This window comes from Hyaena hyaena, unplaced genomic scaffold (assembly GCF_003009895.1).
Source record: "Hyaena hyaena isolate Hyena2069 unplaced genomic scaffold, ASM300989v1 scaffold_149, whole genome shotgun sequence".
NCBI classification, from domain to species: domain Eukaryota; kingdom Metazoa; phylum Chordata; class Mammalia; order Carnivora; family Hyaenidae; genus Hyaena; species Hyaena hyaena.
This window is the reverse complement of record NW_024080781.1, coordinates 2,095,521-2,239,249: the sequence shown is the minus strand read 5'-3', so window position 1 is coordinate 2,239,249 and position 143,729 is coordinate 2,095,521. Positions and strand designations below refer to the sequence as shown.

At 35.5% G+C, this 143,729-nt stretch overlaps 1 protein-coding gene across 4 annotated transcripts; it reads left to right on the top strand.

Moving 5' to 3' along the window:
• The first annotated feature begins 61,699 nt into the window (after positions 1-61,699).
• Positions 61,700-143,308, top strand: ITGB8 (integrin subunit beta 8). 4 transcript variants are annotated; one of them, XR_005529608.1, is made up of 15 exons: positions 61,700-62,124; positions 87,948-88,033; positions 93,593-93,764; positions 107,180-107,426; positions 108,786-108,951; positions 109,541-109,699; positions 120,022-120,117; positions 123,704-123,793; positions 127,999-128,133; positions 130,641-131,046; positions 133,483-133,708; positions 135,281-135,387; positions 138,323-138,486; positions 138,583-139,010; positions 139,368-139,424. XR_005529608.1 is itself a non-coding variant. In XM_039238862.1 (15 exons), the coding sequence occupies exons 1-15, from the start codon at positions 61,998-62,000 to the stop codon at positions 139,411-139,413; spliced, it is 2,337 nt and encodes a 778-aa protein (XP_039094793.1). In that variant the 5' UTR covers positions 61,700-61,997; the 3' UTR covers positions 139,414-143,308. The 4 variants fall into 4 exon arrangements, 3 of the variants coding, with proteins under 3 accessions (XP_039094793.1, XP_039094795.1, XP_039094794.1); XM_039238862.1 differs by having other exon boundaries at positions 138,583-138,692; positions 139,368-143,308; XM_039238864.1 differs by lacking the exon at positions 127,999-128,133 and having other exon boundaries at positions 138,583-138,692; positions 139,368-143,308.
• Positions 143,309-143,729: the final 421 nt, after the last annotated feature.

Below are 143,729 nucleotides of genomic sequence, written 5' to 3'. Positions count from 1 at the left end.
TGTCAAAGATAGTTGGCTGTATACTTTTGGGTCCACTTCTGAAAGCCCTGGACCTGATGGCTTCCCAGAGGAGTTCTACCAGACGTTTAAACAACACACAACATCACATCAACAAAAGAAAAGATAAAAACCATATGATCCTGTCAATATATACAGAAAAAGCATTTGAAAAAATACAACATCCCTTCTTAATCAAGACCCTCAAGAAAGTCGGGATAGAAGGAACTTACTTAAATACTATAAAAGCCATCTATGAGAAGCCTTCAGCTAACATCATCCTCAACGGGGAAAAACTGAGAGCTTTCCCCCTGAGATCAGGAACACGACAGGGATGTCCACTCTCACCACTATTGTTTAAAATAGTGTTGGAAGTCCTAGCATCAGCCATCAGACAACAAAAGGAAATCAAAGGCATCAAAATCAGCAAAGAAGAAGTCAAACTTTCACTTTTCGCAGACGACATGATACTCTACATAGAAAACCCGACACACTCCACCAGAAGCCTACTAGAACTGATCCATGAATTCAGCAAAGTTGCAGGGTACAAAATCAACGTACAGAAATCGGTTGCATTTTTATACACCAACAATGAAGCAACCGAAAGAGAAATCAAGAAACCAATCCCATTCACAATTGCACAAAAAACCATAAAGTACCTAGGAATAAACCTAACCAAGGATAGAAGAGATCTGTATGATGAAAACTATAGAAAACTTATGAAGGAAATTGAAGAAGACATAAAGAAATGGACAAACATTCCATGCTCATGGATTGGAAGAATAAATATAGTTAAAATGTCATTACTACCCAAAGCAGTCTACACATTCAATGCAATCCCAATCAAAATTGCACCAGCATACTTCTCAAAACTAGAACAAACTATCCTAAAATTTGTATGGAACCACAAAAGACCCCAAATAGCCAAAGTAATACTGAAGAATAAAACCAAAATGGGAGGTATCACCATCCCAGACTTTAGCCTCTACTACAAAGCTGTCGTCATCAAGACAGTATGGTATTGGCACAAAAAGAGACACATAGACCAATGGAAAGAATTGAGAACTCAGAAGTTACAGGTATTTTTGAAGAAAATTTATTCTCCCACAGTTTAGAGGAGGAAGATGAAAGTGGAGAAAAGAGGGAGTGAATTTATTTATTTATTCATTCATTTATTCATTCAGTAAACAATTACAGAATGATATATGCATAAAAAATTTAGGGCCATATTTCTCAAAGTGTAGTAAGAGAACCTGACATACAAATTCACAAGGAGCAGATAAAACTTTATAGAGTAACGGCATTGACCAAAAAAGTATTTTCAAAGTGAAGATAGGAATACCTGAAAACAGAAGAAAACAACCTCTAAAACTTATCTAGGATTTCTTGCTCTTTTTGAATTAATAATTACCACATCTAACAATTCACACTTATTATATATACTGAGGACTTTAATATACACTTTAAATACACATTTAAATTTCACAGCAATTCTATGAAGTAAATACTATTATTCTTCATGCATTCATTCATTCAACAAATGTATAATGTACTTAGCACTGTCTAAGAAATGGGCATGAAACTATAATAATATAGGTAAGTTCCTTGCTTTTGTGAAGACAAACAAACAAAATATGCATATTTAGTAAATATGCAAACTGAAGGCTTTGAGCCATTGGGATTGAAACAGGTTAAACAATGCTCTCAAATTCACAAGCAATAAGATGCAGAGTCAGGATCTAAACAATTAATAGGGTAACTGCACAGCTGCTCTTTTTCATTACTGTTTTATGTTCAAGAACCAAAACCAATATGGGTCCAACACCATGAAATTGCCATTTTTATAAGTTAAAAATATCAAATTTTGGCATTTTCAGATGCATCAACCTATACATCTCTTTTCCAAAATTCAGACTTCATTTTTTCATTTCCAGTAACTCTTCCTCCCAGAATTATTTATGGTTGTTGGTGACCCAAATTGCAAAGCTGAGAATTACATCCCATTTCAGAAGATTCACATTAGAAGGTCTGGTAGGCAAAGGGCATTGTAGTTTGACATGCCCTGTTGGTCTTTTTGAATATGTGAAATGTGGTCTGCTATAGCACATTAAGAGACAGAAGATGGCCTTGAGTAGCTTCAAAGCAGTAAATGATTGTGTACAGAAGATCTGTTCATTTAATACTTGATATTCTGTCTCATTCCCAGCACCACAATATGTATCACATCATACCAGCAGGACTCAAACAAAGATGACTTCATAACTGGTATCTTGTCCATATTTGTGAGGTGATAGACAGACAGACAGATAGATAGATAGATAGATAGATAGATAGATAGATAGATGATATAGTCTATGACACCAAGTTAAGACATTTTGGAAATATAACACAGTTGGGTATTAAGGACAATACTCCTCTGAACTGGAAATAAAACTATTATGTTTTATGAGTCAATATAACCTACTAGTAGAATTCTAAAACATTCTGAGAGCTATTGTCTTCTAACAACCTAAAAGGGGCCCTAAAGGGAAATCATTATGTTAAGTATACACACATGAATATTTACATTTATCTTCAAATATGTCTCTCCAGATCAAGGTTTCTCAGTATTGTAACTATTAATGTATTGGGCCAGATAATTCTTTGTTTTGTGTGTGTAGGGTTGAGGAAATGCCCCGCATATTGTAGGATGTTTGTAGCATCCTTGGCCTCTGCTGTTAATACCCTCTCAGTTATGAAACTTAAAATGTCTTCAGACATTGCCATATATCCCACAGGGGATAAACTGTTCCCAGTTGAGAACAACTGCTCTTCATAGACACAGGATAGATAAGTATAAGGAAGTACTGTGACATGGAGACATGAATCCGTATCTAGGTATGGAAAAGGAAAAGATAGTGTTTATGTGGGTGATTATCAACCATGTGGTACAGTGGTTAAGAACAGCTGGAATCACACTGACCAATTTTGTATTTTGATTCTATCGCATACTAGCTGTAAAGCCTTTAAAATCAAAGTAACAGTAGGATTTCAAAAACTTATGAGCACTTAGCAAGATAAGGCATTAAAAGTACTTAGCATATTGCTTAATACTGAGTAAGTACTCAGTAACTGTCAAGTTTTATTTTAGAAGATCCTTCTAAAACAATGCTCTCTCTCAAAACAGGATATCTCTGTCTCTTGCTGCCTCTGCCTCTTTCTGTGTTACATATACAAACACATATGTATTATAGAAGTATTATCATATATAGCTGTATGTGTACGTATGTATAAATGTAGCATAGTTAAAACATACCAATAGCATTTATGAGTTTCTGAGTCTGTGTGTATTGGGGGCAGGGGCCCAGGAAGAGAGTGAGCCATAATACAAAGCAGATGTTAGTCTGTTTGATAATTTGGGGGCAGATTAAAAAAGAAGGAGTTAAGTGAACTTTATCTGGCATGCTTGAAGAATAAGGCAATCAAATGTTATAATTAATAAAGTGTTAGCACATAAAACCAAACATGGATTATCAATTTTAAAACATTTCAAATACAACAAAATTCCTTTAACACACTTACTAACATGATTATTCATTTTTATTTCAACAATTATTTATAAGTAATTCTTTTCTTAGCTCTCTGCTAAGCATTGATTTATCTCTTGATGAAATTTTAGGAACTTAAAATTCTTCAGAATAATTATTTTAAACATCTTTTCTCTTCAGAGCTGTAAAAGATGTAACAGTTTATGCTAACTCCATTATCTGAAGGTGTTTTGGAAAGTACTGAAAGTACTAACATTTACTTAATTCCATCATCTTTGCCTCTCTCATATAAATTTAGAATACAGAGTGTAGTATAAGATGGCTACCTTTCTCCAGAAATTAAACTTTTATGTCAGAAGTTAAGAAGCTCTTTTGTAAGTTTAAATTGTTTTTCTTTTCTATCACTATAGGAGCTTAGAAAATATTTAATTCTCCTCTACTACATCCTTAATAAAAATTATTTCTGCCTCAGCATTTGCCAACGGAGGTATTTATTTGTCAACAAAGTAACCATCATACTGATGAGCAGCTGATATGCTAGAAAATTCTTCCTTATATTGAACAAAGCCTGGCCCAGTTAATATGTTGATTATCTGATCCCTGAAAACAACAGAAAATAAGTTGAATTTTTGTGTATAACAATCCTATATACACGTGACATCAACTCATACCCTCTTACACACACACACACACACACACACACACACACACAGAACATATATTTTCCCATCTATATATTCATATATATATACACACGCATACACACAAAGAGAGAAGAGAGAGAGTAATAAATAGGGAAAAATATAAACAATTTGTAAATCTTGTGCTATTGTTGCAAAATTTGCAAGCTTGAAAACTATATCCAAATTAAAAATTTGTATAAAATTATGAAGCCATATGGGAAAAAAATACTGCTTCTTGCTCAATCAACTATTGTTACACCAAGCACTCACTATCCTCTACTCATTATTTGGTAGTAAAATAAATGCATAAAACATGAAGTCATAATTCTAGAAACTTTAAACTCACAAATATGCAACAATGAGTTCTTCACAGTGATGGTTATATCAATGCCATTTTTTTCCAGCATAAAGAAAAATCCTCAAAAGGGATACTTTAAAACACGATGTCTGCTTAGGCATAGAACATTCACAGAATAATTATATCTATATGAATACTTAGAAATGTATCTATTTATCTGCCCAATAAATACAAATCAAAGTATTTATCAGTTTTCAAGTATTTAATACCAAAACTGTGAGAAAGTATTTCATTTTGAAACTTGAAACAAGAAATTCATCTAATTTGGGGTCAAAAATACATTTACCGTTTGTCTCTTAAACTTCTCAAAAATTATTAAGTGCATTTCCAATTTTTTTTTTTGGCTTCATCATATTGTATATAGAGGTTTCATTTTTCTTCTGTGGTGAGTTATTCATCCTTGTTTCCAATTCTGGTTTTAGATGAAACCTCACAATCCATCTGAGAACATTTGCTTTCATATTGTTTTTGAAACCAGACTTTCACGACAAAGCCACAAAACAACTCATCTATAATACACATTAAAGAAACATACTGATTTGAATTCATATTTAGGAGATTTGGCAAAGAAACCATAAAATGTGAAAAGTCAGAAGAGGCTCAGCAGACAACAACTAAACTCGGATTTTACTCATCCATCTCCCTACTCACTGATCTCTCAAATTTCTTCCTTTCTTTTTTCTTCCTCCCTCTGTCCCTCCCTCCTTTTCTCCATTTCCCTCTCTTCTCAGTCTCTTTCTTTCTTTTGTAGTCAAGACTCTGAAGAAGTGGAAACAGGATGTAGGCCAGAGGTGGGAAGTTGATTTCTCGGAACAACATGATGGAAGCAGAAAAAAAGTACTACAGTTAACACTACTATCAGGAATTTTGTCATCTGAAGTCACAAGGAGACCTTGGCAACCTGGAGCCATTAGTCATCACCACAATTTCAAGAAAAATTCATGTATATCCACAAACACCCCACTGGTTTAGAATTAGGAGAGTAACACTCCAGGTATTCCCCAGGTGGGAAGGGACACTCCCTTGGAAGTGGGTGAATTCCCACTGGATGTCCCCATTTCTGTTGGGGATCTTAGCTCACCTTCCCTTCATGGGGAGCCCCATGGATTTCTTAAAGTGCTTTCTTCAAGAATGGGAACATATTTGACAACTCTACCAAGCTGAGGAAATCTAGAAAGCTCTTCCCTGCCTAACAAAATATGAAAAAAATTAAAGATCCCTAGGACATTTCCTTTTATGGCTTCCATTCCTTAATTCACATAAATAACACAAGGTTTATCCTTGTTCTATTTAAATGGCTTAGAAAATATCACTATGACACTTTCACTGGATATCCTATAATTAAAACCAGGTAATTATCCATTTGTGTCTGCTCTTCTTTAGATATATATTTTATAATTTGGACTATTGATTGCACACTTTTATAACAAGGAAGCATTTACATAGTAACACACACATAATCCCAACATAAAGCTTAACTATTTTGTCTATCATACTGTTTGTTTTTTTAGTTAAAAAATAGACTCTTTCAGAATACAATGAGGAAAATGTGATCTTTTTAACAACTGGTGCTGGAAAAACTAACTCTATATCCACATGGAAAAGAAATCAGTCTAGACACAAACCTAAGACTCTTCACAAAAATTAACTCAGAATGGATTGCAGACTTAACTGCAAACCATTAAACTATAAAACTCCTCAGAGATAACATAAGAGAAAATCTACATGACGTTAGGTTTGATGACTTTATAGATACAACATCAAAAGCATAATTCACAAAAGAAAGAACTGATAAGCAGAACTTCATTAAAGCTACAATTTTTGTTCTGCAAAAGATATTGTCAAGGAGAATGAAAAGATAACCCACAGACTAGGAAAAGAAATATTTGCAATAACTCACATAAGTTATCTATTGCTACATATAAACCATCCCAAATGTCAGTTGAACAACAATGTTTTACTTTTTTCTATTCTATGGCTTGATTTTCTGCTCCACTTAGTGTTGACTGGAATCACTCATGTGGTCACATTCAGCTGGAAATTTAGATAGTGTCTGAACATCCCAGATGGCTTCATTCACACCTTCAGCAGTTGGTGCTGGTTGTCAGCTAAGATCCTTCCTGTTTCTTCTATGTGATCTTTTATCCTCAAAGGTATCCTCACATACCCTATTTGACAGAGTAGCCTTGCCTTCTTTATGGCAGTTGGCTTCCCAATGAGTGAACCGCAATCTGCAAGGGTCCTTAAGTACTAGACTTAGAAGTTATTTTCTATTGATCAAAATGAATCGGGAAGGCCAAATTCAAAGAAAGAGGAAGTATACTCCATCTGTTGATGGATAAAGGGGCAAAGTCACATTGCATAAAAGTACATGGGATGTCAGGGGTTGCTGCGGCCATTGTGAGAAATGGCATCCTACAAGCATATAATACTTTTCCATAGAACTTAGTATAGTTATATTATTTTAGAGATTTAAAATATTTGCAAATTACAATAAGTGTCTGCAGAACTTTCTTTACAGAATGTTTCACTTTAAATTCTAAACTTTTTATCAAAGTCCAAATTATTAAATTACTTAAATTTCAAAAATATCATCACATACATACTTCATTTATGTTCCCCAAATAAAGATCTTGAGAATTTTTTGAGAGCTTCCAATAGGGTGTGATATGGATTACATGCCCTGATGAACTAGTTAATTTCCTAAAAATAATGAGAATTATAAGTAACCCATTATAGTTCAATCTTTGTCTTGGCTACCAAAAAGCATTTTGTGATTTCCTCAGTAAAGACATTTAAAAATACACTCATTCCTTTACTTTATCATTTGTTTCTTTTATTCTACATTAATGTGGTTTTGGATATTTTTTTTGCCCTACTTCTTTTTCACTTTGAAGCCAGTTAAATTTTTCAGGAAGAAAAGGATTTTAAATACTCAATATTATGTTAATATTTAAGAAGAGAACACTAGAATGATAGACAATGCGGTTATTGTCTTACAGATTAATAAGCCAAAGCTGTGAAAAGTAACACATCTTACCAAAGGGCTTCTCATCACTTCCAACATAAACATCAGGAAGCGGGGGAGGCATTCACCCTCTCTATCTCAAAATCCAAACTAGTTTCATTCTTATCATACAGTAAAACTCTTCAAAAGGACTCAGAATGGTAAATTTAAGGCAAAGATAATGATCTTTGTTTTTCAAGATTAACAACAATTTTTTCTGTCCTGTCCTTATTAAAATGCATGTGCTAAATCTTACCCTTATAAACAAACATATTCTTTTAAAAATAACCAACAACTTTTTACCAAAAGATGTTTAAACACATGGTGGAGGAATCTTAGGGAAAATCCAGAGGCTGAATCCACTGTGTTCCAAGAAAGGGACAGGAAATCAAATCACTAAAAAAAAATCACTGTTTTCGTAAAGTGCTGCTGGTTTTGTGCATGCCTTGTTGATGATATAGGCATGTTTCCTAAATGTTACTGCTGGTTTTGTGCATGCTTTGTTGATGATATAGGCATGTTTCCTAAATGTTACTACTGGTTTTATGTATGGTTTATTGATGATATAGGCATGTTTCCTAAATGTTACTGCTAAAATTCTCTACCTCATCTAGTTACATTTGTTTTGAAAGAGAAAAAACTGCTTTTCTAGGTTCTAGAATATCCTCATTGTACTTTATATGTGTCAATGTGTACAGTTTTCTAAAACATAATTTTTAAAAATATATAATTGAAGCATGAATGATTCTCACAGTCTCATAGTTGACCCAATTCTCCTTTATTGAAAGACAATGAAAGAGTCCTAAAACAATAAAAGAGTACTAAAAAGCATGACATCGGTTGTGGATTGTTTACCTAGGCTTTATTTTATTGTTTCCCCAGTTAAATATTTTTTCCTTTTTAAATAAAACAGTGTCTTTTTTACCCTCCAATATTACACTTACAAAATATTTAACTTTCGTATTTATTATAAAGGTAGGGGCTTATATTACACTGCTCCCTTTTTTTTTTAATTTATTTTATTTTTTCTGAGAGAGAAACAGCGTGAGCAAGGGAGGGTCAGAGAGAGAGGGAGACACAGACTTCAAAACAGCTCAGGCTCTGAGCCGTCAGCACAGAGCCCAACATGGGGCTCGAACCAACGAAACGTGAGATAATGACCTGAGCCGAAGTCGAATGCTTAACCGACTGAGTCACCCAGATACCCCTTTTAAAAGGCGAAAGATTTATACGATCTGAAGAGAAACCAGAGTATACCCAGGTACCCCTTTTAATATGTAATATTAGTTGTCTTTGTCACCTTGACCCTTAACAAGTGAAGATGCAGTGACTGGAACAGAATAATCTAAATCATTGCTTCTCAAATGGCTCTTATTTTCAGGAGGCAGATCCTACCCAAATTAACAAAATAAAAGAGAAGCTTATTAAGGAATACAAAATATACCAGAATACTAAAACAGAAAATGAAGTGTAGTTGAGTTTCTTGTGACCTGGGACTGCAAAATTGGAAACTAATTACTCAGTCTTTCAAGAACCGCCTAGAATGTTTCTCTTAATTTTACTCAATGGATATGTTTAATCTGTAATATTTTTATCATCTTTTACCATTTTTACCATAGCCCAACATGGCTACCTGCTCAATTCTGTATTACCACCCATAAGTTCTAGAGCTGAATTCTGAATGACAGGTTTCTCAGTACCTTGACACCAAAATTCTAAGGAAGATATATATTGTTACTCTTTTTAATGTTTACCCAGAGTCTGTCACTGCAGATTATCACAAACATACAGTCAACCTATGGGTTCATTTAGCTGTGACTGTAGTAAGACAGAGTCATGTGATCAACTGGAGCTATGGGTAGGAAGACAATGATTAATATGTCTATCACAATTTACTAAATGTATACCTTGACATGGCAACATATAAGAATTTCTGTTTTCTCATATGTAAAATCCAAAACTTTTTGCTTAATATTTGCCTTGCCTACTCTTAAATTCTATTTATAAAAACAAATGAGTTAATAAGAAAGAAAGCATACGGGCAAACATTAAGCCCTGGAATGCAGCCAATAACACTTTTCTACTCTCAATCAAATTGTTGATGAGGAGACAGACTGTAGATAAAAGTCATAGTCTCTGGAGATGGTGGGAATTTCATACAGGTAATTTTTAATTGTTACCGATGAAATCAAGAGTCTTACATAACTCCAGTGTTTTTATTTCTTCCCTAGTCATTAGGTTATAATGCTTTTTCTAAAGAAACTGAAGAGATGAATTTCACCTTGATTTACAAGCTTTGAGGAATATACACTGATTTTAACTTTTGTTTTAAGGTTCCCATTATTGCAAATGGGTTTATCTGTCTTGGAATTCAAGCATTTTTTTAAAACTTTTCTTTGCTTCCTTATTTTTACTTAATTTTTCTTTAGCTGTATGCTGGTTCTGGTGGTTTATTTATTTTGTACTTCCTATTTTCTAGAAATTTAACAGTGGTGAGGATGTGAAGATAACACAGATTAGAGAAAAAGAAAAATAGTAAAGAGTCTAAAGCCCTGAGAGCAGACAGGATAATCCAACAGTTTGCAAAAGCAAAAGGAATGCTATTGAAAATAATTTACAGAGGTAGGTTCTTGAAGTCAGCATTTATTTTTTTATTATTCATTTTTAGATGAACATTACATTCTTGTAGATTCAAAATATCCTCCAAATCCAAAGGATGTTATGAAACTAGTAAGGGCATAACTAAGTCTTTATTAGTAGTAGAGAGATATTTTATTTACTAATTATAATATTCCATTGACTTTTAAATATTTTATACTTATAAATTACTATCATTCTTCAAATTTAGTTATAATCATCTGCAGGAGATATTGCTTTAACCAATCAAAGCATAAAATATAGAACTAGCTAAGCTTAAAAAAATAGTTTCCTACAAGGCCAAATTAACAAAACTGGAAATTCAGCCTTTCTTACCTTTTCATGGAAATGTTAAAACACATTGTCCACCAAGGGGATGCTTAGTATCAACAAAACCCTTATGATAAACGACACACAAAAATTATATGATTTTATTTATTTATTTTTTAAAACATTTTTTATTTATTTCTAGGGGAGAGAGAGAGAGACAGCGTGAGCAGGGGAGGGTCAGAGAGAGAGGGAATCACAGACTCTGAAACAGGCTCCAGGCTCTGAGCTGGCAGTCAGCACAGAGCCCGACGCGGGGCTCGAACCCACGAACCAGGAGATCATGACCTGAGCGAAAGTCGGACGCTCAACCGACTAAGCCACCCAGGCGCCCCATAAATTATATGATTTTAAAAGGAAAGTTGGTTTTAAAATATTTCATGAGCACCTTTTGGGATAAGGCATCAGATTTATAACAAGAAAGATTTAAAAATTCTAAAGGAGCATTTGCTTCCAAAAGACAGAAATTCTTTTTAGAGAGATAGGCCTGTAGACCTGAAAAAAAAGTCAGTAAGTTTAAGCAGCAATAAAAGCATGGTAAATTCCAAATAAGTAAGAAGGAATGAGATTATACTAGTTCAGGTGAGAGAATAATAACTGATTGCAGAAGGAGGTGCTGTGGAGTTCATTACTTGAAGGAAGTTAAAAATTTAATATGCACCTTAATGAAGAGGAAATAGTTGAAAAAAATAATGTAACATTTCCACCAGGAGGAATAGCTTAAGCACAGACTCAAAGAGAAAGTTCCACAGATTGAAGTGAGAGATTTGGTTCAAGAGCACTGAGAAACCCTTTCTTCCAAAATCATGTTGAAATTACAGGAAAAATGTATGGGGGCACCTGGGTGGCTCAGTCAGTCAAGCATCCGACTTCGGCTCAGGTCATAATCTCATGGTTCGTGGGTTTGAGCCCCACACTGGGCTCTGTGCTGATGGCTAGCTCAGATCCTGGAGCCTGCTTCAGACTCTGTATCTCTCTCTCTCTCTGATCCTTCCCTGCTCATGCTGTCTCTGTCTCTCAGAAATAAATAAAACATTAAAAAAATTTTTTTAAAAGATTAAAACTGTGAAGGAAATGGTGTCAGCAGTGGACCAAACATTTTGAGGGACTCCTGTAAATAGAAAGCAGATGGGATAAAATTGACAGAGAAACCAAAAGAAATCAAAGAAAGAAACTCAGTCTGTAGGGAAAAAACAAAAAACAAAAAACAAAACAACTACTGAGTTGAGAACGCTCTTTCTGGTAGAGGCCCAGAAAAATAACAAGCTCAAATTGAGCATAAGAATAAGGAGTGAAGTGAGGAATTATTATCCAAAAAAATCAAATTAATTTTTAGCTAATTATACTATATATTTATATACTAGTTAGTTAAAGATAGTTTAATTAAAGGTCTCTTTATAAAGTAGCTGGAACAGGAATACCACTTTCCATCCCCATCATACTGAGGTAGCAGTAATTACTTGTCTCTAGGATAATGCTTATAATCTGCTATAAAAATAAAATGCAGGATCTTTTCTGATAGGGCTCATAGATTGGGTATCAATGCCAAAAAGGGAAATCCTGAAAAAAATGGAAAAATAGAAGTCCACAATGGATGAGAAGGAAATTTTAACCAAATGTGAGATCTTCAAGACACCTGTCTACATTGTGCCTACAAATCCTGAAAGGAAGTCTATGAGGCAGTTTTCTTCCCTCATGGACAGTGTCCACAATAGCCTTCCATCAGGTAAGAGGTCCAATGGGGAAATACATTTACAGAAGTGTGGAGATAATCCATGATAGCTGACTACCAGTCAACCTAGCATTCAGGTGAAAAATATGAAAAGATAATCAAGGATTGCAAAAGAGAAACCAAGAACATGATCAGGATGAAGAGATTAGGTTCCTGGACCTAACTGTACTCTGTGTGTGTGTGTGTGTGTGTGTGTGTGTGTGTGTGTGTGTGTGTGTAGGCTTCCCCACACCAACAAGTAATCTTCAGATATCAGGAGGGTATGAAGGAAGTGAAGGAAGACTACCCTTCACTCCAGATGTCAGGATGTCAATTATGAGTCCAGGTTGTTACCCAGACTCTAACTAACTGGCTATATATCATAAGTTCTCACAATCTCCTCTGTGGGTTCAATTAATTTGCTAGAATGTTCACAGAACTCAAGAAAACCTATTTACTCACAAGATTAAAGGATACCAATCAAAAGTCAGATGAAGAGATGCATATTTCAAGGGCCTAAACAAAGGAGTTTCTGTCTTTGTGGAGCTTGTGGCCCCACACAATGGCACATGGAAGCCTCACAGTTTCCCAGTGTAGAAGTTCCCTGAATCCTCTCCCTTAGGGCTTTTTTGGAGGCTTCATTACATAGGCATGATTGATTAACTCATTGGGCATTGATGACTGATTCAACCTCTAGATCCTTTCACCTCCTAGGGGGTCACAGGTTGAGACTGAAAGTTCCAACCTTCTGAGCATATTGTAAGCTTAATTGGCAAACAGTTCCCACCCTCAGGTGCTTTCCAAAAATCACCTCATTCACAGAACAGGACACCTTTATCACTCACAACACAGGAAATTCCATTGGTTTGGGGAGCTGTGAGCCAGGAACTGTGGAGAAAACTATATATACACACACATATGTATATACATACATATATCTGAATAAATCACAATATTGTCAAGAATAACTAGTAAATTTGCCAGATGTTAGATGAATAAATACATATCTAACATACAAATCTGGAGGCAATGTCTAGAGATATTTTTAATTGTCACAGTTGGGTAGGGGTGGGGGAGCTACTGGCATCCAAGAAGTACAGGCCAAATATGTTGGCAAAAGTACTATGATACACAGGACAGTCCTCCACAACAACAAAAAAATTGTCCATCCAGCCCCAAATTTCAGTGGTGCAGAAGTTGAAAAACTCTGTTCCCATTTCTCCCCTCCTCCCTGAGTCTTTAATAGCATTCTGGAAATACTTTTCTCATTTTCCCCAGCACAGGCATGTAAAGCTCCTCCTTCCTTCCCCACCCCCAGGAGATTCTCACAATTTTTATAAAACTGTTCTCTCCGAATTTTGAGATCCTGAGAGAAATACATCTTGTTCTTGTTGTGCCTGAGCTTAGAATTTCTCTAGGATGAATTGGGGAGGATAAGCAGGTACCTTTACTTTTCTTTATCAGTACTTTCCTGTGTCTACTGAAGAATAGTTTGACTTATGGTTTACTTGAAGCTTGTTCTAGTTTCTCCATGAAACTAAGTGTGAATTCTTTCTAATGTGAAGAAATTTTTCGCTGATGGATCTCCCTTTTTTTTATGTCCTAGAGGAGCTATGGATTTATTCCTTTGTTCATATATTTTCTTTTTCTTTTGTTTTTTTCTTTTTGCAATTTCAGTGGCCTTCAGGGGAAACAAAAGAGATTAGCATATATTATTAGATTGCCATTTTTAACTGAAAGTTGCTGATTATTTTTGAAAACTTACATTCATAAATTCAGGCTACGAGTAATTACCGGTAACTAGAATTTGTGAACATTTTCAGGATTTTTGTTATAAAAATCACTTGGAGCTACTTCCTTTGTTTTTTTGAAAGTTTAAATTTGATACTTATATTTTTACTAGAGGAAAATTTTCTTCCTAGGCTCATTTCTGAAAGTGCAGAGTTATTTTAAAACTAGACATTAATAAACATTATTATAATTCATATTTTATAGGCTTTCACATATGAAGTGATTTCATAAGCACATTATTGTGTTTGAACCTCATAATCCCAGGAGTAGGTATTATTTAACTCTTTTAACTGTGGGAACACTGAAGCTTTGAGAGGCGAAGCGAGTTTTGAGTGAAGTTACACAGTTGGTTGTAAGCAAGGCTTCTAACTCTATATTTAATTCACCCACTGGTTTACCACACTGCTTTCTTAATTATAGAGAAAACAGAATATTTACTTCAACATTATATCAGTTGCTCCATTCCTTAATAGGGAGAAAATTCTATGATAACCCAAGAAGAGGACCTTGCATTAGACCTCGTCTCCTGATATGCCCTTGTAGATGTCACCTGAAGAGCCCTTTTAATATGAATGTACCACTAACTGAATGGAAGAAAAATAAAAATCAGTCAATAGATGACAATGCTCTTGATTTGTAGAGAAAATTCTAAGGAACTTGAATAAGAAGCCCAGTCAAGGCTAATAACATTTGGGGGTTTCAGACCAAAGAAAGAAAACATTTTTAAAGGAATTTTCCAACTATTGCTCATATCATGTTATCTTGTGTGTACTTCTCAGTGTGTAAAAGCTCACCTTTGTGCCTTCTGATACATGGTTTTCTTGCTTCTATGTTCATTCAAAGCTTGGGAAGTTAGAAAAATGACTTCTCTCAATTCTATCTTTGTAGAAAGATGAAGCTTTACTCTCTGATCTACTGATCTCTAGTAGAATAAAACTATGGGTTCACTGTAAGCCTCTTTTCCCACTGAAATCTAGGCAAGTACTGTGATTTATCTTCAAAGATGTGGACTATCAAGTTTTCTTCTTCTTTCTTCCTTATCAGAAGAGGTCCCTGCCTTAGCCCAAAGGGAAATACTGCTTTATGTTGTTGGCCATACTCAGTGTTATTGGGAGAAGAGGAGCTTTTCCATAATTTGAAAAACACCTTGCTTAGGAGTATAGCAGGAGCAATAGAAATATTATTTGTACAACCCTTCCACTAGAGGACAAAGATTCCTGTCCTCACTTTTCCTTAGAACTGGTATTAGGAATAATGAAAAAATATCTAAATGTATTCAATGCTTAATATGCAAGCATTGTTTTAAAAGTTAAGTAGTTTGCATTATTCCATAGTCTTCACAAAACTCCAATGAAGGTGGTACTATTTTTTTACTCTAATCTTATAGATAAAAGGGAGGAAAAAACAGAAATAGCTTGCCTAGTAAGTAGTGAAGCCTTGATATAAATCCAGTCTGTCCAATTACAGAGCTTGCTCCTAAATTATTTAACTTATTTCAGTTAACTATTTCTTGGAAAGTTAGGAGTTTTAATACGATATCCATTCTCATTTTTCCCATTTCTGACACTTTTTTTTTTCATGGCAAGCACATGTGCCATGACTTTTCACATATGCAGGTCAGGATTGTGGCTAGAAATATGAACATTAATTAAATATAACTTTTCTTGTATTTGTTACTAAAAAGAATTTTTCACATTCAAGATTCAGTGAGTTTTGGTAGTGTAGCTGAAGGGCTAGCATTTTCAAATTAGTTTTTGATAGAAGGTTGTAACTCAAATATGTAATTATTTTTGTCGTCAATCCTTTCATTTTCATTTGCCTTGTTTCTGGTAAACTCCACTTCACATTCTCTAAGGACTGTCCCAAATCTCTAGCATTGTCTCAGGATCATGACTCTCATCTTTCAGAATTACCTCTGCTTCCTGTTTCCCAGATAATAATAGGCCTTCAAATATGAACTCCTTCAAGTTTCCCCTCTTTATACAACTAACCTTCCAGTAATGACACCCATTCCCTTGGTCTTGCAACCTATCTTGCAGGAGAGATGCTCTTTATTCCCCACAGGGTAATCTGTGCTTTAAATCTGGTTCTACTTCCTTTGAGATGTTTGAGTAGCAACTTATTCTCATCATCCCTATAATCTAAAAACATGCTATAAGTCCTCATATTCAGAAAAAAATAAAAAAGAAATTCTTCCTATACACTATACAAACTATTGCCTATTTCCCTCCTATCTTTACTACTTCTTGAAAGTGTTACATAATTTATACTCATGACTTCATTAGGTTCATTCATTCTTGAATCCAATGAATGTGCTTCTGTCACCATCCCTCTAAAAGTCATCTTTAACCCACCAATGATCTTGTGACAATATCTACAATCAATTTCCATCTTATTTAACTTATACAACCATGATAATGTTCATAATACCCACTTCCTGAAGCTCTCATTCTTTGTTTTATTGGGGAGACTTTTACACTTTTTTATTTATTCTTTTCATTTTATTATTTATATGGAAGTCTCCAGTCCTTTTGAAAAACCATATTGCCTAGAATTTTAAAAAGATTGTTATATGTAAATATGTAATATATATTTTAAATATAGATATAAATGCAGATATCAATATAAATGTAGATATTTAAACTACAGAGATACACGCATATCTTACAGAATTTCTGTAATAGGAAATTTATTGAAATTCAGTTTGTAGACTCAAACTAAGCCTATATTACAACAGGATAATGTATTCAAGATTCATCCATATTGGAGCATATGTCAGAATTCAACCTTCATTTTAAAGGTTGGATAATATTTCATTGGAGATATATATATATATATATATATATATATATATATCTCACATTTTGCCTATTCATTCATCCACCAGTGGGCTCTTGCATGAGTAATGCTGCTATGAATATAGGTGTACAAATATCTTTTCAAGACTCTGCTTTAAGTTCTTTCGTATATCCACAAGTGGAATTGCTGAATCATGCAGTAATTCTATGTTTTATTTTTTGAGAAACTGCCATACTGTTTTCCTCAGTGGCTGCACCATTTTACATTCCCATCAATAATGCATAAGAGTTCCAATTTCTCCATATATTGGCCAACACTTGTTATTTTTCTTCTTCACTTATTATTTATTTTATAATAGACATCCTAATGGGTATGAGCTGCTATCTCACAGTAGTTTTGACTTGTACTTCCATAGTGATTAGTGATCATTTTACATGCTCATTGGCCATTTATACATCTTCTTTGGACAAATGCCTACTCAGGTCCTTTGCCCATTTTGAATCGGTGTGTATGTTTTTGTTTTTTTTTTTTACATTGTTGAGTTTTAGAAATTATATATTTTAGATAATAATATCTTGTCAGATATATGACTTAAAAATATTTAATCCCATTCTGGGGGTTGCTTTTTTACTCTATTGATAAGTGTTTTTTGATCCAAATATATTTTTAATTTTCATAAAATCTTATTTGTCTACATTTTCTTTTGTTGACTGTACTTTTGGTATCATATACAAAATTCATTGCCAAATTCAATGTCATGAATCTTTTATCCTATATTTTCTTCTGAGTTTTATAGTTTTAGGTCTTACATTTAGGTATTTGATACATTTTGAGCTAAATTTTTTATATGGTTTTAGGTAAAGGTTCTACTTTTCTAATCTTTATTTTTTCCTTCCTTCATTTAGTCTTAGATTTAGGTTTTTTTTTTTTTTATAATTCCCTAAGTTGTAAAAATAGATTGTTTATTTGAAATCTTTCTTCCTTTTTAATATAATTATTTATAGCTATAATTTTCCACTTAGTACTGCTTTCACTGTGTTCCATAAGTTTTGGTATATTGTGCTTTCATTGTCATTTTACTCTAAGTATTTTCTAATTTCCCTTGTGATTTTTTTCTTTGATCCATTGGTTGTTGAAGAATATGTTGTTTAATTTCCATAAATATGTGAATTTTTCAGTTTTCTTTCTCCTATTAATTTCTAATTTCATTCCATTGTGGTTGGAAAAGATACTTTGTATGATATATATCTTTTCAAATGTATTGAGCCTTAATTTGTGACCTAATATATGACTTATCCTAGAAAATGTTCCATATATAATTGAGAGGAATGTGTATTCTATTGTTGTTGAATAGCACTGTTAAAAATATGGAGGTACTGGAAGGTGTTGTATCCAGCTAGGGCATGGAAGCTCTGAGCTCCTTCCCTCATACCTTGCCATATGTATTTCTTCCATCTGAATGGTCAACTGTTTTCTTTATCATATCTTTTCCTAAAAATACAGTAAACATAAGTAAGTGTTTCCCTGTGTTCTGTGTGCCAGTCTAACAAATTATTGAACACAAATGTGGAAATCCCAATTTATACTCAATCAGTCAGAAGTACCAGGCCTTATGATTGACATCTGTAGTGCAGAGAAGGGCATTTTTGTGAAGTTGAATGCTTAATCTGTGGGATCTGATGATCTCTCCAGGTAGGTAGTATCAGAATTGAGTTAAATCATGGGACACCCAGATGGTATTGCAGAGAATTGCTTGATGCATGGAAAACCCACATATCTGATGTCAGAAAGGTTATGAGTGAGTGTGGCATAGTGTGAGAATCAAGGAGACAGAGAAGGAGTGTGCTTTCTCTTATAATTACAATAATACTAGCTTTTATAAGTGCATAGGCATTTACTTTAGTATGATCTTTATTTCTTTATATGGCATTGAGTTACTGTCTAGCGTACTTTTATTTCAAATTGTATGACTCCCGTTACCATTTCTTGTAGGGCAAGTCGAATAGTAACAAATTCCCTTAACTTTGGTTTATTTTTAATGTCTTCATTTTTCTCTCACTTTTGAAGGACAGTTTTATGATACTGATAAACAATTTTTCTTTTAGCACTTTAAATATATCAATGCACTGACTCTTGGACTCCCAAGATTTTTAACAGGAAATCTGTGAATTTTCTTATTGATTCCTTGCATGTGATGAGTCACTTCTCTATCATTGTTTTCAAGATTTTCTTTATCTTTCACCAGTTTGATTATAAAATGTCTCAGTGTATCCTTGAATTCATCTTACTTTAAGTTTGTTAAGTTTCCTTGATATTTATATTTGTATCTTTCATCAAGTTCTGGAAATTTTTGTTTAGTATTTCATCAAATAATCTCTCTACCAATTTCTCTCTGTGTCTCTCCTTATGGACTCCTATTATGCATATGCTGAACCACTTGTTCACTTTTCCTCAATCTTTTTTTCCCTGTTCTTCAGAGTTCATAATTTCAATAGTTCACTGATTCTTCTGTCTCCTCAAACTTATCCTTGAGTCTCCAGCAAATTTTTTTTATTTCAGTTGTTATAGTTTCAGCTCCAGAATATCTTTTTTGGTTTCTCATTAGGTTTTCTTTCCTTTTATTTATAGTTCCATTTTGTTCAGATATAATTTTCTGGATTTCTCCAGATCATCCATTAGTTCTCTGAGCACCTTTTTAAATTTATTTATTTATTTATTTATTTAGAGACAGAGGGAGAGAGAATGAGCATGAGTGATGGGGGGCAGGGGAGGAGGCAGAGAAAAAGGGAGAGTGAGAATCCCAAGCAGGCTCCATGTTGTCAGCACAGAGCCCAACATGGGGTTCAATCTCATAAACTGTGAGATGACCTGAGCTTAAATCAAGAATCAGACGCTTAACTGTCTGAGCCACCCAGGCACTCCAGTTCTTCGAGCATCTTTAAGAAAGGTGTTTTAAAGTATTTTTCTAGTAGATCTACCATCAGGTCTTCTCAAAGGAAGTTCCTGGTGGTTTGTTGTGTTTCTTCAAATAGGACATATTTTCTTACTTATTTGTATGCTTTGTGATTTTAATTGGAAAACTAGGCATTTGAATCTAATACTGTGATAATCCTAAAAATTACATTCTCCCCTTTCCTCATAGTTTGTTGGGGTGTTGTGTTTTGTTTTGATTTTTATAGGCTGTCTCTATGCCAAAGATCAGTATAATGTGTAAACTTATGATCTTATGAGATCTTTTCTTTTTTTAACTACTTTTTTTCAATGTTTATTTATTTATTTTGAGAGAGAAAGAGTACATGTGTGTGAGCAGGTTACGGGGGAGAGAGAGAGATGGATAGAGAGGCTCGATGCTGTCAGTACAGAGCCCAATGTGGGGCTCAATCACATGAACCATGAGAGCATGACCTGACTTGACTGAACCACCCAGGTGCCCCTTACCAGTTCTTTTCTGAGACCTGTGTGGTGACTTTCTAATTTCTCCCATATAAATGGTTGATTTTGAATATCATAATCATTAATGTCTGGTATCCAAAATAGAAAAAAGATGAAAATTAAGTATGGGGGGGAAGGTGTCAGTCATTTAAATCTGGAAGTCACTGCAGCTGAAAGGAGAGGTCCAATAATAACCAGAGGTGCAGTAGTAACAGCAACCTATCTCTGTGTCTGCACCTCCATGATCAGAAGCAGCAATCAGGAGCCAGAACACAGGTCCCTGATAGTTGAAGGACAGGGTCCTTATTGCCATTCTGACTCCTGAAAACTATGTGCAAGCTACTTCAGGGACACGTGCACAATTGCCTGCCAATGGGCTGAACAGTGAAGATGGAAAACTGATAAGTGCTGAAATTGACTAAAATTAGGCATAAATTAATGTCCAAGCCCTCTCCTGAACGTAGCAAGCCCTCAACAGATTCCAGAAATCCAAAATAGTTATATCAGACACATTCTGCTAGTGTAACTGTTTCATGGATAGGAGGTTGAATTCTCATTGCACCATCTTACAGAATCTTTCATGCCAAAATAATTTTTATAAGGGTCATCATTACATTCTGTACTTGAAATAAATACAATGACTCATTGGAATAAGAATATAACTTTCATAAAAAATTTTCAAATTGAAGATGAAAAATGATGCTAGCACCACTGTCTTATTGTTTTCTCAATACATGTGTATAATTTTGAGTCTTTTTTTTTCCCAGTGTTTCCAAATATATTCTAATAGATATGTTGAAAATTGATCTTGGAAATTTTAAATGATTTTCATTTTTAGCTTTTCCTTTCTGTGTATTACTCTAGTTAGTGAAACTCCATCTCAAATACAATAGGAGTGAGCTACCCCTGTGGGTTCTATGAAATGCCTATTGCCAAGAGTACTTTTCTTGCCTAGAAATATTGCCTGTAGAAACCAAAGTATTTGTTCTTACAGTCCCAACCTAGATATCAGAGAAGAGTAAGAAGTAAAAAAGCAAGAAGAAGTAAATACCATCTGAGTCATGTCTGAAAAAAATAAGTCCAAACACAATTTTTTTAAAGAACACAATCTGTTAGGTAAGAATGAAATCAATGCACAAACTGCAGTAAAATACAAATCTCTACATGTAGTTTATGAGGTGACAGGGTTTTAAGTATGAACACATATGTCCTGTGAAGTTCAAGTGTAAGGTATTAAAATACACACTCTGATCTGAAGAATTGTGTCCTTTTGTTTATGATCATGAACAATGGTGGGACTACAACAGGGGATTCTCCTTTCCCTGTGGAAAATCCCTACTTCTTCCCTTTTAGAACTGAAAGGGACTAACTCCATGTTATGAGGCTATTGGGGAATTTCAGCGAACTCCTGTGGGGAAGAGATGGAAATAAGCATTCCTCAACAATCCCATTGATCAACCACAGGTTTCTCATAAGCATTTCTCAGATTCCTATAGGTTCCATTGAGGGAAGAAGTGGGCAAAATGGAATCACCACATTTAGTCCCATTTACTAAATTTAATACACTGACTGACACTAACTGTAACAACTTTTCATTCCTCCTGAATCCTGCTCCGTTCTGGCACATGCTAGAGGTTAAGAAGCAACAGGAGGCTTTAATGATCACCATGGTTTCTTGGCAGGATACCTTAACTTAGTCCCAGTAGGGAACAGGATATCTCTGAAATAAGTGGGTCTGTGCCACTACCAAAATTATTAAAGGTCAAATTTCTATTAATTACATAGCATCCTACTTTACATCACTTCTGGTTAATCCATAGTTTCTTATCTCCATATTCACCTTAGTCACTACAGGCCAAGTTCATTAGTCCTGGTGTCTCATTTCCCTCTGGTCCTTTCCCTCCAAATGCTTCCACATCTGCTATCATTCCATACCTTTTCACAGAGTCTTTGGGATTCTCCATTCTCAAAAACAACAAATCAAATCCAAATCCTCTACATCCTTAAATCCTTAACCTCTCTCAGGGCCTGTCCCACATGCTCTTTTTTTTTTTAGCAGAAACCTAACTTTAATGGAAATCCTATTCTTACGTTGACTCTCTAGTAGAGACTATACATTCTCCAATAAGTCAACAGGAACATCTCAGCCCTGGAGGCAAGGATGACATCCCTATTTCCACTTGCTGTTTATTGCAAATTTATTTTCATTGAAAAAAGCTTCTTCTTCCTTTAAGGTCACACTATCTGGCTTTACATCCATTTGCCTGAACCTGATGTTCTCATCTTCTAATCTTTAGACAATACCCCAACATTTAATCAGAACATTGTCATCTGAACCACAGTTTTCATCCTTAACTATCCAATACCTTACTGTACATCTGAAGTACTTAAATGAGCTTCTCTATTCTGGAGATCTTTGCCTTCATTCAACTTCCACAGTGTAGTTCCAAAGTCATATCACAGTCTAGTCAACCTTTAGAATTAAGTAACCTCCAGAATATTAAACTTTAACTACAAACTACTATCCTAACACTTTTGTCTCATTAAAAAAACAAAAATGAAGAGAAGGGAAAATGGAGGGAGGGAGGGTGAAAGAATGGAAGAAGGAGGGATAGGGAAAAAAAGAAAATTCCATTCATCATCTCTAGCTGCTGCTGCATTTCCTTCTCCTTTCTTTCCCAGCTGTTTCTCAAAAGAATTATCAGCTTTCACTATCTTCAGTCCCTCATTTCACATTCTTTCTTCAGTCTGCTGCTTCTGCCGCAATTATTGAAACTGTTCCCACTAAAGTTAATGTTTTCCTAATCACTTGACACTACCTCATCTTTGAAATCCTTTCTTTGTTTGGGTTTCTTGACTCTTCCAGTTTTTCTCTCACTTCTCTGCGTATTCCTTGTTTAGTTCTCTGTGTATCTCTTAAATATTAGTGGCACGTAAAGCTCCATCAATACTTTCTCTCCTTTGTACACACGTCTTTTCTAAAACAGCCTCTCCACTGGCATTATCTTTCCCACAGTTGGTGTACAATGACTGCTCAGCCCATACATATCAACCCCACAACACTCTTCCAAGTTTCAAAAAAGATTTTCCTTTGCCTCACAAATACTTCCACTTCAGTGTGTTACAGATATATCAATATCAGCATGCAGTCTCTCTATTTATTTATGTAATAGCTTATACCACACAAGTAAAAAACGTGAGGCTGCTAGACTAAACATCACATGACTTAAAGCTCTCTTTTCCATTTCTGCGGCTGCTTACTCAGCACTTATCATGTCTCATCTGAATTATTATAATAACTATCTAGATCACATAGCAAATGCTCTTTCCATCTTTGTATTTTATACCCATACCTCTTTTCCTTCTGATTATTCAAAATACATAATATACAATATAATTTTTTTTAAATCTGAAAACATACAAATCTGAAAACAAATAACTGATACCATTTAACATAAAATTTAAAAGAACAGGGGTGTCTGGGTAGATCATTCAGTTAAGTGTCCGGCTCTTGATTTTGGCTCAGGTCATGATCTCATGGTTCATGAGATTGAGTCCCATGTCCATGCCTGGCTCTGTGTTGACAGTGTGGAGCTTGCTCGGGATTCTCTGTCTCTCTCAGTCTCTCTCTCTCTCTCTCAGTCTCTCTCTCTTTCTCAGTCTCTCTCTCTCTCTTTCTCTGCTCCTCCCCCTTGCTGTGCATTGTACTCTCTCTAAAAAAATATATAAACTTTAAAAAATATGTAAAAAATTTAAGATGAGAGTATCTCCTTTTAAACTGAGAATGAGGGGTACCTGGGTGGCTCAACTGGTTGAGAACCAGACTCTTGAATTCAGCTCAGGTCATGAACCCAGGGTCATGGGATTGATTCCTGCCTTGAGCTCCATGTCCAGCTCCACACTGAATGTGGAGCCTGCTTGAGATTCTCTCTCTCTCCCTATTCCTCTCTCCTGTACTACTGCACTTTCTCTCTCTAAAATAAAAATTAAAAATAAAAATAAAATTATGAAAAGATTGTAGTTTGAGAAAATAAAAATAAAAAAATAAACTGAGAATGAATTTCAGTACTGCTCATACTGGTTAACAAAAACCACATTTATGCTTGTGACACAAATCCTTATGTTATTTTCATCTAAAAAGAAACCATCTCAGAAAATTTCATCAGAATATCATTTTAGAAATGCCTAGAACATTAGTATCACTTAAAAAAAAATAAACTCAAGAATGTTATAGTATTGCTCCAGCTGACCAAACTGGAATTCTAACAATAAAAAAAGGCATTTCCAAAATAATGGTCGTCTGTAAGTGAGTAGGTGGTTTATGCAGAATGTCTCCCATTTTCGCCTTCCCATCCATTATCCATTCTTCTCTCTGTTCTTTGAGAAGCTCTTTGGCCGCAAGGAGGGAAAGAGGAAAGTAAAAGAAGTTGAACTACTTCTTCAATCCTTCTCTGTGTGATGGTTAATTTCATGTGTCAGCTTGGCTGGGCCACAGTGCCCAGATATGTGATTAAACATTATCATGGCTATTTCTGTGAGATGATTTTTATTTTTATTTATTTTTTATTTTATTATTATTTTAAAAATATAATTTATTGTCAAATTGGCTAACATACAGTGTATACAGTGTGCTCTTGGTTTTGGGGATAGATTCCATGATTCATCACTTACATACAACACCCAGTGCTCTGTGAGATGATTTTTAGATGAGATTAACATTTAAATTGGTGGATTTTGAGTAAAGCAGATGGCCCTCCAAAATGTCAATCAATTGAAGGCCTTAAATGAACAAAAACACTGCCCCCCCCCAAATAAAAGGTAGTTCTGCCAGTGGACAGCCTTTAGACTTGAAGTATAACATAGTTTTTTTCTGGGTCTCCAGCTTGCAGACCCATCCTGCAGAATTTGTACTTACTGGCCTTCACAATCCCATGAGTCAATCCCTTAAAATAAATCTCTTTCTGTATATTTTTACAGAGAGTAAGAAAGATAAATATTCTGAGTATGTATACACCTTGGCAAATACAACCTGCTCTAGCACTGGGTGTTTGGAAATAGCTGCTGACCCCTTCTCCACTTGCCCAGCTCTCACTGGGTCAACCTGTTGTCTCTTTTGTTGCTTGGCCATATGTGTAGTGATAGTTTCCTCTGTTACTAGTCACCAATGTCTTAGCATCTTTTATTTCTTAACACTGCCCACACTTTTGAAAGCAGTACTTTCATTAGAGCAGTGGTTCCCAGCTCAGGCCGCATCTTAAAATCAGCTTTGGGAAGCTTTGAAAAATCCCAATGGCCAGGCCACAAACCAGACCAACCAAAACAGAACTTCTGAGAGCAGGATACTGGCATAGCATTTTTTAAAGCTCCTCAAGTGTTTCCAAGGTACAACCAAGGTTAAGAACTATTGCATCAATGTCCCTTTATCTGAATCATTTGAGATGAATTTAACTTTCACCCACAACACCAACCAGTAGGCTGTCATCATCTAATATCCCCTTCAATAAATTCCTCTAAAAGCTTAAAGAAAAAAATATGTTTCTTGAAATCCTATGAGCATTTATTACTTGTATTTTTCATATAATTATTTCCTATGCTGTCAAGAATTATTATATTTTTAAGACTATTTTATTTCTCTCCAAATGTGCCAGTTCATTCATTTCTGCCTACTCAAAAACTTGTCTCCCAGCTACCATTCTCAGCCTTTTTTAACCCCCTTCCCTCAACTTCTGGCAGAATAATCTTTATAAAGTGTGTCTGATCATGTTGTCTCATCATGGAAATTTAAAATTGCAATCAAAGTCTATGGCCTATATAATTTGAAGCTTATTGGTTAGGCATTAAAACCTCTTCACACTCATCAGAATCTGACATTAATTCTCAACAATCTCCCCCCAGTTCTTCGCCCCACCACTCTACATTCTACCGAACCATCACTAGCTCCTTTGGCTCCCCTTGTCCCTTTGTGCCTCCTCTTGATATTAATGGAGATCATTTCTCCTGCCTGTAACTTCCTCCTGTTCTTCAGCAGTCCTACCTTTCAGTCCCTCAATACTCAACTCAGATGTTACCTCCTCAATGAAGGTAACTCCAGTCCCTCTAGAATGCTTATAACAAGTAGCTATTATTAACTAACTCTCTTGAGGGCTTAGAGAGAATTCCCAAAAGAGGGAAATTGTACATTCGGACTGGAAAAAAAAAAAAGGGCAAAGGAGCAAGGGACAGGGAGGCAGGAAAGAAAGGTTCAGATGGCTTACACAAAACCCAAAGATGAGACAGCATCCATAGCACACATGTAATGAATTGCAAATATGTCTGTATGGATAAACAAAGGAGACTGACGAGCAATAAACCTTGAAAGGAGGTGCTCTTCTTTCTTTTTTCTTTTTTTAATGTGTTTTATTTATTTTGAGAGAAAGAGAGACAGTAGGGGAGGAGCAGAGAGAGAGGAAGATAGAGAATCCCAAGCAGGCTCCGGGCTGTCAGTGCAGAACCAGGCACAGGGTTTAATCCCACGAATCATGAGATTATGACCTGAGGTGAAATCAAGAGTCAGATGATTAATGGACTGAGCCACTCAGGTGCTCCAAGGAGTTTTTGTTTTAATTTTAATAGCAATGGAATGTATAACTTTACAGACATCATGCACAGAGTTACAGAGAATAAGTTAGAGAACAGAAATATTTGAGACAGTCCACTAGGAGACTGTAACAGAAACCCAGAAGTTCCTCACCGGAGCTAGGTCAGTGGCAGTGAAAAAGAAAGCACATGCTATTTTCTATATTATCTTTATGTATAAAAATTGTGTAGCCTTTGCCACACAGATTTGTTAAAATTCAACACTTCATACATTCTTTTGATTGATTTAAATATTATGTGAAAATGTACATTCCTTTGGGGCACCTAGGTGGCTCAGTTGGTTAAGCGTCCAACTTCAGCTCAGGTCATGATTTCAGTTTGTGAGTTTGAGTCCTGCATTGGGCTCTGTGCTGATAACTCAGAGCCTGGAGCCTGCTCCAGATTCTGTGTCTCCCTCTCTCTCTGACCCTCCCCTGCTTACATTCTGTCTCTCTCTTTCTCAAAAATAAATAAACATTAAAAATTTTTAAAAAATATACATTCCTTTAAAAATTAGTCCAGTATCTTTAATGGCATGTATATAAACAAATCAACTACGGGGCGCCTGGGTGGCTTAGTCGGTTAAGTGTCCGACTTTCACTTAGGTTTCGTGGGTTCAAGCCCCGCGTCGGGCTCTGTGCTGACTGCCAGCTCAGAGCCTGGAGCCTGTTTCAGAGTCTGTCACTCTCTCTCTCTCTGACCCTCCCCTGCTCACGCTGTCTCTCTCTCTTTCTCCTAGAAATAAAAAAAATAAAAATAAAAAAAACATTAAACAAATCAACTACAATTGGCTATGATATTGAAAGTTAATGATTTCTTTATTTCATCCAAAAGTCACCCTTTGCAACAACTTTTTCTCATTCCACTACTATTTTTTTCTTTCCATTTGATAGCCTTTTTGGTCATTTGAGTATGTCTGTATTTATAGGTGTATATGTAAGTCTTAAGAAATGCTATTTCAGTGTATAGAGGACTTGTCATGAATACAGCAAAAACATAAACAATATGAAAATATTGGTAACAAGGAATAAGGGTGGGAAGTCCATTACTATCTCTGTTTGTTGTCATGTAGGAGACTATAATTTCACTGACAGTGTAACTTAGAGTTAGAACTCTATCAGAGAGTTTTCCTTTTACCTGGAAAATACATTTTTACAAAAAACTAAGAACTACATATTTTTATTTCAAAATAATTTGAGTGAGGATATTATATCATAGAGTGTCATCCATGCACTAACATAAACCATAATACCCTATGTATTGATTGCTGAAATGTCAGTGTTCACATATAAAGCAAATGTCAGCAGAGACTCTCACACACACACTCTAATGACTCTCATTCACACCATTAGTTTGAATTCAATGCTTCAAATTCTGCATTTGTAACAGTTATTATTATCCTATAAATTTCTTAGGGTCTACTTTTTTTTTACTTTTCTGGTATCTTCAAAAACCCACTCACAGCAATCATTTTGTACTAACTTCAGTGTTCATTAGGTAAGTAATGTTATTCATAGAACAGCTTTATTCCATCTCCTGTTGCCTTTGATTTGTTCCTATTCTTACCCCTCCTATCTCTTAATTCTGTCCTCTGCTCCATTGTATAGAATCTTATCTTTACATCACACACATGATTCATGAAACCTTAGTAAGGCCAACACCATACCTGCAAAAACTTTCCTCATCCAAGAACTTACCCAGAACTTTGCAAATAAATTGTGTTCTCCACCTACTAAGCAGTTAAAAATGGCTCTATCTTATTATTTGTAATATGCATTGTGAATGCAGAAGACAATCTTGCCTAGTGGGCTCTGATATTTTACTCAGATCATAATATGCTTAGTATTTGCCATTATCCAGCATTTTCTATTACTACATACTATTCATCTCAGATTTTATCAATAAATCTTCCATCAAGAAATGGATGACATGGAGGAGAAAATATTTTCTCTTTCTTCCAAGAAAGGAAAGGGGGATAGAATAGGGAGCTTGGAGTAAAAACAAAACAAAATAAAAACAAAAACATAACAAAAAAAAACTATATACTAGGTGACATCTGAGGCATTTTACAAATATTACCACATTCAATAAACTTCTTAATTGAAACTTCACAATAAAGAAGGTATTATAATTCTTTGTTCAGATGGGAATCTTGAGGCTGAATAACTTTCATGGTCTCAAAAGCTAGTAAGTAGAATGGGAGAAGTCCACATTTATTCTGCTAAAATGCTGAGTTAAAGATTAGAACAGATGTATAAGTTTTCTTTAACATCCTTTCTGTTATAGCTATGAAATCACTCTTCAACTGAAATTCTTATCCTATTGACCAAAACTGACCAAAAATTAAGCAAAGAAGATGGGCCTTGGGAAAAATTTAGGCTCATTACAGTCCCACAGAAGAGAATTTCAGAAACCCTAGGCATGGGATATCTACTGTTTCTATTAGAGACAGTAACAGGAAAAAGAGTTAAATTTTTACCTACAAATCAGTTATCTGAATAACATCCTCACCTGATTTCAAAGTCAAGTTGAAATTTGAAACTAAACTTGGATCCTGTACTCTAAAAAAATGTCTGAGACCTTAACATATTTTCCCAGATATTTGCCATTCACAGTCATGCCCTAGACAGAGGAAATGACTCATCTTTTTAAAACACTAGAAGTGTAAAAGTTAACATAAAATATGCCAAGACAAATTTTTTAAATATGTTATAGGAAGTGAGTATTTGTGTTTTTATAAGTCTAATCCATTTGCAGGCCTTTGGTTCTTGGGTACTTATGTAAAATTCAGTGAAAGGAAACCCATAATTGAAAAGTAGAATATCAGATGAAAGGAGCCCCTATTCTTGAGTTTAATTATACCTATAAATTTCATGTGAAATTTTAAAACTGTACTTATTTAAAAATGTACATGCATTACTGTACCTCCAAATGTAACAAAATTTCTAAAAATGTTGAAAAATCATGACCAACCAGGAAGTGCTTTGACTACAAATAATGTATGATGAATTGAAAATATGATGGTGCTAAATTTTCACTTAAAGACGTAAATCTATTTAAGACTCGGTTTGAAAAGTCTGTTGAAGACATATGAAACGATGCTCAGCATCCCTCCTCATCAGGGAAATACAAATCAAAACCACACTGAGATACCACCTCACGCCAGTCAGAGTGGCTAAAATGAGCAAATCAGAGAACTCTAGATGCTGGCGAGGATGTGGAGAAACGGGCACCCTCCTACACTGTTGGTGGGAATGTAAACTGGTACAGCCCCTCTGGAAAACAGTGTGGAGGTTCCTCAGGAAACTAACAATAGAACTCCCCTATGACCCAGCAATAGCACTGCTAGGAATTTACCCAAGGGATACAGAAATGCTGATGCATAGGAGCACATGTACCCCAATGTTCATAGCAGCACTCTCAACAATAGCTAAAACATGGAAAGAGCCTAAGTGTCCATCAACAGACGAATGGATCAAGAAGATGTGGTTTATCTATACCATGGAATACTACATGGCAATGAGAAACAATGAAATCTGGCCATGTGTAGCAACATGGATGGACCTTGAGGGTGTTATGCTGAGCGAAATAAGTCAGGCAGAGAAGGACAAATATCATATGTTTGCACGTATAGCAGGATTAGGAGGAACTTGACGGAGGAACAAGGGGGAGAAGAAGGGGGGAAATGGTGGGGGAAAGGGAGAGAGGCAAACCATGAGAGACTCTTGAATGCTGACAAAAACTGAGGACTGATGGATGTGGGGGGGAGGGGGCGTGGGCATGGAGGAGGGCACTTTGGGGATGAGCACTGAGTGTTATGTGGAAACTAATTTGACAATAAACTATTTAAAAAAAAAAAAAAAGAAAAGTCTGTTGAGTAAAAGGCAGACTGTCCTCATAGTGGGCATTCAGTAGGAACAAGCCATCAAGAATGTGTTCCTAGTACGTGATATATATTTTTGATGGTGATAAAGCACAGCATCTCAGGAGATAAAGAGAATAGCTTCAGATGCATGTCTCAAAGGGAAACTCAAGGAAAACAAATCTGTTTCAAAAGGAAGAAACAGAAGCTTTGGGTCTTGCTTCAAAAGAGAGATTTTGCTTTAAATTACTCCAAAAAAGGAAAATGGCTGCCTGATATCTGAAGATGAAGAAAACTTTGTCATTCTTGACCTTGGATACCTTAAGGCATGACACACATAGATCTCAAAAGTCCTTATTCTAAGCTCCCATGCAAGAGGGAGGGATCATCCTGTGAAGGAGATGGTATGTGTCTAAGACAACCTTTTATTGAAGGGATGCTGGTGCCAGCTTCTGAGACATAAGGCTCCAAAGTCTCGTTAAATATAATGTTTGAGAAGTGCTCAGAGGTAAAAGCAGTTATATAAAGACCAAAGAAAATCCTGATATTAAGGCCAATACCAAAGTATAGTAGGAACCAAAGGCATAACCTAGAATTAATGCCTAGCAGTACAAAAAGTTACCTGAGCAAACTGTAGATGAAGCAAAGCAATGAGAAGGCAAGTTTTGCAAATAAGGTTGTTTATATGGCTTGCTTTTATTGGCTGTATAGTAGAGAATGTGAAGGTGTGTTGGCTATGACCTCAAAGTAAAGGGATATTAGAAGACAATAGGTCTAAAAAACTTTGTTGGGCATTCAGTAATAACAGAAAAGGCACTTATTCTCAGTTTTTATTTTGCTTTGCTTTGCTCTGGCTATCTTCCTCCAACTCCTATTTCAGTTAATAACACCACCTCTCCCCTTTTTGAGCAACCCAAAAGCAAAAGAATCATCTTGATTCTTCCTACTGCTACCATATTTAAGATTTGTCTTTGGGGCACCTGGGTGGCTCAGTTGGTTGAGCGTCTGACTTCAGCTCAGGTCATGAACTCACAGTTCGTGGGTTCGAGCCCCACATCGGGCTCTGTGCTCACAGCTCAGAGCCTGGAGCCTGCTTCAGATTCTGTGTCTCTGTCTCTCTCTGTCCCTCCTCTGCTCATGATCTGTCTCTCTCTGTCTCTCAAACATAAATACAATTTAAAAATTTTTTTTAAAAAGATTTGTCTTTAAATAGACTCACCATTCTTTTAACTTAAATGTGTTTAAAAGGAAATCACATCCTTAATTAAAAACCACTAGTTACTAAACATTACTAAAACCATTGGTTACTAAAAAAGAAATATATTTTTGAAAATTCAATGAAAATTTTAAATGTCATTGAATTTTATCAGAATTCTACTCCCTCTTTGTTAAAAGGACTGATGAGCAAATACCATTTAACACACAGATTGGTATGAATGCACAACTTCTTCTTAAATTAATTAGAGAGATTGAAAGATAATTGAAAATAAAAGTATTTTTTATTAAAAGATAATTGAAAATAAAAGTATTTTTATTGTGTTATTTCATTAAGATTTAATGCTGCATCCTTGTACCAACAAAATGTCATCTATAGGGAAATCCCACACTCTGCGAAGCAATGAACTATGGGATAAAATCAAAATTCAATAGCCTGGTATGATCTCACCCCTGAATACCTTTCAACCTCATTTCCTGCCACCGTGCAAGCTACATACCCTGACTATATTTGGCTCCATTAGTTTCCCCATTGTATCTGCTGGAAATACTCTTATGCCTCCTTTAAGAGTTTCCGATGTGAAGTCTTGAGAGACTTCTCAGGTCCATTTCTCCTTAGCACTGACAAGGATTCTTCCTTGACCAAACTCAAGTAGAGTCTTCTAAGTCTCTTCTTAACTATGCTTCCACCTATGAAGACTTAAATAAGCACTAACATAGCTTCTAACAGCTCAAGGCTGCATCTCTAAGATAACCCTAGTCCCCCTAAAGTATCTGCCTAAGAAAACTCATGGCAGCCAAAAGGGTTCACTGTTTGTTCCAGCCAACTTGTGAAGATAGGGCCCCTGTCTCCCAGTCTCTTTGGGAGAGAATGAGTCTAATTTTGATAAGTATCAGTTAACAAACTCAGACGGATTTTACATGCACTAAATCGTTCCTTCCCACATTTTGTAATTTTTATTTCCCTGAAACACTGTATTGAGCCCTTGTTTGCTCTTTTCTCTACTGCCTCATTCTCTCTTTAGACATCCCATCACTCATGTAGAAATCAAAGTTGAATTCAACTCATGTTGGACACTTTTCCCTATGGCAATAGTTATTACTGATTAAAATCTATCTTCACTCCTTTAACAAGTGTCTGTCTTTATCTTTAATAGCATGTCACATCTGCCTCTAATTCTCTACATTGTAAGTACTAAACTATCCCTCTTACTATGCTGCACTCATTTGTGTACTCCAAGTGTCCAAATCAATACTGTAGAAATCAGTACTGTACAGTGTATCTCAATTAGACATGGCAATTTTTTTTTTACACAATGTTAGTAAAGTAAAATGATTAAATGATGTTTTGTCAGATTTTTGTATTGTATGTGTATTACATATGAAATAACTAAACAATATCTTGTCACATAGACACCCAACCACCACTCTGGTGGTAATTTTATGATAGCAATCTAAATTTAAATAATTGTGTACACAGAAAAGGGGAACCAAGTTATCCAACTAGTGTGAACAGAGCCATGTGGAGATCTTCAGTTTTTGTTTCAACTTATAAACCATAAGAGGGACATCAACACTGCATTCAGTTTTATAGTTTAAAAATAGTTTAGGGGCCCCTTGGTGGCTTAGTTGGTTAAGTGCCAAATTCTTGATTTTGGCTCATGGTCATGGGATCGAGCCCCGTGTTGGGCTCCATGCTTAGCATGGAGCCTGCTTGAGATTCTCTTTCTAGCCCTCCCTCTCAGCCCCTCCCCCACTCATGCTCTTTGTCTCTCTGTCTTTCTCTCTCAAAATAAATAAGTACTTAAAAATAATTTGAAAATCTTTATCAGCTTATTTTCCTTCTTTCTTAGCTTTGTTAGTATCATTTTATTCCATTATTTCCTTTAACCTCATTTCTTCCTCTTATGGATGTCCACTTCTTTTTAAAATAACAATTGCTTATTATCATTCTTATCTTTTGTTTTATATTAGAAATAGCACTTCTATTACTATTGCACTGGGAATTTATAGGCAAGCTATGGGAGATACTGGGCTTTTACTTCAAAATTAGTTTTGTTTTATTTGCTTCTAACTTAAAGGTGAAAATGCTACTTTACATAGAAGCCTATTTTATTTCATAAAATTAAGTGAACCAAACCCCCAAAGTGCAATGAAACACACACATCATGACCACATTATTCCAGAAAGCTGAAGGGTTGCCAGGCCATTGATCTCAGACATCACGAACCACAGTCTAGCTCAGATTGGTTCTCTGCAGTAGCTTTGAGCTTCTGCCAAACAGCCAGTGCAGAACTCTGAAAAACCACAAGGTAAGGAGATGGCATCTAGGCACATTTTTAATACTGTTAACTCTTTCACTGAAGTTTATTTTGTTGCTCTACTAAAGAAGTTGATGTCACATCAGACATTTTTCTTGCTTAAAGGTAATATGCAGTAATTGTTGGGCTAACCATGAAATTAAATGTGTGACCTGTATGAGCTTCCTTCTTTTGCTACTTCCTATATACAAGTGTACTAACATTAAACAATATATGTAGAATTCCTATTGTGGGTTGATTTGCGGATTATCAAGTCTCTTTTTTTGTTTCCAATTCCTTCCTCTATCAGCATCACCCAGTGGCCTAGAACCATTCAGTCAATGCTCCACCCAGCCTCAGAGTCCATCCTAATTCAACCAGGCAATATATTAAGAGCTCCATCCAATCATTAAATGGAACCTGAAATCAACCATGCATTCCTGTGCCCAGAACCCAGAATGGAGTGTCCTATGCATTCATACACACAGCAAACAGCAGCCACTCTCCCATCCAATAATTCTGTTGCCCAAACTTCACTGCTGGATGCCTGTCTTTAAAGACATCCTCCACTCCTGGGGTTGTAACTGATATCCTAAGCTAAACTACCACTGGTTTAACAAGGGCCCTGACCCCTCACTAGAATCTGGGCTGACATCTCTCATCCTGTCCCTAGAATTGGCTGGTGCTTTGCTTCTCACTGAATGAGCTCTCTCCTTCCCTTATCTCTAGTGAAAACACTGTACATTTCTAGCACTGCCAGAAATTCCTTTTGCCATATCCTCCCCTAACGTGATTCCAGCTCCTTGTAAATCATTCCTGGCCCAGAAGCCCACACCCCTTACTCTCAGATATTGTGATTGGAAATGCTGGTCACTCACTTACTTTAGAACCTTGGTCCCAGCTCTCTTTTTCTTAACCTGAGGCCCAGAACATCTCATAGTAGGTGTATTACATGGAATTACACAATGCCAGTGTGTAAAGAGTACTTATCATATAAAGGAAATCTTGAAGGCATCTTTTTTATTTAATGCAAATAACCACCACAATCAATCTTTTTGGTGGTTTCTATTTTTTTTTAATGAAAACTAACCTTTACATTTTCCTAATAAGAAAACAGTACAGTTTCCTTATGTTTTCCTTATGTTGCAAAATCTGAGAAAACACAGGATCAAGTTTTTCTTTTTGAGATGCCATAATATATTAGGTGCCAACTAATACCTGCATTAAGTAGTTAACCTTGTGTTTGAGCTTGATTCTTTCTATAAAGCTTTCTGTACTATCTACATTCTGTGCTACCCAGTTTCCATGGCTACATGTTTGTTCCCATGGAGAAACAAAAGTGAACACCTTAACAGAGTTGAACTTAAAGATATAAAACCTCACTCAATGGATAGTTTACTCAGAGGCTATTCCAGAACAAAACAAAAAGATAGAAAAGCAGAAAATATATCCAGGTTTCAATCAGTTCAAAACTAAGAAAATACTTTTGATTTCTTTTGACCTGTCAAGTAACAAATCATTTTGGGGGTCCTGAATAGCAACTTTATCTTTTTAATATAATTTATTGTCAAGTGAGCTAATATGCATTGTATAGACTGTGCTCTTGCTTTGGGGAGTAGTTTACTGTGATTCATCGCTTACATTCAACATCCAGTGCACATCCCAACAAGTGCCCTCTTCATTGCCCATTACTCATTTTCTCCTCTCCCCCACTCCCTCCATCAACCCTCAGTTTGTTCTCTGTATTTAAAAGTCTCTTATGGGTTTGCCTCCCTCTCTGTTTGAAACTATTTTGCCGCCTTCCCTTCCCCCATGGACTTTTGTTAAGTTTCTCAAGTTCCACATATGAGTGAAAACATAAGATATCTGTCTTTCTCTGATTGACTTATTTCACTTAGCATAATACCCTCCAGTTCCATCCACTTTGTTGCAAATGGCAGGATTTCATTCTTTCTTATTGCCAGGTAGTATTCCATTGTATGTATGGCTTACTAGCAACTTTAAAATGATTGTTTTTTCCCCAAAGGCAATTTTTAAAACTGGCTACTTAAACAAAGAGCCTTTTTAATGGTGATTTGATGGTTTGTTTTATTTTAGCAATTTGGTTCTCATAGTGGCAATTTTCATTTACATACTTCAAGAATTCTTGAATTTTCATGAAACTGCCCAAATTTAAGCCAACCTGATTGAAACAAAACAAAACAAAAGAAAATAACTATATACTAAGGCAATGACATTGTGAGCAAATGATTACAAGGTTATTTTTTAATAAAAAAATTGTTTTTTATTTAATGTCCAGAACCTTCCTAGCCTACCTATTTTTCTGTATACATCATTTCAATAGAGCCTGCAAACTGCAAATGGTGAGAGTTTGGCTGCTTTGGTTGAACATGAAGGGAAGTTGGTAGTCTTAGGCTCCTACTACTATGCCAAATTCCTAACACCATTACAGCAGGACTTTGAATGGTACTAGTAAAATAATTCACACCCATTTGCAAGCTCCATTCAAGTTGCATAAACCTTACTTGTAAAAGACAAAGCAAAATCATTTGGCTCCAGTGGCTCTTTGCTGTGCCACCTCCCTCCCTTCTGCCTGCCTTCTTTGCCTCCCACTTACAATCCAGACACTGCTCCCTTTGCATTTGTATCCCACTTCTTTGTGTGCTGTTCTCCCTTTTGAATTTTTTTAAATCTTTAAGCCTAGACCTCCTTTTTCCCTCTGTTCTGCTATTTCTACCCCACAATGTCATCACTTTTTCTGGCATCATTCTTGTTTCTTACCCCTGCTCTCTTCAATCTTTAGTTTTTTTGGGTATTGCCCTTATTTTCAGTCTTCTTTCCTGCCTTTAGTTTACTTTTCATTCTTAACACCTTTTCTTACTCTTGGTATCCCCTCTTCTAGAAGTGTGTGCATTTTGCTTTTTAAATTTTTAGGTATTGTTCCTCAGCAATTTTTTTTCTCTCTTTTCATGTATTATTTTTTTCTTGATTGCTCTAATCCCAGCCCCATGGACTCTGTGTCAAATATTACAATTGAAACAATTTAAAGTATTTCTTTAATATAATAAAAGTTAGAAGACAACCCTTAGAAATTAGCATCTTAAACAGTAGACTCCTTTTGTTCTTTCTCTGTGTCCCCTCTGTAAATTCACAGTGAATAGAATCTATGAGATTTGTCATCTTCTAGATTTGTCTAGATCAAGCATCATTCACTCAAACTGAGTAGCAAAGACCAGGACTCTGTATTCAGCTAGTTCAGCATGTTGAGTTGTTGCCACTCAAGACAAAATAACTTTTGCACATCATGTGGTCGACTGACAAGGAGCAGACTAAAGACTTGGCTCAGGATTAATTGTAGTTTTTATCACAATAGTTATAAAAAACAAGAACCAAAGATTTTTCTCCTACTTAGTTTCATATGGTATTGAGGGTAAAGACACTCGGGCACTTCCATCATTTTATGCTGTTTATTCCTTATGGATTAACAAAATAATAAAAATTTCTTGAATACAGAGATTTCTTCTGCTCCCCTATCATCATGAGCATACAATTTGAGTTGATTTTTTTGTTTTAGGAATTGGATGTTCATCTTTCTTTTACAGACTTTCACCTAATTTCCAAAAGTATGCAATAGTGTATTGCATGTGAAGATAAATGGTCCATTCAGGTTTAAATGCATTGCTTTGAGCTAAGGAGATATGTATCTTAATATCTGAATTATTCATGACCATATAATTATATAAATTGTATGAGATATACATATATAACTAAATCCATTAGCATAGTGGCAGGTTATTTATGCTTTCGCATACTTGTAATTAAAAATTACATAAAACTTTTATTACAGAGTAATTTTCCACATCTTCTTTTCTTCACTATTGATATAATTATAACACTAACACAGAGTCATGCATGTTGAGCACTGCCGATGCTAGGGGGCCATTCCTGACCTTTGTGTGGGGCCCTAAATACAGGGGATTCATTTTGCACTTCTCACTGAAACTATGCCATGGTTTTACTTGTTAGATGAACAAAGTTTTCTACGTTGATAGCTGAATTTTGTTTGGTCTTACTTTCTAAAAATCCTGAAGAAAAAAATGTAACAGTTTATAGCTAAGAGGAAATGTACAGACCATCCACGTTTTCTCTTTCATGTTACAAAAAAGAAAGATGCTTCCAGAGAAGTGATGTATCCTGACTATAATTTTATCACCATATACACCATCGGAGTCAGGTTAGAGCCAGCTCTCCTAATCCCTATCCACAGGAATATCATTTTGAATACACATGGTGACAAGGAGAATATATGTTTACCACATTAACCCCATAGATACAACTTTCTAGATTTTTAGCCTAACTTTACTCCTAGACAATTTTACATTGTAAACTGCTAGAGGATGAGGTAATTTCTGGGTAATTCTCCTGTGCAGCTTGCTATGTAATCCAACAACATATGAAATGGATTTTTGAGAGGGGATGTCACATTGCCATTGACTAACATAGTGGAGAATATTTAGAAAAGGAACAATTCAATGCTATTATTACATCTATATTACTACACTACAGTCTTGGAATATTATCATTCAGTAATTGAAATAAAGTTTCTTCAGAATGAAAATGATTCCCTTCTCAATAATGCACTGGGAAACCACCGGTTTACTTTTCTTCTCTATAGAGTTTTTTTAATATCAATCCACACTTTTGCTTCTCTTCTTTTTCATTGTTCAACAATAATGTGTGGTTTTGGTATAGTATTTTAATTTGTTTCTGTTCTTTTATTGCATCTTGAAACTTGTCAACTCCATGTATTTTAAGTTTGTCTTTTACTTGTTTCCCCTCCTCCACGATCTTGAGTGTGCATATAGACGATGTTAAATGTGCTATTTAAGGGGACAAGAGGGGACAAGAACTGAACTAGAGATACTTCATCACAGAAGTCTTGATAAATTGGAAACAAATATCCAAATTTAGTCTATCTTGCCAAAAACATTGTCAAAGTGTACACCATGAATCTAAATGCTAACAGATAAATCATTAATAACAACTTTTAAATAAAAATTACTACCAAACCATTTCTAATAATGATGCTTAAATTTGTTTCCTCTGATAGATTAAGGCATATTGATGAAAAGAACAAGCAGGGAGGAAAAACTAGTGCATACCATCATAAAATGATAATGTTTTTAAAAACTATGTTTATTTTCCCCATTTTTTCTTAGAATTTAAAGAGGTATAGGATGGATTTGATCATAAACTTTCATTTGAGAGAGTAATGCAAAAGAAAAAGAACATAGTACTCTAAGAAGTTGTAGCTTCTGGCAGATGTTGCAAGAATGAGTTAGATCATTGACCTTTATTCTGGGGCATTGTGTCAATTTTGAGTGGAGTTTCCAATTGCACAATGAGCATCTGGACAGTTTTGACATCTTTATTATACTCTCTGACTTCTTAAAATGCTACCATTTTATTTTAAAGATGATTTATTTCAAAATTAAAACAATTATTTAACTGCCAAGAGTAATTAATCCCATGACTGAATTCCAGTAAAATTATCTTCCCAGATCTGGCTTCCTAACTAATATTCATAATCAGAATACCCATTGTTTAATCAAAATCAGGATTTGATTAATGATATTAACATTCAAATCCATTTCTTTGCAGGCTTAATTTTTTTTCTTCTATTTGTTTTGCACAGAATTACTGTGGTGTAAATAGCCTGTTTAACCACTTTTAAACAAGAGCATAAATTCTCATAAAAGCAGGCTAAGGAATTCATAATCATAGCTCTTGGCCGCCACCTAAAGGTTTCTTTCTTGTTTTATTTTACATAAGACCTACTGTGCATTCTTTTTATAGTAAAATTGTTGCCTGTATCATCACATGTTTCTACATAAGCGTAAAGTGATGTTTTTTTCTCTTTTGTGTATTTGCATTAGAAGCCTATATCATTATATCTGCTTCTCAATCTATTTGATACACAAAAGTAAACTAGGTCCCCTAGGTGATCTGAAGAACTTCCATTCCTTAAAAAAATATAATTTATTTCTGTTTTTATTATGTATCACCTCCATTCCTAGGCCCAACTTGAAAATAGAAAATACTTAAGCCATGGCTTAAGGTCTCTGGCTTCAAGGAGCATGCACCACTTATCAATGTAAGAAACTAGCTTTTTTGTTATAATCTATGTTAAAATTATCATTAATTGGATGCTATGGAGTAAATCTAGAGGCCTGAACAAAGAGAAATGTATCTCATTTCCAACTTTATAAGGTAAATTCAAGTAAACTCATTTGACTGAACCATTACTGAACGTAATATATATGCTAAACTCTGCAAATTCCATACAGAACATTAATAACAGGTGTAATCTCTTGATTGTGCTTGAGGGTAAATGGGATACAGAATTAGAAATTCCCAGCTGTGTATCTCCATATTCATGTTCTCACTCCTTTTATTCTCCTCTGAGGAAACACTTGATTGAATCAGGCCAAATATTTCCAACACCCTACCTGTATTATGAAAAACTCATGTTTGGAGAAGGGAATCAATACAATCTATAATATCATAGCGAGAAGTTAGTTATGAACTCTACAAACTTCTCATCTCAAAACCCATACTAATAGAGTATCTATGAATCACCTCAACTTTTCTTAAAGACAAAGAAAAGTTTATTAGCATGCTCACTTGCCATTATAGATTCCAGGTATTTAGTTCTTGATTTATTTATAGACCACCATTCATTTATTTATTAATTAAAAACATATTTATTAGACACCTTCTATGTGCCAGGCACTCACCATTATCAATGTTTAATAAACCAGACTGGTATTTGCCTTCCTGGGGCTTGTGAGGGAAACAAAATAAATAAATAAACAAAACACATTATGATACAAACTACAAAAGAACTTAAACACACTGTATTGTAATAAAGAATAATGGTGAGGAAAGATAGCCCTGCATTATGTAGGATAATCAAAATAGACCTCATGGAGGAGGCAATATTCAAACTGACACCTAAGGAACAAGGAGCCAGCTCTGCCAAGAATATAGAGAAAAGGCATAAGGATTGTCTATTCAAAGGCCAAAACACTTAGTGAGGGCCAAGGATCTAGAACAGAGTGAGCAAAGGGGAGGTTAGTGAGATGTGAAGAAATAAGAAGAAAATCAATCCTTCAGGGTCTTGAAGGAGAAGCTAAAGACTTTCATTTTATTTGAAATAGAATGGAAAGTCACAGTAACAGACTGGAAAAAGAACTGCTTTGATCTGATGGCTGCATGGAGAAGGGATTGGAGGCAGCCAAGAGAAATGAGAGAAAGAAGCCTATTGGGGAAATGTAGGTGGGAGAAATGATAATGATGTGGACAGGCTGGTGTCAGTGAAGGCAGAGAAGTGAATACATCTAAGAGGAATTTTGGAGCTAAATTCAACAGGGCTTGGTAGTAGATTAGATGGCCTCTTTGGTTCTACTGTTGCTTCTTAGCTTTTTAGTATTTGTTGATATGAATATAACTCTGAATTGCTGATACAGTTTTCCATATTAGATTTAGACTGCTATATTAGGTTCATGTCACATCTAATCTTTTGTTTTAGTAAATAAAAATTTAAGAAAATATCTTAATAGAATGAATTATTTACATGTCAATAAGAAAACACTTATTATCTAGAACCTTCTATAGATGAGGTAATCTATAAAAAATAATTTTATACATGATGGAAATTCGTCTACTAAATCACCAAAGTTTATTTAGTTTTAACCACTTAAAAGAAATATTTTTTTCAAAATGTTAAATATTTTCCTGATCTATTAGTTAAGCTTTTCAAAAAATCGGGCTTACTATGATAAAAAAAAAATAGTTGCTGGACCTCTGTACTATAGTGGTGCCCTTAAAAATAGTGATATATAAAAGTGGGTTTCCTGTACTCTGAAAAACTACTGTGCTTTGAAATAATTAAATTTTTGTTGTTGCCTCAGTTGCTCCTAGTTCTCATTGGGCCAAATTGTAGTCATTCACCTGTGACACATTCTAACATGATGTTTTTCCTTTGCTGTAAGATGGGAACCTTGCTATCAAACTTTCATGCAAGTTAATAGTATGTAGACTAAGTAAAGTATGAACTTTTGTATTCTATTTTGATTGCAGAGAGGCTTTTTTTTACATGCTGTTTTCTCAAGTATATTTTAGGTCATTGAAGTTGTTTGATCAGCAAAGTTCAGGAAATGTCCTCTACTAGAATTTATTTCCCACATATTTCATGAGGTTCCTTGAAAATGGAATTCCCATTACCATATACATTATCATGTCAAGTTTCTACAAAGAATCCTTCCTCATGACACAAGTTCAACTCCGTCATTGTAAATGTTGCTTTTTTATTTGATGCCTAACATAAAAGCATATAAAATTTGACCATAAAACTAGACTTTAAAAAAATACAAATTTCTTGATTGTAACTATAATGCAATCTCTTTCCTCTTCTTTTTTTCATTTTGACATGTGTGGAAACTAAAACAAATCAAATGTCCACAAAACCCCAATCAACAACACTACTTTCAAAGTGTCTCTTGACAAGTAACATGTGCATTACAAACCCAAAGGCATGTCTGAAGTGGTTCTTCCAGAGACTTACATTCCTCAAAGATCTCTCTGTATCACCACTTTGTTTCAGGGAAGAAAATGTGTAAATGTGTAATGAAAACGTGTAAATGATTAAAGCATCTGTATAAACAAAGAACATTCTTAACACACATAAGAATTATTTTGAGGACTTCTTGAAACGCCAGACACCAGATGCCTAAAGCTGATCTGCCGCATGAGAATCCTTGAGAGAGAGGTCCAGATATTTGCGTGTGAAACAATTATTCCCCAGCTTATTGGTATATGTGGTCCTTAGAACGATCCTTAGATAAGAATGTCATAGATTACAGACAACCAATTCTAAACAATTTGCCATTTCAAATTTGTAGCAGTTTGTATTTTCCAAAGATGACTATAGCAATACATATCATCTTACGTGCTCTTCCTATAAAGTGACATGGACATCTCTTTGCCAAAAAATGGGATTTATGTTCCCTTTTCTGGAATCTGGGCAGACTTTTGACCACAATGGAAGTGATGTGATGTGACTTCCAAGACCAACTTATAAATTGAAAAACAGCTTCTGCCTGGTTCTCTTGAGACACTAGCCCTTGGAATCCAGCCACCATGCTGTGAGAAAGCCAAGCAGCCACACGAAAAGGCCACGTGTAGGTCTTTCAGCCATAACTCCTGCTGAAGGCCTTGTCGACAGCCAGCCATCAACCAGCAGAGATGTGAGTGAGCTTTCAGATGATTCTAGCATTTGGGCTATGCCAGTAGAGCAAAAACAATCTCTCTCCTTTAGCCCAGGCCAAATTGCAGATTTATGAAAAATTAATATTGTCATTATTCTAAGCCACTATTCTTCACAATTTTTTTTAGTGTAGCAATAGATAACCAGAACAAATTCCAAATAGTTCTGTGGCTTCTTTGGATAAAATGTAAAGTCCCAGATAAACCTTTATGCATTCCAGTTTGCATTTAAGGATTTCTAATTCTATTCAGCCAGATCCACCCCTGAATCACTTTTAGGTCCTGCTTTAGTTTATTACCTAGATATGTAGTTCTCAATCAAAATCTCAATTTTGACCCTGGCAGACACTTGGCAATGCCTGGAGACATTTAATGGTTGCCACAATTGGTGGTGGGGAGGAGGAAATACAATTGGCATCTAGTGGGTAGAAGCTACGATGTACAGAATGTACAGCACTGCCCCACTCCCCAACAATAAAGAGTTATCAAGCCTAAATAGTGCAAAGGTTGAGAAACTCAGACCTAGATCTGGTTTAGCAGTGGGGTATTCCATTCTTAGCCATGATGTTCTTAATCATCATATAGATTTGATATTCTCAGCCATGAGAAAATGGTGTGTGTGTTGGGGGAAGAGGATTGCAATGAGTTAGAATATTAGGATTTTCAACCTCTATAAGAGAACCTGTGATGTTCAACTCTGGAAACAAATTAGAATAATTTGCCAAATTTCTATTTCTTTTCTTGAAATACTAACTCTATTTAAATACGAGCTCAATCCCCAACTCTAAAGATTCTAGTTCAAAAAATACTCAATGCCAGTAGTTTTTAAAAGTACCTTAGGTAATTCTAACATGTAGCTAAGCATGAGAACCAGAGACATTGGCCCTTTTACCTGGAGACTGTAACTCTTAACTTGGAAAGATATGTTGGTAGAGTCTAGCGAGTAAAATTAGAAAATCCCAATAGGTGATCTGTTGATACCCCTTTACCCCTTCCTACACTGAAAACCTTTGGCCACCATGCTTACCTGAACTTTTTCTTGCCAGGTTCTGCAAGAAAAAGGACCTATGCCAGACTTTCATTTTATTCTTCTGCACTTAACTGGAAGGGAAGCAAACCCTAAGGCTTAATTAATTCTTGTTAAGCCAGTAAGCAGTACCATTTTGTAAATGCTGAACAGCCAATTCAGATTGAATGGGCTCAGTCCCTATGCACCTCTCCACCAATAAAATCAGTTCTATTTACTGGATTTTATTTATTTATTTATTTTTAATGTTTTATTTATTTCTAGGAAAGAGAGAGAGAGACAGCGTGAGCAGGGGAGGGTCAGAGAGAGAGGGAGTCACAGACTGAAACAGGCTCCAGACTCTGAGCTGGCAGTCAGCACAAAGCCCGACGCGGGGCTCGAACCCACGAACTGCGGGATCATGACCTAAGCGAAAGTCGGACGCTTAACCGACTAAGCCACCCAGGCGCCCCTATTTACTGGATTTTAGATTAACTGCCTAACGTGTATATAAAAAACATCACTATTACTGGAATGTCAAGATAAATTAAATAATTTATATCAAATCAAAAATAATTTATATGATTTACGTAATTCAAGAAGATAACTAAAGTTCTTGATAGGATTTGAACCTGCCTTGCCATCCCGCCCCCCCCCCACCCCACAAAAAAACAACCAGTTAGGCAAATACATTGCCATCTGCCTCAGATGCTAAGCAGATGAAAGTCTGCTTATTAAAAAAATGACTTGGGTGGAGAAGGGGAAAATGTGAAATAGCCTATTATTATAATAATTACCTTGGCAAAAATGTGTTATTTCATCATGACAATAAGCTTTTCTTAACATGTTATTATTACATTTGTGGTAAAAAGAAAAAATCAAAATTATGTTTTTCTTTTCAAAATCTATTTGTTGAAGGAAAACACCAATTTAATAAATTAAATTTCTCAATTATCCCATTGTAACTTTTCTGTTTTTGACTCTTTCTTCATTAAAGCCAAAACCAGAAAGACTCTTTAATGTCACTCTTATGAGCCTTATCTATAAAAGAGAAAGCTGAACGTCTCTAACAGTTTCAAGTAAAAATTATACAGTGTGCCTATATCTGGTAGAAGATGGTCATGATTAAAAGCATTTAAGTTTTGAGTCAGACCACCTAGATTTAAATTCTAACTCCACCATTTACAAAGTGATATTGGACATTATTTTAGCTCTTATGACTCAGTTTCCTCTTCTCCACAATGTAATAATAAAAGTACTGATGTATAACTGCATTTGAGGATTAAAAGATAAAATGAATAAAAAGTGTTTAACATAGTCCTTGGCACATAAGATGCATTAAATGAATGAGAATCAAATTTAACTATGAAATATAACTGATGGTGGTTTCTGTTACTTATTCATTCAACAACTTTGATTAAATCACATTGCCCTTCGTAAAATTCAATTCAACAATTATCCATCATGTCAGGTTCCTTCTAGGTCTTTATTTCTAAGAATCTGGCCTCTAAAGCAGATCTTTACCTATCTTTCCTATATCAGAGTGTCCAGCTTACACAAATATATGTTTTATTTTGTCTGTTATTTTAACGATTGTGCTGCAAATCCTGTGTCCATAGCTTTCGTTTCTTAGATCAAGTATGATTTGAAATACAGGGGTGTTTGAATTTCCCTATCAAGTGTTATATATATTACTTATTTCCTCTTAGACTGAAATCTGAAATGGCAGTTCCTACCCCCAGGAAAGCTGACAACAGACAAACTGTCCTACAGACATGGGTTATGTTGTGATACCAAACAAATTTTTCCATATTGATTTTATAAAAAGATGAACATGGCAGCGTATGTAAAGAGTCTCTGAGAAATGCAGAAACTCCTGTCGGATTATTCTGATCTCTCTCATCCTCTTTTCATCTCAGCATCCCAGAAGGTGTGTCCAACTTGTTCATGTAGTGCATGAGCTGGCTTCTAACTCAGCCTCCACAGAGGATGCTCTCCCTAACGTCAGTGATCTCCTGGGTTCCAATCCAGCAGGGCATTTGAAGCCCTTATGAGAAGTGACTTTTCTATAGCATTTGACCTTCTAATCACTCCTTCTTTTTAGAAATGTTGCAGCTCGGGGCACCTGGGTGGCTCAGTCAGTTAAGTGTCTGACTTCGGCTCAGGTCATGATCTCAGGTTCATGGGTTCGAGCCCTGCGTTGGGCTCTGTGCTGACTAGCTAGCTGAGAGCCTGGAGCCTGGAGCCTATTTTCACATTCTGTGTCTCCCTCTCTCTCTGACCCTCCCCTATTCATGCTCTCTTTCTCTCTCTTTCTCTCTCTCTCAGAAATAAATAATACATTAAAAATTTTAAAAAAAGAAATGTTGCATCTCTTCTTGGTTTCTATCAATGAATCTCTACTATCCTTGTTTTCCTGCCTCACTGACATCCTGTCTCAGCCTTCATTTGCTGTTTCCCAGCCTCCTTTTATTGGCCATAATCTGGTAATCCTTTTAAATATTTCCCCAAAGAATGTCCATGACTTTATATACCACCTAGCATATTTTTACTCTCCAATCTATAATAACAGTACATACTTTTCTTTTAAGCTTCAAACCTATATTCCCAACTTCCTTCTGGATATCTCCATCTGAAATTTCTACAGGCCATTCCTAAATTATCTTCCCCAGTATATCTTAGTTTTCCTCTAATATTCCTTAACTAATCACAAAATGTATCCTAAACATCTTTTTTTTAAACTCCTAAATATCTCTCAAATCTGTTACCTCCTTTCCATCACCAAATGTCACTTTTCTGGCCCAGGCCCTTTGCACATGTCACCTAATCCTGCTCCATTCTCATCCTATCACATTCACTCCCCACACTAACCAGAGTGACAAATTCAAAATGCCAGTCTAACCAAACCATCTGCTTGATTAGAAATTTTCAATGACTCCCCATCATCTTAGAAAAAAGCCTAAGCTCCTTGGCCAATTAGGTGATCCATGGTCTATTTCTACATACTTCTCTAGTCTCATTATTGGCTACTTCTTTCCATCATTAAATTGGAAGCCACTACAAAGCTTAAAAGCTCTGGGACCTTGCACATTCTGTTTCATCCACTTCATTACTCCAGTATTCATTTCTCATTCTTCAAAACCCTGCCTGGACTCCTCTCATGTAAAGTCATTCCTGAGTTCTAGATTAAAATTTTCACTTCCCTATACTACTGTATATGTTCCAAACATATTGCTCTTATAATCAACAGAGGATTATGTTGTAGTTACATTTTATTTTATTAGTTTATTATTTTGAGAGAGATCGTGCACAGGAGGGGCAGAGAGAGAGAGAGAGAGAGAATCCCAAGCTGACAGTGCAGAGCTCAATGTGGGGCTCAAAGTCACAACTCTGAGATCGTGACCTGAGCTGAAATCCAGAGTCAGAGCCTCATTTGACTGAGTCACCCAGGTGATGCTGTAGTTCTATTTTAAATGACTATTATCCTTAATGTACCATGAAGACCTAGGACATAAAGACTATGTCTTAGTCATTATTGTACCCTAGAACTTAGAAGAAAGATAGATATACACCGGAGCTCTATGTTTCTTGATTTAGTAATAGAATAAAGATATAAGTTGGTTCACTAATGATTTACTCAGTATAAAATGTATAATGATAAAAACCTAAGACAAAAATTATACTAAGGTTAAAATTTTACTTGCTAAAAAATTTCAGCTTCATTGAGGTCATTGGCATATAAAATTATATTTAAAGTGTGCATTATGGTGATTTGATGTAGGTATATAGTGTGAAAGAATTCTCCCCATCTAGGTAATTAACACATCAATCACCTCACATATTTATTATTTTTTTATGAGAACAGTCTTCTACTCCCTTAGCAAATTTCACTTATTCTATACAGTGTTATCAATTATAGTTACCATGTTTTACATTAGATTCTTAGACGTTATCCATCTTCCAGAGCTCTTACTTTTAATATTATTCCTTAAAATTTTCATGCACACCTGGATTTTATCTTTTTATCTACCTTACCTGCACTCAGGTATGACCTCTAATCTTCCTGACCTTGTTCTCTCAGCTCCTCTAGTTTCTTTTAGATCTCAGGATGACTGAACCTTGAGAGAACTTCTTATGTTATACTTAAAGGGCTTTAGTCACTTACTTAATCTATTATGTCCTACCAAGAAGCTTATCTCTTTGAATCCTACTTAGTCTTAAGAATCTGATTCTCTGTCACAAAAATTATTTTCAACCTTCCTCAAAATATAAAGATATGTGTTTTCCAACATGCCTTTGAATATTCTGTCCTGGGGTCTAAAATAGATAAGAGAAAATGAAGACAGAGTAACGTTTTTGGACTGAGTTTTCAAGCTCTGTTGATCTTCTGAAGTAAGGCTATGTCGTCATTATGCCTCCAGTTATTATTTCTCTTCCTTCTCTAGAGACAGATTAGATTGTTTGCTATCAAGGTAAAATATTTAAAACAAATCTTTAAGTTCTTCAAACTCTTGTTATCTTTTAACCTTTCTAATATTCTAAGGAGTGTTCACAAATAGATCTAGGCCTAATGTCCTACTGAACATTTTATGCAAATAACAAAACTTGAGATCACTCAGTTGTATGTATACCTTTGCTTGAGCATCTCTCTAAAACCATCTTCAGTGTCCATAATGAAGACCCATACTATTACTTAATTTCAGGACCTAAAACCATCTGAGAAGTGTCTAATTTCATAAAAATAAGTCTGTTTTAATGAAAGAAAAGTTATTATAATTCCAAGCCACTTCCTGCAGGTCAGGTAAAACTGAGAGAGAAGAAGCATAATGGAAAGTGGTGAGGGCCAGGACACAGAACAGGTAACAGGCAATCACTATTTGGTAAAAGGAATTGTGGAAGGATTGCCAGTCATTTTACGAATGCCACATCCCATTGGTCATAATGTAGTTCCTGCTGCATTGATGTTAAATGGTCATTTGTTCCTAGAAAAATAAAGAATCGGAGGCTGGGCACTGCCTCCTTTTTCTCTGAGCCACTAGTGGAGGGACCACAAACTTCAAAGACTATAGGACTTGGGCATGTAACATATATGAACAAATCCAGCCCAGGTATACGAGAAGCAGTAACGTGATCACCTTGAAAAATGGTAACTGACTATCAAAAATAGAGCAGGAGTGGTGAGGACTGTGGCAAACTGAAGCGCCTGGCAGCTCTCTTAGGTAGCAGCAGATATGCCGCCCCAGCTCAGTGCCTTGCAGAAACGTAGGTCCGGTTGTGTTCAACAGTCCAACTGGTTAAGAGAAGCTAAAAGTAAGATTTATTGAAATCTCCTGACTTCAAAGCATTTGGCAAAAAAGTTTAAAAAAATTAAATCACTCTATTGGCAGATAGTATGAGGGCCAAACAAAACATGTGTTCATATTTAATTCTGAAATTTGTGTTTCATGGCCAGTCAAGAAGATCCAGTAAATTCAAACAAACAATTAGGCGTATATTTGAGAGGAAATTGACTTTTGCTAGCAGTGATAAAAATACTTAATAATTAGGCAGAGATGTGAAATTTAGAGTAAAAGGCAATTTTCATGTTTCTTTTGCTAATCTTGCCAAGATAGTTTATGGCAATCTTAATAAAGTCAATCTCCTTTCCTTTGGCCATGTGATCACCTTTGAAGTTAAACACGTTGGATGATTTTCATTTATCTGTCCACTTCCCTTTTCTACCCTTTTTGTGTCCCATGAAACTGGGCAGTGTAGACTGCATTAAAGAGTTACTTTAATTCTGGTTTTCATTGGGTTTGGCCTATCTGAGGCACTGTCAGGACTTTGGAGAGTAGGAAGAAATTGATATCAAGGTCTTTATTTGCCCTTCTTTTGCCCTGCTCTAGATCACCAACTGGTTCCTTTCTTCCTGTCTGAAGGCTTTCTTTATACAGTTCCTTCTTGCCCTTTGTGTGTCTTCCTTGAAATAACACCTCTTCTTCACTCTACAAGCCAAGGGTGTTAAAAGTTCCTCACTGCTATCAGCCTCAGAAGACTGCCATGAGAGGCCAGACTACCTGGACCCTGGCTATGACTCCACTACCTTGTTTAGGGATAGGCCTCACCCGTGGTATGTCTTTTATTAAATTTTTTTAATGTTTTATTTATTTCTAGGAGAGAGAGAGAGAAACAGCGCGAGCAGGGGAGGGTCAGAGAGAGAGGGAGACACAGACTCTGAAATAGGCTCCAGGCTCCGAGCTGGCAGTCAGCACAGAGCCCGACGCGGGGCCCGAACCCACGAACCGCGAGATCATGACCTAAGCGAAAGTCGGACGCTTAACCAACTAAGCCACCCAGGCGCCCCCACCCGTGGTATGTCTTAATAGGACATCAGAAAAGGGGAAAAGGATGAAATAGGGGCAGTTATTCTTCCTCTCCATTCCATGCAGATGACCAGCCTGACTGTGACTCTTGAATGAAGGTAACAGAACTTGTCATGTGATATCCACACACTCAGTATGTCTGGGGTTTAGTAATGCACCCTTCTTTTACTCTTTGAATCCTACAGATAGTGATGCATCTCCTCACTATTTCTAACTTAAGAATATAGCACTATCACTGACACTCTATCCCCATGTTTATAAATAGTCCTCTTATTAACAAATTCTCCTCAAGTTACTCAGTTTGAGTAAGCTATCTGTTTCCCTGACAAGAATCTGGTAGAATCAAGGAGTATATTTAAGTATAATGAATAACAAACTCACTAGGGAATAACATATAATACAGAAAGATATTCAAGAAGAATGCATATTAAAAACAAAAATGGTGGATCCAGTATGAATAAAGCCACATAAAAATAAAGCAAATAAAACTCACCATTAAAATGCAGTATATCCTCAAATTTTCTATAATGAAAACATACTACTTTTTTAATGAAAAAGTTTTAAAGATTACTAAAAGTGAAAGATATTGTAGATCATGCCAAGAGAAACTCTGATTTTGTAGAAATGGCATTTTAGAAATGATTCTTTTTTTTTTTTTATTTTTAGAAATGATTCTTAACAATTAAGTTAAAGTCTCTTTTATGTTTTAGAGAAGGGTTGGGGAATAGTACAAGATGAACCACAGAAAGGTTTAAGAAAAGAATAACAAGTTTAGATTTGTATTTCAGAAGGAAAACTCCCATGGGATTGTGGGGATGGCGATAGCTGCATGTTCAAGAGAATGATTAGAAAAGCGTGAGCTGAGGCAAAAGTAAAAGCATTAAATAGGAAGGAAAAGATTATGGACATTTCACTAACGTGAGATTAATATAATTTGTTAGCTAATGAAAGACAGGTGTTATGCAGCATACATCTCCAAGAAAGAATAATAATACCTAGGGGGCACTTAAAAACTTGATAATCTTCTCTGTAACTTTAGCTTGAAAAGGGTTCACATGGCCAAAAATATCATTTGCATTTTTTGTTGTTAATGTATATTATACTGAAATGTGCATCCTTATAAACAACTTTCTTATATTTCTGCATCTTCAGAGGACTAACTTCCCAGACATGAAATTAATGTTGCAAATTTATCTATTGTAAACTAAATGTTTTTTTATTGATTTGCATGAACACATTCTATGGTATGTGTTTTTAGCCTTTTCTAAAGTATGTATAAACACCTAAGTCTTAAAGAAACCATCATCATATTTGTTGACTTGTTCTTTTAAAATTGGATAAATAATCTTTACATTTTAGAAATAAATTTTATTGACAATATCAGAAAATAAAACAATACATATAAGCTTGTAGTTTTATAATAAGCCCTTTAATCCATCCTTTAATATATTTTGGCATAAACTAAGTTTCTAAATTAATAGTATGTTTTTCCCAAATAGCAAACAATGATCCCGATACCATTTATTAAATTATTTATTGCTTCTCCATCAATTTTCAAAGGTTATTTTGTGTCATATTAAGTTATTATTGATGTTGGGATCTATTTCTGACCTATCCTGTTTACCATCTCAGTCATCTTTTTTATTATTACATTTTATTTCCAAATCAGATTATATAATATCTTTGAGAAAAGGATAGGATCTATCACTTTACACATAGCAAATGTGCAATAAATATTTACATATTTATTAAATGAATGTTTAAACTGAGTATCCTTTGCTTAATTTACAAAGAATTTCCTCACTATGTGAAAAGGTCACATTCTTCAAGGTGAAGCATGAAGTAATTCTGAAATTGGAGAAGGGGGCCAAGAATGGAAGCATTCCAAGTATAAAAATGCCATGTGAATCTGATTAGAATAATTTAAATTTTGTAGTGACTTCATTCTCCAGAGGCTATGTGATCATGAGAAAATGCTGAGAGGGAAAATGTTAGTAGTGGGTTTACTCTGAGTTATTGAAGTTCAGAAAGGCCTTTCGCTGTGTAATGACGTGCAAATCAGTCCACATAGCATCAAGGCTCAACAGATGAACTATGTCAATGGTGAGATGTCTTTTTAATATCTGCTGATACCTTTATTTGGGAAAGCCAGCTGTGGACCCTTAACATTGCTATGCATTTAGAGTACTGAGCAATAAACAATAATATTTAAAATATACTACATATTCATATTACCCCCCTGACCACATATAAGTTAAACATGCTGGATTTCAAATAAAAGGTCGTATTAAGTATATTGCCTCTGTCATGTAAAAATGAATGAAACTTTCATATAGTCTTATGTCAAACTGCACAAGGATGACTTCACGCTGAAAAGATTGCAGAACAATTTTGTTTAATTAAGAAGACATAAAACTAGAACATCATAAAGAATGCTAGGAATACAGGTGTCTGTATAAAGACATGCTCACTACATCTATTGATGTAGATAAAGAATTGTATAGTTACCAGAAAAGGACAGATATGTATTGAGCAAAGCCAAAGATATTTGATGATATTTTTTTTTTACAAATAGTTTATTGTCAAATTAGTTTCCACATAACACGCAGTGCTCATTCCCACAAGTGTCCTCCTCCATGCCCATCCCTCCCCCCCCCCACATCCATCAGTCCTCAGTTTTTGTCAGCATTCAAGAGTCTCTCATGGTTTGTCTCTCTCCCTTTCCCCCACCATTTCTCCCCTTCTCCCCCTTGTTCCTCCGTCAAGTTCCTCCTAATCCTCCTATATGTGCAAACATATGATATTTGTCCTTCTCTGCCTGACTTATTTTGCTCAGCATAACACCCTCAAGGTCCATCCATGTTGCTACACATGGCCAGATTTCATTGTTTCTCATTGCCATGTAGTATTCCATGGTATAGATAAACCACATCTTCTTGATCCATTCATCTGTTGATGGACACTTAGGCTCTTTCCATGTTTTAGCTATTGTTGAGAGTGCTGCTATGAACATTGGGGTACATGTGCTCCTATGCATCAGCATTTCTGTATCCCTTGGGTAAATTCCTAGCAGTGCTATTGCTGAGTCAGCAATAGTATTTGATGATATTTTTATGACAAGATCCAAGTCTTGAAATAAGTATTTATGTATTTTCAGTGTTGTTTATATCATGAAGTTTAAATAATCTAAATTGCCATTGCAAAAACCCTTGAGATAATATACGGTGAATTCTAACATGTTTCATTTGTGATCTCTCCTTTGATTCTCATAATAATCTTATATGGCAGTTGTGTGTGTGTGTGTGTTTGTGTGTTATATAAACTTGAGTAGTTTTAGTTTCATTGAAAAAACAAATGGAAATGAACGAATGGGTTCCCATATGCCTCCTAGCTCCCTGACACACACAGCCTTCCCCATTGTCAACATCCCATATCCCAGCATTGAAACAATGGCTGAACCCATACTGACACATCATTATCACCCAAAGTCCATAGTTAACATTAGGATTCATTCTTGATATTGCATGTTCTACAGGATTTGACAAATGTACAATGACATATACCCACCATTGTAGTATTATATGGAGTAGGTTCACTGCCGTAAAAATCCCCTGTGCGTCATTGATTTATCCTTCCCTCCCCATCCCCTTACCCTAGCAACCATCTTTCTACTATTTGCACACTTTTACCTTTCCCAAATGTCATATAGTTAAAATCATACATTATGTAGACTTTTCACATTGGCTTACTTTATTTAGCAATATGCATTTACGGTTCCTTCATATCTTTTCATGGCTTCATAGTTCATTTCTCTTTAGCGCTGAATAATATTCCATTGTTTGGATATAACCACAGTTTATTTACCATTCACCTATGGAAGAGCATCTTGATTGCTTGCAAGTTTGGGCTATTATGAATAAAACTGCAATATACATCCATGTGCAGGTTTTTGTGTAGATATAAATTTTCAACTTCTTTGGGTAAATACCAAGGAATGCAATTGACAAGTTATACAGTAAGAGGGAACTTAGTTTTGTAAGAAATCGTGCAACTCTCCCAAAGTGGCTGTACCATTTTGCATTTGATTTGATGCCAATTAATGAATGAGTTCCTATTGCTCCATATCTCATCAGTTGTCAGGGTTTGGGATTTTAGATATTCCAATAGAGGTACAGTGGGGTCTCATTGGTTTAATTTGCAATTTTTGCAGTTATCTTAATTTTGTTGTGCATAAATGAATAAACCTAGGCTCAGAGAAGGTAAATAACTTGCTCATGTTTCCACAACTACTAAGTAACAGATTTAAATTTAGGTTTTCAGACCTCAATGCTTTTGTGCTTTTTATTCTGAGGGTTCCCTCATAGCTAGACAAGAAAATTCAAATTCACACCTGGAGGATTCCTTAGAGTGGTTTTCAGGTTCATTCATTATTTGTCTTAGTTTAGTTTCCTCCAGAAAAGCACATTAAGACAAGGAAATACTAGGGAACAGTGGGGAAATGAGGGAGGAAAAAGTGGCCAATGAAGAATAGGTCTGAATACAATTATCTCTGTGGACAACTGTGGCTTACTTCTATAGGGTAACCTGGGAAAACAGGGCTCAATATTGCTCAGAATGTGATGTGTGACAGTTCCAGTCTTTGCACCTTTTCAGACTGCTCCAGGACAAAGCATGTATAAAAAAATAAGAGTTTGTATTGATGACCTTTTATAAAAACTTGACATTTGTGTGGCACCCATTCTTCTAATAATTCATTATATTTCATTGCTTAAATCGATAATGGATTGAAAATGTCAAAATTGGTCCAAAAATAGTGTGAGAAGTACTAGTATAGAACACAAAGCCCAAAGAGATTCCATACAAGGAGCAAGGGAGCTGGAGTATTTATATCTCCATTCTCATTAGGTCAGTCCTTGGTTGAGACAGGGTCCATGAGTGTTCAGTCCCCAGCACTTCTGGCCATGTGGAATGAAGCAGTGTGCCTGGAGGGATACAGAAAGGGCAATAACAGTATCTGCTACAGACTTGGCCAGTAAAGAATTTCACACAGCCCAGAAAGCAGTTCAAACATCATCATATCTCTATAATGATTCTGATGAATTAAAGGCTAAATAAGCATTAGTTTGCTATATATGCTATAGAAAGATAACAGAAATCCAGGATTAGACTGTGCACATATAAAATGTTTCATTCAAAATTACCCATGAAGATAACTAACACTACTAACCAAAGCATCAGTTAGTAGGCAAGATAGTTAAATTAAAGCTGCATTGTTACCCAAAATCCAACGGTAATGCAAATCAATTGCCTGTGGAAGTCAGGATATGTGAGTGGCAAGTGTTTGTCACTTTACAGGGCTCCCTTTAACAACCTAAGGTGACTTCATATTATCTTGTTGGGAAACAGTATTATATTTTCCACTGAGGAAGCAAAAGGCCAAAGATCCTCCCCACTGCCTTCTAGCCCCAAAAGGCCAGGGGACTGGCATATGACTTAAGTTCTGAAAATCAGACATTCCCAACCAGGATTCTGAATGGGCAAGCTGTACAAAGATGACGGGATGCTTAGAAAAGCATTCTACTTTAAGGGTTTTCTGGGCCCTTACTGCCATTGCTTATGCCTCCCTTGGTTTTTGACCTTGTTCAGTTCTAGTCCCTCAGCCTCCTACTGATTCTGTCAGCTCCCAAATTCCTTCCGATAACTTCCCGTTTCACTTATGGCAGTCACAGTCTGAGTCTGTTACTTGAAACCAAAAGTCATCACTGATATGAGGTGGTGGACAAGACTAAGGTCTCTGATTATGTCGCTCAATAATTCTCTTCAAGAAGTAAAGTTTATCTCCTCATTAATCTTATTCTTAGTTTCCACATTTGTAAGATAGGATTCATTCAGCAGTATGCTTTATGGAAAATTAGTCTGTGAAATGTTCTCTGAATAAAGAGTTCTTCTTTTGAATAATCTAGTTGCATTTTAGCCTGTATAAATTTCTGGAAAATCCTCCTGTAAAAGATTTAACTTAACTTGAATTCAGCATTTCCCAAACTTAGTCATGCAAGTCTGTTTCTGAAAACACTAACATCTCATAGAGTTAATCATCCATAGAATCCTTTGAGAAGAGACATTGGCCCCAGCAATTCTTTTATCTTTGGCTTTGCATCTGACACTGGAGTTTGTCAATAAGCCCTTGAGGCCCTTGAGGAGTTTCTGTATTAATGCATTATCATAGAGGTTCTTAAACCTTACTGCATAAAGAACCACTTGAGGATCTTTTAATAATAAATATTGCTGTATACCACACCAGATCTATGAACTCAGAATCTCCTGGAATAGAGCTAAGGAGTCACTTCACAGGTGATTATACTGTAGGCAGTCTTCAGTTCGCAGTATGAGGAACTGTACTTTATGGAATATTTCAGTGAAAACTGTCTTCCAGTAGCTTATGTTCTTTATCACTGGTAGACTCTAGAAGCCATTGTCACAATAATACATCCCATTTACTGGATCATTCATCATCTCCTTAGAGCTGTAGATGAAGCAAGCTCATAGATAACTTGTCAACTTCTGCTTAAAATGTACTGAATATCTGATCTTAACTTCAGAAAGATATAATATTAAATATGTATATGGTTTAACTATAACCATGAGGTCAATAACTTGGACAAAATCTAGTTAAAGGTTGAACACATGACAAAAGTAGTCTCTCATATATCTCTCACTGTTACTATCAATCCATAGCCTATTCATTGCTAGTCATAAACTGAGTTAGCAAGAAATCAAGAGCAGGGAAGAAACTGAATTCATCTAATTTTATGACTTATTAGCAACTAAAAGAATCTGATGATAGGAAGACTTCAATGAATAGCTAAAATGTTATTTTTAGACTATCTGTGAATTTCATTTGCTCTCATTACCACAAATGATGAAAAATTAGCTGCCAGAAATTTCAAAGCAAGACAGCAGAACAGGATGGAAACAGGAATTAATCAACTTGCCATGATCTGGAAATTTTTTCCTCCTGTTAAGATCCTTCAGGTAATATGATAAAGACAACAATACTCTATTTCTTCATAGTATCTTGTATATTTTCTTATGGGTAAAAAGGATTAAGTTGTAGTGATCAGTGGTACTTACTGGAAATAAGCAAACTTGGTGCCTGGGCCCTAATTTTATTTACTGAAAGAAAACCTTATAGATGATTTGCAGGGCACAGGAGAATTCACTTATATGTTTATAGCCCAAAATGTACAGTTGACTTGTTTGTAAATAGCTTGCTAGGATCACAGTCTCATCTGGGATACTGTCTTATTTTATTTTGATAGCCAGAATTATAACCTTTTTACAAATGGGAAGTGTTGACAAATGGCACTGTAATTATTGTTCAACGACTCCATAAAACCGGCATTCTGATATATATTTGTATGGGGCTCATATAACAAAACATGGAAGTCTTTCTTTTTAAATGGCTTCAAAATTTCCTGCAACAGATTTACAAACTTTATTTTATTCCTCTTGCTACACTGTTTTTTTGGTATAGAGTATTTAGACATCTAATAATACTGGCAGTCCTTTACTTAACAATGGTTGACTTAAGATTTTTTGACTTTACAATAATGCAAAAGTGATATGAGTTCAGTAGAAACCATATTCAAATCTTCTCTGAGTGATATGTGTGGTAGGGTACCTATCTCTCATGCTGGCAGCACCAGCTAGCTGCTGTTCAGTCAGGCGAGCAATCACTAGGGTAAACAGCCAATATATCTACAACCATTCTGTACCCAAACAACCATCTGTTTTTCACTTTCAATACAGTATTCAATAGATTGCATGAGATATTCCATACTTTATTATAAAACAGGCTTTGCATTAGATGATATCGCCCAACTGCAGGCTAATGTACATGTTCCTAGTGTGTTTAAGCTAGGCTAGGCCAAGCTACAAAGTTCAGTAGGTTAGGTTTATTAATGCATTTCCAACTTAGAGTACTTTCAACTTATTATGGATTTGTGAACATGTAACCCCACCATAAATCAAAGAGGATATATATAGTTAAAAATTAGTGCATACCTCTTCAATGTCACAAAACTATACCCATTATTATTTACATAAGCTTATATTTTATTTAATACCATAACTGTCATTTACATTTCCAACATGAAGAGTTAGATTTTTAAATATGTCATGTAACTCTGATGTGATAGTCACTTTGCAGTGTAGAGTGCACTTATACACACTTCCTTACAGCGATTATGAATTAACTTTTTTCTTCACTGTAGCACGACACTGTCTCAGTGGTGACTACCTACCTTATGACTGTGAAATAATCTCTGGAAAATACACATGTTGCCCCACTGAAGAATGGCTAATAGGAGTTAAAATATGCTCCTTTTATGTTCAAATTTAAAGTCCTCACCTCATCCCAGGTAATTTTCAGGCCTTTCCTTTAACATCATCTAAAGCAAAACTAGAGCTGTTCAAACCTGTAACTAAAGAAATAAGTTATAAGGCTGAGCTTGATTTAATTCTATTTAGAGTACATTGCCAATGGTGAATTGTGTTTACAAGGATGTTTTTCAGGTTTGGATCATTCATTCATTTGGTCTCTCAAAAGAACCTTCTTTGTAGATCTAGGGCAATTGTAATTTTCCAGCTGGGTTCTTGGTTTGCTTAGCTAATTCTGTGGGTCCCAATGTGCAGTCCACACCTGAAAAGGGGGAGTTTTCAATGTTGTGGCTTATTAACCAGGTACTTTCCATTCACTCAGTTAACAATTAGAAAACAGAAAAAAAAAAAAAAGAGAGAGAGAGAGAAAGCCTCCTACTTGTTTTTTTACTCCAAATATGGAGATGGAAACTATTAAACAAATAAGAAGGAGGGGAAACTCCCACATATTTCACCTTGACCTGGCTGGACTGGTCTGATGCCTGTAAGGGGCGGGTGCTCTATGAAAGACGTTAAGCAGGCTGCTAGTGGAAAAATGAGAGGTCAGACTTTACCACAGGGAACCACTCCTGCCCCTAGAGGAAAAAGAAAACCATCACTCTGTTTCTCAGATTGAAAACAGTGCCTTGTTTTCAATCCGGGGGACTGGGTTTCCTCCCTCGGTCTAGAGTGGTAGTAACAGGATCTGAGGAGGCGCGCGGCTTCCCTGACAGTTGCCCAGCTTCATACCCGCTCTCTTTTTGCACTTAAATTTCTGAACTACAAGCAGGCAAAAATGCCCTCTCTCATCCTCTCCTTAGCTTCTCCCTCCTGCTTCGTTCGCCACACTTCGTAACTTCTTTGTTCCGTTTATTTGAAAGGTGACGCTTAAGGTCAAAAGACCCACTGTAACTAGCAAAAACCCAGAGCCACCACCAGATCTTGTGAAGAGCCCAGCCGAGGGCTGAGGCTCCGAGAGGAGAAGGAGGCGCGAGAAACTTCAGCTAGCAGCTCCGGGTACAGCTTCTGCGGACTGGCCCAACTCTCCAAGTGCTGGGAAGATGCCGGATGGTCTTGGGGTGGGGTGAATGGTGAGCTCCTAAATCTGCAAAGTTGGCAGTGCGCACCCGCGGAACAGAGGGTGTTGGGGGCGGGGAGAGGCCCCTGGGTTCCACTTTGTATGCTGCAGCTGCCCGGCAGTGAGTATCTCGGAACAAAGCAGCGCAGAGTGCCCGGGTGAGAGGCTAGGATTTGAGCGCAGCTGCCATTAGTACTAAGCAAGTCTCCACACCGGCTAGGGGAGGGTTGGGGTGTCGGGATTCCACGAGGAGGGGGAAAGGAAACAGGGAGAGCGATTCTTGTTGCGCAGCTACGCTTCGGGAGCTCTTGTGAACGATGGGAATGGCAACTATCAGAGCCAAGGGGGAGAAAAAGAGCTGGAGTGAGCAAAACAAAGAGCGAGTGTGGGCCGCGGTGACTTCATGCCTCACCAATGTCCCGCCCACGCTGCTCGGAGCTGTTGCTGCTGCTGCCGCCGGAGCCGGCGCTGCGCCTGCAGGCGGCCGGGGCGAGGCGCTGGGTAGCGTGGGGCGGTTTCCTAGCAACTCGCGGCCCCGAGCGCGCCCAGCTATCAGCACTTCGGGAGCCCCCCCCACCCCCCGCAACCCGGGGGCCGGAGCGGGACCCCTGCTCCCCACCCTCGCCTGCTAGCAGGGTGTACCCCAGAGTGCGCCAGCTGCCCGGGTTCTGGACGGCGGGTCGCCTGAGCCACACACCGGGGCCAGAAGGACTAGGGTACGAAGCTCCCGCCCCGCAAGGCCGGGCTACTGCACCGTCGCGGAACCTCCTCTCCTGCGCTAGAGGCCGTGCCTCCACTCCCGGCGGAGCGGGGAGCTACTATGCCACGCTCTGCGTCCGCGGGCGCCGACAGGGGCTTCTAGGGTGCCGCCGGAGCCGTCATCCCCTGCTACTGGCACCCTGAGCTTCCTCCCTCGCTAGCCCGGACGCTGCCGCACTGACTTTGCCCGCTGCTCAGCTGACGAGGCTGCAAAGCTGTAGCTAAGTGGAGTTGGCCTCCCTGCCCACCTGTGGAAGAAGCTCGCGCTGATTGATGCGTCATCGACTTTTTTCCCCCTCGGCCTCGCCGGCGTCCCCTCCCACAGATGCAGCATCACCCAGTGATAGTACTTTAGGCTGGTTTTTCCCCCAGGCTTCGGGCTTTGTTTGGGTTTGATTCTGTTTGGCTGTTCAGTAAGCTGATTTATGCAGCAGAAGCCCCATCGGCTGGAGAGAAACAAAAGCTCTTTTCTTTGTCCCTGAGCCGGCTGCGGAGCCTTCGCTCGCGTCGCCGCCCCGGGCCATTGACCGTCTGAGGAGGTACTTCTCGCGGAGATCGCGGGACCGCGGAGCAGAGCTGGCAGGGCCGCGGGGGCCCTGAGATGCCAAGCGGTGCCCGGTCCGGCGTACCTGCACCACTTGCTACGAGCCGAGGGGTCCGCCTGCTGGGCCTTCGGGAAACGTCTTAGCGACACTTGGCCCGCGGGCCCCGAGGTGCGCCCGGGAGTCGCCAGCGCGCATCCGGATCGCAGCCAGGCGGCGGGCGCTGTGCAGGCTGCTTTGCATTATGTGCCGCTCCGCCCTGGCTTTTTTTACTGCCGCATTTGTCTGCCTGCAAAACTGCCGGCCAGGTCCTGCCCCATTCCTTCGGGCGGCCTGGGTGTTTTTAGTTGTTCTTGGACTGGGCCACAGTGGTAAGTTATTTTGTTTTCTTTTGTTTTCTTCTCTTCCCCAAAGGTCTTGGTCTGTGATGAAGCACATCCTGGCCAGGTAAGTGACCCAATGTCAGCCTCCTTGTCCTGAGAACTTCAGAAGGGCGAGTGTGTGGCAGCGTCCTCCCTTCAGGCGGCCTGAGTTAGGCCAGGTGTGAAGTGTTTCCGTCCAGGAGTGACAGCAATGACTAATTACACGAAGACTCTGTGTGTTGGTCCCGGGATTGGGGCAAGCAGTAATAGAATGGAAGTTTGGAGGAATGGAAGGTCATATTTACATAAGCCAATTTAGGGGTTCTGCTCCATCCTTGAAGGCATTCTCCTTTATGTCATCTTTAAAGATGCCCCCCCATATTTCTGCATGTGGATCTACTAACCACTAACTTGGAATTGATTCAAGGCTGAGGATACAAATTGGTATAATGGGAGTGAGTCTTCTGGTTTTGAGTCCATGAGAAGATGGCTGCATACAAGTTGCTTCTACCATAGTGCTCAACCTGAATGAATTAAACACACTAGGAATATTCTTTAAGTCATGATTTTTGTTTTCATCTTTAACAAAAAGTCCTAGCCGATTGATCCTCAGTAAGATCAGCCCCTGAGACTGAGACCCAAAGACATAAATTTAGAGTAGGATTGACACCATTTAATCCAGGCAAGCCACTTCTATCAGAATTGCCTGGATTTGGAAATGATACTTCTTTATAAAGTATATTGTCCTTATTTTACAAGTGAGGATGCACCTCCCTCTGTAAATCACAAGGATGCTCAAGTCAAATAGTGTAAGAAAAGGTGTGGCACTTTTGAATTACATGCAAATTTAAGCTAGCTGTACTGGATTGTTCACAAACAGTAAAACATGCAGTAAATAATAGTACTAATCATCAATTTGTGATGAGATCTTCTTAGTTTTAAATCTAGGCCAAACATTTATTTTTGCCAATGCAAATGTTATTGCCATTTTTTAAAAAATTACTGTATTTTGTGTTTGGTCATCAAGCCTTTAAATTCTGTTAGAGCTTTTCTCTGACCTCTGCTGTTGAAGTATAGGGTTGTAATTGTTTTCCAGACTAAAATTTTCTTTTATACATTGAATTGATGTGCCATGTTTCTACCTGAAGCTAATAAAAACGATCAAGTCATAACCTTATAAGTAAGAGTTTATAATGGAAACATCCAGCTAGTTTCACTCATTTGTTGCACATATCATTGTCTAATATTTGTTTCAAAAGGAGATTTACCCAATTATGTTAAATGAGAGCAATTTAGAGTAAATTTTTATCTTGTAGTTATATTTTGGCTTATATGTTTATTTCACATAAGTGAAATTTAAAGCAAAGGAAATAGTAACACTATCAGTTATCTCTTTAGTGGAACATGCATTAATTGCAATATATTTTCCACCAGGTATAATTCCATCTTCCATTAATAAGTGACAAAGTATTTTTCTAGATTTAGTAAAAACATACATGTATGTGTGTGCATGCACGCACGCACACACACACACACACACACACACACACACACAATAGTAAAATGACCAAGACTGTGTCAACAGAGTATATTTTGTCCCAAATACACTTAACAAAGAAAAAAGTGCTACTTCCTTCTAGAATTTACTACTAATAACAATACTTTAAAAATATTCGTGGGCACCTAGGTGGCCCAGTCAGCTAAGTATCCAACTTTGGCTCAGATCATGATCTCACAGTTCAGCTGTGCTGACAGCTCAGAGCCTGGAGCCTTCTTCAGATTCTGTGTCCCCCTCTCTCTGCTCCTCCCCTACTTGCGTTCTCTCTCTCTCTCAAAAATGGATAAACATTAAAAACTTTTTTTCATGTCCTTGTAAAAACCAGTCAAGTTCTCATGTAATAGCATTGTATTTTCATCCAGTGACTAGAACTGGTTTGAAGCAAATGCTATGAATGGGCTCCCTTGCACCTGCAGTTGTGAAAAGGGAATGCTTATCTGAAATCAGAACAAGACATCCTTTTCCCAGTCTCTGTCAATATACAAAGGTTTCTGATGTATAGTGGTTTGCGTTGCAGTTAAAATCATGCAAAAAATTTAAATTATAGCCAGTACAACTCAGAAAATTAGAGATCAGCATAAACTGTTGTACTTCCATGATAGAGCTACAAGTCTCAAATTATATGTCTTCACAGTGCAAATTAGATGCTTAAAGCAGAATAGAAATTTAGGTATCAGTTACAAAAGAAATCTTGTTCCCTTGTTCAGTAGTTTACACCAAGGAAAGTTTAGGAAAATAAAGGCATACACAAGTAACCATAAACTGCACAACAACATAACTTTGGGTTTAATTTTTGAAGTAGGATTTTTAGGTCCCAAATACATACTATAGTAGACTTTTAATAATGAATATATGGTGATCAAGGAGATGTTGTTAATAAAATCTATTTTTCTAATCTACAAAAATGTCTTTCAACTTTCTTTGGTGGAAATCACCAACAATTGGAGAAACAATAACAGTATAAAATAGTTAATGAGTAACTGGAAAACACTAAAGAATACTTAGTGGTTAATATTTGAAGAGTTAATGTAGCAACACTGTTGTTTCTACATTTGTTCACTTTGCAAGGTTAAAAATCTTTTTTTAACCTAAATTTTTATAGGGCAATATAAGAGTGACAAATTTAGAAATTACCTTCTTTATTAATAAAAGGTGTTAACTATTATTGCAATGTAATTTTACGTTCAGTGCATAATCAATTATTCTTTTAAATAGTAATCAGCTGGATTAGCATTATTTTGTAACTGTAATATTATTTTACCTTAGAACATATTTTGTATCATAGGTGTTCTTAGATTTCTTTACGCTTACCTAAAGTAAGAGGATATTTAAGAGAACCAGGCTTCAGTTTTAAAGGTCCAGGCTTCCAAATTATTTGCACAATAAACATCCAAATTAATTCTATCTTAATGCAACTAAGATACTTCCTGATTGAAAAAACAAAAGTTTGTGCTGTACATGAAAAGTTTTTGTGCTGTATAAGAAACCAAAAGAACTAGTAATGATTTGTGAAAATTCCTGTGCCCCAAAATATTTCCTTCACCTGTTAACAAATTATCTGAAATTTCACCATTGTAATAGATTTCTTTGGATTAAGTGCAGTACTGACAGTAAGTTTTTTTCATTTTTCACTTTATATTTGGAAATTTTCAAACACATACAGAAGTACAGAGAATGGTATAAGGAATGACCATATACCTATCACCAGGCTTCATCAACTATCAACTCAGGGCCAGCTTCACCTACTCAGTTCATCTCCTTCTCTAATAAGATTATTTTGAAACAAATTATATATTATTTTATCCCAAATTATTTCAGCAAATCAAAGTACTACTGGAGGAGAAACACTATCATTTGTTTCACAGCATGAATTTTTTAGCTGAAATTTCGGGCTACAGAGAAGAAATGCAGAAGTGAGGGAGGAAACAAAAGAGTTTCAACCATATACTTTTCAATGATTCTGTTATGGCTGCATTAAAAATAGTTCTCTTAAAACTATGCCTATGTAAAAGCTTTTTGGTATGCATGTATATGAAAAAGAAAAAAAATGCATGAATAAGTCTACTTCCCCAGCCAAATATCAATTATTTTATCCCAATGGAATCATAGGTGAGGAGAATTGCAGACAGCAAGAATGGACAACTCTTTCAAGGATTTTTGCTATTAAGGAGAGAGAGAAATAGAAGATGACAGGTATTACAACATGTATTGATATGCACTTGCAATGGTCCAGTAGAGAGGAGAAAAACTTTCAACTTTTCTTGATTCAAGACGATTCAAGAGACAGGAGGAACAATCCTTAAAACTGAAACTCAAAACAAGTTATACCTGAACTTTCTTTTCTAGATATATACTGAATCTTCAGGTGGACTAATGCAGTCTTGGGTTTTAACTACCAGTTGTATGCTAACAACTCCAGTCCTGACCTCTTCTCTGATTTCCAGAGAACATAGCAAACTGCCTCTTTGGCATATCCACTGTAAGTTTAAAGGCAAAACCCTAATGTGTTCAAAACCAAAGGTCCAATTTTCTCCCTCAAACTTGCTTCTTTAATACTCTTCTTCATCTCACTTTGTGATCAGCCATACTTCCAGTAGTTCAGGGTAACATTTTGGTGGCATCCTTGATTTCTGTTTCTCTCACATTCCACAAGTCAGTTTACTACCTCCACTGCCATGGAGTGGTTCATGCCATTTTTTGCTTGAACTCTTGAATGCCTATTAAACTGGCTTCTCTACTTCAAAGTGCAGCCAGGCTCACCTTTTTAAAATGTGCCTTGGGTTCTATCATTCCTCCCCTCAGAACTCTACATGGTTTTTCATCTCTCAATTGAAGGGCAAGTCTTTACATGACTTCCAAGATTCTGATGACTTCCTGACTTTACCTCCTAAGTCTCTTTTCCTCTCTCACTTTGTTACAATCACACTTGCTTGCTTCTTGCTATAGCTTGGATGGACCACGCATGACCCTACCTCCAATCCTGAACGCACAGTCCTCTGCCTGGAATGTGCTGCCTTGAAATATATTTCTGATTCCCTCTCTCCTAGTTCTTCCAGATGTCTATTCAAATATCATCTGATCAAAAAGACCTTCACTGTCCTCCTTATCAATACTATTTAGTTCCTTACCCTGCATCTTTTTTCTTTTATATATTTTAGCACCCCTAATATATTATTATTTGTTTGTTAGTTACTGTCTTTCTCCCTTGCTCCCAACCCAGCAACTACATTAAAGGTTATGAGAAAGGTACTTTGCTCTCATTTGAGTTGTGGAAATGCCAGCTATGTACAAGGAGCTAAGTAGATATTTGTTGAGTGAATGAAGGAATGAAAAAGTAAATTCTTCTTCATTTTTTCATCAGATTGATTATTTTGTTCAGTCCAAGACAAGGCTTCATTTTTTTCCTATCAATCTCTTTAATCTTTGTAAAAAACAGATGAACTGAAGAATTAAGTTCTACTATATTTATTAGACAATAACAGAATCTTCTTTCAGAAGAAAAATAAAGGTATTTCTCTATTTCGTATAAGCATGAAAAAATTGCCCAATGAACCAATTTGGCTGTGATTTTTTTTTCCACTCACATATGATAAAAGTTGACTTAATCTTGTAACATCTTTTTTTTGTTTTGAGCATACCATATCTTCAAGTAGTAAAACCATTTATATAGGACTCTAAAAATAGGACTGACCAGGTATAAAAAAGTTATATGAGAATAATTTTACCAGCTGATAATTTTTTTCCAATGTATAATTTTTAAACATAAATTGTTTATTCATGAACATATACAATTGGTAAGCTAATTAAGCCGTGATTAGACTGAAAAAAATAGTTAATAATTTTAATGAATTATTAAGGGGAATCAGGATATTTTATTTAGGAGAGTAAGGGATATCTTTGAATAGGTTTTAATATAGGCAATAACAAGATAAATGTGATAATCAGTTTTCCTTCCAGTTCGATTTTTTTATGAGACATGAGAAATATGATATAGCAAAATTATATTGCCTTTTCAATTTTCCTGTTCACCACTTTGAATGAACCTTCCTCAAAACAAATAAAGTATTTGAGATAACCTGGTCTTTGTTGTTCAACAGTTTAGAACCTTTTCTGCCCATCTGTGAAATTTGACTTCTCTAGGTATAAAATAGTTGGGTGTTAAATTCTTCATTTTGTTTACCAACATCCACACCCCACAGTCACTTTACTGTTCACTAGCTGGATATCAGAGGGTATTGTTTTGATCTCAGTTTCTTTAGGCTTTAACAAATAGGAGCCAATCCTATGCAGGGGCCATCAGTTTTCCAGAAGAGTAATAAACTATTTACCTTCGTATGTAGCCTTTCTCTTGTTTGTACTTAATAAGTTCAGATGCTCAAAGCATCCCCCTTGATAATGCCTGTTGTATAGGATTCTGTCATTTAAATGATGTCTTTGTGCTGGTTTTGTAAGTCTCATTGAGTAACTGGTATAAAAACAGTATTACTTCTAATATTATTGAATCTTACCTTAAGAAAATAGTCTGTTTCATCAAATAACCTAATAACATCCATAACCAACCCTGTACTGTATATGGTTTGTCCTTCTTGGTCCTTAAAATTAGTCCCTGCTGTGGCCCAAGTCTATAAATTTAGAGTTTTGCCAGCATGAGAATGCTGAGCCCTATGTATCTTCTCTAATTATAGATGAAATATATTCTGTAAGCTGTATATTGATTATAAAATTAAAGAATCCATAAAAATTTTTATGAGGATTCATTTTGCATTTTATTAAATTGAACAATTAAATACTGAGCTTAAGTAGGTGACCTAATCGTTAATCTCTAAAGATGTCACTTTGCCACTCACACACTAAGGAATTCTTGTAAGTGTGGCTTCTATATGAAGTAGAAAGAACTCACATAATCTAATAAACTGTTGGGTAGCTCTTACACTATATCATTCACCAATATAAACGATTCACCATATTAATCTTCATATTAATACTATGAGAGAGGTAGAATTATTATCATATTTTAGAAATGAGGAAACTTAAGCACAATGGAGATAAATAATTTGCTCCAAATCACCTAGCTGATAAGTAGAAGAGATGAGATTTCAACTCTGTTATGTTGCCTCATACCTTCTTCAAAAGTTTCTGGATGTTACTCTAAGTTATACATTCACTGTGACTATCACATGAAACAGGACTTTCACATACACCTTCTATGGGGATTCTGGGTCTTGCCCTATAACAATATTACTAGCATAGAGTAACTACAGATAAGAGGATACTGATTTGTGAATTGGAGAAAGGGTCAAAACATACCTCTGTGGAAGCCCCCAAACACTTTCAGGTCATCTTAAATACAACTTACAATGGTTAGTTTCATATCCCAGTGAGAATGAAGAGAAGAGTGTGGCTTTATGGGAGTAACCTAGAGTGTAACTCTGCCTCCTACAGGATCTTCCAGTGTGTTACAGATGTGTATGATTTGTGATTATGAGAGAGAAAGAATAAGACATTAATCCAGTAAGGAGCTGGTTACCTGTTCAGCCAAAAGTGTTAGAAGGGACAAAATCATGGTACATGAATCCGACTTGATCATCATAGGGCTTGTGACATTCCTAGCTGCTTGGAGCTACTCTATTATAGTTTGGTGTTCTACATTGTTTAATATATTCATATTATTTTTTCTCCATGAATTTTTACTGAAGTAGTCCTTCAGCTGTTTAATATTTGCAATGATTAGCCATGTCTAGCAATATTGGTTATTTAAAGCATGTCCTGTATATACTAGGCGTATATACTGATATGCTTTCTTCAGGCAGATGTTTTGCTGTTTTCTGTTTTGTTTTGTTTATTGCAGTTTTATAACTTTATTTGACAATCAACATTTGGTTTTCATCCATATGGACTTTCTATAGATTTTTGAAAGCTGTGACAGGTACATAGGTAACGTACATAGAGCACTTGTTTAGTGAATCTTCATCCTCACGTGCTCTGGACAACCAAATACAAGTACAGTGTAGGACATTCCTTATTCCTTTCCCTGAGAAAGCTCTGTTGAGCCTGGTGTCATTGAACACATCTGGAGTTCCCTTCTCCTTTATGGCAAATTTCCAGGCACCCTTTTGAATGCCCGAGGGGCATGGTTCTTAAAGCTGAAGCCATGGATGCACTTGTGAATGCCCTTGGTGTATTCTCTGGTCACCATCTCATTAAGGGCAGAACAGCCCTTCTTCTTTTTACTCTTCTTTGAGGGAGCCAACCAAGGAGCACAAGAGACTGTGTCTCTTCATGCAGAAGTTTGATAATGAGATATAAAAGGCTCTGCCTAAGCCCACTAGGAATACAGCAGAGAGCAAAACAAAATCCCTGCTCTCATGATACTTACATTCCAATTGAAGAAAACAAAAACAAAAACAACAAAAAAATATATATATATATATACACGCATGTGCTTATATGTATATATAGATGTATATATATGAGAATATGGTATGTTACATATATATTTCATTACATGAAACATTTTATTATACATAAATGTTATGATAATATGTTATTATATATATAGAGGCATGATAAAAAGAAGAAAAGGGAAAGTAGAGTGTGAAACTGTCCTGAGGGAGATTAGATGCTATCATATATGAGAGTGAAACCAGGCCATTTTAAAAAGATGATATTAAACTTATTAATATTTTTCTTTCTATATCCACTTAAGGCATTTCACAATCTTCCCTATGGTTTAGCTCCTCTAAAAAGGGGGGAAGATACATTAGGATTTCCAAGCTGATAACAGTAAAAGGAATTATTTTCTCCTTTGCTATTAAAGGTTATCAAACTCTGACTTATGGAAGAAAAGAGTTGTAAGGTAGTGAAAGGGTGACAAGATGATAAATAAGTGGGTGAGACTAGTGAGATGCTTAAAGGAAAATGGAGACTTTTTTTAAACACCAACTCTTGGTCCATAATGTTATCTCAAATCTATCTCCTCCTTTTAATACAATGCCACTAGAGTGGAGAAAGCCTGAAATATCTTCATTCTGCGTGCTTCCTAACCAGTCTCCATCATTTCAAATCTCTGTCCACATTTTACCTTTCTACTCTGAATCTTCTATGGCTCTCACTGCCTTCAGGCTCTTCCATTTGGCAGACAAACCCTTTCCAGAGCATCCCATGCCTAACCCTCTGGATCCTTGTTCATGTCCCATTTCTGCACCCACCTCAGACCTCCTTAGGAGAGAAACTGCCTGTTGGTTCTGTGTCTCCAGTGCTTGGCACTCAGCAGGTCTTAATAAACTATTTGAAGTAAAGGACTCAATGAATGAGGTGACGACAATAGTGATTAGTTTAAAATTGGGTATCTAAGCAAGTAAGATTAGTTTAAAATTGGTCATCTGTAGCTCTGATCCTCATTAGAATTTGAACTTTAGGAATATAGTTTTCATTTAAAAGGGAGTTCTATTATAAAAGTTTTAATGCCATAAAATACACTTGTTTCTGCTTTCTCAGTCCACTCCAGAAAGCAGTCTCTTGGCTTTATAGGCAAATCTTTAGCAAAGATCAAAATAGAGACTTGGTATTTTTTAATCTACTTTTTACAAAGTTGTTTTCCTTTTGAATTTCTGTGATAATTACTTTCATTGTTGATAATTAGGTCTAAAAAGTAATCCTGATCCTTTATCCTCCATGTGTATTTTAAAACTGATTTCTATTTAGATTATAGAAACTTGAGTTATAGTTATTTGACCAAATACCAAAAAGGATTTGAAGAGGGACTATTCTAATACATTTAATCATTATTCATTTAGGTTTTCTTAAAGCATCTACAGCTTGGTGTCAGGTACAAGTCTGGGTTCTAGAGTTAAAAAAATAATAATAGTTAACATTTGTGAAGTATTTTCTGTATGCCAGGTACCCTTCTGTACATACAGTATAAAAATATATCCTGTGGCACCTGGATGGCTTAGTCAATTAAGAGTCCAACTCTTGAATTCAGCTCAAGTCATGATCCCACCGTTTGTGGGATTAAGCCCTGCTCTGGGTTCTGTACTCTCAATGCAGAGCCTGCTTGGATTCTCTTCTGTCTCCCTCATTCTCTCCCTCTCTCTGTCTCCCCCCCTAAAAAAAATAAACATTAAAAAATATCCTTTAATGCCCATTACCCTCTGAGATATGTACTCTGATCATTTCCATTTTATAGTTAAGCAAACAAAGAGATACTGGATTCCTTCTTCAAGATCTCTTAGCTAATAAATAAGTAATGGAACCGGAATTCAAACCTGAGTGGACTGACTCTCCACTCTCCAACATTGTTACAAACTACCTTCCAGGGGTAAGAAGATTCCCTTCTTTGGCTCTCCCCAAAGGCAAGTTATCCAAGCTGTATGACTATTCAGTCTTCAATCCCCTTCTAGATCATCTCCAGAATTGTCTGCCCAAGCAGCCCCAAATTACTTTCAGGGCCATCCTGTGGGTAGACTGTATTCCACACTCCAGGAGAGGGGAAGTAAAGAGAGCTTGGAAATGTATGCTGGAGTGTCCATGTTGGTAAGTGATAGGCTACTTGCAAATGTAGAATAAAGCTAGAGGATGAAGGGGCAACACTTCACACACTGCCAGTTCCCAAACAGAAATCTAAAAAGTCTGAAACTCTACATTCAAACCTAGTTTTCTAGAGCATTATCAATGCATATTTATCAAGATAGGAAAATAGAACTTAGTTTACTTAATGATTTCTTAGTCTTGGTTGTAACCGTTTTTTGGTCATGTTATTCCCACCACCATTTTTACTCTTGCTTTTCACTCTAATGAAGTTAAAGACAGACTTGTCTAGTAATATATATATTGCTGTAGGAATAGTAGCAAATAATGAAAATACCAGTGATTATTGCATAAGGAAAACTAACTCATGATAAGGTGCCTTTATTTGTTAGTAACTAAATGCCTTTTGGTAAACTTTAAGATGTGAAGAGATTACACTGAACTCTATTTTCTTACAAAGACTGTTATAGCAAGAGTGGAGTGTATGCATATTTTTAGGTTAGCTTTTACTTTTTATCTCCCCTTATTAATTTAAAATATGTCACAGAAGAACATTTTACTGCCATGAATTAGCCAAACTTGGTTGAATTAGTCAGCTGACATATATTTAATATTTATAAGTGACTGAACAGGTAAAATAAACATTTGTATACTGCTTTCATGGACTAAAAGGACTATTTTTTGTTTTAAAAATCAATCCTAATGTGACCTGTCTGTTTTTAGAGTAAGTAAGTTAGTTTAATTTACATATCAAAGAAAAATGTAATGAAAGTCAAATAGTTTCCACTGGGATTTTATAATTTAATTAACACAAGTACTGGGACCAATTCTTGCTCCAAAACTACTAATATTAAACAGATTTATTAAAATTACCTTCCCTAAATTATTTTTTTAAAGTTCCCCATTAAAAATAAGTTTAGGAAATAAGAATAAGATCATTAAATTAGAATTGCAGTGTTAAGTTATAAGTGGCATTACTGGATATATACTCAAGATGATTTTTAAAAATGCTTTTGAGTGCTGTTATTCAGAGTACTAAATGTTCATATTTTAAAACAGTTTATAAGGTCTTAAAAAGTGACCTTTCATGATACCCTAACCAATGAGCCAACCATAATTACTGTAGTGGTTTTGGAGATGTGGTCTCTGCTCATTCCCAGGTATTTTGTTATTTTGTTTTACTTTGTTTTAATCAGCAAACACTGTTACATTTGTCAAAGACAAAGTCTGTTGCCATTCCAGATCAGTACCGGTGCAGTTTCATTTAGAGAACTGCCCCCCAAAATCACAGTCCCCACTTTGTATGGAATAAGGAAACAAAGTAGCTACTCAGAACTAGTTCAAACCAAAGTCAATGGGAGAGACCAAGGTTAGAAATGGAGGGAAAGTCTGGTAATGAGGACAGGAGGATAAAAGACAAGAAATGTCAGCTCTGAAGAAATGTACCAAAGATGTCTTATTATGTATGTAACCTGGGCAGTGGCTTTTTGGCTTAAGATACTTTGATGTTTTACATGGTTTGGAATCCACTTCTCTTTTCAATGGAAAAAGTTGGTATTTCAAGATATGCCAATGGTAAAATGCAGCTACAGTTGAGGTACTGTTTATTCCACATAACATATGGTACCAGGGTCCTATCCTAGGAATTGAATACAAACATTTTCCCAGGTACAAGCCCTTTTCCTGATTTCAGTAGGGAGCATATATTTAGTACAATTCCCTAGTAACTGTTATAGATACTGGGTAGAGGAAGGAACTGAGTGGAAAGCTTCATTCTTATGGAATAAGGGACTATTGCTATACTCCAAAGCAGATTTAGAATATTTTGAGGTTGAACAAAGAAAACAATTAAAAGAAAAATTCAAAATTCTACAAGATTAGGCTAACAGAAGATGCCTTAAGGAATGCCAAACTAGGAAATGTCTCTCCTTAATGCCAGCTTGCTAGGGAGGCTGGACTGGCTATGTGGAGTGGTGAAAGGTATTATTTGATTGCAGTAGAACAAAGAATGCAAGAAAGTTTTGAGATGTGTAGGGACTGCTGTAGAACTGGCTGTTCTAGTAGGAAACAAAGAACTCATTGTAGCAGAACTGTATCATTGGGAATAGAAAAAGAAAAAAGTGACCTAGCTGGTTTCTTTTTTAGTACAAGGCATACCTCCCAAGGTGCTGCTCTATTGTCTTTATGGCATTTTGCTTTGAACTTTTATTGAATTTACTGAATTGAAGATGAGTGAATCATAATTGGCAAAAGAAAACTCGCTAGAAATGATAGATGGGGTTCAAGTTCCAAAGGAATTCATTTGGAAGATAGTAACACTGATAAAAACACTCAAGAAAAGAGAAAGTTTCAGGCATTCTGAATTTTGGTTAAAAAGATCCGTTTTGATGAGTGTTTCAACCACAGTCATCTAGAACCAGAGCCTTAAGGTGAGGGCCAGTAAAATATAACCACACTTCTTAATAACCTCTGAAGTTGGTAATGAAAACACAAGGACTAAATGTTATTAGTACCAGTCTCTAGTTGAGAGGATATAGTTTGTCTGATGCCTCCTGAGAAATCCAAAGGCAGAATACATTATGACATCTCATGGGACAATTATAGGATGGGTTCCTAAGCATGTCCTGTGCCCTGCTGAAGGCAGCACAGCATAGCTGGAGAATGAGGTCTGGTGTTCCCTGTGAGGGTGCACATGGTATTGATACACCTGTACAGGACCAACAGCTAGCTACTCTTGGAGGTCAGCATAGCATTAACGCCAGAGTTCAATGCTTTCTGAGAACAGGGCCACTGAGTAGATTACCTGGTGATAGACTTGTGGCGGCAGAAACTTACAGGTGGTATGAAAACTCAGATATCACTCTCATGGATTCATGATCCAATGGTCCTTCATGAGAATATACCTAATGAGAATTCCTTGCCAAGGTCCCTGGCCCCAGGAATCACTAATAGCTCTGCCCATAGTAGAAGTAGTGAGATATGTGGGTGTTTTGGGTGATTACATTGAATCAGATGAGGCCAAAAACCATGAGCAAAGGCATGAATATATTGTAAAATTTAAGAAAGCATCTGGTAATAACAAAGATGTGGAGGGCATATTATATAAGAGCATTGGACTTTGAAAAAATAGAGGTTAATACTTTGGGGAAATGGAGAGGGAGGGAGTTAGGGGAGAGCCCTATAAGCAGGCAGTGAAAATGAGGAGAACTTTAAAGCATTGGCTGAAGATTTCCGCAAAGAAAGATGAACTCAGATAAAGCTGAGTTTTGATGAAGACAAAGTAATCGCTGGGCCATTTGGGGTCATATGGAGAATATGGAACAAGAATTTCATAGGACAATACATACAGTAAATTAGTTAATTATATAGCATCACTAGCAAATGTCCTGAATTCATCATCCTATGGTGGTTTTTGTAAGAAAATACCCTTGTTCTTAGAAGTATATACATGGGGCACCTGGGTGGCTCAGTCAATTAAGCATCGACTCTTGGTTTTGGCTCAAGTCATGATCTCACAGTTTGTAGCTTTGAGCCTGGCATCGGGCTCTGCAGTGACTGTTCAGAGCCTGTGTGGGATTCTCTCTCTCTTCCTCTCTCTGCCCCTCCCCTGCTCATACTGTCTATCTCTCAAAACAAATAAATGAATTTTTTAAAAAAGAAGCATACACAAAGACTGTTAGGTAAAAAATTGTCAATTGATACATACATATAAAGATGTACCTAGTCAAATTCCAGGAAATGAAGTTAAAATGCATTTATTAATTGAAATAGTTTAAGATAATTGAAGTATTAAAAAAAGATAATTGAAGTATTACAGAAGCTTAAATTTCTATTCTATAAGACAGGTGAAAATCTTGTCATTATAATTCAGAATTTTCTTTGTGTGAGCCCAAAAGTAAGATGAATTTTATAAAAGACACTGAAATATTTAGGATGATCTTTGGCACTGAGCACAGAAGAAACTTTATTGTAGAGAACAGAGTATAAAATATATTATTAGGGGCTCGTGGGTAGCCCTAGGTGAAACCAACTCTTGACTTCAGCTCAGGTCATGATCTCACAGTTGGTGAGGTTCAGCCCCATATTGGGCTCTGTGCTGACAAGTGCAGAGCTTGCTTGGGATCCTCTCTCTCTCCCTCTTTCTCTGCCCCTATGCTCTTTCTGTCTAGCTCTCAAAAAGAAATAAATTACTTTAAAAAATAAATAAAATATATTAGTGTGTACTTCATACTGTATTAGTATCATTAGTTACAATAGTATGAATTACTAAGATACTTAATTTTACATTTGGTATTACTACATACTCCTTTCAATTTTTCATACTGCTGAGGGCTTGCAAGAAGTTCCCAGTAGAATATAAGAACTCATTTTTGAATTGGAAAAATAATTTTATCATCCAACAATTGGGATGAATCCATTTGAAAGAATATTAAAATAATTTACCCTTTGATCTGAATAGAAGTCATGTAAATCAGGTTAAGTACAGTGTAGTGATAAATGACTTTAGTTACCCACAACTGATTTGTAAGTCTTAGTAGGTCAAAGGAGTAATTTAATATATTTTTTTAAATTTTTTAATGTTCATTTATTTCTGGGGAGAGAGAGACCATGAGCAGGGGAGGAGCAGAGAGAGAGGGAGACACAGAATCCAAAGCAGGATCCAGGCTCCAAGCAGTCGGCACAGAGCCGAACGTGGGACTTGAATGTATAAACCATGAGATCATGACCTGAGCTGGAGTCGGACGCCTAGCCGACTGAGCCACCCAGGTGCTCCAGTAATTTAATATTTTTGTATATACTATCAGGAAAGGAATATATTTCCTCACTGTGCACTGATTGTCCTTTAGCTAACAAAAAATTCTCCGTCAGAGTTAATTTATAATGCTAATTTTAAATAAAATGTATTGGCATAATATACATCAATAAACTCCCTTTCTTCAAAGTGTCAGTCATTGGGTTTTGACAGATGTATAGGCCTGTAGAACCACTGCTACAATCTGTATAAGGAACATTTCTATCCTTCAAGAAGTTTGTGTGTGCCTCTAAGCTGGCAGTGTTGAAACAAAGTGGTGAATGATTCTGCATTACTGGGTAACCGATGAGCAAGTGGATATACCTAGCATACAGGGTTTGGGGTAACTTTTTAAAATAAATTTTCCAGGGGTGCCTGGGTGGCTCAGCTGGTTGAGCATCTGACTTCAGCTCAGGTCATGATCTCGCGGTCTGGGAGTTTGAGCCTGGTGTCCAGCTCTGTGCTGACGGCTCAGAGCCTGGAGCCTGCTTCAGATTCTATGCCTCCCTCTCTCTTTGCCCCTCCCTCACTATCTGTCTCTCAAAAATGAATTAATGTTAAAAAAAGAAAGTAAATCTTCCATATTATAAATTGTATTTTAAAATATTCCCATAAATTAACAGGACTGTGCATGTTATAAAGCAAATGTCCTCTAGCAATCATGTCGTTTTAACCCAGACTCTACATTTTAAAGTGCTTTTAGAGCACATAAAAAAGGAGGAGCATTTTTTCTACTTCATCAGCAAGGAAGCAAAACCCCAGCAAAGTTAAACTGTCAAGCCAAGGTCAGAGAATAGGCAGCTAGGACAAGAACAAGTTGTCCTCTTCCCTATTCCAGATTTGGCTTCCAGGGCAGAACTGGAAATTCACAAATGGAAATAGCAACTGCAAACACCATCTCAAGTACTTCTACCTAATTAGCATGCAGCCCAGAGCTGTCCCCTGGCAAGAGGTTGGGGAAACACGGTTGTAAAAGGAGAAGTTCTCCCTTATGCTGAAAAAGTGCCAACCATTCTAACAGCACTCAGCACTCAGTGAGATGTTCAGGCTGGAGCTGTGGTATTAAAACTCAAAGTTTCCTTGTGCGTGGAAATAAAATGAATTTTGAAAAGGGCACTGTAGTATTTAGGGAGGACTTTGGCACTGAGGACAGAAAATAATCCTGATCGGGAAATCTAACATCTCATCCCAAGAGTGGGAAAAATAATGACATACTACTTGTATGAAAGAATTATCTTGAGGTACATAGGAGTTATTACTGAGTCATCACTTAAGGACTAATAACAGTTCAATTAGTGAGAATTTTAAATCATACTTTGGTAGAACTGTCTTTATGCTATTCTCTATTCAGTATAGGACATTATTTAAGAGAAAATCCTCTGTAATCAGAACTGGGTTCAAACTTGATCTCTGTACTCCCTTAGCTGTGTGACTTTAGGATGAGACTTTCCCTAAGTTATAGTTCTCCATCTATAAAATGGGCATATTAATGCTTTCTTCATAAGATTTTTTCTAAAGTTTCAATGAAATCATACACCTATTGTTGGTATTGTTACATAGAAGAACACCATTTGGTAGAGGACCAAAAACAGTAATAACTTAATAAATATTTATTCTTTCTTTATTTTCCCTAATTTATCAAATTGTATATACAGGTTTGCTTTTTTAAGTGATAGAGTAAAATATAAATACCTTTTTGGTCTCTGGAATGTAATTGCAGGAAAACCAAATGCTAAATGAACTAAAATTCACTTTGGGGTTTAATTTATGTTTTTTTTTTTCCCTTAAAACAAAATTCTTTATGATATAAAATGTTTCTTTGCTGTTCTAATCAAGTACACACCTGCAATGTGACTTCAGGTTTAGCAAAAATAAGGTAGAAAATGCATTCCTACTATTCTGGGGCATTTCTTTTATACACTTAACTATAGCATTTGAGGTTCTGACGTGAATAGCGGTGTGATTTTTTTTTTAAGTGGAAGAAAGGAAATTCAGACCTTAGAGAGGAAAATAGGAAGAGCCCCTGGCTCTCTAGTATGTTAGATTAAAACCATTATTTAGAGGAACAGAGTGGGAAACCGGTGAATATTTTGGCTTTTATAAAAAGGGAGTGTGCCTCATAAACAGGACAGTTGGAATGTATGGAAAAGTTCCAGTTAAAACAAGGCACAAAGCACATGACTAATATTGCTTTTCCAAGTTAGACATATGCAGCTTTAACCAGAATATGCCTCAGAGGGGCCTCTGGAGCCCTCCCTGAATCTTGAGATTTTTGATCCTTGCTGAAGTTCCAAGTCTGAAGAAGGAAAGCTATCCTGAGAGATGCTGTGCTCTGACCCCTATCTTACTTCCTGACTCAGTGCCTCTCAATTTCTCACACATTTCCCCCATATTAGTAAGTGTCAGAAGACAAACTGATGTGCTCAGGTAAGAGAGCAATTGCAAAAGTGGATTTGATCCTCTTTAGGAACAATTCTTGTTACACATTGTCAAGAGAAACTTCACTGTCAAGAAAATAATATGAACTGCAAGTCATTTTCAAATGCAAACAAGTATTCTTTATACACTTTCATCTCCTTCCCACATCTAAGAAGAATATGTCAAAATATATGAAATATAAAATATGCATAAACATATGTTTATATAAACTTAAGCATATAAGCATGTTTATGTAGACATAAGCATACAAACATGTATGTGTATGTGTGTACATATATATATATAAGAAAAACAAGTACAAATTTCAACTAGATTTCTGCATTGCACCTGTTTGGCCCTCCTTAATATGAAGAGATTACTTCATCACTAATTCATGGCATTCTCCCTGACATTTCCTGTCACCTTAGCATGAATTGCCTTGTATATTGTTTTTATTTCTTGTTCTGCACCACCAAACTCAAGTGCATTTAGGATGATCTTAGACTTCAGCTTATCTGAGAAGTTCCAATTTATACCCATTGCACCAGTGTACTTAACAGTGGCCTCTTTCAGGTTAAAACATGTTCTGATGTAGAGCATAATTTATACAATCACCCAGTCACTGTATGCTGCAATCAGAATTTTTTCAAAGTTAAGTTGACTGAAGTGTGTGTAAATGAATCAACGATATGTCACTGATATGACCTCACCAGACCAGCCTATTTTGATGGCCCGTTTCAACACAAAAGAGTGTCATCAGTGGCTTCATGATGGTTCTTCTTGTAAATTCCATCATGAACTAGCATTTAGATTTATGCCATCCCAGCCCACTTTAAATTCTGACTCATGATGGGATTGCCCCAAACAGGGCAGGGCAGACAAATGGAATGTGTAGCATTGCCCTAACATTTCTTAACCTGCCCGGCATTGAACATGGCTTTCCCTCTACTTTTGTTCTCCAAAAGTTTTTATGCTAGTGTAAAACCCTATTGAGCTCACATGAATTTCTTCTGTGCAACAAGGGAGGTTGAAACTTGTCCTTGAAACATAAAGATTATATACAATAAAAATCTAATAAACCTGGTTAACAAGAAGAAAAGATTACTGCTATTTCATAACATTGGCATTATAAGGAAATTCTACTCAGTAAAAAATTACTCAACTTTACAGAGAAAAAGAACATTTGCCAAATTGAAACTTGATTTAGATCAGAGCTGTAAGAAAACAATAAGTGAATCTGGTGATTTTGCATATGATAATGGTAGCATTAAAAAGTGTGACTTCAATTCAGTATCATTCTCTTGATATATTCAGAGTTTTCTAGAAAGAAACTACCCTTGCTTTAAAATAAATTAGCAGAACTGTACAATATCAGAAGGCCAGATGTAAAGAAGTTTGTCACTATATGCAGGTTCATTTTTTTCACATTTGAAAACATCAAGATGAGTTCATCCAGATATGTATCATTAAGTAAGAATAATTAGATTGCCTTATACAATAAATAGGTTTTGGAAATGAAGATTTCTTCAATGTAAATAATCAAGAGCTATAAAGCCTCAGAAATTAAACTACCAGATCAACCTCAACTTAGACTACCATTTATTCATCACACATTTATTGAGTGTATATCAGATGCTACACTTGGATTCTGGGGATAGAAAGAAATATATGTAAGCACCTGCCCTCCAGGAACTACAGTCTAGTAGTCTTACTTTTCCAAGTACTTCAGAAACAGCTCTGAGAGACAACCCAGAATGGGGGCAGCAACTCCTTGGGACTGTGAGGGGCCAGGCCCCCTTTACCTTTGTAATTCTTCCCAATGGGTTCCAGGAGAAGGGTTCCCTCAGGGCTCAAGGTGGCTGCCGCTAGTCTAGACATCCTTTTATACGGCTGGTGCACCATCCCAAGCTGCTCTGAGTTCTGGCTTGTTAATGGTTCACATCTGCCATGCTCATGGAAAAACTGGCTTCCCTCCATCAAAGGGAGCCACATCTCAGCGATTTGTAAAGGTTAACACGCCCTAAGCTTCAGCCCTCTCCGAACTGACCTCAGTCAATGACTGACTTATGGAAGGATATAAAAGCCAGACCCACTCCTTACCTCAAAGTGGGACAAACTTTGGGGTATCATTTGTGCTCCAAGTTCCGGGTAGTATCAGGCTAAGACCAGAATTTGACTGCAACAGTATCTCTGTGCCTTGTCCTTCCGGACCGTACCTCACTTCCCTTCCCAATAAATCACTTTCTAAGAATCTCTACCTCAGGTTCCTCCTTTGGGGAGCTAAGACAATTATTTTTTCTCTTATAATGTCCTCACTTCCTCACCTTTTCTCCTGAGCCACAATATATGTATTGAACATTATCATACCACCGCCTTTTCCTCCAAATATACTTTGAGACTATCAAACCTAATCACTGGAACAGATAACAGAGACGTCAACAAAGACAGGAATCCAAGCTGATTTTTGCCAAACAAAAATATGGGTGTGTTTTTTCAAGTGCATTTAGAGGCAAAATCATTTAGACAAAATGGTTTTTCCCATAAAGATGCTCATTTTCATTCCCATGGCCTGAATGCTTATTTGCTAAAAGTTTGAAACCATATAGTAAAGGCAGAGGGGAGCAAAAAATGCTTGAGGTTCTATGTTGCTGCTAGACAGTAGTAGTATTTTCTAAATGTATAATTCTGTAGCCAACTATAAAGAGTAAAGTGGATTTTTCTGGGGCACCTGGGTGGCTTAGTCGGTTAAGTGTCTGACTTTCGCTTAGGTCATGATCTCGCGGTTCGTGGGTTCGAGCCCCGCGTCGGGCTCTGTGCTGACTGCCAGCTCAGAGCCTGGAGCCTGTTTCGGTCTGTGATTCCCTCTCTCTCTGACCCTCCCCTGCTCACGCTGTCTCTCTCTCTCCTAGAAATAAATAAAACATTAAAAAAAATTAAAAAAAAAATTAAAAAAAAATAAAGTGGATTTTTCTAATAATTCTATATGAGCACCGTTGATCTATGCATTTGTTGCATAAAAAATTACTATAGTAAGCTGAAGTTCTGGCACAGATATATTATTTTAATTTTTAATTATATCTGCTTCTTTGTCTATTTCAACAGTAAAGTTATGTTTCATACAGTCTAAATGCTAAGTAAAAGAACAAATGCAAAATGTTAACTAAAAATGTGGTTTTGTGTTATGTTTATATGAAATCCAAGGGGAAAAAAAACAAGAAAAATAAAAATACAAGTACTTGTATTTTTTGCGATACTCCCTTAGTCACTAGCTTCTTCACAATACATCTTTAGCTCTTCAGAGCTTCCTACTCAGATCTGCCTTTCTCAGAGAGCTTCCCATGCTTCTGCCTTTTCTCCCATGCCGCTTTGCCTAATCTTTCTTAAAATTAAACTGACTTTGGTTTTGGTTCCTGTGCCTGGTTTTCAAAGAAGTAGTCCTAACCACCTCTTTCCTCCCTATATCTTTGTAGGGTCATTTAAGAAACAGCTCCTCAGTCAAAACTTGGAATAACTGGGTAACAGAAAGTGATTCGAACATGAATCTATTGCTTCATTTTTATTTTTACATCAAATGATAGCATGCTAAATTTCTGTGCAAAAGAGAGCTTTCAATACTCAGGTAATGTACTGGAAGTATTGAAGATACTAGAGTATTGAAGATATCTAACAATTACATGGCCATGATATACATGTAGAATAAGGAAACTCCAAAGGTCTATTTCAAACTTTAGTCTATGTGTGCTCAATTTGCCTGGTTTTAACTGCTATCAAAGTAGGGTATGTATTCATTATAACAGTGTTTACTTTATTTTTTAAGGAAGTAGCTTTATATAATTATCCAAGTTTAATTTAATTTGTATAGTAAATGCAATTAAGAAAAGGATACTGCCTGAAAAAAAAATGCATTTCTGCATTCTTCACAAATCATTCTGTCTAGTCCTAATAGGAGAATCTAGAGTAAGTGATACTGAATTTGAAGTACTAAAATCTTCATCAGTTTTAATTGTTGATTCTTCCAGATTACTTTGGGCATCCTTGCAATTTTGTGGTGTAGACTGTAGAGCGGAAAAACATTTCAAATGTTTCCTAAAACTTTCACTTTCTCTATCACTTGACTTATGGAAAGATCGCACACAGTGTAAACATTGAACCTTTTTTTTTTTTTTTAGTTATTTTTTTGGTCCCTTTCCCTACACTTACTTCTATAGATTAAATATTCTCAAAATAATACGAATAAATATCATCCAAAACAAAGAATACCTAAGTGACAGTCACAAATATGTGGTTTCCTGATTTTTGTGTACTTTATCCTGTTGATGATGGATATTTATTATACTTTATGACAGACTATTATAAAGGTCATTTCACATGCGTCAGAAACATTTAATTCTGGGAAATAATTAGAAAGCTATTCAGATTAAGTCAAGGTACCCTTTGAAGAATGTGAACAAATGAAGGTGTTGAAAGAGATTTTCAGTAATCCAATAGTCATGCCAAAATTGTATTTGTAACAGTTTGAACTGATGTGTGGATATTTGACTAAATTGGCTTTTCACAATCAGTTTAAATAACTAAAATAAAAGTGGTAGATTTTTATTTAAGTTATTTTTATATATTAGCTATATTTTTAAAACTATTTAAAGGGGCATCTGGGTGGCTCAGTCAGTTAAGCATCTGCTTTTGGCTCAGGTCATGATCTCATGGTTCGTGGGTTTGAGCCCCATGTTGGGGCCTGTTTCACAGCCTGTGTTTCCTCTCTTTCTTCCCCTCCCCCACTCGTGTTCTCTCTCTCTCTCTCTCTAACTCTTTCTGTCTCTCTCAAATAAGTGAACATTAAGAACAATTAAAAAATAAAATAAAATTGTGTTTATGACCCAAGGGGCTTTCATTTGAAAGATGATTAATTATGTTTATGACAAATATAAAGACACATAATGCCTCCCTCTTTTTTTGAACCTAGATCTAAATATGCATACAATGTATGTATAAACATATACTTGTATGTATACAGATGTAAGTTATTATAATACTAATGATAATAACGTTGCAATAGTCCCTTTGCTGAGTGTCTACTATACCCTATACACTATGTGTGGCATGCTTATGCTTGCTTATTTTATCTCGTATCAGTATTTTGATATAGGTAAAATTAACCCTATGTTACAGTGTAGAAAATGGAGCCTCAGAGAATTTAGTTAACTATCCTAAGAACACATTGCTATTGAGTGACACTGCTATGGAAATTTGGAACTTTATTTCTAGTAACTACTTAGCAATGCTACTTCATCACATCTGTTACCTCTGGTTGTAACATGAGTAAAAGTAAGACTCTCAGCTCATACTCAGAGATCAAGGAATAGAATTCTTCAGAATGTACACATGTATATGACATTAAATTCTTTACTCATTTCTGTCTTGGTAGCACACTTCTTAATGACATGGGATTTGTGAGACAGTTAGGAATAAAGCAAATGAGCACAAAAGAGCGTTCTGAAAATACATGTTTAAAATATGACTCTGCTTCCATTGTCTTTCCTAATTTCCATTAGGATCCACAAAACAGTGTCGATAATAAAAACACAATGCTAGAACATAAAGAATACAGTGCTATGTCACATCACTGGACAGGCAGCTACCACTCTCATAGAATAGGAAGAACAACCACTCAAGCACACCCTCGAAGAAGGTGTCAGCGCTGAGAGCCACTAGGAAACCTCTACTGGAAAGCAGCCTCCTGTGATGTTGCACCAGTGATAGGGCAGCAAATTAACTGAGTAGAGGCTGATTACAAACTCCTGGTGTCTGTAAACAACACTCATGCATTGATGTGTTCAATGTAAAGATTTCTATTTACATAAAAGGATCTGGCAGATACACACACACACACACACACACACACATCCCTTTAGCATATATAGACTAATTGCTCCATAGTAGCATGACCATTCAGTATAACGAACTACTTTAATTGGTGTGATATTTGCATGTTAAGTATTTCCTTAATATGTATTTAAAATTAAAAAGAAAAATCCGTAAGATTCTGCTTACTAAAATGTATCTGGTTTGTCTTCTCTTAGGTCTCACCGTGACACTTTCCAGCAGTTAACATTTGACACTATTCCCATGGAGTTCAATTTATGGCTTTCCTCCAGTTCTGCAGAATCATAAGGCCCATCTCATTCATATCCATTTATGGGATCATTTTTCCTATAATTATGTAGACTGAGAAATGTCAACCCTAGACCCTGAGAAGTATTGACAAGACCAAAGTTTGTAGCCCTCTTGGTGATCATTCTTAGGTATCTGAAGTTTGAGAACAGAAGTTCACACTAGAACTTTTTAAAAAAATGCTCAGAAGGCAGACTATAAAGAAAACAGATTTTTGCTTGTAAACTCATTATTTACCACTTGTGTCTTGGAAGTAGACTGACCTGACCTTGAATCTGGGTTAACTTAGGACACAGTCAGACAACTATTAGAAACAAAGACCATAGTCATAGAAGCTGCAGCTTCCCTTCCAAATGAGTGCAATCTTAACTGCCAATGTCCTACCTATTGAGTGAAAGAGCTAGTCAAGTCTGACCTGAAACAGACTTAATTCCACATTCCAGTCAGGTCAAGTTTAAGAGTTAGTGAAGGCTAAGTTAGGTCTGCAAGTGTGCTTGATTTCTTTCTGAGAACAAAACTAAGAAGGTCACTCTCTCCTCTGAATACTTTAGAAATAAGTACCTTTTATAGTTTGGCAGGCTAAGCCAGATGGAAGGATTTTAGGCTATGGAGTCTTCATAGTTAGGTGGCCACACTAGTAGTAGTAAAGGCAGCCCAAAACATCAGTTATTTTTAGTCCTTGGAAATGTAGGCCAGATTGGGACAGATTAGTAAAGAAGTTCTATTTAATGTTTATTAAAAGCTAGTATAAAGCCAAGGACAAAGGCTGCAAGGGGACACAGGAGATAATCGAACTGCAGTTAAGTGTTCAGGAAGGATAGTTTTGGCTTAACCTGTTGGTTGTCTGGGGAAATACAGGGGAAGGGTGCTCACTACTACCCCAATTAGTACCTCTCTGCTATATTTACTCTCCTGGAGTTTCTCTTTCTTCCCACTGCCAAAGCCCACCCCATGCTACCTCTAGCTCACAGCAGCTTTAACCCTGTATTCTAGAATGCTGGGGCAAGTTGAGAGAGAAGAGCAAGAAAAACTGATTGGATGTGGACAAACAGAGATTTTTTTGGGCTCCATCCCTTTTCAAACTACCACATCCCTGTATGACTGTATACACACACAAACACCCACAGTCCTCTTCGTTACATTAAAAAAAAAAAAAAAGATAAACACAGATTAGGAGAAACAAAATGAAATGTCAAAGAGACATACTAGATATCATTGCCTCTAGAGAGTCATCCTTAAGTATACCCTTTCCCCCAACCTCTATCCTTCCCTCTAGAGCAGAGAAGCCTCTCACTGTGTGTCCAGAGTGCTTTGGTGATATCTCTCATTGTGCTTATCACATTGTATTTTATTGTTTGCCTATATAGTAGCTCTCTCCTCACCTAGACTGTGAACTTCTTACAGCTAGAATGTCTGTGTTATTTACTGTATGCCTGTGGGTGAGATGAATGAATTGCTATGATTTCCAGTGTTCAGTGATTTCATAGTAAAAATGGACGGTAGGAAGTATGTGATTATTCCACTAAAAATTCATGATAAAATAATTTATGACTCTTGCTTTCTTGTATTTTATGCATTTAATTCATAATGATGAGCCTCCTTATAATGATATAAGTAGTTAGTGGCTATGGATAAAGGTAAATAGTTTTCAAGCACAGCCGCGTTACTAAAATGTCACAGCCAAGTGTGGGAATCTATGGAAAAGTGAATAGTTAATAATCTGAAAGTGATCTAGTAAGAAAAATTAAATTGGGTAAACCAAACTCATTCAATTAGTTTATATCTAAGGTGCTAAACCATGCTGCTACATTTGGTTCTGATATCCATCAAACCAAAATAATCGATATTAACACAATCAGAATTCCCAGTTACTCTATATGTCATCATTTCTCAAGAAATCAAGATCGTTTTTTCAGAAAGTTAATTCACTATAACCCAACATGGATTAACATGTTCGGATTGAGGTCAGTGTGTATCTATTTTTACAGGGAAAATTCTAGATCCAAAAATGCCTCATTAGTACAGATAATATGAAATATACTGAAATTTCAGCACACTAAAAAAAGGTGGATGGTCTTTTACCATTGTAGTAGAATTCAAGCCAAACCTGAAAACTAACTAAAATATATTTTCATCACCCCCCTTTTTTCCAACCTTATAAAACCAAATAATAACTATCCAGGAAATGTTGTATCTATTAATTACTATATAATTAACCTTACCACTTCCCAAAGAAATTATGTATTTTTAGTGTCATGTACTTAAAACTATTGATCAGCATATTTTAGTTTTTAAAATATATTTTGGTTTAGAATTGCATATACTTCCCAATATGAGAGTAACACCTCATTTTATCCTCCATTACAGAAGACAATAGATGTACATCTTCGAATGCAGCATCCTGCACCAAGTGCCTTGCTCTGGGTCCGGAATGTGGATGGTGTGCTCAAGAGGTGTGCCTTTTTCTTTCTTATTTTCTTTCTTCTTTCTTTCCTTTCTCTTCTCTTCTCTTCTCTTCTCTTCTCTTTCTCTTTCTCTTTCTCTTCTCTTCCCTTGCTTTTCATGGTGACCACTCTAGGCATGATCTGATTGATCTAATATTTTGTGCTTTGAAGGTGTGTCAGGAAAAAGAAGTATACTGCTGAGCATCAGGAAAATTTTATTTGGTTGTATGCTTGGAAACAGTATATCTGCCTGACTATAAAATAAAGTATAACCTCTTCATTAGGAAAATTATGGTAATTTTGAAATGAAGTACAAGCCATTTTATGTTTTCCATCTGTCCTATAGAGAGAATTGGCAAACACAGATAGTGACTTTTGATAGGTCAGTAGGCTTTGTGTGAGATTCTTGCTGCAGCTTGGGGCATTAGGTTATTATCTAAGTTGGACTGTAGTCTTGTACTTGCTTAGTAAAGAAAAGCAAGTTAACTTATTGGGCTGTTTCATTTGTTTTTATTTGAAATACTTAGAGATAAGTTATTTATTCCATTTCATAACACTGTGTATCAATTCATCAGTTACTTATGAAAAACAGTATGCTTTTCCTTTGACATGTGACCCTATTCATTATACATTTAAATTCTGTGGAATGGAAAATAGATCAGAAATCTTTTATTCAAAATTAGTGTCTTTATATTCTAACAAGAGAAATATATTTCAATAACAAAATTCTTAGTAAAACACATATAATGCATTCCTTCTTTCCTGGCTGTGAAGTTGTTTTGTGAATTTTTTCTTTTGTTGATAATCTTCCATCAGAACTACTTTACAAAATAAATCACAATGAAGAAGCAAACTATAATCTGGGGTTCTTTTGTGAAATTGAAGAGATAATTTTACATTTGTTTATGTAGTTCATGTGAATTAGAACAAAGAGATCTTTAATGACCTTTTGCTTGACATAAAGAAAAATCTAGCTTTTGTTTCCTCTGATTTTACTTAAAAACTGTACCTACCATCATCTTTCCAACCTCTCCTGTTACCACTTGCCCTTATCTTAGCATCTCTCAGAAGGAAAAATAAAACTGAAAAGTAGCAAAGGATGGTGGACACTACTTTCTTCTAAAGCAAGTCAGTAAAGAGGGGAGGGGTTAACAAAGTAGTCTTAGCCATGTCTGAAAGTAAGTGTTCCTCCTACTGACAACCCAAAGGCTTCTTGGATATACTCTAGGCCTTACCAGTGAGAAAATCAGATGTCACTCAAAACTAGGAAGTGCTTCACCAGAACCCATGGAATGAAGCAATGCCAGAGGGAGAACAATTTCAGAATTTCTGTGACAAATCCCATCACCTCCTATGAGACAAATGACCAGACAGAATTCACTCTATTCTCTGAGCCTCTCTTTCTTCATCTATAACCCTCAGTTTGGAGTTTACTTCTAGGTTTTTCTGTCAAGAGTGTTTCATGGCTTTATATTTCCTGAACCTAGGCCAATACTCCATTTTAGATTTTCACTAAGGAAGCCATGAAGTTTGTGTCAACTTGATGTCAGCTGCTGAGAACTTTAGTAAGTACAGTTTAGAGGGACTTTCAACAGATGATTAAGACACCCAGTTGTTCAGCCAAATGTAACGTGCCGTCCATATAAAATTCAAGGTTCTAGAGGGACCCCCTTATCTGATATCATTGCTGGCACAGAAAATCTGGAGAGACTCAGTTATGGGAATAGCAAATGTCAGTCCTGCCACAAGAGGAAGGATTTTGAGTATTCAGAGAAATTGGTAGCCAAATGGCAAGGGGTAATCCAAGGGGAAATGTGAGGTGGCTGCCAAAGCACAGGAGGCAAACCCATGTCTGCTGTTGATCAAATGCTTCAGAAGAGTATCTCAGAAAACATTTGGAAATCACTTGGCTATTTATGTCCCAAAATATCCATCTGTGTAGTACAGGGTCATCTAATTCATATATTGGAAAAACAGGCTCTGAAATGAGGTCAACTTGGATTCAAATCCTAGGGCCATCAGTTTCTAACCATATAAACTTCGATACATTTCTCTAACTACTCTGAACCTCAGTTTTCCTTAGCTATAAAATGGAAATAAATATTGTACCTATGGCATACTATTGTGAGGATTAAATGAAACTGTATGTGACAAGAATTTGACACAGGCATTGCTTAAGAAATGATGTTGTTACTGTAAGAACTTGAGTGAGACTCCAGAGCAACTTACTCAGGTTTAGGAAACTAAGAAGACTGTGTTAAGAATACAACTTAGGGGGAGGCAACCAGTATTAGGACTCAGCCACTAGCCACATCATTAACAGAAGGAGCTGTCCACTCGCTGAAGGCTGGCCTGACATCCTCAAGAGGAAGAATACAATGGTTAATTTTGAAAGATTACCTACCATTAGGCATATATGCAACTGATGTCTTTTATTTCTTAACCAGCAAGAGTTGAGGAACAGGGAAAGAATAGGCATTTTTTTTCTCTATTAATGATTAGAATAGATAAACAGTAACAGTAACAAATTAAGCCTGGTGTATATAATTTTCACAGCTGGTCAAAAGTAAAAGATCCCTAGAAAATCTGGAAAAGGTATATTCAATTTGCCTACATTCTTGTATAGCATGTTAATCTGATGTTCTAGATGTTTTGCCTTCTTTTTCTCTCCATGCTACATAAAAATAATTGGAAAATAATTAGGATGGAGAAGACCTTATCAATATTACTGAGTTTAATGCATCAACCTCCCTTTTAACATATGTAAACGAATTAATGAGTTTTGACGAATTCTCTTCTTCTCCTGAATGCTATGTCACACACAGATTGTGATTACATAGTCAGAAGTTTAGAGGGCAGCCTTCGAACATAATTATACTAAAATACAACGCAAAGGGTATTCACTGTCAAAAGGAAGATGATAGAGTTCTTTCATTTCCTTGCAGATTGCCATGTTTGGAAATCAGAAAGGCTCAGAAATAAGAAGAAAAAACTTCTTATTTTTCCCCCAGATAATTATGTTGAATGAATGAAAATAACAAATGATGAAAAGCTACCTGGGGTAACTTCAAACCTGGGCTTTTCATTTACAAATGGGATTTAGATGCAAACGGAGTATGGTTTTGCTTGTGTATTTCTTGCAGAAAAAATAAAACATAAGAATTAGAAGAAATTAAAATGACACAAAACACCACAAATTAAAAGGGTGTGGTTTCAAATTCTTTTCTTTTATACAAAGTGGAAAGTAGGCCGCAGTGGGCAGGGGCAGCATTCCATTCTTTATTTTGTTGTCACGGTCTTTTCTTCCCTTCTCAAACCTAATTGTCAAATTGGCAGTGCTTTTCTAACTCAGTTTTTACAGAGGAGTAAAAACAGCCATGCTGATTCAGACATTGCAAAATAATTGAGACTATTTTGCCTCTTTCAGCAAAATGATTTGACATTTAAAGGTCAAATGGCATAGTGTGATGTATAGTTGCAGTGAATTAACTGTACTCTCTTCTTTTCCATTTCTGTATACATAACAGAATCCCTAGCTGAAAAGAAAAATCAGAATTACTTGTACTTTATTTCCTTTCTTGATTTGAAGTCTTGGCGTTTTTACATCTATTAAATGCCAGTGGCCCTTTGTCTGTGGCCTGTCATAAACATAGAGGTACCAAGCCTTATAATACCCTTAGTATTGCTCAAACTCTAGGACAGGAGGGATCCCCTCATCTAGCTTGGAGCTTTCTAAAGAAAGTGATACATATGATAACAATATATGGCACTGTTCTTTGAGCTAAATCTTATATTGAGTACCTTTAATTTTATCAATGGACAGAATAAATTTGGATACTAGAAATTAAGGCTTTGGAGATTTTAAACATTATGCTAAAAATCTAGCAAAGCAAACTGAAATTTTTCTATTCCCATGAAGACAGTTACCAGATGACAGCTGGAAGTCTTGATTGAAAAGAATATATCCTCTTTTGTCTCTTAATATATTTATATTACAAGGGTGCTTCACACTCTAATTCAGGATCAGTACTGTAAAAGGCCCCCACAGAAAATATTTTTTTTTAAATTTTATGGGCCACATAATGTTTCTCTTGCATGTCCTTGTTTATTGTTTTATAGCATTTTTAAAATGTAGAAAGCATTTTTTTTTTAGCATTCGAGCAATACAAAAACAGGCCATGGATTATTGTATTTGTCCCACCATCCCTAGTTTTTGAACTCCTGTTCTAAATTAAGAGTGGAATTAAATTAAAATCCTTGTATGAATGTTTTTATATTGCCTACCACCATATTATCTAATACCAGTGCCACAGATGTTCCTATTCATAATTAGTGATCTAATTATCTAATCAATAACTAATATTGAATATGGTAATTTCCTTCCTCCATAACCCTTTGAAATTCTATGCTTCCCCTAAATTAATGCTACCATAATAATTACATTTACCTGTTTAATGGCTGGATTCACCAATGGCCTATTGACTCTTAGGTGACAAGGTATCTGTCTTGTTCCATTCTGTACCCTCAGCACCTAAAAAGTACTGTTCCTGTGTAAGTATTCAATCTGTATTCTTTGATTGAATGATTACTTGGAAACTCAGTTCCCTGAATCAACTGAACTAAAGGAGGAATGACTGACTATCAGAACAAAATAGCCACTGCCAGGAAAATCACTGAGCAAATCATCTAGCTACTGTGTAAGCAGATATTCCAAATAATTTAGGGCAACATTATATATAATAAAATATACTTTCAATATGTTTCCTGTTCTCACGGAAAAACCTGGATGGTTACATGAAAAATAAAAATATCAATTTTTTTTCTCAGGATAAATTGAATTTTAAGCTTGTTCCACTAATTCCAAGTTTCTGGGATGGCTATTAAGTAACAAACAAATAGCCAATGCCAAATGGTAATAAAAGTTCTAGATTCAGTTGCAAATCCATGATCATTTTAGCTGCAATCTTGTATCTCCCAGCCTCATTATGAATATCTGTCTTGGCTTATTAAATTATTTATAGGCTATTATGTGTCAAAGAAGTTGGGGGGTTTTATGGTCTAAGGAATATAGATCTCCAATTCATCCTTTTGTGAATTTTCAGTACCTTATTGGGCATGTGATTCCTAAGGACTTGCTCTCATATTCCAAATATAATAATTTATAATACATATACCAATTGAGTTGAGAACTGAGACTTACATTTGGAACAACTGAATGGTCTATTTTGGAAAATTTTCTTTTGAAGCCATCTTTCCAATGTAAAATATTTAGAAAGAATTAAGTTGGCATAATTTCACAGTGATCAGTTAACAATATTTAAAGTACTTGGTTTAAATCTCCTCTTTAATATTCATTTTCTTCTTTTTAAATATGATTTAGGAATTAAAACTTTTTTAAGACAAATTTGTTAGTATTCTTATTTGAAACAAGCAGATATTTTGAAGAGTTGCATAACTTGTATGACATTGGAAGATGGCTTCTTTGCAGTATTTGCTGTGTGGTTTTCTTTGGTTATAATTGAGATGATATGCACTAAAAACAACAGTGATTTTCCTTCTTTTAAACAGGATTTCATTTCAGGTGGATCAAGAAGTGAACGTTGTGATACTATTTCCAATTTAATAAGCAAAGGCTGCTCGAGTGAGTCGATAGAATACCCATCTGTGCATGTAATACCAAATGAAAATGAAATTAATACCCAGGTGACACCAGGAGAAGTGTTGATCCAGCTGCGTCCAGGTTTGGTGATTTTCAAATAAATCTATGATGATTCTGACTTGAAATTACATTTAGCTTTATTTGCTTATATTTAATATTTTGTGAAAGGCAATATTAATGTAAGAGACGTAACAGTGGGCTCAGAATAAAGAAATCAGCATTCTGGTTTTTTTTTGTGCTTACAGCTAGCTAGCTGTGTGGCCTCGGACACTGCAAACCTGACCACACTATATTATAATTATGTGTTTCCAGACTTGATCACATTGTAGTATAATTGTGTTCCAATTCCATTGCCAGCTCTTGAAGAAAGAGAACATGTTTTATTCCACTCTTTCTCCAAAGCCTCACAGAGTGCTGGCTTTTAGTAAGCACTCTAGAAGTATTTGTTGACATCATTAGTTGATTGATTAATTACTAAGAAATGTAAATTAAGCTAATTCCTTAGATCCTTTGTGATAAACTTTTAAACACCAAAATACAATTCATAATATCATAATTAACTTGAGCTGCTTTGTGATGGTTCCTGAGATTAACACATACTTCTCCTATACTTCTGTTATACTTGCCATTTCATCACATTGTATTACACAGTTTGGTACATGTGGTAGGCCACTGGAAATTATTCATTTTCTTCCAGTGTTAGAGAATCCCAGTATACAAGCTACATATGGCAAGATAATTTCAGGTACACAGGTATGCATCAGTCAGTTAGATGCATTTAGATTTAAGCAATATGCATTTGACTTCGAGTCTTCATTATTTCATTCTGGGTGGTCTTATCCTGGCATTAAATTTTTAAATAACCATTGCTGACGCATGACCTCCTTATTCCAAAGTGGAGCTATTTTACCAGATTCTTCAATTACCAGAAAAATAAAGTGTATTTCTTTCTTGGCCCCAGGCATTCCCAGCTTCCAATTAAAACTATGCTCTTCACCATATAAGACAATTATACATCCCAGTATGGACATAAACAAGCAACAGTTGGAAAGGGATACACAAAAATGAAAGTAATTAGGTTGGTAAGATTATGCCATTCTCCATCTTCTATTGGTACCATAACAAAATTCTGTACACTAGGGACTTAAATGACAGAAATTTATTTTCTTACATCCTAGAAGTTAGAAATTAAAGATCAAGGTACTGGCTGATTTGGTTCCTAGGGAGGGAGAAAAGACATACAGGGAGAGGAAGATGGAGACAGAGGTCTCTGATGTCTCTTCCCATAAGGGTACTATTCTCATCACGAGGGTCCCACACTCCTTACCTCATCTAAACCTAATTATCTCCCAAAGGCTCCATCTCCAAACACCATCACATTATGGGTTAGGGATTCCACATACATTTGGAGGGAACACAATTTAGTCCATAGCTCTTGATATATAAAATAATATTTTCAAAGGCCATGGTGTAATTTTGGATATTAGTCATACTTTAGACAAGAAAATCTAATTCCAAAAAGTTAAAAGTATTTTTATAGGTTAATATCTGTACACTGTGTTATAAAATTTGAAATCAGTATAAGACAATAAACAAATATTAAATAACAAAGAAAAGTTTCTCATAAATAAAGTCTACCTCCAAGAATAAGTAAAAACTCTAGTCATAGACCATTTAATAATAACAATAACAACACACATCAAAATACATGAAATGTGAATGAAATTGCTCCCAGAAAAATTAAGATCTTTAAATGCTTTTATTATTAAGGAAGAATGAACAAAAATTAACTAAGCATCCAAATTAAGATATAGGAGTAAAGAAAATGGCCATAAGAAAAACAAGAGGAAGGAATGCATAATGAAATGAAAAATAGAAATTAAAATGTAAAATGGATGTATAAATCCAAGAGCTAGTTCTTTGTAAAGTCCAATAAATAGATATATTGTTAGCAACACTAATTAAAAAAAAGAAGAAAAAAGTAAATAACCCAGTTATATAGATTATAACCAGAGAAATGAATATTAAGGAAAAAAAGACATTAAGAAAATATTACTCACAAAAAATCTATGGTAAAATGTATAAATCTTAGTAATATACATATTTTTAAGAAGAATATGGATGACTAATATTGACTCAAGCAGAGAGTGAACCCTAAGAAACCTAATAAAGATCAAAGAAATTAAGAACATTATAAATTTATGAAATACCAACATTAGGTCTAAATGTTTTCTTCAGAATAAATGATTTAATGTTCACCCAAACTTTAGGAAATACATTATCCCTGTACTATATAAACACTTCCATTAGTTTTAGGAAAGGCCTAGAAGCTACTCAATTTGTACAAGGTTAGCATAATCCTAGTATTAAATCTTTAACATTTTAGGAAATCACATTAAACCATGTGTGATAAGAAAACTAATGCCGAAAGGAAAACTATTTATATTTTGTTATCTCAACAGATGCTCAAAATTCATACAATAAAATTAGGTGTCTATTCTTCCAAAACCAAAATTGAAGAATAGTTCCTTAATATATATTAAAATCCTTATGGAAGTTTTATGTAAAAGCAGTTAAACAAGAAAACCAAATGTGACTTATAAATATTTTTAAAAGATAAAGCAAAATTATCATCATATGTCTATCTCATAAATCCAAGCAAATCAACTAAACAAGCTTTTAAAATAGAAAACAAAAAATAGGGGCACCTGGCTGGCTCAGTCCATAGAGCATTCAACACTTGATCAGGGTCATAAGTTTGAGCCCCATCTTGGGCCTAGAGTTTACTTTAAAAAAATAATGTAAAAATAAAAAAATAAATTTCTCAGCCTTTGTTACATAAATAAGGTATGCATATTTTAAAAAATAAATAAATACATAAATATATACATATATATGTTAATAAATAAAATGGCAGGCTGTTTCTTAAAATATTCAAATCAATGGATTACCTATGTAATATTAAATATAATAAATATAAACTGTCTAGGGATAAACTTTAAATGTGTAAGATTCATTGTGCTACCTAGAAGAAGATATGAATAAATGCAGAAGAATTCTATGTTGCTGATTAGGAAGATAATATTATGACAGAAAGAGTTAAGATCAGAGTATTAAGGGGAACCTGGGCTTGTCTGTCTCTCAAACACAGGCAGAGCAACATCAAACCATTTTGGACACCTAGGAAATCGATCTGAGGATTAATAGAACAATCTGCGTAATTTGAGAGAGAGAACATGACAGCTTCTCCTAACAAGCAAACCAAAAAACACCTAGGATCTAGGATCTAAAAAATTATTTTTAATCTTTAAATTTTTATTTCATTCTATTATTGTTGTTGTTTTTTCTTCCTCCAAAATGACAGGATGGAGGAATTCACCTCAAAATAAAGAATAGGAAGAAATGATGGCCAGGGATATAATTAATGCAAATGTAAATAAGATGTTGGAACTAGAATTTAAAACAAAGATTATAGGATATTAACTGGGGTTGAAAAAAGCATAGAAGACACCAGAGAATCCCTTTCTGCAGCGATAAAAGAACTAAAATCTAGTCAGGCCAAAATTAAAAATACTATAACCAAGATGCAAAACCAAATGGAGGCCATAAAAACAAGGATGGATAAGGCAGAGGAGTGAAAGAGCAATACAGAAGATAAAATTATGCAAGATAATGAAGCTGAAAAGAAGGAAGCAAAGGTCAGGGATCATAAAGGCAGACTTAGGGAGCTCAGTGATTCACTAAAACGTAATAACATTCATATCTTAGGGGTCCCAGAAGATGAAAAGAGAGAAAAGGGGGCAGAAGGTTTATGTGAGTAAATTACTGCTGAAAACTTCCCTAATTTGGGAAGGGACACAGACATCAAAATTCATGAAGCACAGAGAACTCTCATTAAATTCAACAAAAGGAAAGAATCCTGAAAGCAGCAAAGAAAAAAAAAAAAAAAAGCCCTTAACCCACAAAGGGAAGACAACAGATCTGTCCACTAAAACATGGCAGGCCAGAAAAGGAGTTGCAAAAGATACTCATATGCAGAATGGGAAGAATATGCAGCCAAGAACACTCTATCCAGCAAAGCCATCATTCAGATTAGAAGGAGAAATGAAGTCCCAGACAAACAAAAACTTAAAGAGTTTGTGACCACTAAACCAGCACTACAATAAATTTTAAGGGGAATTCTGAGTGGAGGGAAAAAAAGTAGCAAAGACTAGAAAGGACTAGAGAGCATTACAAGAAATACCAACTCTATAGGTAACACAATGGCACTAAATTCATATCTTTCAATAATCACTCTGAATGGAAATGGATTAAATGCTCCAAACAAAATACATAGGGTATCAGAATAGCTAAAAAACAAACAAAGAAACAAAAACAAAACAAAACAACCAAGACCCCTCTATATGGTGCCTATAGGAGTCTCATTTTAGACCTAAAGACCTGCAGATCGAAAGTGAGGGGATGGAGAATCATCTACAGTGCTAATGGACATTGACGGAAAGCTGAAGTAGCAATACTTATATCAGACAAACTAGATTTTAAAACAGACTGTAACAAGAGATAAAGGCTTTATATCATAATTCAGGGGTCTATCCATCAAGAAGATTTAACAGTTATAAATATTTATGCCCCCATTGGGAAACCAAATATATAAATTAATTAATAACAAACATAAAGAAATATGCTGATAATAATCCAAAATAGTGCAGGACATTAACACCCCACTCACAGCAATGGATATATTATCTAAGTAGAAATGAACAAGGAAGTAATGGCTTTGAATAATACACTGGACTGGATGCACTTAACAAATATATTCAGAACATTTCATCTTAAAGCAGAATACACATTCTTCTCAAGTGCACATGGAACATTCTCCAGAATAGATCACATACTACATCATAAATCAGCCCTCAAGAAATACAAAAAGATCAAGATCATACCATACATATTTTCAGATCACAATGCTATGAAATTTGAAGTCGACCACAAGAAAAATTTGGAAAGCCCTCAAACATATGAGTTTAAAGAACATCCTACTAAGGAATAAATGGGTTAACCAGGAAATTAGAGTAAATTAAAGAAATACATGGAAGCGAATGAATATGGCAGGATATGAAATCAATATGCAGAAAGCTGTTGCATATCTATATCCAGTAAAGAAGCAGTATAAAAAGAAATCAAGGAATACATCCCAGTTGCAAATGCACCAAAAACAATAAGATACCCAGGAATAAACCTAACTAAAGAGGTAAAAGATCTATACTCTGAAAACTATAGAACACTTATGAAAGAAATTGAGGAAGACATAAAGAAATGGAAAAGCATTTCATGTTCATGGATTGGAAGAACAAATATTGTTAAAATGTTTGTACTACTCAAATCAATCTACACATTAAATGCAATCCCCATCAAAACATGAGCAGCATTTTTCAGAGTTAGAACAAGCAATCCTAAAATCTATATGGAACTACAAAAGACCTGGGATAGCGAAAGCAATCCTGAAAAAGAAAAACAAAACTGGAGGCATATTTCAAGTTACAATGGAAGCAATAGTCATCAAGACAATATGGTATGGGCAAAACAAACAAACAAAAAAAAACAAAACACATAGATCAATGGAACAGAGCAGAAAACCCAGAAGTGGAACCACAACTATATGATCAATTCATCTTTAACAAAGCAGGAAAGAATATCCAGTGGGAAAAAGACAGTCTCTTCAACAAATGATGCTGGGAAAACCAGAAGGTGACATGTAGAAGAAAGAAACGGGATCACTTTCTGACATCATACTCAAACATAAACTCAAAAGGATGAAAGACCTAAATGTGCGACAGGAAACCATCAAAATCCTATAGGAGAAGATGGGCAGCAACCTCTTTGACATTAGACAGAGCTACTTCTTAATAGACACGTTGCTGAAGGCAAAGGAAACAAAAGCATACATGAATTTTGGGACTTAATCAAAACAAAAAGCTTCTGCACAGCAAAAGAAACAATGAACAAAACTAAAAGGAAGCCTAAAGAATGGGAGAAGATATTTGCAAATGACATATCTGATAAAGGGTTATCATCCAAAACCTATAAAGAACTTAACCAACTCAACACCCAAAAAAACAAATAATCAATTAAGAACTGTGCAGAAGACATGAATAGACACTTTTCAAAAAAAAATGGCTAGAAGACACATGAAAAGATGCTCAACATTACGAATCATCAGTGAAATACAAGTCAGAATCTCAATGAGATACCACCTCACACCTGTCAGCGTGGCAAATATTAACAACACAAGAAACAACACAAGATTCCCTGTGGATAAAGAGAAACCCTGTTACACTGTTGGTAGGAATGAAAACTGGTACAGCCATTCTGGGGAACAGGATGGAGGTTCCTCACAAAACTGCAAATAGAACTACCTTACAATCTAGCAATTGCACTATTAGGTATTTACCCAAACGATACAAAAATATAGACTTGAAGTGGTACTCACACCCCAATGTTTATAGCAACATCTATAGAAATTATCAGCAATTGCCAGACTATGGAGAGAGCTCAAATGTCCATCAACTGATGAATGGATAAGGAAGATGTGGTGTGTGTGTGTGTGTGTGTGTGTGTGTGTGTGTGTGTGTGTGAAGGAATATTACTCAGCCATCAAAAAGAATAAAATCTTGCCATTTGCAAGGATGTGGATGGAGCTAGAATGTATTATGCTAAAGTAAGTCAATGAGAGAAGAATAAATACCATATGATTTCACTCATATGTGGACTTTAAGAAACAAAACAGATGAACATATGGAGGGGGCAGAGAGTATAGAGGGAAACAAACCACAAGAGACTTTTAATGATAGAGAAGAAACTGTGGTTTCATGGAGGGAGATGGGAGGGAGATGGGCTAGACGGGTGATGGCTACTAAGAAGGGCACTTGTGATGAGCATTGAATACACTGAATTCTATTTCTGAAACTAATATTGTCCTGTATGTTAACTAAAATTTAAATTTAAAAAAAGGAAGACAGTATTTTAGCAATGTCAGTTTTCTATAAACATACTCTCTAAATCTAACAAAATCTGAATGAATCAATAATACAATCCCAATCCAATTTGAATGAAGTTTTTTTAAAGCAAATCTTCAATGATACTCATTATGCATATATCTTTGTATAAAATAGGATATCATTTAGGATAAATTCTTACAAATAGATTTACTAGGTCAAATATATATAAATTTATTTAGGTTCCCAATGTATATTATCAGGTTGTTTATAAGAAAACTGGATGTCCAGTTAAGGCTTTCAGAGTCAACCCTGCCTTTTCATTCTTTTTAATCTCTTAAGTTTTTTATGTATAACTAGTCTGTTGTTTTCTTTTTGCTTTTTCTTAGAACTAAAAAGCTGGAACATTTTTCCAAAGCTTATTTTAACCATCTTTAGTTCCTTTTGTGTGTGCATGATTTGCCTTTCACATAAATTTTCCTGTTTTTCTAACAGAACATTAATTTTCAGTGGCTTATATATGAAGCTTATCATCTTTATTTGCTTCTAATAAATATGACTATATCCTTTCAAAATGTCTTGCTCTGTTTTAAATACTCGGAATTTGAAAATTACAAGGTTCATTTCTTTCTATTATTGTATTACACTTAAATGTATACATTTAAATGAATTTAGTTTGTTCCTTTTTGTAGATACAATGGTGGTTGAGTCTTCCTGAAACTAAAAATTAACAGTTCAGAAGTTGGGTTACAGTCTCGGTGCTACAGATAAGCAATGATAGTAATGGTAATGAGGCAGAAGAAAAATGGACAGGCATGAGAGATAATGTCTCTCATTAGCATCCCCAGGGGTTGGTGACTGATGAGCAAGGAGACACTGGGGCTGTGGCTCAAGCAACAAGGTGAGAGGGATGGCTGTCCTCTGTGGAAGCTGTGATACTGAGCTCAAACTGAGTCCAAACTGAGTCATCTTAAGTTGAAATAGTGACTTATTATATTTGAGGCTGAAGTTCAGCAGGAGACACAGGTTTGGATAAAGATGTGAGAGACCTCAACTTGAGTTCATAAGTGATGGTCAGTGAAGGCAGTACAGGGAGTAGAAGATTGAAAAGAGAAATATTTAATGTCTGTCAATCACTGTGGGGCTTGATTTTATTGTTTCCCGCTACTATTTGAATTTCTGTATGCAAATTAGTATAGTTGTCTAATGGGTGTAAGTCATCCTTCCAACATAGCTATGACAGTATTATATTATACATATATAACAAATAGTTATTAAATTACATTTAATAAGTTCATCTAAAAAATGTATATGGGGGAGTGCCTGGGTGGCTCAGTCAGTTAAGCATCAGACTCTTGATTTCAACTCAGGTCATGATTTCACAGTTTGTGGGATGGATCCCCACATTAGGCTCTGCGCTGAAATATAAATAACCTTTAAAAAAATGCACGTGGCATCAAAAATATGCCAGCTTTTTTTTTTTAAGTTCATTTATTTATTTTGGGTGAGAGAGAGAGAGAGCTCAGTCATGGGAGGAGCCAGAGAGAGTAGGAAAGAGAGATTCCCAAGCAGGTTCTGTGCTGTCAGCTCAATCCCATGATTCTTGGATCATGACCTGAGCCAAAATCAAGAGCTGGATGCTTAACTGACTAAGCAACCCAGGTGCCCTCACATGCCAGCTTTGAAGCATAATATATAAAGCTACATTTTACCAACTGAAGATATATAGAAACATCACTCCTCATGATATGAAAGTCTCTTCTACCATAACACATATAAAGTATACCTAAGTGTAAAATGAATTATCCCCTAATATTGATATTGATTTGATTTATTTATAATCATGTTATTCTTATAAAAATTCATTACGTTCAATGTAGCATCTATTAAGAATCTAAAATTGTTTTCATGAATACTTCTATTATATCATATACTGAAACTTTTTAAAGAATGTTAGTAGGATTCTATTGCATATGTAATATCTGTAACATATGTAATATGCTTAATATGTGATATATTATTGAATATTTAAAATTAGATTTAAAAGTGACCTTTTCTTTTACTTTTTACTTCTTAAACTATACTTTTTTTTTCTTATTTTTACCCATAAATCTTGTGGAGAAATAATAACAAAAAGAAGCTATTGATCCTACTTGATGTTCCCTAAGAACTCTGAAATGAAATCTTTAGGGAGGTAGGAGAGAGAAAGGAATTCCCTAATTCTGCTTTAGAAGTAATTTAATGTATATGATAAGTATAATCTATACTTCATTAACTTAATAAAATGTTTCAACTTTAATTCATTGTTGTAGTGTAAAAAAAAGTCCTTGGATTTAGTGTAGCTTTATTTAAAATATAAGATTTTTCAGGTATTTTTCTTAAATTAAAAAAAAATTTAACCATAAAAATATATAAATCATGCATTCTTTTCCCCTTGACACAGTCCCTTGTTTCATCTCCCAAGGAAATTCAGAAATGTGCTGGAGTCTATGCCTTGATATTTCAAACCCATCTTATTCTGGGGACTTCTCCTTCCCCCACCCAAGTATAGGAACAGAAATTGGTTGTTCCTTCTTCCTGCTAGTTTTCCACATTTTCTTACAGTTTCTCAATTTCATCTTATGTAGAACGTTTTATCTTTTCTTAATTTCCCATCATGGTTATTGCAACCAAGTCTTCAGAGATGTTCACATCATTATTTGAGTGATTTAAAACTCATTCTCACTACTTTTCATTCTTTGGGCTATTCACGCCAGTACTGGCAATAGCTCTAAGTAGGTCTCAGCTTTCCTCCAAGTCCCTATTTCTTATTCTATGTCACAGACTCACTTCTTCCCTTTGAAGTTAATTGATGGAAGAAAGGGTCTGAGCCTTTAGAATCTCAGAAGGTATAACAATGAAGCTTTCTTGGAGATAATATAAGTAGTAGTATAAACATTTTGGGGCCAGGTGATATTCTTTCCTTTCAAACCGAGAAAACTATTTAAGTTCTTCCTACACTGTAGGAAAGAAGTTGTAGATACTAGCATCTCACTAAGGTAAATATATGGATCTTTTGAAATGCTGAATCAAAATGTGCTTCATGTAGCTTAGTTTAACAGATCTGTGAGTGGCTCTGCATGTACCAAATCCAAAGGCTTTAGAGATAAATGAATAGTTTTTACCATAATGAAGCTTATAATTTAGTAATAGTAATAATGATAATTACTAACATATGTATATTTACTCTGTAACAAATACTGTGGTAAATATTTTACATAGATTATGTTATTTAGTAGTTCTTAGACACTAAAAGGATCCACCTCTCTCAGAGTAGCATTTATGATATTGCCACCTACATTGATAACCTCAAAACAATGACAGTCACAGATATCAAATCTTATGTTTACATGTGTTTCTTTCTCATCCATTATATTCAAAATCTTTTTAATGTCATCGGCCTTTTGAGCTCTGTGTTGGTGGTATCCCAGTATGAACCTGAGTGGAGATTTTATCTGGGGACACAGTATCCACGTCCCCATGTAAAGGTATTTTTACTACCTCCAAGAGAATGTTTCTTCCTCCTATATAAATGAAGCCATCAACACCCAGCTAGAAAGCATATATGAAATATCTCAAGCTCATGAGTAAGACACAGTAATCCAAGCATGGCCCTTTCAGGCTCCTCCTTACCAAGCAAAATGGGGTTTGGGATCACCTTATCTAGGGCTGCCTACCTGAGCTGACAACTAAAAGCTAGAACTTTATAGGGACTTCAAATGCATTGTAGTTTAAAAGTGCTAATGACTGGGGTGCCTGGGTAGCTCAGTTGGTTAAGCATCCGACTTCAGCTCAGGTCATGGTCTCATGGTCCGTGAGTTCGAACCCCACGTCAGGCTCTGTGCTGCCAGCTCAGAGCCTAGAGCCTGTTTCAGATTCTCTGTCTCCCTCTCTCTCTCTCGTCCTCCCTTGCTCATGCTCTGTCTCTCTCTGTCTCTCAAAAATAAATAACCGCAAAAAAAAAATTATAAAAGTGGTAAAGATTGTTTTCTCCAGGAATGACTAAAAAGCCTGTGTATGGGAGGAGTCTCTTTTCCCCTTTATTATAAACTTGTCTTACTGAGGCCTCAGCCCATGCTGAGGTCTTGAGTGACCAGGGTACATGTCTAAGGCTAGCATCTATACACTTCAAAGTCAAGCTATAGCAGCCTGAACCCTTCCAGCCCTGACCATTTGGCAAGTCTTCTGTATAGCCACCTCCTTCCCTGAGAGACCACAATTTGCTTGCCAGGTTAAGAGCGGCTAGTGTATGCTGAGAGACCTTGTATGGCTAACAATTGGTTGGACCTCCCCTAGTATCTTAGTCCTCTAAGGACTATGCCTTTGCAGATTCTGTTGGCTAAGATAACCAACCAACTTTATAACAACCTACATAATACACTAAATATCTAGTGCATTTTTCAATAACTCCATGAAAACACACAGCCTGTCATCTTTAGACAGAGCCACAATAAACTGTAATGATCACCAAGATGAAAATACCATGTGGTCAGTGCCTAAGTCTTCAGCCTTATACCCAAGTCAACAGTTAAAAAACAATTACACAATTGGTTAAAAAAAATAAAAACAAAAGAAGAAGAAGAAGAAGGAGAAGAAGAAGAAGAAGAAGAAGAAGAAGAAGAAGAAGAAGAAGCAGCAGCAGCAGCAGCAGCAGCAGCAGCAGCAGCAGCTGATCCACACATTCAACCACATGAACCATACTCCCCAATTATGTTCCATTTCTATTTCTTGCTGACCTGACCCTGTATAGATTTCTGACAGTCTCCTAAATTGAACTTCTCCAACCAAGCTGCAAGGCACTTCCACAGGGACAGGCATTCTAGCTAGATATTGGGAAAGCAGAACTGAATATATGCTCTTTGGAGGCAGCCCAGCTCCTAATGGGAAGGAGTGAGAGAGTGGGCTGGGCGGCCTTCACATGTCAAGTTCTCCTCCCAAAAGCTTGGGCCCAAATAAGTTTGTTACAGTAAAGCGGTTTCCAGCACATACAGGCAAATTAGTAATGAGTAATTTCCCCCATCATTATTATTGCATGCCAGGAAAACCTTATTATTTTGAATACATTCTGTAACTGGTTTAAAAATATCTGACTTGTAAAATAACTTGCAAGAAATTATTGCTACATCTAAAAATATGATTTGATAAATTAGAGGATTCTTTTGATAGGTAGATCAGCTACCAATTGTATTTACAAATTGGTGTTTATTTAAAAAAAATTCTGCTCAAATTATTTTCCACTGACAAATAATTAATGACTTACAAAGCACTTACTTTATTGTTCAAAAAAGTAAAATTCACAAATTGCATGTATTTAAATTGATGACTTTTTACCATATACCTACAGGCTTCCAATTATGGGATGACTATGTCATGGGAATAAAAGGCACAACATAAGGAATATAGTCAATGATACTGTAATAACAATGTAACAGGACAAATGGTAGCTACACGTTTGGTGAACACAGCATAACATATAAACTTGACAAATCACTTAAGTTTTACACCTAAAACTAATGTAATATTGTGTGTCAACTATACTCAAATAAAATAAGTTAATAATAAATAAAAATAAATTAAAAAGAATTAAATAAAGAACTACCAACTCCATAGTGTGCTATATACTTGTAAACAATGATAAATATTGTATGTAGCAAATGATAATGGACAGAGAATTAAATAAAATTGTACTGCAGACAGTTGTTGGGAAGCTCCCACATTTCTCCTCATGGTGACCCTCTCTTCTCGTCTAATTTCTTGGCCTTCATGATCCCTCTTCAACATATGTTTATCAAGTACCCACTATACATTAGACAAATGCTGTTCCCCACATTGCCCAGGTTCCCAGTTGTGCACTGCTGGGCACTATTCTTTAGATCACTGTCTCATTCCTTCTCACAAATAACTGCTGGGAAAAAATCTCATTATCTAATTCATAATGAGGTACTACTTATTTTGAATAGGTTAACATACTACTCAGTACTAGAGTTTTCATATCTCCTATGTAAATATGCCTTAACCCAAAGGAATGAATGTGTATCTGCATCCAGTAAGAGGTAACTTTTCTTAAGATGCCTTTCTAGTTTCCCTCAAAGCCACTTTCAAACCATACAGCTACCTACTCTTCAGATAGAATGCTACTTGCTGTATTGGGCTCTGTTTTCCTAGATACTAAGGGAAACACGGGTTCATGTGGCATATATTTCCTATTACATTTATATTGGCCCATATGTTACTAACTCTGCATTATTTGAATTGTGAGAAATCCATTGTAGAAGTTGGAAACAAATAAAATGATGCAGTTTTCAAACTGCCTTAAAATTATTCCAGGATATTCCTAACTTCATTCATTATGTACAAATTTGTGGTAGTTGTTCTGTATATAAAATATGAGTGATTCATTGAGAGCTTATCCTGAGATGTTTAAAATGAATACTATATGATGTTTGTCTTTGTTTGAACTAGAAGCTGAAGCTAATTTTATGCTGAAAATTCATCCTCTGAAGAAATACCCTGTGGACCTTTACTACCTGGTTGATGTCTCCGCATCAATGCACAATAATATTGAAAAATTAAATTCCGTTGGAAATGATTTATCTAGAAAAATGTCATATTTCTCCCGTGACTTCCGCCTTGGATTTGGCTCATATGTTGATAAAACAGTCTCACCATACATTAGCATCCACCCAGAAAGGATTCATAATCAATGCAGGTATCTAGTGGTTGATGTGAATTTCCTAATGCCATATTCAATTTTTTTTATAAAATCTTTCTTTGTTTTTATATAAAGGGCTTACTAAATTTTATATTTTTGTTTTATTAAGAAATGAAAACATTTCGTGAGGAAGTATGTTCCTATCTGAAAACTTACAAGATTACCTATAGCTTGGACTTTTTGTTTTTTCAAATATGAATCATTTTTATCATAAAAAACCCTACAAATAATATTAGTAATTTTAGAAAAAAACCCAGTATTCAGGCTACCATGTATAGCAATACCTGTTTGAGAATTCTGTATTTGTTCTTTTTGATTGCACCAAATTTGTTAAACGAAAGTTAGTCAAATTTAACCTTATAATGCCAGTACCTCAACTATCTTTCCATTACTGTGTTGTGACTAGGTTTGTAATTATGTTGTCTAAGATGTGACTTCAAAGAAAGCTCTGCTGGTACATGGAAGGTAGTCAAAAAGATGAGACTTTGTCTGTTTTCTAGATAGAGCCTCTTTTCTTATCATTTTGAAACTCTGATTTTAAATACCATATGTCCCACTATGAAACAAGAACTAACCTTAAAAGTAAGTTTCTCACACAGTATCCTAATTTCCTGTTGAGTTCTCAGAAAGAAATGTGTTCCGTTCTTCGTTAATATAACATTTCATTTTAACATCTTTTCTAGTTCTATAAATTGTCCAGATCACTTTACAGTGTACACTCTAACTACCCAAACAACTCTGCTAACTGTTGTAAGGGATACATCTCCTCATGGGGCTGTGTGCACCTTTCCTTGAACATGCATGTGACTGAGAAATGGTTCTTACTTTTTGGGACATCATGGTATTCTCAAAGCAATGTTAATAAACTCATGATTCATCAATACTTACATACCAAGCATCACTTTAAAAACTAGCATAATATTTTAAATATTAAACAATAGTATAATGTTTTCACTAAATTCCCAAAAACATTTCCCAAAAAGTGTTTTTCAGCTGTTGCATGGTCATATATAATAGGAAAGCACTGCAAATTCTTATCTCCTCTTAAAAATTAACCATGCAGATTAGCATAATAAAAGCTCTTTAGGTGTCCTACATTAAACATGTTTAATCTACTTTAGTTTTTGGACACCAAACCATTATATTCCTATTTCCTGCTTGCAAAGAAATATCCAACAATATTGAACTTTTCTGTGATTTTATAAAGTACCGATTTTGTCTAATAAAATTTCCTTGGCAAAAAAATTAACATATTTCCTTTTTTACACCAAACCACACAATTTTACTGAGTAGTATTTTGGATCTTTGAATGAAGCATAGCAAAATAGAATTTGCATTTCTGTTTTTCTCACATAGTGACTACAATTTAGACTGTATGCCTCCCCATGGATACATCCATGTGCTATCTTTGACAGAGAACATTACTGAGTTTGAAAAAGCAGTTCACAGACAAAAGATCTCTGGAAATATAGATACACCTGAAGGAGGTTTTGATGCCATGCTTCAGGCAGCTGTCTGTGAGGTAAGAAGTTTCATATTATTTTGTTCAGATACAAAATTCCCCAAGGATTTAAGATTATTTTCCTCTATGATTTATGGAGTCAAAACACAATATAGAAGAATACATTCTTCTGACTCTCATTTGTCACCAATGTTATTCATTTTGCTATGTGTTCAGGACAGAGGGGCTAAATTGGGAGAAGGCGATAAATAGGAAAATATCTTAAAAGGGAAACAATAACTTATGCGCTTGGAAAATCCTTTCCAAAAGGGCTACTCTTTTTCACTCACCACTTTCCAAAGAGCCTGAAATAGATTGTTTTCCTACTCACAATTCGTTGGGTGCTCTGCACTTCATAGCCCTGGCTTAGTCTTCCTCTGGGAGAGCGCCAGAAATCTCTAGCTGGGAGATAGTGCAGTCAAATGGCTCTGTTAAAATAGAGGGTGTACAAATAAAAGTTAGTGCTATTTAGGAAACAGCATTGTATGTACACATATCATTCTAGCCTGACTTAATGTTTGTTAAATTCCCAATTTAACATTTCTTAAGATAGAAACCACAGTAAAGATCTATGGTATTGTACAAGATCTAATGGCATGTTTATTTTAAGAGTCATATTGGATGGCGAAAAGAAGCAAAAAGACTGCTGCTGGTGATGACAGATCAGACATCTCATCTTGCTCTTGATAGCAAATTGGCAGGCATAGTGGTGCCAAACGACGGAAACTGCCATCTAAAAAACAACATCTACGTCAGATCAACAAGCATGGTAATGTGGCAATAGATTCTTAGTACTTATGATTCTTTTGGCCAAAATATAGGTTTAAACTGGCAATTCAGCTGTTCTTGTACCAAGAAATTACCTGAATGGGCATGATCCGGAGTCAGGATACACCGTGAGAGAAAAGTTATGGAATGATGCAATCTGTAAATGCTGATTGATATATTATAAGGCTAAAATGCTTTAACAACGTCTAGTGCTGACTTTCTGATATGCTAAAAAGCACTGTATAATTTGTCAAAATGAAAGTGATACAGAAGCTTACTGTGTATGGAATTAAAGTACCTTAAAGATATATATAGATATATGTTTTTTGCTTTATATTAAAAACAACTGGATCTGCATAGTTGGTATCTAAAAACAATATTAAGGATTGGTAAGCAAAGGATATTTGGCCTGAAGAATCTTCACAGTATAATAAATAGACTAAATAGAGACTAAGAAAAAAGAGGAAAACAAGGTTGGCTTTCAATATTCTGGACCTCAATCCTTCCCTCTGAAGTTTATCTGTATTTAGAGGCTCTTTTTTTTAAATCAATAGATAACTGAATGGCTTCCTGAGGGTTAGCTTCAGCTTTGAATCATATACTTAATACAATCTTTTCCATTAGCTACTCTACATGTGGAAAATCAACTGTATGAAGGATCATTTATTTCTGATGCAAACTTATTTATACAGAATGTTAGAACAAATGTCAAACTTTCTCAGATCTTGGTATCCCAGTGTCTACATATTTTTCCCCTGGTTTTTATAGTAAAAAAAAAGTCTGACAGTTCAGTTCATTAAGTATTTAGGTCCAAATAACTTAACTATTTATGTCCTAAGAACATAGTAGCCAATTAAAAATAAAAATAATATACATGAATCACCAAAAAATACATATATGTGTATATTTATGTCATTCTTAGTAATGAACTTACTAATAGAAACTTGCCAAGCCTTAGAATCAGACTAGACATCACCACCCTCATTTCCTGTTTCACATTGATTTCCATGCTGGCCAATTTTGCAAAGATATGATATCATCTAAAGGAACAAAGCCAAATGTAATCTTAAAAACACAAACTACCTCCAGCTAGTAGTTCATGACTACCTGACATATGCCAAAATATCACACTGAAATTTAAAGCTATTCCAAGGCGCTCTGGTAAGTGTACTGCAGTGCTCCCCGGCACCTCATCCTCATGCACACTTTGGGAATTGCAGTATTAGAAGCATATAAGTTATGTGGAAATTTATGTGATTCCATTGAGTCAAAGTTAAATAGCTTACATTTAGTTAATCTGGAGCATCTTAGCAGACTTATTAAAAATCTAGATGAGGAAGTGTATTACTGCATAGAATAAGTTCAACCCTTGTTTTGTTTAGCCTCTTGTTAGAAGCCTCAAATTTTAAAGACTTTAAAAGGAATTTGAATTTTAAAATTGGGGATTTGGAATTATTCCAATAATGTCTTTCCTTTTTCTAATTCTCTTCTATTTAGTCACATTTCACTTTGGTAGACCCACCCATTTTAATTGAGTCATTTCTTATCTTTCCTTACTCCTATTTAACCTTTTTAAAATCTGAGATAGAGTAATTATTTACCAGGGAGTAGAGGAGGAGACAAGAGTAACTATTCTATTGTGAGCCAAAGAGAAGCATTTTTTTTAAGAAAAAATAATAATCACATTATTCTCAAATTGCATTGCATTATCCTTTTGAATTTTTGCCAAGTCACTTAAGTCATGTCTTTTTAATTTTATTTAGAGGGTGCTGCTGTACATCTAGGAAAGATTCCTTAAGGCAAAGAAATGCTCTCATAATTTTAGACATATGCCATGCCATATAACCTTATGGAAATAAATTATAATTCTGGTGGAATTTTACACTGTGTTTGGGCTCTTATGAAATCAAGAATTTGGACAATCTATCATAAACTCCATTTGCCTTCTTGAACTTTGTTCCACCTACTTAACACAATGAACCTTCCAGATGTCACTGATGTGTATCAAGTAAACCAAGAAGCAGTGTGTTTGTTAATACCTTAGAAGAATATTTTTATCTCATTTATCCCACGTCTTTGTTTTAAGGGATACTCTTCCTAAGAATTCTCATTCCCTTCATTTCCAGGGACACTGCCCTAAAACAAAAGAAGTTGAAGCATTTTGGTTGATCCCTCGACTATGCATTTATATCTGCAAGATGTGCTACTGCTCTGAACCTTCCTATATCCAAAGCTACCCTGAACCTGACTCTAAGCATATTTACCTGCTTATTTTAAAATGATCTCCATCCTCTCCTTTCTGGCCATTATAGGGGAATTTAAAAAGGTATAAGTTAGACAAGCAATTAAACACTTCACTTCCTAGCTCTACCTCCAGTGGCCAACCCCAGTAATGTTGAATGGTATCTCAGCTTCGTGGTCTAAGACTCTGGTTGTTTTATTTATAAAAGGAAATAACTGATAAAAGACCTTTTATATGACTAAATAATATGGGCCAGAGTTCTGCTACTTTTACACATGGCTATTTCATGAGGGTCAATGTGAATTCCAAAATAATAACTACCATGTTTTGGCTATTTATTAACTGAAACCATTATAGCAATACTGTATACAGTATTGAATTTATCTTCACAGCAACTCTGTAGAATAGTCATAATTAACTTTTTTTTTTTTTAACAAACAGAAAAACTTAAGAGAAGTAGTTAAATAAGTTGACTAAGGACAGACAGCTAAGAAGTTTTAATAAGTAGCACAGGTGGGGCTCAATTGAGTTCAATCTTAAATTAAAATCTGTATTCTTTGCCACAGTGTCTCAAAGGAAAAGTATAAGATATAGAGCAATAAAGTCCTTGGTGTAATTTCTGATCTAATTTCCTGGCTGCAGTCTTACTTATGGAAGACATAAAGCACATAATTTTATTTACATGAATAAAGAAGATAGAATTAAAAAGTTACTATTTATACATTATTATATATTAGTATATGGCTATTAGCAAGTAATATTACACTATTGAATAAATTACATTTTCCACTGCTTTTTCTCCGAGTTCCAGAATGAAAACTTGAGTAATAATGTAGTTTTATAATCTATCCAGTAATAATGGCAGTTTAAAATATGACATTCTTTCTAAAATAGTAGATATTAGTATAAAAATCATTAATAGTGTAGAAGAAAGTTATTAATACGGGGTCTAAAATTTCAGCCTGTTTCCTCACCCAGCTCTTCCAGGATGATGCTCAGTCTCACCCAGAGACTTATTATAGCATTCCACCCCATCCTTGGTTGAGGCCAAGAATAACACCAACGTCTACAGTAACAGTGAAAAGAAGCTGAGGAGCAGATATTTGGAAGAGGCACACCAGTCATACAATGAATCCTTAATGGTGTATTTTCAAAGGTTGTTATGACTGTCCGTTCTGGAGGCAGACATGTAAATTGGCACAATCCTACCATAGTCCTAAATGTATTTAATAGCTTAGGTTTGGTGTTTCTTTTTCTCTCCAGTTTTTTGTTTTTTGGTCTCATCATATCAATTATGGTCAGAGATTCTTCACACTTCCTATCATATAACTCCTCAGAATCACCTTACTGCTGGATTCATAGTTCACTCCCTCCCCTGTAGCCTCATTTGGATATACCAACTGCTGAACTGGTCACCATCTTAGAGGATAGAAGTTGAATTGCAGAAGGCTTGTTTATGGGTAAAAACAGTCAATATTCTGCTTGTGACTTCTCATGTAACTTTATTTAACATGTTATTCGCTTACATTAAGTCAATTAGGAAGACTTTTTCAGTTTTTCCAGAACTGCTGCTGAAGATAGGGAGCCTGAGAAAATACTTCACTAATTTAATCTATAACTTTGCTGAGTTAAAAAAAAAAAGTTAGTTATTATATTTATTTGTGTTCCTATTTTTCTGAAAGGGCTATTTCTAACATTTTCAAATGTCTGAGAGACTCATTTATAATTAATGCTATTATCAGATAGCATTCCATGTAAGGAGACAATTTTAATCTTTTGGTAAAGAGACTTTCTACTTATTTTTGCTGCTCTGCGACTAAGTAACTTAGAAATAACTTCAGAAAGTGTTAAGTGTTTCTCTTTTTCTGCTTCTCATCTTGTTTGTCTCAGACACATACTAATAAAAATGCTAATTCATTGAGCACTTATCTTGTGCTGGCACATTGCTGAGCATATCATTTATGCTATCCCATTCATATCTCTTCAACCCATTTTACAAACAAGGAAGCTGAAACTTAGAGACCACAAGTTAATTTATGTAGGGTCACTGAGATGCTCTAGATTATCAGTCAAGATCCACACCTACGCTGTCTAATACCACAATCCATTGCTGTGCTTGTGCTGGATGCCTCCATTTATATTACACCCAACCGTGAGCTGGATTATCTATCTGCTGGGTCCTCCACCTACCTTAGCTCATTAAATCTCTGAACCAACTCAACAGGGCAATAAGCATCATCATACCCATCCACAATGAAGTGGAGAGGGAGGGTAAATATGTTGCTCTGGGAACTGGATTCTCAGATCTTTAACTTGCCCTTTACACCACTGTCTTCAAACTGAGTACTGGCTGCTTTTCAGAACACCAGTGAATGTGAGTGATTTTGGTGACACTGAAAGAAAGCTAAGTTAGGACTCATTTAAAAAATAGTTTTAAGCATACTCAACCCTGAAGTCTTCCAAAAATAATTATTCTAAATGTTTTGAACACCTAAAAATATACTTTCCAAGCCCAAGTTTATACAATAGTCCTAATTTTGCACAATACCGAATGCTGTATCTAATGAAAAACAAATCTAGAATAACCTCAAGTCTTCTACCTTTTGTCACAGACTGAGGCTTAAAAGTACAATAAGTATTTAAAGTAAAATGGAGAGATGTCCAAAACCATCCTTTTAAGATAATTAGTATGTATTTAGTCTCATGGAAATTACCGATTTGTAATAATGGGAATAATAATAACAGTAATTCTAATAAGGCTAAAGCATGTAATAATACTTTCCACCTTATTTTACTTTTTTCTCTGCTTAAAACTACTTAAAACCATAACTTCTAAAATTAATTAAAAAGATAAGACCAGTTTAAAGTTTTTTTTAGCACCTTTGGGTTTTATGAATATGCACAATCAAGAAAGTAAAGGAAATGTCACCCAGGAAGAATGCACCTAGAAAGTTTTATATCATGTTTTAAGTCCATGTGCATTTAAATTTTTAAAATAGTGTTAAAACATTTAAAAGTAACAAAATGCCTCCTTTTGGCTTACTGCTCTCTTAACTATTTTAAATTATAAATGCCACAAGAACAATAATGACTTCAATAACTTTAGAATGCACCTAATCTGAATGTTTCTCATGCTCAAAGAAAAATAACCAGAGAATGGTATCTGCAAACAATATTTAGTTTATTTCTTTTTCTTTTAAATTGAAATCAAAGGCTGCACACAGAAACACCTGTGTAGAGGTGTTTAGAGTAGTTTGGCACTGCTTTTATAATGGCTCTGAAAATGAAGCCTGAAAAAAATAATGGTTTGCAAAAGTGGCACAATAAAAATAAAATGTGATGAAAGTATTTATGAAATAGAATGTTCCAATTAAATGATATGTTTCAGCATGTTTAAGCAGAAAATTTTTATTACCACTCTTCATTGAAAAGCTTACAAAAGTTATTAGTCCATCCCCCTCCTTCAGTAACTGGGATATCAAGATTACAATGATACTGTGTTTGCCAGGAGCCACAAATTCAAAAACTTTTTTTTTTAATTTAAAAAAAAATATGTTTTTTATTTATTTCTGAGAGAGAGAGCATGAGCAGGGAAGGGGCAGAGAGAGAGGGAGACACAGAATCTGAAACAGGCTCCAGGCTCTGAGCTGTCAGCACAGAGCCTGATGCGGGGCTCGAGCCCATGACCATGGGATCATGACCTGAACCGAAGTCCAACACTTAACTGACTGAGCCACCCAGGCGCCCCCACAAATTCAAAAACTTGAGGGGCCAAGTACAAAGGCAAAACCAATGAAGCAAATGAAGCAAAGCATATCCAAGCATAGCCTAATATCTAACCTTTATTAATGGCCTCCAAATGGCTTTAGTAGCAGTATTTTCTTGAAAGCTATTTTTTATTAAGTCTTGTAGTATTTGCCCCATTACATTGTATAGTATCACCCAACATCACAGTGAGATAGATATTGCTAGTACCTCCATTTTATAAATAAGAAAATGGGGGCACTAAAGGGATTAGGAGTTAGTCTGTGGTCTCACAGCCATACATAGTAGTGTCTACAGTAAATGCCATGAAGTGTGATATCAGGACATGAGCCCCTACTCACCACTAATCTGGATTTAATAATTACAGAATGGTGAGTGGAAGTCTTTATACATATTAACTCATTTAATCCTCACCATAACTATGAAAGGTAGGTACTAATATTTATACTTGTTTCATAGATATGGAAACTGGATCACAGAAAGGTTACAACAGTTATCCAGTACTACATAGCTAGTAATTACAGAACCAGGAATTAAAGCCCAGGTGGTCTGTTTCCAGAGCCCCTGCTCTTGGTACAGTTCTTAACTGGAGTGATTTTATCCCCTAGAGGACATGTTAATCTTGAGACATTTTGATTATTAACAAACAACCGTGGAAAGCAGGAGATACTGACGTATAGTAGGTAGAGGCCAGGGGTGTTGTTAAATATCCTACAGTGCACAGGACAACAACAGTGTACACACAACACAGAATACATGGCCCAAAATGTCAATAGTGCCACTGATAAGAAATTCTGGTCTATGTGATTACCACTGTGCAACTATGCAAATGGAAAATAATCTATTGCCATAGATGGGGATGGACAACACATAATTTAAAGTCTTCATCTCTAAATAAATCTCTACTTTCATTTTATTTATCTCTTTCTTCTAGAACATGAACTGTAAAAATATAATCCAAATAACTGAGTACTAACAAGACATTGGTCTTTTTGCATCTTATGATGATATTCACTACTACAACTTCTCTATTAGCATATAAAAATTTTTACTATGAAGTTCAGTTTTATGAAGAGAACCTTAAACAGTTCTTTTTTTTTGGTCACTACTTATACACATTATTAAAATTCTCTCATACACTTCTTTACAACTATCTCTTTAACTGGAATTGCTCCCAATGAATCTTTCTTACCTCCTCTTTCCTTCTGACATTTAAAGTTATTTCCCACAAGTCATAGTGAAGGTGTTGGTGAAGAAGAAAAATGTGAAAGGAATCCTTTTGCCCTTAATTACTTAGCAGCTGTCTTGGCACATTGTGTTCCCTTTTCCCTTTTGCCCCTGAAGTGCCTGTTATCTCTATTAATTATTTTCAGAGTTTAGAGAAACAATATGTAATGGGTTGGACAGAGGGGGAGTTAGAGATGAGGAGCACTGACGTCACCAGAATTGGACAGCTGGCTGAGAGGGAGTGTTCTGCTAGTGAAATACAAGACAGAAAAAGATAAAGTATTTAAAAGATAATATGCTTCATGGAGGAGAGGGGAAGGGGCTTCAAAAATGGCCATTAATCCACAGCTCTCCTGTCAACAGTGGTTTATTTAAACATCTGCTAAACATTTGTAATTTTAACAAATCGGCCTCGAAGTAGCTGGAATTTTCTTTTAAAACAGATTTCTTTCTAGGGTTCAAAAAAATGTGTCTTTTAAACTTAAAAATCCAACTGACCTTCTTAATGAGCTTCTGCCCAAACTAGAACCTTCTAGATTTAAATTTTGTGTACTTTTGGTCAATGTGACTTCCTGTTTTTGAAAAGGGAAAAGAGATTAAGAAGGGTCCAAAAGCTGCTTACATTTGGGACTATTCTTTAAATATTGATTTTATGTGGGTTAAGTATAAACTAGTTAAAAACATATGGATTAAATTATCCTTAAAATATGAGTGGTTTTAAAAATTAAGGGGGAATTCTTGGCAAACTGTAATTATTTTTTGTCAAAGTGAAACTATTTCAAAAGTAGTTGTTTCCATTAAAAAAATATTCCCAATACAAATAGATTTGTTGTATCCTTCCTGGAGTTGTTCTCTTTAATTCACCAGCATTATGGAAATTGTCATAAATCTATTTTAAGAGTATACATAGTCTCAGGAACAAGGAATAAGAATTTATCTGGCAGAATTTATATTTTGGGAATTATTTTTCTATTATTTTAAAATTATATTCTTAATAATTGCTCTGGGCAGAATTTTTCTCATGCAAATCCATGTGGTAATACTTCTTTAAACCTCTTCATAAATTAGTTTCATATCACATTTAAATGAAGGTCATGTAAATTTGATTTGTTTTTTACTACAATAGATTATATAGAAATGAGATATATTTGTTATGGTTATTATCTTAGTCTACTGTGTCTGCTGTAACAAAACACCATTAACTGGATGACTTATAAACAATAAAAATTTATTCCATACAGTTCTAGAGGTTGGGATCCAAGATCAAGGCACTGGCAGATTCTGGGATCTGGTGAGAGCCTCTTTCTTAGTTCCTACATGACACCTTCTATCTGTAATGTTTTTGCCACTTCACATGGTGGAAGGACAAGATGGCGTTCTCCACTGGCCCTCTTTTTCTTTTTTTTTAAGTTTATTTATTTTGAGAGAGAGGGTGCATGTGTGAGCTGGGGAGTGGCAGAGGGGGGAAAAAGAAAATCCTAAGAGAGTGCCCCGCTCTATCTCACAACCATGAGATCATGATCTGAGCCAAAATCAAGAGTCAGATGCTCAAAAGACTAAGACACCCAGACACCCTATGGTGTCTTTTATACTGGCACTAATCTCATTCATGAGGATTCTACCTTAATGATCTAATTGTCTCCCAAAGAACCACATCTTAATACCGTCACCTTGGGGGTTAGAATTTCAACACATGAATTTGGAGATGTGGACACAAATATTCAGATCATAGCCATTACTCATGTTAGTGACAGTATTTTTAAGAACAAGGCTGTTATATCTATGTATGTAAGTTTAATAGGTGGGTCTCAGCTTAGGCTATAAAGAAAACTAGTCAAATTAATTATTTTACTAAATTCACATAGTTTGTCAAAATATAGAAATGTTAACCAAGATGGTTTAGCAAAATTTCTCCTTAAAGAAAACACATTAGTATTCGAAGGTGAAAGGAGGAGTAAAAACTACAGAGTAATTTGAACTTGAATCAAATGATATGCATTAGGCTCAGCCACATGATTCTTAGTTGCAACTTAGCTAATGCAACGAAGCACCAATGAACAGGTGAGAACGACTGCAGGTGAAGTTTGACATCATCCCTCTGAGAAGTGTCTATGCATGAAATTCTTACTTGAGATCATCACTTTAATTTCTAGAAGACTATTTATATAAGGAAAAAATAAAGCACTATGTCTAACTATATGACTTTATACACCATTCTATAGTTGGCAGATTTCTCATATTTACTAAATTGTATATCCTTCCTCCTGATCTTCCCCACCTTTCTCACTAACACAAAGAATGTCACAGGTAGGTCAGCATAAGTTTTCTTTATCAAAGTAAAACAGATTTATCACATATCACATGATGGAAAGGTTAAGTGTACTGATAAGTTGAGAGATCTGTATACATCTTGGACAAGCTGTTGGAAAGAAAAATCATAACTGCTATTAGTTTTGAGTACTTATCATATGTAAAAAGCTACATGAAATAGATCACATACAATTGGTATCTTTTTAATCTTGCTTGCAATCATGGAAGGCAGAAACCACTGACATGTTAAAGAGGATGGACCGGAGATAGAATTTTCATCATAAAGTGATAACCTGGGATTTGAGTACAAGGTTTTCTGCTTTTAAACAAAGTTTGTACTATATCATATTGTATATCAATTATACATGTATTTATGTTTATACATGCATATATTTGTATTTCAACATTTGTTACTGCATATCAAAATGTGATTGTCACTAATGTGTCTCTATTCTGAATAGTACATTATCTTTCAGTTATATCACTGTGAGGCCAAAGTTAATCTAAAGAGTGCTGAACACACTTTGCATAATGTTGATTTAGCCTTCTCCATTTTTCTGAGTTATAGGTTTATATAGGGCTTTTATCTAGAAAATATCCTTAATATGTTAATATTTATCTTATTTTTTAAAATTAAATGTACCTAACAAAATCTTAATCCTTCCCAACACAATATATTTTTATGCCAGTCATATGGTTTTCCTCATAATAGATGTTGAGTACGTATGAGATTGGGCTAATAAATTTCAATCCCTCCTTTTTTTCGTTATCTTTTGCAGGAACATCCCTCACTAGGCCAACTTTCTGAGAAGTTAATAGACAACAACATTAATGTCATCTTTGCAGTTCAAGGAAAACAGTTTCATTGGTATAAGGTATGTGAATTCCCAAAATATAAAAATTAAAATGTTTGGATTGGTAGTTGAAATTAAAATACTTCTTAGATTCCCAGGTAAGGATTCTGGAGTTATTGTACAGTCTGAATTTAATAATGTATTTGCTAATGTATACTGCACGGTGTCTTAAGTAAACATTTACATATAAATTCTGTATCTGTAACACCTAGAACCAAGTGTGGGCACTGGTACTTAGTGTGGTACTGACTGTGACATTAATAGAAAAGACTCTATTCAGGTAAAAAATTCCACATTCCAACTACACCTTTCATGTCTGTATTTCTGTTCCTATTCAATCTCTAGGCATATTCTTACAATAGATTAGGTTGGGGAACATCAGCTTAGTTTTCACTGGTAACAACATACCTATATTTGGTCTAGGCCATCCAGTAAAGGCACAAAAGGAGTCCCTGAAAGTTGCTGATTCATCAGACCTTTCCTATGCAAGAATAATCTTGGTATCATACACAATCCTTCAGGCCAGATGAGACTCACAAACAGAACAGATGTTTGGCAAAACCATGTCACTCCCAACAAAAAAATTGCTTCTGTGACCCTGCTGTCATATTGTTTCCACAGTCTTTTAGGTCTTTTTTCCAGAGAACTCTCTTTTCTTCATTTTCATGATGTTGTGACTCCTTGATTTTCATTGCACATATCTGTTTACTGAATCTCCATCTCCTTTGTTGTCTCTGCCTCTTCTTTCACTCCCACTGTCCTTTACTTACTTCTTTTTTTAAAACTTTTTAATTTTTTTTTTTTTTTTGAGAGAGAGCCAGAGCATGAGTGGGGGAAGGGAGGGCAAAGAGAGAGGGAGACACAGAATTCAAAGCAGACTCCAGGCTCTGAGCTTTCAGCACAGAGCCTGATATGGGGCTTGAACTCATGAGCTGTGAGATCATAACCTGAGCCAAAGTCGGACATTTAACTGACTGAGCCACCCAGGCGCCCCTACTTCTTTCTTTCTTTCTTTTTAAAAAAAATTTTTTATGTCTCTTTTTTATTTTTGAGAGAGAGAGAGAGACATCATGATTAGGGGAGAGTCAGAGAAAGAGGGAGACACAGAATCCCTACTTATTTCTTTTAATACTTCAGAAAAACTAGGGGCACCTGGGTGGCTCAGTTGGTTAAACGTCCGACTTCGGCTCAGGTCATGATCTTGCAGTTTGTGGGTTCAAGCCCCATGTTGGGCTCTGTGCTGACAGCTAGCTCAATGCCTGGAGCCTGTTTCATATTCTGTGTCTCCCTCTCTCTCTGACCCTCCCCTGCTCATGCTGTCTCTCTCTTTCTCAGAAATAAATAAAACATTAAAAAATGTTTTTTAAATACTTGAGAAAAACTGTATTTTCCTTCAGTTTCAATAAATGCTTGAATCCATTTGCATTAGCCACAAAGCTGGTATTCGCCCCACCAATTTCCCTAATACCTGACCACTATATATATCATCTGAAAGCACTACTTTCTTTAATCACTCCACTTCTTCCCTTAGAAATCTACAGTGAAACTTTAATCAATTCCCTATTTTCCCAAGTTGATATACCATGGAACCCCTTTTTAATGTGACGATCATTAATAGTCACAGAAATAGGGCTCTGGGCAAATTAAATCCCCAAACTACTTTATGAACAATAGTAACAGATTCCACTTATTGAGTTATTATTATTGTCCAGCACTGAGTTTATTAACATGAATTCATGTGATACTCATTAAAGTAAGGGAAGTATTACTAATTTAAAGCCTACTTTAAAGATGAGGAAACACATTCTGAGAGGTTATATACTTGCCCAAAGTTTCCTAGCAGCTTAAATCCTGTGCCCTTAACCTCTAAGCGTAATAGCTGAATTTCAAAGTACTGCGCAGCTTGTTACTGCTCTAGCCTCTTCCTGCTTTGCTACCGATTACTTAATACTTGCTGCTGTTATTGGCTTTAGCAGTTTCTCTCCACTCCTTTCAAAAGATTTTCATTGACTGATAAAACCATAAAACCAGGTTTACTATGAATGGAATTACGTGCAAAGTAGGCATCAGCAGGCCCCAGAAGCTGGACAGTCAGGAGGCCTGTGTATGCCCTTGCAGTCACCTACTCCGGCTGCCCAGACATACTTTTATCAGTCACCTCCATCTGGGTTGTAACAGCCTCCTAACACACGTCCCACATTCATCTTCCATCTGGCTGAAGAATGATCTATTAAATTATGGTTGTGACCACAGTTCTCCCTAGAGCAAAACAGTCCAGTGCTTCCTTCTGAAAGGATCAAGTCTTTAATGTGGCATATGAGCTCATCTCATCCCTGCTTGCCTCTGTGCACATATACTCACCAAGTCACCAGGCTCTTTCTTTCCTTTGTGCCTTTGTTCTTGCAACGCATCCCCCATGCCGAAAAGTCTCTTCCCCTCATTACTTGGCTCATTCGTAGTCATCCTTTAAGATACAGCTCATGGGTCACCTCCTCCCGGTAAGAATCCTTGACAACTTTCTCTAGCCCTCAAATACTTTCTGGTATCCTTCTCCTTCAGGTCTCCCTATCTCTATTACTTCATGTGTACATTGTTTTTGAAATTGTTGTTTATATACCTAAGAAATCCTTAAGGATGGAAACTCCAAAGTGGTACATAATAGGAACACAATAAAGGTTAGATAATTGGCTCTTAAAAATCTATAAGTGATAAGTTTTTCCTATTACCTAAGATGCCAAAGTTTTAATGTCCAAGTAGTGGCTGACATATAGTAGAAACTTAAGGATACTTGTGAATGGTAAAATGAATGTATAAATGGATTTCGAGACTTTCCATAATCTGATTCCTTATAAATATGCAGCCTTCACTCCAGTCAGACTGTTTCTTCTCTTTTCTTACTTCGTCTCAACCAGGTAAACCTTTAAGCCTTCACTAATTCTCATTTTCTTACTAGGAATACTTAGAGTTTTCCCCATAATTGTTAAGTGCCATCCATAAAGAATATCCACTCCATGAAGCCTCCATCTATGACAATGATTCTTTTCTCCAGTCTGGGCCAACATGTCCTATAGGTCACTCCATGGAATAGTAGTTCTGCAGAATATTTATATATGTTACATGAGAAGAAGTTTTGTAATTAAAAACTGTTGGAAATGCTGCAACAAATGCTGCTAAATTATTTCCAAATTGCAAGACTTCTCTGAACCTTAGCTTTGCAAGTGCACATTTTGAGTACCTAAGGAGAAGAAACCATATGGAGAACCTTCTAAACATACTTGCCCTCAGAACCCTTTAGATAACTATGTTCCATGGAACATGAGAGGTACTTTGGGAAATGCTGGTCTGTACTTCAATGGGTTTTTTGGTCAACATGTAATTTGTGCATGCCTACAGGCTCATGCATATACACATACGCACACTTCCATTTCAGGTGTATGTCTTTTGGCTGCCCTACTTGGTTGCTTACAGTTTTCTTGTATCTTATATTTTTTTCATTCATGTAATGGCTCACCTTCCACTAATAACTATAAAAATGTTTGATATTTGTTGATTGTTGAACCACTGTATACTATTGTCATTACGTAAATGCTATTGGTATGTTTTCTAGGACCTTCTACCCCTCTTGCCTGGTACCATTGCTGGTGAAATAGAATCAAAAGCTGCAAACCTCAATAATTTGGTAGTAGAAGCCTATCAGGTATGTATATATTACACACAATTTTTTTCTTTTTTTTTAATGTTTTATTTATTTCTGAGAAAGAGAGACAGACAGCATGAACAGGGGAGGGTCAGAGAGAGAGGGAGACACAACATCTGAAACAGCCTCCAGGCTCTGAGCTAGCTGTCAGCACAGAGTCCGACGCCAGGCTTGAACCCACAACCGTGAGATTATGAGCTGAGCCGAAGTTTGACGTTTAACTGACTGAGCCACCCAGGCGCCCCTACACACAATTTTTTTCATGTAAACTTTTAACCCCAATTTCTGTGGCAAGATACAAATTAGGGCCCTATCATCTTGAGAGAAATGGTGGACAGACAATTAAGTTAAAAATTAGGATCCTTAATTTAGGCCTGGCTCTAGTACAAACTAGCCACAAAACCTTGGGAAAGTCAGTTCAGCTTTCTGTGCCTCACTGTCTCATTGACAATAAACTCTGGTCAGGCTAAAGGCTATCTAAATTTCCTTCCAAATCAAAGGTTAAGTAAGTCCCTGAATAACAGCTATAGAATATACTTCGTTACCATAAATGTCACAATTTCCTGTGTCATAAAGATCAAGAAATCCACACTATTTAAAGCAGCAACCTGTTAGGTTGAACAATCTGGGATATAGAGATTACTGAGATTACTCTGTTGGGGTTTCCTAGAGCAATCACTTGATTGTTTAATAAGTGATTTTAGCAGTTTTATCAAACTAATTTGATTAAAAGAATCAACTTAAGAGGTATACTATTTTATTGAATTCACATTTGCCTGCTGTTCCCAGTCTATGAAGAGTGAGTACCAAATGCAAAGTTTTACAGAAACATCTGTTCTCTCAACATAGGTCATTCCTAGATAGAATAATTATTGTTACGATGTTGTAAATAATTTTGATTGTTACTTTAATAAAACTGAGAACCAGTTACTTTCCATACATTACCTCATTTAATCCAGACAACTGATCCATAATTGGATATGGATAGTTGTACTCCCATTATGTATTACAGAACCTCAAAGAAGCTAAGCAAGCTAACCATAGGTCAAACAAGCAGAAGAAGCAGGATCAGAATCCAGCTTTCCTTAATTCTAGGCCCCAGGTCCTTCCTTCTGTGTGAAACCACCTGTTTTTCTCTTTTTCTTTTCTTTTCTTTTTTTTTTTCAAACTATCCAAAGATAGGCTTTATTCTACTTTGAATTTATGGGCCATTGATAAAGTTTCACTTCCCAAATTCTCTCATTCTCTTCCTGACACAGTTGAGATGAATAATGTAAATAGTAGCCCAAGCATTATAAGAAATCTCAGGCTTCTCAAATTTTCCATGCAGCATCTGCCTTCAACTTGAGCAGAAAAGGTAAAGTCAGGAAGCAAACACATGATAGAAAATGACTCATTTAAACTTTATTCTTTTAAAAATGTTTTAAATGTTTATTTTTGAGAGAGAGACAAAGAGACAGTGAGAGAAAGAGAGCACCTGAGCAGGGAGAGGCAGACAGAGAGGGAGACAGAGAATCCAAAATAGGCTCTGCACTGACAGCAGAGAGCTCTACACAGGGCTTTAACTCACAAACCAAGAGATCATGACTTGAGCCAAATGTCAGATTCTTAACTGACTGAGCAACCCAGGTGCCCCTAAACTTTATTCTTTTAAAAGAAAAATAAATCTTGTGAGACTTTTTTTTTTTTTGCCAAGGAATTGTCCTATGACTGAAAAATACATTGAATGAAATAAGGAAGAGCATCTTCAATTATTTTTATTTCTATTACAAAAAAAAAAAAATTAAGTCTGGGAGAACTTCTCATCAAGGAAAATCAAACATGTACAACTCATTCCCATCTGCAGTTTGTTCCTAGGAATAATCAGAATAAGGAAGAGATTTACAGTGTTAGAAATCACCCCAGTTTTTATAGTATGAACCCATTTATTAGTCTAAACAAGAAATACAAATTGAAAAACTTGCCTGTGTGTCAGACTGTACCAATGGAAAGGGAAACAGCAGCATTTGGTTTTATACTCTTTATTCACTGAGGTTAGGTATCCAATGCTTTAGCGAACTGCAGTTCTGATTAACCTTAAGCAGTGGGAAAATACTAGCAAATTCAACAAGACTTACTCTGGCTAACTAATCTCCTTTATGTTGGGATTCTATTATTATTTTATATATATCTATGTTTTCAAAATTCTTCTGAAGTTTTATTTTGTCTTCATAGTCCAATAGACATAATTCACAATGCATTGAAGAATAAAAATATTTCACTCTAATTTTTAAGATAACTTCACTCTAAACTTTTAAGTTTCGGGGCGCCTGGGTGGCTCAGTTGGTTAAACTTCCGACTTTGGCTCAGGTCATAATCTCGCAGTTTGTGGGTTTGAGCCCCGCGATGGGCTCTGTGCTGACAGCTCAGAGCCTGGAGCCTGCTTCAGATTCTGTGTCTCCCTCTCTCTCTGACCCTCCCCCGCTCACACGCTGTCTCTCTGAAATAAACAAACATTAAAAAAAATTTTAAAAAAATAAACTTTTAAGTTTCTACATTTCCTTTGTAAGAATTTTATAAAATTACATACAAATTTAATGTATGGTGAATGTGACCGCATTTTAATTTTGTCCTTTAAGCAGCACTGCCACTAGAATTAAGATTAAATAAAATTCATGACTATAATAATTTAAACTGAAATTAAGAAATTAAAAACAATATTGAATACAAACAGAATTATGTATCAAAAATATAAATTCTGCCTCTATATCTATTAGCTATTAAAAAGAAAACTTGTGACTAGACCCTAATTTCAAAATCTCAAAACCGGGCAAAATTTTAGATATTTGTCTTCACACATTGCTTAAGAGAAAAACATTAATGTAACAAGCTTAACTTTTTAAGAGAAAGAATTTCAGAAGAGCAAACTGGGAACACTCACTATATTAGGAATTTCCTTCTGATCTGTCAAACCATCACCCTATCAACCATTTGTAAATCCCACACCATTTGTAAACCATGACTATATCAACACTATTTGTGTACCATTAGAAGTTGCATTTGCTTTGCTAAGGAGCGTTCAACTAAGTGATGACAATGGATGAGCTCTCTGGGAGATTTAAAAATTTGGCTGACACAATCTTCTCTAATCCAAATAAAATTTACTAATTTGAAGAAATATCTTGTTTCATAGTTACCACCATGGTCAATTATTAGTCAGTAAGCATACATCTCTTTATCAGTTATACAGTTGAAAATGAAAGTTTACTCAAGTAAAAATGTAGAAGCCTTTGGAAAAACTGTCTTTCTTCATAGGTTGCTATTCACTCTTTCCTTAGGTATATATTTCTTTTTTCCTTCGTTTTGTTTATAATTTAAGGATTTTTGCATGTGGTAGACTCTTTGTTTTATGATCTTCAGTATTTATTTAATGTAGCTAGAAATTTTTGGAACCAAAGATTGTGATGGAAGAAATTAGTGTGTCCTTGATACATGACAAGCATTACATAAATATTTTTGAGTAATTGTATAAGTGAGTGAATGGTTTCCTGTCTAGTAAATGGTCCCGTTTCAGTATCAAGGATAAGAACAAATTTGATTGACACAAGCAAGCCCCAGGGACTTGGCAAAAATCCAAGGGCATTCTGGGAGAATTTACAGGACATTCTGGCAGGTAATTCTTAGGCCTATAGTATAGAAATGCCCTCACCAAAATATACCTTTGAATTTTGCATCAGTAAGGTGTTTTAAGTTTCAGGATAGCCTAAAGTGTTTGAAACTGAAATGTTTATGTATATATGACACATAAATGTCAGAAGTGTGTTCCAGGTTTTAAACTGCTAAGATTTACTCTCTGTGATGATATATGTGTTCTTAATGTTTTTTTCAAATTTTGTCACAAAATATAAACATTGGATTTAAAATGATTATTTTTGTAACACAGTCTGAGTGAGAAATCTCTCTAAAGTGATCTAAATGCATAGTCGTGGAAATATGTGAAAAAATAGAACAATTTAAATGCATATAGTCTAATCCTTCAGTATTTCTTATGTATTTCATAACTGGGTCATTAAATGGAGACTCTATATTTATTCATCCTTTTATAGGAACAGACTCTTTGATTCAGTTAAAAATTAAATCTAGAATTATTCAATAATCTTGACTCTGTTTAGTTGTTTACATCTGAAATTTCTGTAATATACACTTTAAAAATGATATCTCTGCAGAAACTCATTTCAGAAGTGAAAGTTCAGGTGGAAAACCAGGTAAAAGGCGTCTATTTTAATATTACTGCCATCTGTCCAGATGGGACCCGAAAAGCAGGCACAGACGGATGTGGAAATGTGACAAGCAATGACGAAGTATGTGGGTGTGCATTTTTCCCATTTTAAAATAAACTAAGTTGTTTGGCAAGTTTTCTCACAGAAAAATCAAACCGTTCTGGGCAGCTTTATTTACTACTGACTCCAAGGATCTTATTTATATAGTTCAAAGTAATTTTTATTGTTTCTTTCTAAAGTTCCTACTTGTTTTAACTCCATTGATATGTCTTAAACTCTAAATTGAATAAATATATATTATATTAAATACTTATTTGATGATAATAACTTTAAACTTTGGTGTCACAGCCAGTGTGTGTATAAGTAAAGTGCATCTCTTCAAACAAGTAGTGTCTACACTTACAATGATGATGATACCTACCTTTTTGGTTTCAAATCTGAAAATTCTCAGAATAAATTTGAAATTGAATGTAATAAGGCACAGAAAAGAATGACAGTGATGGAGTAGTTGATAAAGGCTATGAATTCCAAAATTTTTTGTGTTATTGTTCCAGTGCACTCATAATGATCTATGAAGAAGAGGGGACATTTATTAAAAGCAATAAAAAAGAGGTGCCATTTAGTTAAAAAGGGATAAAATGTGAAAAACAGAGGACCCAGATTATTGCAGTGTTAAGAAACAGGACCAGAGGACACAGGAATTCTCCCAAAATGAGCACAAAAGAGGGTAAACACACAGAAACAGGCTTTTCAAGGGAATTCTTGTTAGATAAAGATTTTCGGTGAGCTACCTTGAGGCATCAGTTGCCTCATTTTTAAAGAAGCAGTTCAGACTGCAAAATTTAGATCCCTTTTCCTTTCATCTCTAAAGTTCTATGATATTATTTTAGTGCTATGCTGTATTTTTCTCTTTTGGGAAGTTTAGAAGTATGTTAGTATGGTTGCTCCAACAAGCTGGCTATTTGAAATCAATTATGGCTAGTTTCTAATGTTTTAGGTCCCTGCATAAACACTTCTTGGAATTTGTTCAAAAGTCATTATATGACAAATATATATTAGGTTTATAAAATATATATTTATAACATATATAATTTTCATATAATATATAAATATATGTATTTGATTTTTGTAAAATATAGAAAAACTGTGCTAGCAAAAGTTTCTGGAAAGGGTTAGCCTTTTGGATGGATGTAGTTCTTTCTTTCAAAATCAGTTTTGGCAGAATGGTTTTCCTTCTTTTTTTTCTTTTACTTTGTCTGTAATTCCTTTTTCACCCTCACCTTCAACTAAGTGAAACATATATAAACAGTTTGACTCTCAGGAAGGGTGATATGACCTCTTAATTATATAAACTCCAAGTTTTGCTTTATTAATATTGGCAATGGCCACATTATCCTACACATCTGTTAATCCTTAACATTCCTAAAGACAAAAACCACTTCAAGTACAATACCAACTGCATTAATTTTAATATTATGAAACTGATTTTAATTTCTGATGCATGTATGTAATATAAAAGCCTAAACTGAGATCTTTCATATCTTTTGTGTGTGTGTGTGTGTGTGTGTGTGTGTGTGTGTGTGTGTACTTGTGCTAGGCTTTTTGGTCAGAGTGGGTTTATATATATGGATATATCCCCACCCATATATATATTCATACCAACAAAAAAGCCTACCAGAAATTATTTTTAAGTTGTAATGGATATTAATCTAAGATCGGAAAAAAAAAAACCCATACAAGCTTATTTGCCAAAGTACCTGAAAATTATAAGGTAGGCTAACAAATCTAAAAAGGCACATTAAACCAATCATGTTGTGCAAAAAGGAAAGAGAGAGAAAGGAAAAACTTGGCAAGATCTGTTGTTTCACAAGGGAAACACACTCCTGCCAACTGAGATCTTTAGTTGTAGGCTCACTTCTCCACTGAGACAAATGTAGGACCTTGTATTGAGATCTTAAGATCTGAGAGAGTCCTAAATCTTATTCCCTTAAGTAGCATCAGACAAAGCCTCCTGTTTTCCTCATTAACACCATGTATAAACTAAAATTTAACCCTGAAGCTTTACTTGGGCCCCTAGAAAATGGAACAAAAATAAAAATTGTTCATCTGAACATCCTATCTCAAGGTTTAACCCAGTAGTGCAGTAGTCCTTTAGTTAATTTGATCTATCCCTTGTGCCAAACATTCATTAACCCCACACTTTAAGGACTTAATTCATAAAATCGTCTATTCTCTCTCAAGTTTGCTAAAAAAATCAGTGGAGAATATCAATCATTGGAAGTGGAGTAGACATTTCAAATATATTTGACCCATGTCCGTTTAATAGTACAATATAGACAAGTATTAGTCGTTGCTTCCTTTAACTCTCTAGTTCATTAATTAGGAAATAAATGAAATGAAAAAGGGATGTTACATCTATACATGAAAGACTGCATGTGTAATTTACAAGTGTTGTAAATTTCTATAAGATGGTATGTCTATAAGATGGTATGTCACTTATTCAAAATATCATTCACTCATATAATAAATAGTGGTGATAAAACTAATCATGACATATAAATATATTTTCTTCCCTTCTGCCCATTTAGGTTCTTTTCAATGTAACAGTTACAATGAAAAAATGTGATGTCACAGGAGGAAAAAGCTATGCAATCATCAAACCTATTGGTTTCAATGAAACCACTAAAATTCGCATACACAGAAACTGTAGCTGTCGGTGTGATGATAGCAGAGGACCAAAACTAAAGTGTATAGATGAAATTTTTCTAGATGCCAAATGTTTCCAATGTAATGAGAACAAATGTCATTTTGATGAAGATCAATTTCCTTCTGAGAGTTGCAAGTCACATAAAGATCAACCTGTTTGCAGTGGCCGAGGAATTTGTGTTTGTGGGAAATGTTTATGTCACAAAATTAAGCTTGGAAAAGTATATGGAAAATATTGTGAAAAGGATGACTTTTCTTGTCCATATCACCATGGAAATCTGTGTGCTGGTAAGTATCAATAAATATATACATGTAGTTTTTACTAGTTACTATTAAACTAGCATGTATGTCAAAGTATCTTTAAGTCACATCTTTATAATTATCAACTCTGAATCTGAATTTAATATTCAAAGTTTCAAAGTCTATGAAATTAGAGCATGGCAACACATTCATGGCACATGATTCCGCTATTTATATTTTAACTTATTTTGTACAGGAAATACTTGAACATAGAAACAGAAAATTAAGTGTTATTCTCAAGTATGCCTTGATTTTATAAAGATAAATACCAGAAAAGGAAATTTCTGATGATGTCTGGCAGGTTGTCTATAATCAGAGTATTCTAGAAAAGACCCGATTCATTCTCATAAGTGGTCACTCCCTCTATCTTGCTCAGAGGATAGGGAGCTTTAAAAACACAGTTTCCATTCACTGGAAAATTCTTAATGCATTATTACAGATGGTATTATAAATCTGTAATAATTTAAACCTCTCCAGTTTATTTTTGGAACAATGCAAGCAACAGAATTATCAAACGACAGCATTCTTCAAGAAAACACTGGTTTCATAAGTAATCTAGAATATTAGTCCTAGAGGCCACACACAGACCACGTTTAAAAATGAAATAACTTATAAGAAAAAGGTCAGAAGTACTTTTTGGCTAATTCAGTTTACTGCCACCTAGAGGTTAGATTCTAGAAAATCTGTGCAATGTTTGAAATTTAATACAAAATACCGTTTTCAAGTAAATTAATTTTTCTATGACAATGTGCTAAATCCACTTATTGTCACAACACCATTTTTAAAATGTTTGCATTTTTGTAAGCAAATATTAATTAAATTATTAATGAACTGAAATATTTCATTTTCATAACCATATGGAAAGTAACAAGCCATATTCTTGTGTAAGCTATAAATTTGCCATATATCACATAAATATGCAATGGAAAATTGCCTTTTTATTCTGTTATATACACAAAATGTTTTATATGCCAAACATGTATCCTGCTATAACTAGTATCATTGGTAGAGTGGATTATAGATAAGAACAAACAAGCAATTATCTTCTAAAATTTAGAACTAATCTTATTTGGAAGAGGAAAGAGGAAGAATTCTGATATCCCACAGCTATTAGGATAGAAGCTTGAAATATATTGGGAATCCCAGTCTCTATTTATAGTAAACTATCAAAAATCAATGTACTAGCTCTTCTATATGACTATTCTATCGGCCCACAGGCAGTTGAAAATCTGCTTTGAATTATTTGTGTGTAAGTTATAAGTGCAAACTGTAGGCTGACAAACATTTTCTTCACTAGTTTCCTTTGAGAATAAAAACATATGTTCACAGATCAGCTGGCTAGGATTAGGCGTGCAGCCTACATATAAGGAATAGGGTCTGGCAGGCATTCGTTTGGCCTGGACCTCATTAGTTTTACATTTAGCAACTGAGTTGATCCAACAGTAGACTTTATGGAACAGTTACCCTGTGAGGTGCTTACAATAAGGGGAGACAGGGAAGGAGGGAAGAAGGAAGCCAGGAGGCAAAAGAAGGAAGGAAAGAAGAGTCTGTGGCCAAATAAGCTTGAGAAATACTACATAACCCTGTAATATATACTCACTCTTGAGGATTTATAATTCACATGGGCATACTAAATTTAGGATGCTTCTTGAAGTCTAAAATCCATTTAATTACACGTAACCAATGTTTCTCCTCAGCTTACTTGTATACATGCATGCCTTCAACCTCAACACATAGATGTGCATGTGTACACACACACACACACACACACACTCCACCTTGCTTTTTCTCACCTAATTCCTCACAATTACCTATTACCACCTAATAACTCACAAACTCACAGCATACTTTAGGACATGCCTCTCTAACCTCCTAATGTCCTGAATATGTGAAGGGATCAGTTCAACTTTGCCAGAGATCTTTAAACATGGCACTAACAGAATTGAAGTACTAGAAGGGTTTGCCTTATAGACCTTCACAAGTATCCCAGGCCCTTAGCAATAATGAGAAACTAAGAGAATAGTCATGGAAGCTATTAGTAAAATACCCCCATTTTTTGGATTTCAAGACTGACAATTAACATTACTTCAGCCTTTGTCACTTTTTTAATATTTGTGTATTTTTAATTTAAAACTGAATGCACAGTCACCTTCAGGTAGTCAGGCAGCCACTGCAGTGGGGCACACGTCACAATTGTCAGCACAAGAGATTAGCATCATGGCGTTTATCTACAACAGGACAGCTTTGAAAATAGACACTCCTAAAAATCTCTCATTGTTTATGTCAAATGAATAGAAAATGATGCTATTTGCATTCATTTGACTGTCAGTGTGTTTCCGTGGATATGGGAGGAGAATTCATGTCTGGAAATACTGCACAAAGTCAGTGGCTCCAATAACTTAGATCCTGGACTGTCTGTTGCAGGGCATGGAGAGTGTGAAGCAGGCAGATGCCAGTGCTTCAGTGGCTGGGAAGGGGACCGGTGCCAGTGCCCAGCAGCAGCATCCCAGCAGTGTGTCAATCCAAAGGGCCAAGTGTGTAGCGGAAGAGGCACGTGTGTATGTGGCAGGTGTCAGTGCACTGATCCCAGGAGCTTTGGCCGTTTCTGTGAACACTGCCCCACATGCCAGACAGCCTGCAGTGAAAACTGGTATGTGTTCTCTAACTCCAAACATACATGAAGCAGTCTGTCACCATAGCTATGTTTGTCCTTTTTTATTTTGCCTTCCTTAATCTTAGAAGTTGCTGGATCTTCTCTACTAGATCAATTGTTACCATCGTGCTAAAAAAGAACTGAATAGGAACATTAGGAATTAGAAAACTTTGATTCTAACTTTTGGCCAGTTAGTTAGCTGTGAAAGCATCAGAATTGATCTAGGCATTCACTCCTTTACTTTTTAAAAAAAAATGTTTACTTATTTATTTTGACAGAGAGAGAGAGGGAGAGAGCACATAGCAGAGGGAGGAGCAGAGAGAGAGGGATAGAGAGAGAATCCCAAGCAGGCTGGATGCTATCAGTGCATATCTCAACATGGGGCTTGATCTCATTAAACATGAGATCATGACCTGAGCCAAAACCAAGAGCAGGAGACTTAACCAACTGAGCCACCTACATGCCCCTGCTTTAGCTTTGTGGAAATGGGTTTGTAATTTTGAAGAATAAGATTTTGTGTTCATAAGGGCTCATTGTTCTTTACCCAGGTTTACTGAGATACAGCTGACAGATAGACTTGTTTACACAATGTTTAAGATATACAACATGATGAGTAAAGGCTGCCTACTCCACAGTTTACCGTCAATTAGCTATTTGATCTAGGATATGTTGTTGAAATTCTCTGTGCCTCAGTTTCTTGATATTGAAAATGAGGATTATAATAACAATACATTGCTATAGTTCTGTGACAGAATTAAGTTAGATGATTCATGTAGGAAAAAAAAAACAACCCAACCTTTTTTACTTGGCACATAATAATCCTAGAAAAAATGTTAGCTATTATTATTGTTTTCTTTTTTTAATTTTTCAGTTTTTAAAATAAAGAACGATAGTGGCTATGAAGCACCTCTGGAAATAAGTGATGTATAAATAATAGGTGAGATGTGAAGTGAAGGTGGCATTATTGTTTTGGGACAGTAACTATTTTCCAGTAACAGTTTGAGCCTGCTCAAAGACCACTACTCTAAACATCATTGTGCCTTCTAATTTGTTTCATTCAAAAATTTTAAGACATTCACTTTCTTGGATTGGTAGCTCAAGTAAAATTTTTAAAATTATACATAGTAATTTATGTAACTCTCTTGGAAATGCATGTACTTATGCATGATGGAGTTATTTCTAATGAACCCAACTGAAACTTGGACTGTATATTCATTGCTAAACATTTCTAGTAGTATAACATTTATCTTCTAAAATATTTTTCCTTGTTTTATTTGTTACGCATTTCCTAGGTATTTTCTTCTCAATACAAAAAATTCATTATTTTGAATGTACACATTATTCAAATGTTTTTAGTAGTTAGAATATAATTTTGCATGGTACTAAATTCAGCCAATATTACAAATAAATATGGCTTCTTTCCCTGTTTTACAAGACTACTATGCTAAAATAGTTTTGATAGTTCATTTCTCAAATTTCATTTGATATTTCATTATTCTCTAATAAAAAATACTATGGGCTACAACCTTTTCAAAGATTACATGTTTCATTTCTGTTTGTCCTTAAAAGGAATTGTGTGCAATGTCTTCACCCTCACAATCTGTCTCAAGCTATACTTGATCGTTGTAAAACTTCATGTGCTCTCACGGAACAGCATTACATGGACCAAACATCAGGTAAACCAAAGCTTACTAATGAAAGCACTGAAAAGTATCTGTAAAGAATCATAGTCCCCAAAAGAGCCCATAATCAATCATCCTAAAGAAAGGAAAAACTGCTTAGTGTTTTCAGTCTTCCAGAGATTGTACTTTAAAAAAGCAGCTGAGTATATTTGCCATAGTTTGCCTGGATGAGTAGATCTCCTATCTCTATTATCCAGCTAAATTTCCATTCTGGGCCCCGCCATGGAAGTACACCAAGCAGAGTGTCTACAGAGGCCTCAGTGAGCCAAGAATGGAAATTTCCTATGTAGAGTCCATTTCACCCTTAGAGATAAACTCTATGGAGCTATACTTCTCTTTCATAACCCAACTTACTTCCAGTTACAACCTTCCTCGTGTAAACCCAAAACTTTTATGTTTCAGGTAAAGCCAAAAATTCTAAGTAGCAATGATCTGATTCTGCAAGTATATAACCTAAAAAGGACCATCCCTTTCTAGTATTTTTCATTCTAATATAAATATAATTTATGGGTGAATTATTATAAAGGCAGTATAATGGAAAAGGCATGAAAACTTTCAAGCTTAAAGCATGTTCCTTGACACTAAGAGATAAGAAATACCAGCCCTCTTACAAAATTTCTCTGGGCCTCCGTTTCCTCATCTGTAATGGACATAATAATACCAACCTCAAAGTTATATGAGAGTAAATGAGTCAGTGAACATGATAGAAATATTTAAATTAAAAGATGACACACAAATGGGAGAAACATGTGAAAGCTGTGTTCAAAGACCCCCTTAAGATAAAAATTCATTAGAACCCAAAAGCCAGTATCCCACTTTGCTCAGGTGTTAAGGTGTTAAAGTGCACATAAATTAGAAAATAAGCTTGAAGTTTGTCTTCTTTGAAAGAATTTCTACTGCTACTATTATTTCTAGTCTCTCCTCTAACCTATAAAAATAATTCCAGCTCTTACAAAGCCTGCACAGAAGAATAAGCTTTCTCCAGTTTTGTTTCCTTCTTCCCTTGCATCCACACTGATCTTAGTCCATACTGAATTTGGCTCTGGAAAGAGCCCATGTGCTGCCAGCTGGGGCTGCAGCAATCACTCCAAAAAGCCAAGTGCCTTTTCTAATAAATAGAGCCCTTACTGTCAACATGTCATTTATTATGTTAAGTAAACAAATCTACTCTGACCTAAGTGTGGTTACAGAAAGTATTCCCTTAAAGCTCCTTAGGAAAAGCCCTTGCTTGACCTAAACCAAGATGAGAGTCATGGCCAAGGCTAAATGTTTGACTATCCAAAATGACATTTTAAAATGCATGCAGATTTGAGCTTTGAAAATGTCCTCTATCCTAACCTATTAGAAATATTTGTAAAATGTAACAGTAGCTAGGGGGCTCCCCTCCCTTTCACAACTATGGTGGAAGGAGAGAAGAAGGACATTTGTTAGCCACCCCTATTATCTATCCACTCAATCACACTTAAAGGGTGTTGCTTTGGTCTTCTGGCTAAGCTCCTCCTAGGCAAGAAGCCAATAAGTGGGATCAAGCCATGTGTCCTCTTTAAGGATCTGCTTTAGCTGACTGACTAGTTCTAAGTCAGCCAGGGGAAATGACAGTCTGTCAGGATGAAAGGCACGCATGTCATAAACCTGAAGGTCACTCTGGAAGAGTCCAAGGGAACCACTTTTGAATAGAGCATCTCGGATTCTCTCTGTATGTGAGAGCAGTAACAAAGGGAGACTTGCACTTTCATTTGGTGTTTCTATTCCAATTAGTAGCCCTCCGGACTCCCTTACCCCTTCTTTCAAGGAACCTTGTCAATGACCAAAAGAAAACTGGGCTCGATGTTCTCTCGCTTGGAGAGGAGCCCTTACATTCTTCCTGAGCTCTTGGTTTATTCAAAAGCATGCTTGGTCATCCCTTGGGAATTCAGACAGAAATTACCCATGTTTGGATGATCATTCTTCTAAGACTTGGTAGGCCCCCTCCCAAAAAGCTCTCTCAGGGAGACCTTCAGGCATTTAGGTAAAGTCTCCAAAGTCTGGAGAATGGGTAGAAAATGCTTGCCTCTTTAAGCCAGGAGGTAATTTTTGTGAATCTGGGGCAGCTGGTGAGTTCTGTGGAAGACTGACATATTATGCAATGTTTCCCTTAGATTAGGATAATACTTCTGGCATCCACAGAGCCTGTAGACTTTCCAACTAGAGTTTGCCAAAGGTCTAGTACTAAAACAGAGACCTAGTATGTTCCTTCTCTCAATGCAGCATGCCTTCACCAGCTAGTAACTATTTATTCTTGAAAAAAAGATACAGTGGAATTTTTAGAAGCAAAATATGGCAGATTTGGTTTACAGACAAATAAAAACCAAATTAATAAAAATTGAAGAAAGTGATTTTGCATATTGTCCCAAGTTGGACACTCCTATTCCCTGGAGAAGCTACTTGTAATAATAATGGAAATTTACACTACAGTTTCAAAGGAAATACTTATTCATCTATCAAAGTAGTACTGCTTTTAGCTTCTGCATTGTTTCCATTACTGATGTACAACAAGTGAAGAGCAAGCATAACCAGAGAAACATACGCTAATCCACAGAGCTATTAAATAATTTTTAAATCCTGCTTCCTACTTAGTGATCAACAGCACACACCACAAAATCTGTCCCTTATCTACCACAGATAAAATTTTATTTGTTTAAGGGATTTGGACACATTCCAGTTAATACAATTATAAAGAATGTCTCTTGGAAATATTTTAATAAATGTGTAATAAAAATTATGCAGTTTATTTTTGAATCAATAGTAATGGCATTCTCCTGTTTTGAAAACGTAGATTTGAAAATATCTCTAGTACTATTAACCGAGATGGAGAACATTGTCTGCTTGTTAGAATCCTTTGATTTACTCATTCTAGTTTTAATCCATTTATTTGTTTGCTTCATTACAGAGTGTTTCTCTAGCCCAAGCTATTTAAGAATATTTTTCATCATCTTCATTGTTACATTCTTGATTGGGTTGCTTAAAGTCCTTATCATTAGACAGGTGATACTACAATGGAATAGTAATAAAATTAAGTCCTCGGCAGATTACAGGGTGTCAGCCTCAAAAAAGGTCAGTGAATTCTAAAAAAGAATTACTATCATTATGTCATTGTCTGCTTCCAATATTTAAGCTGTTAATTAATGATAGTATTTTTTCTCCATCAAGGACAAGTTGATTCTGCAAAGTGTTTGCACAAGAGCAGTAACCTACCGACGTGAGAAACCTGAAGAAATAAAAATGGATATCAGCAAATTAAATGCTCATGAAACTTTCAGGTGCAACTTCTAAAGAGATAAAAAGTACTTTATGGGAAACTGGATTTTAAATAATTGCTCCTAGAAAATATACTTTTAGAAGTCACAGGAGGAGACAAACTGTTCTAGATCATGCTGGTTGCTGGTTCTCCACTTGAATGAAAACTGACAAGCATCCTCATCATCGTGTGACTCACATCGCTGCTGAATTTTTCAGAGAAAAATGTGTCTTACTACTGTTTGAGACTAGTGTCATTGTAGCACTTTACTGTAATATATAACTTATTTAGATCAGCATAGAATGTAGATCATCTGAAGAGCACTGATTACACTTTACAGGTACTTGCCATTCCTATGTTTCCCAGAGAGAGACAATGCTGTGAGATAGTAGGCACTGTGTCACTACAAGGGTACAGTAATCCCTGCACCAAATATGTGGATAAAAAAAGTAACAGGCAGTTATAATACTGTTGCCAAACATTTCTACAATTGGCAGTGAATAGACGAGAACGTCTAGATGAATAAATGGTTAGTGTTTTACTCATTCAAGAGGCAACTAGATAAAATCTTAATCTTGAGGGATACTGCTTTTGAAACTGTGTAGTATTATGCATGTGTTTATGTTTTCTGCTTTTTACAAGATACTAATCCCAACATTCTTTCCTCTTTGCCTTTATGTTTTTTTCTGTCTTACAGGATAAGTTTATATATGTCACAGATGACTGGATTAAATAAGTGCTAAGTTACTACTGCCATTAAAACCTAGTAATACAATGTCACTTTATTAGAATACTGGTTTTAAAAGCTGAATGTTTAATAAGGGATGCTGTAAAGTCACATCAAAATCTGAACAGCTTCATTGTGCGCAGATGTGGAGTTTTATATCTTCTTACCTGATAAACTGGATGTTCCACCATTTCATTTGTCTGATCATCAGGTTGAAGTTCACAAGGTATTTAGAAGCCCTGCCTCAAGCAAAGTACCACATTTTTTAGTGCACTCTCAGAAATTAACTCCAAGTAGATATGATTAGTTTTCAAATTAAAAGCTATAGAAAGCTCTATTAATTTTGCACTTCAGTGCAGCCTAAGGAATTAAGGTGTCCCTAAGTCACCTCAACTCTACTCACCAGAATTTTAAATGTATACAATGGGAGAACAGACAATATCTTAGAAGTAAGCTGATCCATCCTCTTGGGTAGTCAAGGAACTGAGTGAGGCTCACAAACTTTAAATGATTTCTTTAAAAATGCCCAAGTGATTAAGTGGCAGCATTTGAAGAGAACTTCTATCTTATTGCCAGGCTAGTGTTCATTGCACAATATCATGCTACCTCTTGAATCTTTTAAAATATTTGATTGGCAAGTATTTTTAAATACTTTCAGTGACTTTAAATACTTTCAGTGATTTACTGAAGTCTTAAGTATATAAGCATGAGAAAATTTCAAAGCAAAGCAGAAAAGAGTAATTCAAACTGAATTCCATGACTGGCTTTTAGTCTTTCTTGCTAATCAGTTTCTAAGAGAATGCAACGTGGCCTAAATACAAGGAAGTCCATTCACACCACAGCCTGTGAGTTGTGTAGTGCTCAGCCTGAGAGCTTGATACAGAGGTCATGAGCTTTTATCTTCCCCAGTGGAAACTTCTTCACAATTACCATATCCCTACAGACTTATTTGGTCTGATTTCATTGGCCAGAAGTCCAAATGTCCTGTGTGTAGTACAGAGCTTTGCCTATGAGAACAAAGGAATTTATTTAAAATGCTTTCTTATCATTAACTTCCCAAACTTGCTGTCTTCCAGCACTTGAAGAAATGCCAGATATTTGCATTTTAATGAGACTAACTCCCACCCCCATATTTTACCCCAAAGAGGATTTAAAAACATATAATAAGTGTTCTTGAGAAACACAGCCTTTCCATTTACTGTCCCATCCAGCCACACAATTATATTCTAAGTTAAACTGTATTTCCTTCCCCAAATGAAATTGGGGACATTGACATAATTCAGTACTATGACTCACTTGTGTAAGATACCTTTTATCACCAAGGATAACATAAAAATCATATTTTGCAGTCTGCCTGTCACACATGGCATCCATTTTAAAAAGAAAAAATATGGATACATGATAGCTCCCCAAAAGGCAAAGTGGAAATAATCCATTCATTAAAATGCTGACAGTTTTAAAAATGAACATTATAATATTCATAAACTAATCTCCATGTGGAATGAGTTATCCAAAGGAGCATAATAAACTTAAACCCTTAAAAACCAAGGGTTTATATTTTTATGCTCTCACTAGTTTGCACTAATATAATGGACCAAGGCTGTTATCATAGGGAAATACAAACTTCCTGATAGGTAGTTCAATGCTTGATGATGATTGTAGTTATGCTTGTGATGTCTTGTGCTTCCTTTTTTTACTTAAAGACCTAATTCTTAAAGGGTTTAGAGCTTATATTTTACTTGAATAATGGATATTTTCCTATAAAATGGCTTATGAGAAGAGAATTAATATTTGACTAGTTAGAATTAATTAAAAGGTAAGGGAAAACAGGGTATGCTTAGATTAAATAATTTATGTAAATAGAGCTTATTTTCAACTAATATGACCGTAGGAGCCTTTTGAGATTCATGAGATTAGACAAGTAACGAAATTTTTAATAATTAACAAAGAACTTGAACAACACTTTTGGTACCGTAGCATTTTTGTTCCCTAAAGTATGTAACGATTTAGAAATGTGCCATATATACACTACAATATAACTGTATGCATTTTGTTTCTCTGGGGACATCTTTACACCACAGTGTACACGGATTTATAAACATTTGAAATCTTTTTTGAAACTTATTAATATGTATGAAGTCATAGACATTCTTTGAAAGAGTAAAAAATTCATCAAAAATCTGATTATGTACGGAATGTTCAATACAGCTTTGGTTTATAAAGATAAAAAGAAAATCTAAGGTTAACAGAATAGATTTCTTTGGAGGCAGATTGGTTTTCAAAACTCAAAATTAGTGGATGCAAAAGATGCAAAACTTCACAAAAGAATAAATTTCAAATTTTAAAAAACATATACCTAATTCCACTAACGATATTCTTGGGTATGACAATAGGTATCCATGAGACACTGTAACATGATTGTGATGAACTATGAAAATTTTTCTCCATAGAATTATATTCCTTCTGGTACCTGGTATTGTAAGTTAGACTCAATGACTTTTCTTTCCTTTCCTTACTCCTAGTTGTCCTATTCACTTTTCCTAAGATATTGCCTAAAACTCCAAGCTCAATAAATCTAATTGTGTAAAATAACTGAATTTAATGATATAATGAAGTTCTCCATTTCCAAACATCTCTTAATGATTTCAAAATTCATTATGCACCTGAGCCAAGACACAGCCTTTAAAACTAAAAATTTAAAATTTTCACAACTGTTTGAGCTTCTTTCAGGTCTAAAGGATTTGACATCTGTATCTTTTAATAAAAGTATCAAGTGAAATATAACTAGTTGAGAGTTCAATCATGGGCACATTGTATCTGTTTTATATACTCTTAACATTTAATTTACAACTACCCTTATATTGACCTTAAGAACTCCAATTCATGCAATGCAAACGAAGATATATTTTCAGAGAAATACAGAACTAGAATTTTTTCAGATCATTTCTTTTTTCTTTTATAATTACTCTATGACAATTTTTATGGGTAACTGATTATACATATTTATTTCATTGATTCTAAGATTTCTACCTTTTCAATTTGCATCTCTAAAACGGTGATTATATCTTGTAATCAATCATTGGCATCTTAGATGCAGTGTTTAAAGTTGTTCTTGAATAAATATTACACTAATTCATCTTTAAATGTTCATGGGGATAGGGGCATTCCTTTTCTTATAAATATTTGAGAACCCATTTATGGTATTTTGTGAAGCCAATTTTCAGTACAACTCATAATGGAGCCACTCTGATTATGAGCTCAGATCCTGCAGACCTTTAGGTTGTAAAAGACCCTTCATCTTCCTATTTATACTTTATGCTACTAGCTACAATTACAGCATACCTAACTTAACAAGAATGGGTTGCTTTCTTCCAATTTTTCTAACAAATTTTTAATCTCTCTAATCCTTTCTAAATGATACTTTCATATGATCATCTCAGTTTTAAACAGAATTAACTGGAAAATATATGAAACCATTGTAATTAGATTTTGTAGCATCTTGTATGTCTTATGTCAATGACAAAAGAAAAATATGATACAACCAATCAGTACTATAGGAAAAAAAAATCCCCTCACATCCTTCTACTATTGTATTCTTTTTTCTCATTTCTGTTCTTTGGTTTGATTTTTTCTTTGGCTCTGATAAATTTACCTTCAAGCCCATGTAATAACTGTCATGAAACTGCATATTTAAGTTATTTAAATTGTACAAAACAATTGTTCAGCTATCTGGGCAGCTGCTTATGAAACACCTGAGAGTAATAACACTACTCTTTTGTCTACCTGCATACTTTCCTGCATAAAATTTATCTTCATAAGCTAACTCTATAGTCATATTGCCAACCTCTATGGCCTACTTCGGTTAAAATTATTTAACCCAACGATAAAAAAAAAAAAAAAAAAAAAAAAAACCCTGCAGTTATCAAGGATGGAAAATGTGTGATTTGTGTAAAGAACACTTACTAACTTTACACTATACTACAGGTAAATGTGATTTAGATAAAAGAATTCTCCACAATGTAAAAATTTATGGTACATAAATGTTATTAAGAATGTTGAATATTAAATATTTTAATTCTAAATTGTAAGAAAATATAAATTTGCACATAATATAGAAATTGAGTTTGTGTATATTTAATATGACTTTAAAGACTATTTTAAAAAACTATTTTACATTTACCAGCTACTACTTCATTAAATTTTTTAAACCTCTGCAAAAAAAAATTAGAAATATTTTTAAATTATCAGTAATAAAAACTTGTTTCATTTAACAAATCCCACCTTTGTAAAAAATAATATAGAGTGTATTTTTAAATTAAAATGTTTGAATAT

Coding starts and splice junctions, on each gene's coding strand:
- ITGB8 (XM_039238862.1), top strand. CDS start 61,998: ATGTGCCGCTCCGCCCTGGCTTTTTTTACTGCCGCATTTGTCTGCCTG. Junction 120,118..123,703: donor AACAGTTTCATTGGTATAAG/GTATGTGAATTC, acceptor TATGTTTTCTAG/GACCTTCTACCCCTCTTGCC. Junction 138,693..139,367: donor AATGCTCATGAAACTTTCAG/GTGCAACTTCTA, acceptor TCTGTCTTACAG/GATAAGTTTATATATGTCAC.